The sequence below is a fragment of the Chaetodon auriga genome, chromosome 18 (assembly GCF_051107435.1).
Source record: "Chaetodon auriga isolate fChaAug3 chromosome 18, fChaAug3.hap1, whole genome shotgun sequence".
Taxonomy (NCBI): domain Eukaryota; kingdom Metazoa; phylum Chordata; class Actinopteri; order Chaetodontiformes; family Chaetodontidae; genus Chaetodon; species Chaetodon auriga.
This window is the reverse complement of record NC_135091.1, coordinates 5,040,825-5,155,000: the sequence shown is the minus strand read 5'-3', so window position 1 is coordinate 5,155,000 and position 114,176 is coordinate 5,040,825. Positions and strand designations below refer to the sequence as shown.

At 42.4% G+C, this 114,176-nt stretch overlaps 8 protein-coding genes, 3 long non-coding RNA genes and 1 other non-coding gene across 15 annotated transcripts; 7 read left to right on the top strand and 5 right to left on the bottom strand.

Annotated features, from left to right (window-relative positions):
- Window positions 1-11,501: 11,501 nt before the first annotated feature.
- scara3 (scavenger receptor class A, member 3) lies at window positions 11,502-32,253 on the bottom strand. Of its 2 annotated transcripts, XM_076757017.1 has the most exons (12): window positions 31,787-31,901; window positions 22,130-22,165; window positions 21,402-21,443; window positions 20,610-20,729; window positions 17,554-17,634; window positions 16,731-16,849; window positions 16,319-16,563; window positions 15,282-15,501; window positions 14,884-14,972; window positions 14,354-14,546; window positions 14,027-14,204; window positions 11,508-13,936 (listed from the first exon to the last, which is right to left on the bottom strand). In XM_076757017.1, the coding sequence occupies exons 1-12, from the start codon at window positions 31,791-31,793 to the stop codon at window positions 13,446-13,448; spliced, it is 1,821 nt and encodes a 606-aa protein (XP_076613132.1). In that variant the 5' UTR covers window positions 31,794-31,901; the 3' UTR covers window positions 11,508-13,445. The 2 variants fall into 2 exon arrangements, with proteins under 2 accessions (XP_076613133.1, XP_076613132.1); XM_076757018.1 differs by lacking the exon at window positions 20,610-20,729 and having other exon boundaries at window positions 11,502-13,936; window positions 31,787-32,253.
- A 7,293-nt stretch (window positions 32,254-39,546) lies between these two features.
- On the top strand, window positions 39,547-49,002 carry clu (clusterin). The gene is made up of 10 exons (XM_076755668.1): window positions 39,547-39,698; window positions 43,907-44,071; window positions 44,239-44,387; window positions 44,481-44,651; window positions 45,337-45,507; window positions 45,595-45,808; window positions 46,188-46,328; window positions 47,024-47,244; window positions 47,455-47,645; window positions 48,273-49,002. Exons 2-10 carry the CDS (start codon window positions 43,954-43,956, stop codon window positions 48,283-48,285), a joined length of 1,389 nt encoding a protein of 462 aa, XP_076611783.1. The 5' UTR covers window positions 39,547-39,698; window positions 43,907-43,953; the 3' UTR covers window positions 48,286-49,002.
- A 763-nt stretch (window positions 49,003-49,765) lies between these two features.
- On the bottom strand, window positions 49,766-68,248 carry reps1 (RALBP1 associated Eps domain containing 1). Of its 2 annotated transcripts, XM_076755666.1 has the most exons (19): window positions 67,480-68,248; window positions 65,720-65,843; window positions 62,992-63,221; window positions 62,048-62,210; window positions 61,233-61,363; window positions 60,186-60,348; window positions 60,028-60,091; window positions 59,196-59,350; window positions 58,619-58,740; window positions 58,096-58,176; window positions 55,813-55,900; window positions 55,254-55,352; window positions 54,758-54,818; window positions 54,364-54,562; window positions 54,031-54,231; window positions 53,599-53,688; window positions 53,159-53,313; window positions 52,961-53,066; window positions 49,766-52,882 (listed from the first exon to the last, which is right to left on the bottom strand). In XM_076755666.1, exons 1-19 carry the CDS (start codon window positions 67,630-67,632, stop codon window positions 52,814-52,816), a joined length of 2,454 nt encoding a protein of 817 aa, XP_076611781.1. In that variant the 5' UTR covers window positions 67,633-68,248; the 3' UTR covers window positions 49,766-52,813. The 2 variants fall into 2 exon arrangements, with proteins under 2 accessions (XP_076611781.1, XP_076611782.1); XM_076755667.1 differs by lacking the exon at window positions 58,096-58,176 and having other exon boundaries at window positions 67,480-67,756.
- Window positions 68,249-70,426: 2,178 nt separating this feature from the next.
- Window positions 70,427-74,049, top strand: abracl (ABRA C-terminal like). 2 transcript variants are annotated; one of them, XM_076757105.1, is made up of 3 exons: window positions 70,427-70,495; window positions 71,541-71,606; window positions 72,496-74,049. In XM_076757105.1, the coding sequence occupies exons 2-3, from the start codon at window positions 71,546-71,548 to the stop codon at window positions 72,678-72,680; spliced, it is 246 nt and encodes an 81-aa protein (XP_076613220.1). In that variant the 5' UTR covers window positions 70,427-70,495; window positions 71,541-71,545; the 3' UTR covers window positions 72,681-74,049. The 2 variants fall into 2 exon arrangements, with proteins under 2 accessions (XP_076613220.1, XP_076613221.1); XM_076757106.1 differs by having other exon boundaries at window positions 70,442-70,538.
- Window positions 74,050-76,575: 2,526 nt separating this feature from the next.
- heca (hdc homolog, cell cycle regulator) lies at window positions 76,576-85,569 on the top strand. Its single transcript, XM_076756570.1, has 5 exons — window positions 76,576-76,990; window positions 79,181-80,237; window positions 81,876-82,042; window positions 83,997-84,151; window positions 84,898-85,569. Exons 1-5 carry the CDS (start codon window positions 76,852-76,854, stop codon window positions 85,060-85,062), a joined length of 1,683 nt encoding a protein of 560 aa, XP_076612685.1. The 5' UTR covers window positions 76,576-76,851; the 3' UTR covers window positions 85,063-85,569.
- On the bottom strand, window positions 81,445-81,516 carry trnap-agg (transfer RNA proline (anticodon AGG)). Its single transcript has one exon. It is a non-coding gene; the product is annotated as a tRNA-Pro (tRNA).
- A 404-nt stretch (window positions 85,570-85,973) lies between the features above and the next one.
- mtif3 (mitochondrial translational initiation factor 3) lies at window positions 85,974-90,122 on the bottom strand. Its single transcript, XM_076756572.1, has 4 exons — window positions 90,041-90,122; window positions 88,435-88,900; window positions 87,614-87,765; window positions 85,974-86,706 (listed from the first exon to the last, which is right to left on the bottom strand). The coding sequence occupies exons 2-4, from the start codon at window positions 88,895-88,897 to the stop codon at window positions 86,467-86,469; spliced, it is 855 nt and encodes a 284-aa protein (XP_076612687.1). The 5' UTR covers window positions 88,898-88,900; window positions 90,041-90,122; the 3' UTR covers window positions 85,974-86,466.
- Window positions 90,123-98,068: 7,946 nt separating this feature from the next.
- Window positions 98,069-100,405, bottom strand: knstrn (kinetochore localized astrin (SPAG5) binding protein). The gene is made up of 9 exons (XM_076756785.1): window positions 100,329-100,405; window positions 99,939-100,004; window positions 99,578-99,713; window positions 99,409-99,438; window positions 99,217-99,316; window positions 98,950-99,064; window positions 98,802-98,863; window positions 98,426-98,500; window positions 98,069-98,313 (listed from the first exon to the last, which is right to left on the bottom strand). Exons 2-9 carry the CDS (start codon window positions 99,958-99,960, stop codon window positions 98,185-98,187), a joined length of 669 nt encoding a protein of 222 aa, XP_076612900.1. The 5' UTR covers window positions 99,961-100,004; window positions 100,329-100,405; the 3' UTR covers window positions 98,069-98,184.
- Window positions 100,406-101,443: 1,038 nt separating this feature from the next.
- Window positions 101,444-102,324, top strand: LOC143336644 (uncharacterized). The gene is made up of 6 exons (XR_013078540.1): window positions 101,444-101,474; window positions 101,645-101,681; window positions 101,789-101,848; window positions 101,981-102,066; window positions 102,160-102,212; window positions 102,299-102,324. It is a non-coding gene; the product is annotated as an uncharacterized LOC143336644 (long non-coding RNA).
- Window positions 102,325-103,539: 1,215 nt separating this feature from the next.
- LOC143336604 (uncharacterized) lies at window positions 103,540-104,346 on the top strand. Its single transcript, XR_013078537.1, has 3 exons — window positions 103,540-103,596; window positions 103,717-103,769; window positions 103,944-104,346. It is a non-coding gene; the product is annotated as an uncharacterized LOC143336604 (long non-coding RNA).
- LOC143336605 (uncharacterized) lies at window positions 104,343-105,340 on the top strand. The gene is made up of 3 exons (XR_013078538.1): window positions 104,343-104,421; window positions 104,627-104,679; window positions 104,851-105,340. It is a non-coding gene; the product is annotated as an uncharacterized LOC143336605 (long non-coding RNA).
- Window positions 105,341-107,001: 1,661 nt separating this feature from the next.
- knl1 (kinetochore scaffold 1) lies at window positions 107,002-111,749 on the top strand. Its single transcript, XM_076756793.1, has 17 exons — window positions 107,002-107,325; window positions 107,552-107,681; window positions 107,780-107,838; window positions 107,928-108,026; window positions 108,109-108,224; window positions 108,452-108,542; window positions 108,771-108,887; window positions 108,976-109,063; window positions 109,233-109,295; window positions 109,377-109,416; window positions 109,508-109,612; window positions 109,727-109,827; window positions 109,914-109,979; window positions 110,274-110,383; window positions 110,517-110,638; window positions 110,943-111,068; window positions 111,283-111,749. The coding sequence occupies exons 1-17, from the start codon at window positions 107,020-107,022 to the stop codon at window positions 111,377-111,379; spliced, it is 1,836 nt and encodes a 611-aa protein (XP_076612908.1). The 5' UTR covers window positions 107,002-107,019; the 3' UTR covers window positions 111,380-111,749.
- The last annotated feature ends 2,427 nt before the right edge of the window (window positions 111,750-114,176 follow it).

The following is a 114,176-nucleotide window of genomic DNA, read 5'->3' as shown; positions in this document are numbered from 1 at the left end:
GTTAGAAAGAAGCGATCCTGCAGCTCGCTCCTCGAGGCTGCCATTAGCCGCTGCTAGCATAACACACCTGACCTGATCTGACCAAACTGTCACTGGCTGAGTTGCATTTTGGGCATTAAATGCAACAGCTTTTTACAGAGAAGAAGAATGAAAGAGACAATGCGGAGTGCGACAATGCTAAATCGGTGCAGTGCTCAATTAAGATTACTGAAACTTACATCATGTTGCACCGCCATGTTTCTACAGTAGCCCAGAGTGGACAAACAAAACACTGGCTCTAGAGAACGCCTTTTACATTTTTAGTTGCCACCAAAGGCTCCCTGACATGTTTGTAGGAGGGGTGAGGGGTGTTCAGTAGGTTGCAATCTGCAAGCTCACCACTAGATGCCACTAAATCTTTCACACTGGTCCTTTAAGGAATTAGTATTTCCTCCAGCAGCTTGTTGTTTACTTGAGGGAGCCTCTTACAGTTTAAACAGCTGAAACTAAAATAAACCATCCACTATGTTTCCATTAAAAGGTTCATGAAGAACATCAGTTTCATTTCACATACCATTTCTCTGCAGTGGCTCTGGCAGGTCAGTGGCATCCTCCACATTTAGCTCGAATTACTTTTGTTCTCAAGTTTATGACCGGGCAGACTTATTAAGAACATGCAGCTAACACATACCAGGTGACGCTCTGCAGTGCTGCGAGATGATCCTCTTCATGCATATGCACTCCTGCTGTTCAGTCTGGCGGCCGTTTGTGTGTCCGTGTGTCGTTCTCATGAGTTTTTCATAACGTGCTCATGATTTTGTGGTTATTTACAATATGAGTGCAAGGAATGTTGTGCATTTATACAGCTATGACCCCTCTATTTACTTCGCTCATTGGCAAATTAAGTGCAACACACTGATGTAAATATAGTAAACAAATGAGACAATGTGCGAGATGTTTGAAGGAGATTACATGAAGACCACATTTACCACCAATCTGTCGTTCCCTCTTGCAAACTGGATGTTGCTGAGAGCGCAATAGTGACTTCGATTTTCTGGTTTGATGGACGCATTGATGTCTCAGAACAGGAAATGGACAGAAATATTCCCCCTCTCTGCCTCCATATATCAGTGAACACATGACCTTTTTTTGTGCTGCAGCCAGGTCATACTGCGTACCTCTGATGTGAAAGGTATGACACTTGATCACTCATTTACTACATCTTCTTGACAGCGTAATAAAGCCTCCGCGGGTCACGCAGAGTCCAAAAACGCTGGCCGACATTTCCTTTAATCCTCTTGGAGCGTCGGTTGGAGTAGAGGAAGTGTCAGCAGTTCGACTCGTGACTTCTCAGCAGACTCCAGGCCCTCTCGATCAATCTCAGCTACGAATATCTGAACGGTTTCCAAATGCTAATGGGAGGCAGGTCTGCGGAGGCCTCGTCTGATGGAGGAGAGGTTCCTGTGAGTCTGTAAAGGGGATGTTTGGACAGCGAGAAGAGGCTGTTTGCATATAAAGAATGGAAATGTGATCTCTGACGCAACACAGAAAGAATTACACGCAGAAAAAAGTACGTTACCGTCAGCCTCTCAGAACTGTAGACTGAAGAATAAAAGGCTTTTCTGGATGTCGATGCTTTGAGCTCTAAAGAATCCAGAAGTCTGGGGCCTGAATACCCTAAAAGCCACAAATAACAGGAGTCAGACTCCTCTCAGAGGACAATCTTGTGTGTTTTCTTTTGTTTACAAGATTGCTTCGTGTAGGTGGGTGGTTGCGTGTGCGTGCATGTTTGTGTTTTTCAGGCAATGATGTTATAAACATCCCACAATTAACCTCTGATTGCCGCGGGGACCCCTGACTCCCACAAACCCACAGTCGTGCGTGCTGCTGTCAGGGCATTTGAGGCTCTGTCACATTTTCAGCCGCTGTGATCTGCTCTCCATGGAAATGATGAATGGCTTGTTTGTCACGTTTCGGCGTGTTTCATTTGCTTTTCTTTTTAATGAGATTGAAGTGCTGTGTTTTAACCGCTTTTGTCCACAGGGGTCGCCAAAGTCAACACAAAATGAACCTTTCCTGTAGTTGGCTTGAAGCAAGGTTCAAATGCAGGACTTTCAATTGCAGTGAAGTACTATCACAATGTGGCATAAGTACTTTTATTTCAATAAAAAAAAATCTGAATACTTCTTCCAGTACTGCATACTGCACCTTCTCATAGTGTTGTTCATGCTGCAATGACGCCAACAGCAGACATCACCTGTGGTTCCCCGAGGTTATTTATGTTACTACACACAAATGAACATGTACATAAATGTTAAAATACAGAGTTTACAGGAGGAAAAGAACACAAACTGAAAGCAAAGCATGATTTTACAGTGTAAATTTTAAACTTTTATCATAAGCTCAGTTCATGGAGTGGAGGAAACCACTAGTTCTGAGGACTTTTTCCTGAATCTGTATCACTTAAGCTGTGCAAATATACAACCTCCACGGATTAAAAAGTCATATAACGAGTATTAATTGATTGCATATGTAGTTGTAGGTGTCCTGTCAAACATTAGACTGACATCTCTTTTATAACAGTCGTCTGTGAAGACAAATGAACTTCACTTCTTTGTCCATTTTTTCATCCCCTACATGTGCAAATGAAGCCCAGAAAACCATGTAGCTTTATGCACACGTGTGTGTCTCCGCTAATGTTTGTGTTCAGTGTGTGTAGGAAGGGCAGAATTACAGTATGGAGAAACACAGATGTGTGGAGCCTAGTTGCATAACACAGGAGAGAGGTCATTTAGGTTTCTAATGGGCAACATCCCTCGTCTGGTAAGAGCTGCTGCGCTCAACCAACGAGGCCCTGCTTCTCTTGAAATGAAGCAGAGAAAGAGAGAGAAAGAGCAGGGCGAAGTGTCTGAAAGCAGCAGTTTCCACTTGGAACAGCTGCACTTCTGTTATTCTAAACGCAGGGAGGGAAATGAAGAGACAATTTCATACTGCAGCTCCTCCCAAACACACAGAGTGAGGGTGAACCAAGGGTCTGACTGTGTCTGTGCAGGGTCATGTGCTGGGTGGGTTCTTTGCCTTTACTGGACGGAGACAGCGAAGAGGAGAGAAGAGGAAGACATGCAACGAAGTGCTAAGCAATGTATAAGTGATATTTTATAACCCTGTTTACAAAAAGTTGGGACTCTTATAATATAATATAAACAGAATTCAGTCATTTGCAAACAAAACGTGTTTACCGACAGCCTTTTCACAAAATGTTCCTGAGCTCATGCAGTAATATCCTTCATCCAATCATGTGTTCACAGAGTGGTGAACCTCGCTCCATCCTCGCTCGTGAATGACTGAGCCTTTCCAGGATGCCCCTTTCATACCCAATCATGATACTATCACCTGTGACCAATCAACCTGTTAACCTGTGGAATGATCCAACAGGTGTTTTTGGAGCGTTCTTCATCTTTCTCAGTCTTGAGTTGATCCTGTCCAAACTTGTTAAGAATAAGCCGATATTTACAAAATCAATGAAGCTGATGAGCTCAAACATTGAATACACTGTCTTTATCATGAAGTGAGAGGCCTCTCTGCACACCCAGCAGATATGAAGCAACATTAGCGTACATTTGGAGTCATGTGTCTGTCCACATGATGAATTTCAGTCCAATATTCACTCTTCATTTAGCCTTTTCTTCAATTTCCCCCGACCCCTGAGGAAAAAATCTGGCTCTCTGCCAGCTAAATGCTCTGCTATGTCTTTATAAGAGCTGTTTTGTGGAAAACAGCTGCCTGCTGCTGAAATTTAGGTTGCACAGAGCCGTAAAACTGAACCAAAACAGTAAAGTTGTGGTCCGTAAAGCCAAAACAAGAGCTGAAAGATGCAAAAACGGTCAGTAAATCTTACCTACAGAGTCGGATGATATCTATCTGTGAGTTTTTGCAACAGCAGCATCTTTCACATTACACAGTGATTTGATCCATTGTTGATATAGAAGTATTGATTAATGGAGATCTAATTACAGCAGCTCACAGTTACTTATTGCTGACACTGAAAGCACGGCGAGGACTTGAGAACAAACACGATGGAACATTTTCATTGCTAAAATGTGGCCTGAGATGGCGATAAACAATTGTATCGTTTCTACTTGCATAACCATGGAGCCTCTGATGTGCGGTAAATCTTCGGAAAATCGCTTTGCCCGTTTATTGAGTGCCAGAATTTGTAAACTATCACGAGCATTTTGTGACGGAGATGATGGAGTTTTACAGAGGAAGGCAGAGGAGAAATATGGTTTCATTTCAATAACCAAATGACTGGTGTTTAATGTTGAGAAACTGTCGCGGCTCGGCCTCTCGTTTACCACAGCTGTCGTCCATGTGGGCCCTGCATGACTCGTATACAATTTGGCCTGTTTTACCGAGCAAGAAAAGCAATGAGAGTAAACCCACCAACCCACAACAAGACCACCATCATGTTGCTGTTAAATTGCAGTGACGGTATCCAGAACCCAGAGCTTAAGCTATTACATTTAAATTGGCTGTTTGGCAAAGCTGGAAAAGCGAAGAATGTAAATGTAGCTCATAAACAAAACAACTCAGATTGCAAAACAGGGGATCAGATGACCATTTTCCACCTTAATGACAAATTCCCAAGAACTCCTCCGCTAACAAACAGAGCACAGTTTGGGATTTGATCCATCCTTAAACTTATTTGTGGAGATGCTGATCCAGAAAGTCGAGGTTTTGAGTGTTGGACTTTGAATTTTAATATCTGCGGAAAGATTACAAAACCAAAATAACAAATTTAAGCGTGTTTAGTGCAATGCTCTGTCTTAGTCATTTTTCTGTTGCTCATAAAACTGACATTTTCATTTGGATTTATAAGTCGACTGCACATGTGTCGTGTAATGATTTATGCTTCTGAGGTATTGCTCGTTAAGATTTCTCGCCAGGCTTCAATAACTGGGATGAAGCATTTCATTGGAATTAGCTTCAATCAAAAAAGCATTTAAAAACGGAACCAGCTCATACGACCAATGTGGGACACGCTGGATCAACGTGCCAAAAATATAAGCGAAGGAAAACAAATCAGTCAACGTTCTCCAGCCGGCGACTGCAGACTAATCTTCCTCATTTGGCTGCAGCTTCGCTCCAAACTCCGAACACATGGTTATAATAATACAAGACCCCCTTTTTCCTCCGCTGCCATGCAAAGCAAATAAACATGTAATACTTTAATTCAGTCTCTGTATTGAATGTAAGGTTTCTTATGAAATAACTTGACTTGGAGCATCTGGAGGAGGCTGTTCTGCTCCTTTTCCTCTCGTGGGGGGAGAACAGCCTCACAGAGTGGATTAGGAGCCGGGCTGCTGCTCAACGTAAACAGGTGCGTGACGTGAAAATTGCAAGTCTGTATTTTCACGTGCATTATGTATAAGGTTTTTGGTGCATTTACTGTATGCTGGTTTTGGTTTTACTAGCTCTCTATCATGTTGACAGTATCTTTCCACCCAGATGCATACATACACATGAATTCAATATGGATGGAGGAGTCAGTGAAACAGCAATCTGGCAAAAGTAAACAGACCTGACCGAAGCGGTAGATCTCAAGCAGGGAGGCATCCCACAACTGTGGTTTGTGTGGAGTGAGGCAGCAGGCCAGCGAGCGCTCTGCTGCTGCTCCTCACAGTTCAGTCAGACGGTGACAGTGAAAATTCCTGTTTTAAATGAACTCTTAGACCTCATTTACATGCGTCTTGTACAGATCGGAGCTATCTGATCTCAAAACAGATAAACGCATCCAAGAAGCATTAAAGGTGGGTTGAAATCTGAGACATATTCCAGCCATGATGTTGAACAGGTGTAGATGTTCGTCTCTGCAAGACACAGGCATAGTCTTTACTCTGAACTTAGTCTCATTTAAGCAACAAGGCGAAGTGAGCGGCTGTCGCGTTTATCTGATCCCTGATCAGTTCAGCGTGTGGGTCTATCTCATAGTTCATAAATATGATTCATTCACCGGCTTCTGTTGTGGACAGTTGTGAGCTAATGCTAGCTCAACTGTTACAGTTGTTAAAGTGCAGAAGTGGCTCTTCTTCTGCGTTTTTTTTTTTTTTTTTTTTTTTTTTTTGGACATCATCAACTAGCTTCAGGTGCAGTACAACCTCCTTTTCGAAAGAGGAGGGCCGAAGTTGATTTGCATATCTGGAAAACAAATCAGAGTAAATGACAGTAAATGACATGCGGCTCAGTGCGAATGAAAGTGTTTCAGGTCTCATCTGGATTTTATCCTGATATGAAAGTGGATTTATTTAAAAGGTTAAACATTTTGGGAACATACTCATTAGCTTTCTTTTCATTCATTGGTACCACTATCATGTCTGGAGCTGGATTAGCCTAGCTTAGCATTAAAAGACTGGTTGTTAGTGAAGACTGGAAGCAGGAGGAAACACCTTGTCTGGCTCTCTCCGAAAATCAAAAAAAAGGTTTTAAAACTTTGAACAGAACCAGACTTCTTTTATGCTAACAAGGACTAATCGCTAACATCTGCTAATCACTTATCCAGCTCAATAGATTACTTAACCTTTGTAATCATCTTAGTCTCAGAAAGAAAGTGAATAAGCAGATTTCCTAAAATGTGTTTGAAGTATTCCTTTAAAACAAGCAAGCTGATGTGTCTTCCTGTGAGGACATTAATACATCAGTTATGCTCGAACATGTCGAAACAGCTCGTTCCTCCGTAGGGACACAGTCAGGGATCACGTTGTTCCTCCAGCCCTGTCGTGACTCTGCAGACCTTCTGTCACTGCCAACGGAAACAGAGTCTCAAGCTGGATGACTCAGGTCCGTCCAGACCTTTTTTTTTTTTTTTTTTTTTTTCCAAATCAGTGTCTTGAAACAGTACCACCAGTGTGCACCTGCACCCTCAGCTCCCATAGGTGGAGCTATCCTGCCCTGTGTCTCCATCAGTCTGCAGAGTCTCAGCGTCACAAGCACAGTTTCTTTCTTTTGTCCATTTAAAGCATAAACCCAAATAATCTGCTTATTTTTAAAGTTACTTGCTGACATTGCAGTAGGTGTGATCCCCATCCCCATACCCTCACACTCACACTCACACTCACACACACACACACACACACACACACACAGAATAATGGTTACCTGAGCCCGAGTGAAAGGACAAGTGTGTTTTTACAGCTGTCTACATAATGAGCTCTTTGGGGGCCTGTCAAGTCAATGCTTAGCTAATGTCTCAAATTGGGTGTGTGTGTGTGTGTGTGTGTGTGTGCATATGCATATGTGTAAGTGTGTGTGTGTGTGTGTGTGTGTGTGTGTGTGTGTGTGTGTGTGTGTGTGTGCGCATGTGCTGGTCCAGGTTAGGTAATGTCTCTCTGTGCCACCCTCCACTCCTGGAAGATTTAATGTCATAATGATTGAAATTACACAAGTTGACGTGAGAATCGAAGTGACAGAAGGCTGAGAGGAAAGCATGAAGTTTACAAGTGAAATGCAATGAGAGGTCATTTGTTCTAATGTGTTTCTGCATTTAGGTCATATTTTATCTTTTTTTACCTTATCAGAAGAGGAGAGAAAAGCTGGAAAAGGTGTTGATTTGCATTACAAAGTTGTTATTTTAATGAAACGTGCAAATACTGCAGAGGTGGAGGGTTCAGTTGTCAGTGCTGTTGATCTTTATGAAAATAAAAGCAGTCAATGACTGTGAGCATAAACATGTCCTTTAAAAGGCATTAGTGAGGTCATATGGTTTTAAAAGTATGTCATTTGAGAGGCTGTGATTTGCTTGTTGTTGGACAGGTAACTCAGAAAATAAATTCAGGCATTGCAGCAACAGGTGTTGCAATGAAAAGTTAAAAAATATATTATTTAAATAAATAAAACAAATAAAATCAATAGGAAAACTGTTTCTTTTGGGTAATGTTTTGCTGTCATCTGTAGAGAGTTTTAAGTTGACACTGTGAGCATGAAAGTTTGTTCTTGACTTTCGAAAAAATCTTAAATCAAAGACCACCTATTACTAAGTGTGAACGTTGGTGATGAAAGCATTGAAAGTATTGAAATAAAACATCGGTCAGAAGCTCTGCAGCCACACTAGCTGCTCCGTGAGGCTGCAGCTGGCTTTAGCTCAGCGTTGCTTTGAGCTAAATGCTAACGCTAGCATGACAACATGCTCATAATGGCAAGGTTCAACGGCTTAGTTTAGCATGCTAACTTTTGCTAATTGCCACTAAACACAAAGATGATGAGGTTGATGGGAACTTCATTCATTTTCAGTTATTTGCTCATAAACCAAGTTAGAATTTAAGCTGATGGGGGCATGAAGAGTTTTACCATTAACCCCTTACTTCATGACTGTTCATCCAACTGCTGTTCAGACATTTCACTCAAAACCACAAACATGAACCTCATGATGGCCCCAGAGGGAAAAAGGTCAGTAGGACTCTGGGGAACATGAATGTGTGCAACAAATTTCATGGCAATCCATCCAACTGCTGCTCAGACATGTCTGTGTGGACCAGTTGGTGGAGTGAAAGACTTGAATTGTCATCCAAAGAGCTGCAAGCATGGCTGATGATATAGAAATCAAATATCCATCATGCCGCATTTAAAACTACATTAATCAGTGTGACAGTTCACAGATCACATTAAACCAAACAGAAAACCACCTGTGATGAAATTTTCATTCTTGTTCTCAGAGGATCATTTGTGAAATACATCTTAGCCAAGTGCAGGCATGACATCAGCTCGTTGAGTCAGCAGAAAGCTCCGTTCCTGTGGGGTGCGTTAGGCAACAAACCATTACTCCATTACCGTACATCACAGCCACTCAATCCACTTCACAGCCAATCAGGCCTGAAGTGTTCATGTGGAAAGAGGGAGAGAGGTGTTACATCCCGGCCGTTAATGACTTTCAGAAGAACAAATAACAGGTAAATTATGAAGTTAGGAGCTTTCAGCCCATTGCTAAGCCCACAATGTGAGAAAATTACACATATGAAGCAGTGAAATATACTCCACCTGGGAAGGTCAAACCTGGCGGAGGTTCCAGAAAGCACATCTGGCCTCAGCGCCTATGCTGGCTCGGCCCAGCTGTAGCGCACCATACCCTCCCCTCGCACTTCTTACTTCGCTTCCTTTGACATAACAAAGGGCTGCTCTCTTTCTCTCTGGCCATGTTGGAGACTGGAGATGGAGATGTTTTAACTTAATTCCCTGCTGTAGTTTCTCTAAATTATACTAGCTTCAGGTTGATGATAGCTTTTAAAACCCCACTGAATAAACTCAAAGCAGAACGGCCGGCACATTGCTGCTTTTCTGAGTCACCAAAAAGGTGACGCCGTCAAGGTTTCCATCCTGACGAACATTGGTGATGTTTGTTCCTCTGGGATTAGAGATGTTGAGCCTCTGTGATAAGTATAAAAACAATAATTAAGCTTCTCCAAAAATCCCCCACCAGTGACTTCTGGCAATTTTAAAGCTCTCAAATATACCTTGCAAGTAAGCCTGTGGTGCACGGGGGAAACCGAAATTAACAAGTGATTCCTGCCAGTTTAAACAGCCCTTGGTTACACTGCTCCTTTTCCCATATTACTCACGGGAAGCTCAGTTTGATCGGCACTGTGCCTGTCTGACAATCTGAAGCATGAATCACTGCATGTGGCTGCAACTGATAGGAAAGACTGGATGGTGCTGAGGCTGGAGAAGAGTCTGCATGGGCATGTCTGTATCGCCACAGGAAGGAATGATGAGGTGTCCTGGTTCTGGATCTGTGGCGAACTGACAGGATCAATACATTTAGCATTTATAGAGTCAGGATGAGCATAACTAAAGCTGCATGTTAGAGCCCTGAAAACAACACCTTCTCATTCCACACTCAAGTTAGCGATAATAACTATACAATGCACTTTCAAAATAAAGCTTGCTGAGAAACTTTTGAGGTGTTGCAGGTTGCATTTCAGTTGATCCTCTGGTGGATAGATGGATCTGTTAGATGCTTTGACACGAGACTGGGTTGTCCAGTAGACGCTGAGCAAAATGATGATGTCTTGTTTCAATCCATATTTAACTCCTGAGAGCAGTTCCTGACTGAGCTTCAATAAAGATATCAGAACAGACAAAGTCATGATGTTGTGTTCCTCTCATGTGTCAGTAACGTTGGTTTTGTGTCCATCCAAGTCTTTAAAGTGCGGAACAGTAGCAGAAGAAGACTCAGATCTTTTACTTAAGTAAAAGTAGCAATACCACAAAGTAAAAATACCCTGTTACAAGTATAGGACCTGCATTCAAAATATTATTTATGTAAAAGAGTAAAATGTACTCAAAGTGTCAAAACTAAAAGTATTTTTTCTGCATATTTTACTTGATTAGATCATTAATACAGATGCACAAGAAGCACAAGTACCTCCAAATTGTGTTTAAATACAGTACTTGAGTAAATTTCATCACTTCCCACCTCTGAAAATGTGTTAAACCTTGTTTGTAACTGGGCACCAACATGCACAGTCAGAGGAAGCATACTGACCAAGTATATTTAGTCAATGACTTTTCATTTGTCATATCTGAAGGGTTTTAGTGAATTTATCGTCCAATCCTTTCCCTTCCTTCTTCTTCCTCCATCTCCTCTTCAGAGAGCCTCTTCTGTGGCTGGATGTGATGACAACACTGTGCCCTGTGAAGTTATCCTCAGCAGTTTAGGCAACAGTCCTGATGATTTATGGCTCCACATGTGGGAATAGTTTAGATTTGCAGGAGTCTGCAGGAGGTCTCCCTCCCCAAGAGTCTAACAGAAGAGCAAAGAAATCGTGCTGTCAGAATGAAGGATGGAGCGAGAGCGTCCAAATCAGACATATATAAGACTTATCACAGCCGTATTTTCCTGCATTATAGATTAGAAACAGCACCAACTTTACATTTTTCCTTCAAGGTGAAAACAGCGAGTGATTTAGAGTAAATGTTCCGTGCTCATGAGGAATAGTCATGGGGACTGCAGGAATAAGAGATTTGGGTGGATTCTTGAAGGAAGTTTTTGTTGGAGATCGGGTTCCTAATCTCCCACAAGGCTTGTCATGTTCCAGCACTGAGAAAGAGAGAAACGCTGTGAAAATATCATTCAGCAGGAGATCAGGGCTGTCGCCACGCCTGCTGCAGGGAGGTTATCAGCTGCTTTCTACAACCACACCTCTACACAAGCCTGGCTCAGATATTAATGTTTGCATGCTCACATCAGTTATGTGTTATGTTTTTCCTCATTCTCTGAACTCTCTGTACCCTACACTTTACTAAACTATGAACTGCAAAATGTAAATTATAGGGCACGTTTTTGTTCGAGTGCTTATGTTAAAACAACAGGGTAAAACTAGACAATCGAATATCTTTGAATCAGTGGCAGCAAACCTCAAAAATCTGATGGGAGGGATTGACATGTGTGTTGAATTAATGGCCGCTCCCTTTCCCTCACAGGGCAGCAATAGCACTCTGCTATGGAAGTACAGTACAGCCAACAAGAATGAGACTGTTAAAAACAGCTTTATTGAAGTTCCATGCAAGCCAGTCGCATTTCATTACAACACACAGGTTTACAAAAATAGCACGTTTCCCTTTTTTGTAATTTTTCTTTTTTTCTGAGATATAAAAGATTATTTATGCGTGTATCGTAAGACTGAACCCATTTGTAAGTCATCGCTCTGCTATCACCATTGTTAAAAGTAGAAATTGTGGCAAATGTAACAGTCCTTTTTGCAGAAAAAGCTTTTTTCATCGTATTATTCGACATGTTTACAAACATGATTGCTCATGTATGTGTTGAATGAACTTTATGACCTTTCCAGCCTTCATATCTCCTAAAGGAATCGTTCAAGGTTTTGTGAAATATGCTCATTTGCTTTCTTTGCCAAGAGTTAGATGATGAGGTTGATATCACTCTCATGTCTGTGCATGAGGTACAGATCTGCAGCCTGAGGTATTTAGCGTAGCTTAGCATAAAAAGTGGAGGCAGAGGGAAAAAGCTAGCCTGGCTCCCTGCAAAGTTAAAAAATACACTTGTGGCACCTCCAAATTTTGCTATTTATCACGTTGTATCTAAATATTTAAACGTAGTTACAGGGGAGTTATGTGCCAGCTCCAGAGTTTAGTCTGCACAGAAGTGAAGAATGGATAAACTTTTGTTTGTCAAAACAAGTTACAGCATGAAACTCCCCTTAACACCACACATCGTCATATTTACATTTCTGTTTGTGTACAAATGAAACAATTAAAATCTATATTAGTGTGTGAGCTTTTGAAAGAGACAAGCCAGCTGTTTCCCTATGCTTCCAGTCTTTATGCTAAGCTAGGCTAATCACATCCTGGCTCTCAGAGCTCTCTCAAACTCTCAGAAAGAAAGCAAATGAGTGTATTTCCCACAATGTTTTCACAATCACGCCATCAGGAGTCGGCAAGAGGGTCATTTATTACTTTCTTCATTCCTACTTTCGTTTGTCCAACAACAGCAACAACAGAAGCAAATGTTGCAGACAATGTCAAACCCAGGTGTGGAAGAGGACATAAATTCTGCAGCTTCATCGAACACAGCTCAGCCCAGTAGATGAAAGACAAGTCTTCAGAGTACCTGCTCTGAAATGCAAAAGTGAAGCAAACTGACTTAAATTTTTTACACTGCAAGAACCAACTAGGTGCCATCCATCAGAAAAGGATGTGTCAATGTGTACATAAGGTAAAATCAAAAGATATTTATTCTGTGCCCATATAGTAGTGCATGGGAATGTAATCCTTTGAGTAGTCTGGATGGGAAAACACCACTACTTTTGTCCAAATCTATGGTTAATAGCCTTCCTATTTATTATGCCCTATGAGGTCTTCGTAGCTTCGTAACAACCTCAAACATATTCTGTGCTTCCAGTACATTCAACAAGGCAAGACTTGAAAATCAATCACAGATTTATTGCTGTTAATCTCATCATCTAAGACAAGTTTTTGATTCTGGTAAAATCTATGTCATTTAAATATTGATGGGGCTTGTTGGATTTGTGTTTTCTTTGGCTTTGTGTCAGGAAATGCTAATCAAAAGTACTTATTAGAAACATGTGTTGTATGATCCAACATACCACCATATAAATCTCAGGTCTGTCTAAACACAGTTCATTTTTAGCTTTGGACACTCATCTCTTCTCCACAACAGTTCAGTCTGAGGCAGTGATACTGTTTTCTGCTTTTTAGATGTTCTTCGTTCATTTCACGGTGCCGTGTCATAACATCAGGGGGATGCCTCCTTTAAAGTGACATCTATAATTTGATTAGTTGCATTTGTTCTCTTGTATAATCCCATAGAAATGGATTATTCTTCATCCGCCTCCAGTCACGATGGATGCTGTTCTTTCAGTTCATATCTGTCAATAATTCTTAAGCTTCTTTGTGCTGGACAAATCACCTATGGGTCCAGGTCTTCATCCATCTTTCTACTGTCTCTTGGACCCAGTAGCAGGCGTCACGGTCCGCTGTTGGGTGTTGATTCGGTCATGGGGGTATGGCAAGCCTGGAGGTCCAGGAGTTCCTGGTGGTCCAGGCGGCCCTGCTGGCCCTGGTTTTCCCCTTTGTCCTTGTGGCCCAATGATGCCCGGAAGTCCTGTCTGACCCTGGATCCCTTGAGGCCCTGTGGGACCTGGGAGGCCATCTTTACCAGAGAGGCCCATGTCACCTTTCTGGCCCTTCTCACCACGCTGTCCTGGAAGACCAGGAGACCCTTTAGCTCCTTTTATTCCCGCCTGTCCTCTGTTGCCACTGGGGCCTGCTTCACCTGATTGTCCTTTAGGACCTAGAGAACCCTTCTCTCCGACTGATCCACGGATTCCTACAGGGCCTCGGTCACCTTTGCTCCCAGTGAGTCCCATTGGTCCTTTTGAGCCAGTCTCACCACGGTTGCCTTTGGGCCCTGGTGGTCCTGGAATGCCTGTTGAAAGAGGATAGGTGGAGGTGAAGTTAAACAATAAATTGTGCATGTACTGCACTACTTTTGCACATGTGCCAATGTCTGCCACACCTTTTATTATAGTGAAGTTCTTTATGAGCTGGGTGTGGTGAACATCCACAAGCTTCATCTCCTCCATCACCATGGACAGGTTCCGGACGTCCATATCCAGTCGCACATTCAGCAACACGTTTTGTTGTCTCAGTGTGTCGGCCAAGTGAAGGAGTAACAAGACCGTGTTGTTCAGGTTCTGTGCAAAAGACACAAGAAGGATATGAGGAAAGAAGATGAAATGCAAAAGAGGGAAATCTGTAAGAACAAAAATAAAACTTTTCGTATGTATCCGTATTCGTCGATCGATCCGTGAACTATAAGAAAGAGTTCCTCTGTGATTACTACCTGCAGGTCTTCAGTGTGTCTACCCATGCGACTCTGGCAGGACGAACTCTCGATGTTGATGTACTTGTACATGCTCTGGACGTGGCTGACGGTGGCGTTGATGCTGGAGGAGATTGTGTCAATCTCCATCGAGATGGAGTTCAGACGTCCGTCCAGTGCCGAGAAACGCTCACCTGTCCGGTTCTCGTAGTACCTAAAGACGATAAGGATGGTTACAGTGTCACTTTGTACATTTCTGGAGTCATGCTCTTTCTTTTTGCGTCTGTATGTTGAATGTATGTGTATTATCTGTTCATCGTGTTGTAGGGACATGTAGGGGTCACCTCCCATCTGGGACAAAACATCTCGTCCCAATGAGGTCAACCACTTTTAAGATTTGTCTTTTGGGTTAAGGTTAGAATTTGACTCGTTAATGTTGGGGTAAAGGCGGCTATGAGGCAGGGACGGCTACAGTTAACCTGCAGGGAACTGATGTGACTCAATACAATGTCCTCCCACATGTAGCAGTACATGTGTGTTACGTGTGTTACCTGGAATGGTAGTGAAGATCATGCATGTTCTCCTCATGTTCATCCATGAAAGACGTCACATTGTCAAGCTGCATCTGCAGGTTCATCACCTGGAGAAAACATGACCATATTTGTTGTACTTGTTTACTTGTGAGGACCCTCATTGACATACTGTGAAAGGCCAACTAGAAGCATTTCCACAGCCCTAATTATATCAGTACCTTGCTGTTCTGAGCTTCTATTTTAAGAGAAATACCTATTTCATAAACCTACGATTTTCAGTTTTTCCACTTTTCCAATTCTCTTGATAGATGGTAAGCTGCATTTTTCCACATTAAAAGCCTACCAGTCACACATCAATTAAACTTATAAAACTGTGCGTGGGCTGTTCTTTGCTGTAAACACAAATACACACACACCTGCTGGGTGAGGTCGTAGTACACCTCAGTGGACATGGCGATTCTCTGGTGATCCGCTATGATGTTGTTTTGGAGGAAGCGCATGTTTTGTGTGGTGCTGCTCATGTTGGATTTGATGGCGCTCAGAACTCGACTGTAGTTCTGCCAGTCGCTGGTCAACTTCTGGAGGACCAGAGTCTCCTCATCGGCTTTTCTCTGCAGGGCGTCTATCCACATGGTACTGGACAGCAGAGGAAAACACAGAAGTGGAAACATCAGGCTGTGGTCACATGATTTTACTTCTTTCAAACTGTGTCTGCTTTATTTTTCTTTTTACAAACTATTAGGAGGCAGGCAGCATCTTCTACGATGGTTGCAAAACATACAGTATCGTCACCCCACTGAAATTTATGGTAGTGTTACAAAACAGCTCAAAAAAAGATGGATGTAGACTCCTTCGGTCGCATTCTGCGGTAGTTTTAAATCAGCGTTATGTGTGCTGGGACTGAGCCACAGCTGTGTCTTTTTCGAATGGGAACTCCCAGATGTTATTCTTACTGCACTTTGTCTTCATGAATAAGGATTTGCTTATGAGGATTGACCAAAAAAAATGCAGTTGCGGCCATGACTCTGGCTTCTTGCCTGCTGTCAGTCACCGATGAAGCTCCCATTTGGCCAGTTCACTAAAAGGTCATCAACATACTATCCTGCATGTAGCTAACAAGACATGATTATAATCTGACTAAATTGCTAAAATTGTACAAATACGGTAGTCCAAATTTATGTAAGTGATTGTGTACAAACAATATACACCAAAAAAAAACCAAATTAAATCAACATGTTGCTGTTTGTCTTTATAATAGCTAATTATTAGATTTGTTTGAAAGAGTCTTTTGTTAGCTAACCTTCTGATGAATAAAGTGTTGTCAACTAAAAACTGGCAACAATACCTTTACCTGCAGCTTCCACTCACAAAAAGCAGAAAAATGTGTGTGTCGATGTGTATGTTTGAATATAAAACACAGTTCAGAGTCAGTCCCCTGAATTTTTTCAGTCACCTGAGTGCCACCGTTGTGTTGACTTGCTGTGCCGTAGCTTTGATGCCGTATTGATCCTCCGTTAGAGTCTTCATTTTCTCTTCAGTTTCCTCGATCACGTCCTTCCAGCCCTCCACCCGATCCAGGTACCGTTCCAGCGACTGGTTGAGAAGTTTGATGGACATGAGGTGGTTTTGCATGTCGCGAGTCAGCCGGTTGCTGGTGGCCTTTAGGGTGGTCTGGGTCTGGGAGACCTGGTCCAAGACCTGGAGGGGGACAGAGATCACAGAGGCAGAGTTAGCGATCAGAAATGAAACAAGTCTTGTGAGTCAAATGTGAGGATTTGCTGCATTTCTTTGACATCTTTCTTTAGAAATGAAAAGTCTTTGGGTTTTGTTTGAAGAAAACGAGCGAACTGAAGACGTCACAGGACCTGCTCCTGTCCCAGTATCATTCTCTGGATGTCTTCAAACTCCCTCTTCAGCCTGCTGATCTCCTCGCTGTACAGAGTCACATCCAGACAGCCCGAGCAGTTAGAGGTGGAGCCCAGATCTGAGAGACGAAGAGAGGGAGGCGAGACAACAGATAGGCAGAGACAGTGAGGGAGGATGGACAGAGGATGTCTGCATGTGATATATATCAAAGCTTCTGGTAGCCATCTGTGTGTTTTATGGGAGAGAAAACAACTTTTGACCTCCCTGGATAACACACTCAATCATCCACGCTTCAGACTTCATGAATGACCTTAAACCACCTTGCACATATGCAGGATGCACATAGCTGACAAAACAATCACACCACAAGCTCCATTTAGTAGCTGTCGAGGGGCTTTGATATTAGCTGAGGGGAATAGCAGTAAATGTAGTTGTAACGGCTCCTAACAGCGACTAAATGGACCCTGAAGCGAGACGGTCAGAAATGAACCTTCAATTTGAAGCCAGCGTGAACGAGAAGTCCTGACGGTGTTCAGAGAAACACAAACTTAAACATCCACATTGAGATAATTCTGCCAAGAATGAACTTTAAAACCATTTGACTTTACTTTTGGTGCTGTTCATAAATCACTTTAGGAAGTTTCTGTACAACAATAGCACAAAGCAGTTTTTAAAAATGTACAAAATCTTCAAAATCAGTAGAAAAACAATATTTTGTATAACTTTTAAGAACTCCATGTTTTCTGTGTGCATTTCCATTGCTATTGTTCTCCTGAGTCAACATAAAAAAAGAGCATTTGTTTGTCATTCCAGCCACTTTACCCTCTATTCCCTGCTGGACCTTGGAGATCTTCTTGTGGTAGACAGACTCCTTCTCAGACAGGCTGTCGACCTTCCTGAACACTGGAGACAAAGCCAAGTTGGGTAAGTTAAGGGAAAATGGTTTTGTTTTTGTGAAAATGACTGTGAGTCAATGGGGAATTAAACCATTAGCTTTAAACACGCCTAACAGATGCTAACAGAAAAATATAATTCAAAGACCACAGGTGGACATTTAGTACAACAGTCAGCGGGGGAGGAAATAACCATGATGGATGGGTCTGAAAGCTGGAGTAGATACAGAGATGATTAACATCAGCGGTAGTTTGGTGTGAACAGGACATAGGAAGTATTTAAAGGAGTAAAAACAGGAAGTTGTAATTTAAGCCCTGACAACAAAACAGGTAGTTTTCATTAGCTAACAAATTGAACCAAAACACTGCTGAATGATGGTTTGGCCAGCTGGTCCTGCTCTCCCCACATATTTCCCAAGAGAGCAACAATAATTTAGTGAGTGTGACTTTTTGTGAGTACATTTGTGAGAGTGTAACTTTGTATAATGCGTGTTTGCAGACTTTTGCAGCATCCTGAACCCCTGACTCGGGGGATTAATGCAGGGCTGTTCCATAGTGTGTTTGCATATATAAATGCTTCCACATGCGTTCTGCACACATCACCTGCTGCTGTGACCGTGATGCTGAACGTGACTCCTGGTTTTTGCTAAATTCAATGCAACGACGCATCAGCAATAAGACTTTTGGTAATTGAATTAAAGACTGTTTGTGCATCAACCGCAACAGATTCTACACATGCATTCAGAGTGATGTGTTTTTCTATGACACTAACGTGTTGCTTCATTCCACATTTGTTACTTGACTGATTTTCACTCAAGAATTTATTTTCTACGAAGCAGATGTTCAGCAGGGAACGGAAAATCAAAGGTTACTGGTGTCTGTTTTTCCTTGTGCACATGCACAGTTTGGAGTTGGAGCCAAGTGCAATATCTCCTCTGTTTATGCTCGAGTTTTTAGGGCTTTAGTGTTGTACAGCTGTGCTGGAAGTTGAAACAAACATAAACTAAGTCCCTTTTTGTTTCTCGTGTCTGTGTACACAGCATTAAAAGAGAGCAGTGGTTCTGTGTTTGTGGTGTGCATGTTTACGTGTGTTGGCACACATTTAGGCACAATGAATGTTTATACATGTTGATTTGTCTTTGGATGCTCAATTGTCTTGGCTCATGCAATTTAAAACCTTTGAAATTTACAAAGTGATAATTATGTTTCCCTCAGAATATTATTCCTGCCTGCGAGATGCTGAAGTTTCAGGATAACATCCCAACTTTGTGCAGATTAGACAAAACATGTACAACATAACAGCTGGTATCACTGCAGGTTTATCGTACTGCTGTGAGCTCAAGGTAATAACTGAAGGCAAGTAAAAGTTGAGCGTATCTTTAAGACCAGTTTATTCACATGTTAACTGTCTGCTATTCTGGTGTAAATCAATAAAAAAGAATTGAGAAAGGAAGTTGAGTGTATCATCATTTTGAACAATTCAGACTCTCTCCTCTGGGTTTTGGTGGCTGGACAGTTAGAGAACAATGATGAGAGACTTTAGTCAGAACATCAACAAAAGTGAGGGGTACAAAAATAGGATTTTGAGAAAAGGAAATTATACCTTTGGCTGCAGTAACAAGAAACTGGTTGACACAAATATAGACTAGTTAGCTGTCCAGTTATTTACTGTAGGTACAGTGGACCAGACAAAAGAAGAATTTAGACATGAGCACAGTAATTAATCTTGTAAACATCCACTGTCAGTAGAGTCCACAATAATGACAGTAAAAGAGTGAAGTAGGCCTGTATTCATTACAGTTAGCCCCGCAGTTATTTCACAAATGCAGACTGCTGTATTAGCACGTTAGCCTCACACGGCTAGTTTAGTGTAAACTGACTGCAGATGAACCAATTCTAAATCTCAAATTACAAACATCTGTACCCAACAAGGGCGGATCCTCACTGATCTGACAAAATGATTAACGTAACACTGACTATGTTTACATGCACACTCATTTTAAACTGCTATTTAGACAATATTTCAAACTGGACACGGGTCGAGTAAACAGCATTTCCCGTTTGGATATCCGGAATGTAGCATTTTCCGATTAAGATATGGCATAAACGATAACATTTAGGTTTTAGGAGCCTTCTTTCGTAATGGGAATATTCGTTTGGATATATTTTTGGGGTTTTTACCACAGTTTGCAATGCTGGGCCTCTTGCCTGTTCCCTGTCAGCTCTGTGCATTGAAACAGCTGCATGTAAATGGGAATATTAGTGGAATATTTATTTTCATTAGCCATGTAAACATTAGTGGCATTATAGTTTTTTTGGATTAAAAAAATGTCAATGTGAGTTAAACTGCTGTTGCTTGCTATAAAAACAGAATATTCAGTTGACATGAACTGCTGATGGCAGAACACAAACATGAACATGTACAGTATGTATACATGTCTCCGGCACACGTCAGTAAATTAAACACAGCAGACCATAAACAAAACTGAAATTTATTATATTTCTGTACATGTGCACCTGAAAACCTGAGTAGTGTCTGGGATTTCACTCCAGTCCTACCAATCCTCCCTCTCTCCAATCCCCGGAGGGGAAAAGATGAAGATTTACGGCTTTCAAACCCAATAGAATGTGATGTTAATGTGAAAAGCATCTGTTGGTGCTGAGCAGCTGTCAGGTAGAACATGGCACACAGGACTGCATTCATTTGATGTATGGGAGTTAAATGGACTGTGGTTTATGAGGACACACACACAGATAGAAAAGGAGAGTCTGATCTTTTCCCATGACAGGCCAGCTTCTCGCTCTTGGTGCGTAGTGTCAGCATTAATCAGTGGAATAACCTCATAAATCATAAAGCTTTTGACTGTTGATGACTGCATCCAACCGTAGAGATTGGTGGATGGTCTGATGTTGGTGATTTATTAACTTGGGACTTTTACTTGATTGCAACTTGATTATAAAAAAATAAATTCAAACTGAGCTCACCGAGCGATGCCAGCACTGCCACAGTAATGACAAGGAATGCAACAAATCCATAGAGGACTTTGACAGCCAGCTGGAGAGAGTGGCTCTGCTGGCACCTCATACAGCCTCCTCTGCTGCGACCTGAAGGGCATTGAACGCTGTCAGTGAATGACTAAATCTAAACACAAATGTCCACAAGCTGACAGTGTGTGCGATTTGATTTGATGGTTCATGTCATGACCAGAACTTCAAGAGACTCAGGCGCAAGAAATTCGATTAACCCGAGGTGATAAGCAGAAGAGAAGGTGAGCCAAGCAATGATCAAAACTCAAAGATCAGGCAGAGTTCAGACACTACAAAGCAACAACAGGGTGAACAAAGGCTGGAACTGCAGTCTGCAGGAAGACAAAGACAAAGCAGGCCGTGGATCACCAGGGCTTTATGCACTGAGAGGAGTGATTGGATGATTGAGAGCAGGTGATGAGTGAAACTGGCGGGAAACTGAACAATGACAGGAAGTTAAAATACTGGAATGGAAAAGGAAAGTTACTACAAAATAAAGCAGAAGAGTCCATGCACGTCGTCACAGGTCAACTCGGTAAAGATTGACAGGTCATATCAGTCTTAGCTGCCCGGAGACGAGTATAACCACTGATGGGAGAAGTATTCAGAACCTTTACTTAAGTAAAAGTAGCAGTACAATATAATATACTGGAATGTACACATGGACTACGTGTACACAGTGTGTAACCGGTGCAGATGACATTATTTGTTGTTGTTAGACGTGTGTGTGTATGTGTGTGTGGCCCTTACCCCTAAATGAAGGCATTTCCTCCTCTCCAGTGAAATCCTCCTCTGAAAAACAAGAGAAAATGCAAACAGGAACATTTGAAAACACGATGTTCTGCTAGTGAGCAAACACCAGAGCAACCATGTGATATACAAACCGTAACATCTGTACTGTTTGTTGTCCTTTCTATCAGTTGAAGCCATGAAAATACAAGTTAAGCCGAAAATTTGTAAGAGGGAAATTATTATTGGTGGACTAAACCAACTCTGAATCACAACCCTGCAAGCTGTAGGTCATGAGTGTATTAAAAGAAAAGTGCGGCATTTTGGGAAACATAATCGCTTTCTTGCTGAGTTAGATTAGAGGAGTGATACCTCTTTTACATCTGGAGCTAGAGAAAGCTCCTTTAGGTACAGCCATGAGAGTGGTGTTTCTCACCTAACTCTGTAAAAAACAGCAAATAAATGTCCCAAAATGTCAAACTATCCTTCTAAGACATAATGAAAGACCCTTCAAAGCTCATTTACTTTTCTCTGACACCAATCGGATGAAGTAGGAGCAGCAAAAAGACAGGGCTGCTGACATTCAAAAGTATAGCTTCTCATCATGCTCTCATCACTCCCAGATTCACCCGCAGACTTTGAATTCAGTTAGCAGGACCGTACTCCTCACATGGCTGACGATCACGTATAATGAACTGGTTGACTTTCGTGTCCCACAGCTCAGGACAATAGAAAACCTCCATCATTACCTTTGAAAAGCTGGTTCTCGTATCCACCATAGTTGTCTGCCAAAAAAAGAAAGAAAGAGAGACACGAAACACACATTAAAAAACAAAACAAAGCTGACTGGAACCAATTCTGCTGGAGCCACCAACAAGTTTTATTACTCCTCTCATAAATCATACAAACCAGCTGCCTCACAATCCCCCACCGCCTCCTCAAGTCTCTGTGAGTGTGTTCTGTATGACGCTGCTATCTCAGGGCAACGAGGAGGAAGGTCTTTGTTATGCTCAAATGTTTTCTCTGAGCTGTTCCTCACACAGGAGAAAACACCCCATGATGGTGCAAAGCATGAGAACAACTGCTGATTCTGTGTGCTGATTCTGGTGGGAGTACTGTGCATGTATGGAGGTTGTCAACACACACTCTGTAAGACATCCAGGATATAACCAGAGAGCCTAATAAACCGCATAAGTATATTTTAAAGTCCCAGAACACATTCAACGTCATGTTTTCATAGCTGTATGTAATACCAATGGACTTTATACAACACGTCATTAACTGTGCACCACCCAGACTGGTACCCACTCCCACACTTTAGGTGCTGCGGGTGTAGCACGAGCCAAAACGCTGAGTGGAGCTGCAGGGGAGGCTGTTTCTGAAGGGAAGGAGCTGGGACACATATGCATATACACTCATACACGAGGAAAAAATGGGATTGGCAGGTTGTTGACCAGCTGAAGAGAGACAGTTGGACGCTCGGTCATGGTGCCGTGTTGATTCTGCCGAGCAAAGGCTGATTTGACACTGCAGAAACATTGCTGCTTTGGCTTGCACCTGAAAATGTGCACAGCTAAATGACTTGACGTGTTTCTGATTGTGAAAACATGGAAAATGTGTTGACTGAGTCTCAACAGATGTGATTTTATTTAGCCTTAAAGGAGTATTCCAGCAAAAATGTAATCTTGAGTATCAAATACGGACCACTTGTCAGTTTTAAGGTGGTTCTGACAGGTTTCTCCTTGTTATATCTAAATGGGGCATGGCGTCACTTCGTGCACAGGACTGAGCTCATGCTTGCTACGGCTTATTGGCATCAGTTGCTCATTCATCAGCTGCCTGGCAACCAGCTGACTAACATTCACTCCTATTCATACAGGTGTACACAGCTGCTTTTACCATTTCCAACCTCCTCCTTCGGTGCTAATGTGAGACACTTGTTCCAACAGGTGCTCCAAAACCAAACCTTAACCATCACGAAACTGATTTTCAGTTCATTTTTCAACAGTAATTTCAGGCTACTGTATGGATGTCATCCTGCCGATCGGGTTGTCAGACCACTAAATTATGTGTTGTTCAACAGGGAGAGGACAAACGATGAAATTTGTGGTTAAACCTGGGGGACTTATTGGCTAAACTTTGTTGTTGTTGACTTTGCAGAAATGTAATATTGGTGCATTAAGGAGGGATTGTTTTTTTCTGATGCTTTGAGTGCTCCCTCAAAAGTGGAGCCTGTCTGTATGACCAGTCTCTATAAGTGGTGAATTCCTTGATGCATCTCTGACTGTGAACTACAGGTTTACATTTGTCACAGGCAAACCTCAAACAGGAAACAGCTGACCAATGTTAGCAATAAATAAAAGTTGTTAATTTAGCCAATTTTTGGTAAAAAATAGCAAGCATATGATGGTCTGAGAGAAAACCAGGTTCCTGATTTGGATCTATGGTAGTTCATCCGAATCAAAGCTGAATAAATCTGCGGTCTTCTGCATAACGACTGAGCTACAATCTTTTCAGAGCTAACTTTGGACGCCAATGGCAGTGAGCGTTTGGTGGGTCAAGCAAATGCTAAAGAGCACATGCATAAAGTGTGACTTTTGTTTTCTGTCACTGTGCAGCCTTAACCGAGTTTTTACCTAAGTGAAAAATTGATATAACTGTAAATGTGGACTTACTGGTTTACAGTTTATTTTGGGCTGTAAAAAGGTCTTTCTCCTTTATCCCATTTCTCAAGCCAATAGAAAATGATGCAAAATTTCTGAAACTGTGTCTGCTGTGGATCAATCTCTGTGGTTAACCACATCATCAGCTCGACATGAAGAGAAATCTGGCCTCTCATTGGGAGAGAACAAGAGAAAAATGGCTGTGAAGAGAATTAAACCAGGAGCAGCTGCACACCACGTCTGAGGAAGATCTGAGGGTTAAAAACACCATTTGTCATAAATAAAGTATGGTTGTTTGAGTGCAAACATTTGAACTAAAACTGCATATTCGTAATGAATTCCAGGGGGAGAAGAGTTTACCTTCATCCATCATCTATGAGCAGTAAATAACAGTGTCCATGTAGTATTATGGGATAGGTGGTGACACAAACAGGGAGCATTTTAAAGTCAAGTTTTCCACAAATGAACTTAGATTTGGCGTGAACCAAGTTGCACTTCTGCAAACGCCAAGACGAGGTGAATGTTTACGTCAGTCGGTGGTGGAACACGTCAGGTCTGGGTGGACGACATAAAGATGGAGGGAGGAGGGAGGGAAACAGACGGAGAGGTGAAGGCAGCCGCCTCCAGAGAGTGAAAAGACAAGAGTAAGGAAAGGACATTACGGATAGGACGTGAGAAAGAAAAGAACTGCATGTCCACGCTGAATTATTGGAGTTGCCAGAACACCTCGTGATAGTTCACGACGACAAAGGGACGGCTGACCTGCACAAACTCTTCCAGATGTTGGACTGACTGATGTCTTGCTTTGCTGATATATGAGGCCTATGAGACATGAAACAAAAAGGCAGCATCCATGCAAAGCCAGTTATTTCATTTGACCTTGATGCGAGATGCACATCAATATGTGTCATTGTCATTATTAGTACCTTAAGATGAGGCCATGCTCAACTTGATACGAACCAGATCAAAAAGCCTCAGCAATTAGAAGCAGATCTTTTAAAGTAGTTCTATTCTGTGTCCTGGACACTGTTTTGACTCTTTTGTGTCGCTGTTTTTGCTTTTTGTAATACTTGCTGGCTGTAAAAACTTAATTTTAAAACTCTAAACTTTAAATTTAAAGCTGCATCAATATTTTTGGGTTAACAATGGATCAAAAAGCTTTGTGTGGTGTCAAACGGGGAAATACCACTCAATTCTCCATTATTTCAAACGCATCAGTGGAAATGTGCCCTCACAGCTTCAGTTTGAAGGTCGTAGTAAAAGTATTGGGAGTATGGTAACGGCACATATCATTAGTATTCCGGGTTGCGGCTGAGTTTTCATGACCCTCGCTGGTCTAAATCCTGTTTGACTTTCCCACCCTGATTAAAATACATTTCTGTGGGAAAACTGAATTCTTGCCATTGTTTTTTTACTTCTGTGGCATGAAAATGGTCAGATTCAAATGTTTGCATGTCAGCACATTATTTGCTATTGGAAGCTGAAATTCCACAGTGTCACAATCAGTATCCACCCTCAAGTATCTGCCGGCTCCTTGGGTACGTTCCTCCTCCTTCACCTCCCTCCCGCTCCCTTTCTCTCTCCTCATGTTTTCCCCGCTCTCTGTGGAAAAAAACCTTCACGTCTGTCTTGTTAGTGAGGAAGTGGACCTGTCCAACACTCACAGAGCAGAACTGAGCTGATCTGACAGCAGCACAACACGGCCCTCCAGGTCACACCTCTGCAGTCGGGCCATGGCAAAACTCTGGGAAACTACTGTAACTGTACTTGGTTCAGTCTTAATCAGTGGACTCTTTCACTTCGATTTGATTGTGCTTCAAAGTTTCAGATGAGTTGTACTTCATCAACAACCTCAATGGTCCGTAATTTGGTGCAGCAAAGCATTTACTCCCACATTGTGGACACAAACAAGAAGCATCTGCACAAACTGCTCATGACGCGCTCTTTACTTGGCTGTGACCGAGCGGGATCGGATAATTCAAAAGCACCATCACAACAAGATCTCAGTCCAACTGGCTCGGATCTCTGTTCTTCTTTTTCTAAACAAGCTGCAATAAGGGACACAAAACGTCTTCAAAGTTTGAAATAACTTCTGTGAAGGGAAAGAATTTCATTTGAATTGGAGCTTTGACTGATTTTAATTACGCTTTAGAAACGACACTGACTGTCACTTGAAAACAGGAATCAGTCAGCATAGACCCAACCTCCTCTCTACGTGGACGACGCTGTATGAAAACATCACCTGATTTCTCCCTTTGCTGCCCTCTTAATTACTGCAGCCACTGTTTCACATGAACATAAACGGATGTCGTTTTGGGGCTGAAACAATTGATGCTATTATTCTTGTTGGGAGGACTGTCTCATGTTAGGGGTCATCAGCCAAATTGGTGGAGACCTACTGGAACGCACTACTTACACACAGTGCATCTATTCTATTCACCAATTCTCAATATGTTGCTATCATAGCAGTGAAAACTGCAGTATATTTAAGAAGAAGGGCAAAGACAGTGGACGGTTCTGCAAAACTGTGGTTTACATATATTTGCTGGCAGTGTTTTCAAATTCTTGCTTTCAGCAGTGTCTGTGCATAGAAACTACTCTCTATAAACAGATGTCTGCATATGAATGCAGAATCTATAGCCAAGATTTTGGTATTTGAGGTATTTGTCTTTCCACATTTGAGCAAGCTTTGGTTGCATTTAGGTAAACAGTCGGATGTGTTTATTGAGATTAGTCTTTCTATTCCATTCTCACGTCTCAATTTGCTAATGGAACTGTAAAAAATGAACGGCCCACAGAAGACGAAGACCTGGCATGGATATCTTGAATGGGTGGTAACATTATGACTGGGTGTCAAAGTCACAAAGTAAATACTTAGAAATTTGTTTAGGAAACAATTCTGCAGCATAAAGACGTTTAAAACAACAGAAGAGACCATAAAACAAACCGCTACAAGAGGGTCAGTGAAACGCACTTCATGTAACGACATCACAAATAAACACATCAAGGTCAGCTTTGTGAATGACAAACTGTTGTGCAACTGAGATTAAATGTGGATTATTTGCAGTATACTGTTCTGTAAAATAGACAAACAAGGACAGTTTTTGTTGTTTGTTCAGAATGTGAATCAGATGGAAAAGTTTGGAGGCAGTTTGAATCTGCACGCAGAGCCAAGCAACCGTGCACTTGTTTTGTGACAAGGAGTAAATATACTGTACGGATGTGTGTTTGTAAGCGAGGCTTGAAAAATGTGCTGAAGAAAATCCAACGAAACTAAACATTTCCAAACGTTTTTCCAGAGGATGTTGCACAGAACAGTGGATAGTTCAATGGAAGCACTACAAGGTCAGGAAAATCACCACGCTGCCATTTCTGCCAAGAAAAGGGTTTGTGACACGTTGTATTAAGAGCTGTTTTGACACTCGGTCCCTCGGTTTTGTATTCAACCCGGAAAGCAGCTGGCCGCTCTTCACTGGACAGGAGAAAATAATACTAGTTAGCCACAGAAACACTACAATACCATTTCATGTTCGATGACGTCGTTAATGCTTTTGGCCACGTCAAACTGAAACCAATAACAGTGAAATAAAAACTAACCTGAGCATATGTGTGTGGACAACATTACATAAGATCCATGTGTGATTTCTGAACACCTCGTTCTAAAACCATGTGCATTAGTCTGCCGCTCTGACAGCCACCTCTCTTCTGGTTCCAGGCTTTGAGATTTTGGTCCCATTTAGCCACAAGAGCGTTCGTGAGGTCCAGCACTGATGTTGGCCAATAAGTCCTGGCTTGCAGTCGGCGTTCCCGTTCATCTCAGAGATGGTGGTTGGTTGGTTGGTTGAGGTCAGGGCTCTGTGGAGGCCAGTCCAGTTCTTCTCTAAAAAACATTTCTTGGACCTGACTTTGTTCACGGGGGCCTGTCACATTCAAACAAGAAAGCGCCGTCCCCAAACTGCTGCCACAAAGCTGGAAGCACACTGTTGAATTCCTCAGCAATAAGATTTCCCTTAGTTTGGATGAGGGAGCCGAGCCCAAAACATAAAAAACCTCAAAGTGCTTCAGAAATATGAAGCACAATATATAGAATATATATTGAATACTAATATCAGCACACAGCACGCAACAAGTAAGACAGACCTCAACGTAAGCATAAGGACACATGTACGAGTGAATGTGGGCAGAAGTTACAGAATCACCCACAGGGTTACGGGCAAGTGAATGCAGGGCTACAAGATAAACCTTACAAAATACAAAAAAAAATCAAATCAGGATGTTGTTCTCAGCCCACATGGAGCCACTCAGGCCCCCTCCCTCAGTGCTCTTTCACCATCAGACCTTTGGTGTTTGTGAACGCAGCACCAAGCCTGTACTTGAGTCAGCTAACCGTCAGCACCACTTTATGCTTGTGGTTCCTCTGTGGTGGTTCCTCTCAGGGGGTACTGGACTTTCCAAACCCCTTCCCCACCCACTCCCTCCTTTCATTCCCCCTCTGGACTTTACTTTCGTCAGGGGTTTGTGCAAAATGTTATGAGGAGCATGGCCTGATTGTCCTGTAAGCTCACTGCGTCGCTCCATCATGCGAGTCCACATAAAGATGCGTAGGTTCAACATGTCGATGCTCCTTTCTGTCATTAATTCATCGAAGTTATTTTGACCAGAGAAACTCCCTCAAGAACCTTAGAAAATCCCAGCCTTAAATGAAACCAGGAGTCACGAGATGGGCCCTCCTCCAGAACAGAGTGGAGGTCTTGACCACAACTCATAAAGCCAAATGAGTCCTTTTCCAAACCTCTGTTGACATCCAAGCCATTTAGGTGCCCTTTGACTGGAATGTGTGGTCTCCTTGCAAAACTATAAACGCCCGGAATGTGTTGCTGCAGACTGCAGTGCTGAAGTTAAAGACAAGCCATTACAAGAGAATGTGCTTTTATTGTGGTTCGGCAGTGAAACAGGAGATTTTCAGTGTCACGAGCTTATAAACGCATCGTGTTTTCTCAGGACTAAACCGTTTTGGACGGCCGGGCTGAGACGCGGAGACAAGCCTGGTGAGGTTTACAGGGCTTTCGGGCCAAAGGGCGTGTGCAATATTCTCTAATGCTTTATTTGCAGGCCTCTCTGTATTCTTTTATTTATTTTTTTTTTACTTGCCCTAAAATTTCACATTATCACCATCTTATAGAAACTTTCCAGAGAGACAGAATAAAGGTCAGAATAAGAAAAGGTCTCACCTGTGAGTCCTGCGGTGTGTTCAACTAATGGAGCTAACAGCTAACGGAGCTAATAGAGCTAACAGAGCAAACAGCTAACGGAGCCAACAGCTGATGGAGCTAACAGAGTGGAGTTGGACGTGCATTTAAGGTCAGATTCCTCTGATACACCCTTGTCCCTTCCAGTTTACAAGTTTAGAGTAAAGAAAAGTATCAAAGTACTTCAGTTGAGTACAGTTTGGAGGTAAAAGTACTTTGAGTTTGGAGTAAACATTACAGACATGATATATCAGTGTTTACATTTTGCCAAGTTTGTGTCAGAAATGAAAGTAACCAGATACATTTACTCCATTTCTGTACTGTAAGTACACCACTGAGGTACTTGTACTTTGATAACAAAAACTGTATGTGGCTGTTATTGATTACAAAGTGCTTTACATAAACTACATCACACACACCTATAGATGATAATAACAAGTTAAAGACACAGCATTTTGTTAATATTAATATGTTGAAACAGGAAAACTGTTAGAAGCAGAAAATTGTCTGAAAAATCATTGTGTGCTGTAGCATCAAGACTAATTCAGGCAAACTAAATGAAAAGCACACAGAAGAACCGTATGTGGCCAGGAGTTTCCATGCCTTTGGCCTTATTTGTATAAAAGTAGCATGAAGAGTTTTGCCAATACGTTTAAAAACTAGTAAAATTAAAAAAATGGCACTAACCAAGCTTGTAACAACCACTGCCTTCCTAATTAAGGATCCAGTTTCAGCACACTCAATATATTTATGTGTACGCTGCTGGAGTTGGTGTAAAAACATGATGAAAGTCCAGCAGAAACGATTGGAAAATTAATCCAAGAGAGCAAAAATAAATGAAAAAGTGCACACCGGATACAGAGTCAATATGACAATCAGCTCTTATGTCTGCTTTGTTCCCCTTTCAATCCAAATTCAAAGTGCTTTGACTGTAAACTTATAGCGCTGCCACAGCGAAAATGGAGCTGAAAACAAGAACATCTCTCTTTCGGTACCTCCTCTTCGCTCACTCTTTCCTTCTCCTTTGCCAGCCATACACCTGTCTCCAGTGTTCCCCCTCTCGCCTCTCTCCTCACCTCCTCTGACTCCCCCCTCCTCTCCGGCCCTGCTAGGAATGTATGAGGCAGCATGTTTTGTTCTGGTCGGGCAGGGCTGGACCCGCTCTCAGCAAGACTGGAAACCACATTAACAGACCTCCTGCACTGTTTGGCTGAGAGGAGTACTGTAAATGTTCTTGGAGTTAATTCGGTGTATCGTCTCGTGGTTCAGGGCTGCTTCTCTCCTCGAGGAGGCAGGAGCAAAGACACAACCTCCTTGAGTTGGAGGTTGATTTGATGTTATTTCTTGCCTTGATTTCTCTTAATTGATAATGCTTGGCAATCCTAACACGCACTCTATGATGCCAAACTTTGGAGAACAACAGCAGATGAAATGACAAGTTAGGACGAGCGATAGCCTCAGCGAGCATTTGCTAATCGTTGCCCACCAGTGCTGTTGCCTGATGTGTTCATGTGCAGCACAACAAGAGAAATGCATGTTGAGGATGATGGCTAATCAATTAGTTTTGCAGTTGTAATACTGTCTCAGGTAACATTGGCTGTGTTTGGCTGAAGTGTAAGCTAAGCGCTAGTTACAGCTGCTACGCTATGATTGGTGTTAATTTAGCTAATGGTCAATTAAAATAGCACCACCACAGAGACTGAAACAAAATCAAAACAAAATCCACTTTTTGAAATAATAATGAAACAGATGAAATAATATTGTTAAATTTCATTTCACAGTATCAAATACAGGAATAAATCCATCATATGCCAGTTACTGTTGGTAATGAACATGTCAGCACTTCTTAACATCCTTTCAAGCTGCTAAACCACATGTGGGATTTCTTCCTGCTCCCTCTCTGTTATCCTCTGTTTCCCACTGTTTCCTTCCATCTCTGTCAGCCTTTCACTTCTCATACAGGACGTCTGGGAGCCGTGTACGAGCCTCTGCCCTCTTCAAAGCTGGTGGCAGCTCTCCTTTCATGCCATATTGTGAAAAAGCTCAAATTCAAATGTTGTGTTTTCACTCGCCCTCCTTTAAAGGGGATATTAAGTCAAAATGTGGCAGATTGGCAGGGCCAAAGAACATTTTATGTTTTATGAAACGGGGCTGTGGTGTGCACGCACACACATATAGAGATTTAAAGCTGACTGATCAAAGTCTCACATCCAAAAACAACAAACCGGCACTTTCTCAGGATCCACACTGCCAAGTTTCACAGCAGATGAGAAGCATATGTGGTCGCCGGTGCCCCGTGCAGGTGCCTGCCTGACAGGGCAGATACTGTTGCCGTCTACATTTTTATGTAGTTTTCACACTGGCAAATGCATCCAGGTATTGGTTAATTAAAGGTGCATGACAAGGAAGCAGGAAGATGTAATAGGAGATTTATAGGTGCTCAGATTTAACATTTGCAGAAATACCCCAGAAGAAATCAGAGAAATGACTCTACCTTTCATGATTCCTCACTGGAGAATCCTTATTGAACAACTTGTTGCCTGTTTTGCTGATGCTCAATGGGATGGCGGTGATATAATGGTCCTCTTCGCTTCTTTTTCCCCACAAAAATCAAGTGTCCATGAACAGTGACAGTAGTCAGCAATTTACCTTTGAGGTGCCAGCAAACTCATTTGTGAAACTTTGTCCAGTTTTCCACAAAAAGACAAAAGTCCTGAAATGTCTTACTCCCACCGATTTAAAAACTGGTGAACAACAAACGCACGCTTCAAGGTTCGGCCATTCATTGAACGTTATTCCATTTGAGCCAAAAAATGCTGATTTCTAGATTATTTCAACTATTCTTGAAAGTCTGTCAGTGCTGAAGGAAACTGGTCAACGCTCCCATTAGGTTTTGAACATGTGTGTCTGCCTGCAGCTTTCTGGCATCATCCCTCTCCCATCCAGAGCCTGAGGAAACTAAACCTCCTCAGACAGAAACCATGTGCAACTTCAGAGAGGGAGGGAGGATATGGAGCGAGAGAGCGATGAAGAGAAAGGGGACAGAGAGAGGCAGAGAAAGAGAGAGAGAGCGATGGGAGGGGAACAAAGAAACTGGAAAATGAGGGAGGGACTGGAAAAGGGACAGGGTGAAAAAAAGAAGAGGGAGGGAGGGTCCATGTGTTTTGTTGAAAGTCAGTTTTGTGGCCGAGGCTAATTGCTAACAAATGTTTGAACATTGTGGAGAGAGCACCTTGAATATCTGTGGCCTTGGCCTCCGAGGCAGGAAAATACTTTCTGTGAACACACACCTACACACACTCTCTCACACACACGTGTCAGAGCTATAATCTCTATCTGGCACCAGCCCGCCGTCGCCTCAGCTTGCTGCAGCTAACCTCGACTCCCAGTGTGTAAGACTAACAGCAGGTGTAATTCTCTCACCAACACACACATCCGGCCGTCCCGCTGACGAGGCAGCTCCAGTGGCGGTCTGACATTGCGGACTGTCAGCACCTTTATTTCCCCTCCTGCGCTCACCATGACATTTTAATATACTGTAAAATAAGAACATGGGTATATATCATGGATTCTAGTGGGTTATATTCATGCTTATCCACAGACACAACTTAGCTGTGGTGTATTTTCAGAGACTGAACTGATGCTGTCTTTCCCAAAGCTTATAAAATGCTTGTCCGGTGGGTCAGGCATTACAAACTCATGGTGTGCAGCCAAAGACCATTATTTTATATTCTCACGGAGATCCCAGAGTTTCCAAAGCTACCAAGTATGTCAGGCTGAACTCTGGGGAGAAGAGTAGAAAATGGTGCATTAGAGTATTTCCATTTGATGGGATGGTGTGGCCATAAAAACGTCTTGGTTTGAGTGTAAACACCATACAGCGTCAATGGAGAGCTGACACGGAATACGTGACACTGCCAGACGCTGTCAAGTACGATTATTTTAACAACTTTGTGGGTTTTTAAGGAGAAAACTGGATATCAAGGGGTTAAGTTCTCTTAACAAATCAGCAATAAGACATCAATACAGACAACTTCTGTTGAATAAACACAGATTTGAAGGATAATCAGATTGAGAAAATCAAGATTTCTACTTTATCACCCAAAATTATAACTGAAGATTTGATGTGTTATTCCAAAGTAAATACACCCTTAAGAAAGAGTCATGACTTTTTAAGCCCAACCCTACATTTCAGCTAACTCAGATGTTCCTCTGAGGAAGGAAATGAGGTAAATGTATAGCAAAACAACTAATGACACCATTATTATCCAATCAAATCCATATGCGTGACAATAAGACAACAGTAATTCACACAAATGGCTAATTACCAATCAATAAAACATTAATATGTGATTTATCAGTAGTTAATGAGTCCCATTATACAATAAACCCCTTAAAACACTGGATTATAGCTCCCAAATGTTATTTTATTAACCAATGCCAATGGCCAACATGAAAATTAATGATGTCATGTTGACATCACGGTCAACCAATCAAGAGGAGCTATTTAGATGAAGACTTTCCAGCACCAAATACCCAGAAGGCCATTCTGTGCAGTGATTACAACTGTGGATGCTCTCATCACGACATTTCAGTGCAGCACTGCCCAAGATTCAAGACTGCTTCTACGTCTCTGAATGGCTTTGAAGTCACGTCCTTCTCCCCTCAGCCTCTACAAGCTATTATGGCCTTAGACGCTACAGTTGGTAAAAATGAGGATTTAATGATCCAACGTCTTTGATCGCAAAGCCACCGGTCTTCGATTAGAACGTGAAGTTTCTTAATCAGCTCTGCTCATGCACATTCCAACACACTCACACTCATCCACAAACACACACAGGGGAACACAATTCCCCTTAAATTGATGCCAGAATCATACAAATGTTTGAAGTTCATCTGCGGCCCGTCAGCCACGGGTCGTTCAGTACCACCAATGGGACCAATTAAGCCCGGTGATAATTGTGTTTTGTGTTAGAAGCCAGCAGAGCAGCTCAGTCAGAGCTTTGCATGTGTGTGTTGAGATGCTGAAATCAATGCCACGGGCTGAGGATTGGCTGCAGAGCTACATGGTTCCAATTCACTAGTTGGCCAATTTAACAGTGGAGCAGCTTGGCACATGATGCACACGCACTGCAGAAGAGCGAGCCCTCACAACCATCTGGATACCTACACACACACACACACACACACAGACAGACAAAGTAGAGCAAGACACAAATTTGCAAAGTGTCACGCAACAGTTTAGTCACACTGGATCTGCTGCTGGGAAACTGTCAACACAAACTGAACATACCTCGAGGCCAGCGAGTTTTAACTGCACATGTGCACCGTCGGCCTGCGTGATGTTAAAGTCTGACTTGAGTTACTGCATGTAACAGACACGCAGTGTGTTACCGTCAGACTTAAAACTACTGAAACAAGGGAAGTAATGGTCAGTGGTGATTAACCTCCTGCTCGAGCCAGAGCAGTAGACGAGAGACTGAGGGCTTGGAGTGAAGACAGATTTAAGCCTACAGTAAGTTTTTTGGTGTCGTAGTGGCAGCAGACACGAACTGTGAAAAGCATATGGCTGACATGTTGGGAAACGGTTGCCTGTGTTCACATCAAGCAGCAACTTTCAGAGCTGACAGATGAACGCTGCAGTTCCTCGATTGGCCACTTGAGGCAGACTCCAAACGTCAACCCCCAAAGACTCCCATGTAAAATACACCAAACATATGTTCACAGCTTGGTACGAAAAACTGCATATATAACTCACTCATTTAAATTACAGTTCCAACGGCCCGTCTGCGATTTAAAGAACTTCCTGTCTGGTGACACAAGCGCTAAATTCATGTTTACTCATATTACATATATGATTCATCCTGACTGTGACTCAACATTTAATGACTGCATATTGTTATTGGAGAACGCCTAGATATACCATTAGAGAAAACATGAAAATATTCAGTTTCTGTGGTACTGTTGTCAGTCTTTATTGAACATGGACCAGGGTAAGGCTTCATGCTGTGGTCCCATTGTGTTTTCCAGCTAATGAGTTCCAGATATAGTCATCTGCAGGCATCTCCTTACAAAAAAAAAAAAAACTAGGCAGTGAAAAGAGCCTTCAACTTCAGTGAGTTCAAACTTGTATTACTCAATGTCAGTAGCACTAAAATTGGTTCTGCTGGGGGTGAAAGTTCAGAGTGTTACCTTCCAAAAGAGACCAAAATCATGCACGTACTCCAACTGGTTCAGGAACAGCTTTCAATTCACTTTGGTATGCTTTGAACAGGCAGTTTAGGATATTTTTTTTACTGAAATGACTCCAAAAATGTTACAGTAGTACAATGCTGGCATTCTTATAAAAGCAAGACATTCAAGCCTCATGTTCTAAGTCACTTACTGTTTCTGTTCTGACTCTAAGGACTTCATTTCAGATCTGCAACGAACGTTTTCACAGCATCTTTTCTTGAAAATAAAAAACAAACATGCTCTAGTTTTAATGGTCAGCGAGCCTTGCACGCTGACTTGCAGCTGCATTCTGAAGACTTGTGACTGGACTTGGATTTACCCCAAAAGACCTAAAACCAGCTGTCGTTACGCTTGTGTTTCTTCACATTAGTTCCAAAGAGGATGCTGTTTCCCTCCTTAAATATTTTCTCTTTGCAGCACGCTGGGGAATTCTCTGTTGCTGTCAGAAACTGAGAAAACTTTGAGGTTTCCTTTGTAAAATCTGGACACCCTTTGTGTTTTTAATGTTTCACATATACACTGATCACTGCATTGCAGTAAAGCAGATACCCTGCATGCAGCACAGGCTGTAAAACCCTGTGTGGTGGAGGTCAACGCTCGTGAACTGTGGAGAACCATCACATTTTCAGACCAGGAGCTCCACACCGACAACATAAGGCAATGCAAGTAAAGGGGAAAACAGGGGAAAACTTCACCTGTATGATTTAAAAAGACATCTTCCCTGGAATTTAAACAGAAACACGTCTGTGTCATGCAAGCGCAAAGACAATGTGTCACATTCAGGGACTCTCTAATGTCATTAAAAAATGTTGTGAAATCAACAAGACAACATCACTATTAAAGTGACAGTCATAACAAATTAATAAAGATTAATATGTGAGACACTGAGGGCCCTTTGTTCCACATTCATGTTCAAAACAAATGCCAAAAACACTTTTTCTGAGGATGTTTATGCAGGCGAGGGTCTTGCACAATGATTGTCTAAATCCGTACATAAACAGTGCGTGTGTTATATCAGTGACTACACAGCACTGATGTGTCAGAGTGAGTGAACATGCTGCATTGAGCATCTTTGTGTTATTCTTGTCCCTCATTTATGTGGTGAAAAGAATCGACCATGGTTTTTTCACGCAGCAAGTGGGCAAGCGAGCGGTGGATTTCAGCGAGGCTGTAAATCAGCGAAAAGGATAAACACTGCAAGATGCTCCAAGAGTCCCATCGGCTTCACTGCCATCTCACAGCAACTTGATCTTTTGCAACAACATCCATCTTGGTCCGATGACGCTCCATCCGGAGCACGTCGTGAAGTAAATAAGTCTCCAGAAAAAGAGACGGCAAGGGAGGAAAAAGAGGGAGAAATGACGGGAACACTTTCAAAATGAACGCCTGGCCCTGAATGCAGCATGTGGCCGGTGTCACTCCTCACCACACGGTGGCTGTGATTTAAACACGGTCACATTTCCACGCCGTGTTTTCAATGGACAGAAACTTTGTTTAATAGAGTAAATCAACTAAAGCTGCTGCAACACCAACAGCTGCTGTCAAGAGTGGGATGCTGGAATTTCACACGTGGAGCACAGAGGCCTTTTTTTTTTTTTTTTTTTTAATTCAGAATCAGCTTTATTGGCCAAGCATGTGCACATATACAAGGAATGTGACGAATTCGTTGATCTCAGTGTTACAGAATTTGCAGGAAGGTCGAACTGGATCAGCAGCTTGAACTTCCTGTGTTGGAGCAGGAAGTGGTCTGTATTTGTCTGCTTCAGCACCTGAAGGGTCAAACTTTATTTGCATCCATCTTTGTGAGACTGTTTTGTGATAATTGATTGATTTGATGAGATTAGATGTCCCAAAAGAACACGTTCATATGCTTGATATCAGCTAAAACGATAGTAAACCTGGTGGTTTGGTTTTTGGTGTGCAGAGCAGTGAACATCATGACTTTATGCCAGCATGGATTTCAAAATAAAAGCAACTAAATGCTCCACTTTCCAACCAAATCTGAGCTGCATTTGACACTTTTCACCTTCAAATCAGCAAATCAGTACTTACTGGCATTCATTTAACATGCATGTGTTGTGATGTTATTGCTAAAGATCTATTTTCTGTTTGTGTTGCACTTTTCTGAACTATGTTAAAAGACCTTTGAGTCAAATCAGTTTTTTTTGTTGTTGTTTTCCATCCAGTTTTGTTGGATCATCAGACCTAACCTTCACCTCACGTCATGTTTAGCGAGAGCAGGATACCAACGGAAGAAACCCGCTTCCAAAGGAACTGTTTGTCTCAAAGCACTCGGGGTTGTTTATATTTTGATTTAATCCTTATAAGGATGTTTTTTCATAAGTTCTGGGTAGAAATAGAAATATCCAGTGTGTGCGTCCAGTGTTGGGATCTCTTGGAGATGAGGAGAAGTTACTATATAAGAATGGAGTTCCTGCCACCTAGTGTCATTTTTTGCCTTTGCACCGAGGGACCAGATTTCTCCAAAACATGTTCAAGCAAGCTCAGAAAAGTGCAGTTGAAACCTCAGATATTGGTGAAACTTTGTGGACGTGCTTCAGCTGCAGGTAACGAAAGAACAAGCCGGATTCACAGACTGGGTTCCTGTTTGGGATAAAATCAAATGGAGACATTTAGAAGAGAAGATACGTCCAATCAAACATTTGGGCAATCAGGTCCACTTTTATCTGCCCTGGAGGCTGCAGATTCTGGTCACATGCGAGATGACTGCTGCTGACACACACCTGAGGAATCTGTGTGTGTGTGTGTGTGTGTGTGTGTGTGTGTGTGTGTGTGTGTGTGTGTGTGGTTTACTGGAACATCCATCCCCTGAGATGAGTCCTCACTTATTTATTTGGTAAAGATTGTTGTTTTGTTTAAAGATGCTTAAGTATTAAACAAAACACTTGATTGGACAGCCACCTGATTCAGTCGTCCTCGTTTACTTCAAAACCCGTCGCTGGTGTGTGTTTATGTCCACGCTTTGACCTGTTTGTTTTCCTCTTTTAGCGGTTTTTAATTCCCCAAAGCCTCCTCACACTTACAGAAAGTGAAGGTAGATGTTAGCACAGGCTGAGGTTCAGTGAAAGCAGCGTGGAGGTCTGACCTCTGTGAGCTCTGAGATGTTTGGACACAATTCTGCTTCACATCGCTGTCCTGTGAAAACCATGTATCTCCATAAAACATTTGGGAAACAGCTTTTTATCCTTGTGATGATGCTTTTTTTTTCCAGGTAATCTCAGGTGTTTTAACATGGTTCACTTTGCTCAAGGAATGCTTCATCCTTGACTTTATCTGAAGCCAAAACCAAAACACAAATTTTCAGTGACATTTCATTAATAAAACACTGACTCTTTTTTTGTGTGAAGAAAGTTTTAAAAAAGTAGTTTACAACTCCTTTAACATTTTTCAGTAACTCCCACGACCATCTGTTCACACTGTTCTGCAGTTTCATTAAAGAACTGCAGCGAAAACAGTTGTAATCAGCAACGTTAAGGAAAAGACATTTCAGGAAATACTGTATATTAAAAGTGATGCTGGAACAGATGTGCTGAGCTGAAACCACAGTGTTGTTGTTGTTGTTGTAGTTTGGTAACATGCAGCAGACGATGAGCGAAAGTGAGAAAGTCATCAAATGTTGAGTCACAGTCAGGATGAATCAAATATTTGTCTTTCTGCTCAGCAGCTCTGAGGGCTGCTGCCAACAAATTATAAAACTTCTGGAAAAGTCCTCTTAGGAGCGTCAAGTAGCGGGAAACAGCTCGGGCACAGGAAAACGCATTCGCATTTCAAAATAAAAGCACAAAGTGTCTTTCACTATGCTGGACGATGAAGAGTGACTCTTCAGGAATGGCACACTTAAAATGAATACATCATAGTGGAGTTACGTGTTTTATATGGAGCCACAAAACATTATATTATAGCCTGGGACCCATGATAAATTACAGAATATGGACATAGAAATAAAAATAACTGATTGCGAATTTATTTTGAAGTGCGATGCAGGAAACGGGCTTTTGCATTGCGGTAGCCTGACAGTAGCGGCGGCGTGCGGCATGCTTGGCCGGTGAATCACATGTCTGCACCGTCCCGGTTATCCGCTGGTATAAATACAAGCAGCAGAGAGACTGGAGCAGCTTCAGACGCTCTGGAGTCTCAGGAAACTGACGGAGGTGAGTCAGGGGGGCTTTTATTTTGTTAAATCCTGCAGCTCGATGATGCTCAAATGGTCTCTTTCTATCCCAGCTGTGACAGCAGTGTTGTTATGATAAATTAGATTAGAAAGGAGTGCAACACCTAAAATGCATATTGTGGATTTCTGTTATGAAATGTCAGCTTTGAAACATTTCTCACTGTAATTCGTCCGTGTAATGGGTCTTGACTGTGTTTTTATTTCTTTTTTTAATGTGGTGCATTCAGTTGTGCTGACTGGCTGACTGCTGTTTGCATTGCTTACTCATGGGTGTGACCTCCATCTTTGGATCAAAACAACTGGATTAGGGTAGATGACATCATAGTGTGGCTGGCTCACTTTAATACTCTTCAGGCTGTAAACTCAGACACACCCATCGAGCAAATAGCAGGTATAAACCTGCTGTTTGATGATGAACTTTTGAGTATTTAGGCTTAGAGGATGCACACAGGATGGATTTTATACATGTGTAATAGCTAAGTGCTAATACTGACAGTTCCCAAAATGAATTTCTTTCTTTTTCCACATTTTCTAGTTTAGACCTGACCCTAATTCCTCCATAACCACATGACAAGTGAATCCTTTGGGGGGGCAGACATTCCCAAACACTTAAAATGAGGCCAAAATGAGGCCACATGTGCCAGTGTCCCATTTGTTGTAAATGGGGCCCAGATGATCCAGATTAGTTAATGAGTTAATTCTCGTTTTGCCATCGTCTGTGCAGGGCTGAGCTCTAGCAGAGAGGATGAGACGGAGGCAGAGGGAGAATTGATGAGTGGTGACGTCAAGCATCAGCAGGTGCAGCAGCTTGCAGTTATCAGCTGATGTATTGATGTGTCAGAGCTGTTATAATCAAAAAGATATACAATGCAATATATCCTGTTCAGTATCGGTGAATTGTGCAAATATCTGAGAGTTTTTGACATTTTCGGTAAGAATGACTGAAATGACAAATCAATCAGAAAAATCCTCTCAGATTAATTTTCCGTGGATTATTTACGTCATTAATCAACAAATTGTTTCAGCTTCATATTAAAGTATACAGTATAATTTATAATAGGAGTCGACTGATGCGGGTTTTTCCATGGCTGATGCCGATATTTAGAGAGCAGGGCGTTTTTTAGCATCTGATAAAACTACTATACTTTTTTGATAATGACAAATGAGACACTCCAGCTGCAGCACACTTATTTTGAATAAATAAAAAAATTATGTCCACAAGTAATCAAAAACTGAAATTATGAATGAAAAATAAAGTTTTTGGTGGACTTAACAGCATTTATCAGCAGAGAGTAAAGTCTCAGCACCGACTGATGCCAATTATCTCAAAATGCCAACTATCGGCCCAATTAATCAGTCAACCACTTATACATAATATATGTGTAATATATACACAGTATGCGGAGATTTTACAATCCTGTCTAATATGGAAGAAAATCAAAGAAAATGTCATTATGTACTTTATAATGTGTAGAAATACAATCATAATAATATGATATTAAAATTGTTTTCTAGTGATGTAATATTATCCAGTGCAAAATAACACAGTTTCAGAGATGCACTCGAACGCAGCATCTGATGCAGCTGTGTTTGCCTGTCAACTCTGTGGAGCGCAGTGGACAAACGCTCGTATTTCACTCGATGAAGCTGAGGCTGAATTTTCTGGAAGGCCTCACAGGCAACATCTGGAGCGGAGGCTGATTGGACGCTTTACATTCTTTCAGTTGTGCAACCAGGATCCCTGCAGCTGCTACTCAGCAAACAGGACAGCCTGACCTCTGTGTTGTCAATGAGTTCTCCTTCTCATCAGGTTAACTTTCTCTCCGTCTCTCCGTAACCTTTCAGTGTTTAACTCTCTGGCTTTGTCTGTTTTTCCCTCCTCTCATGCGTTGCTCATTCTTTCCCCTCTCTGCACGTCAAGACTTACTCATAATAAAGGTTTTGCTGGAAGCAGCCCGTCCCTGTTTACAGACCTTCCAGTAACTGGCATGCTGTAATTAAGAGGTGGCTTTATTGCCACACGAATAATGACCTCGTTGTGTAATCGGCTGTGGTTTTGCTGCACTGTACTGTTAAACTCGTGAACACGTGAGCTCGTACAGAGAGCAGAAAGTGGGACATTTTTAAGCCCCCAGGTGGGTGTCCAGTCCTGCTGGGTTTGGAGCACTTTTTGACTTTTTTCCACTGCAGATGAAAAGCAGAGTTTCAGAGAGTTTTTCTATCAGTGCACTGAATTCTCTGTAATGTGATAAGACACCAGAAACGCTTTGAAAGTTGCTACCAGCTTTACCGCAAAGGTAAAGCCACAATATCAAACAATATGTTTGATTTTAAAGGTGCAGCCATGAAAATATGGAGGAAAAAGTGGAGGAATTTGTTTTCAGGAGGTCAAATAATGAACTAATGTAAGTGTAATAAGTCTTTTTGTGTCTTCTGGGCAGCTTTATGCCAAACATGATGCAAAAACAACAGTACTGTGCTAGTTTCCATAGGAACAGAAGATGGTGGGCGAGCAGGCGACTGAGCAGAGGATGAACAAGCACTTTCACATCCAAAAGGACAAGTTATATAAGACACATTTTGCTTTGAGGACATTTCATGTCCCTCTCAGCTTGAATAACAATGAAAAACCATAACTTAAACTATATGACTCAAGAATGTGGAGGGTTACTGGCACCCCTGAATGTGGATTGTGATATGAAGTCATCATATTTATACAGCTATGTTTCATTACTGTTGAGCTTTACTGCCATCTACTGGATTTTAAGATGTATGGCATTTTCTTTTTTGCCATGACTTTTGTTTTCCAGCCTGAAAGTTTTGGTTCATTCTCAAAGCTCTCATCAGCGTTGTTTCCAGCAGCAGCAGGCAGCTGTTTTTGGCTATGATAAACACACCGAGCTACAGATAAAGTTAGCGAGTAGCTAGCAAGCACAGTGTTGTAACACTTGGGTTTAGGACCTAATTGCAGTTCCACCAGAACACAGAAGTCACACAGAGTCTTGCATGCTGCAAAGAACAATCAGGCACTGATCGTGTGCGGGAGAGCTGCCTAAGTACAGGGCTGATTGCGATGAGCTTCAGGTGCGTGGTCAGGTGAGCGGACTGAGTGTGGAAAACTACTGGCAGAGCAGCTAGAGACTGAGTGGATGTAACAAGCTAAAGAGCCAGATATTTCCCTCTGGAGTTGGAGGAGACCAAACACAGAGCTAAAAGGAGAGTGAAACTTGCACCAGGTGGCCACAAATATGATTAAACTGATGATAACGTTTGCTAACACCACACCACACCACACATTCATCTTGATAATGTGTCTGCAGCTCATTTCTGCTGCTGCCAAGTGGCCAAAAAAAAGTCAGTTATTGTACTTCACGGTCTGTTTGTGCCTTTGTGGGCACCTTGACCTCACCTGCATCCAGTCCCTTTAGGGGGAAGTGGAAAGCAGACTCAGAGCGAGGGTTTATAAAGCAGCATCTCCTTGCAGCCAGGCTCCAAAAACCTCGTGGAAAGCCTGAAACCAGAGCAGTGGAGGCTGTTACTGCAGCAGATTAATACTCATGATTTTGAAACGAGACATTCAACAATCAACAATCAGCAGAGACTCACAGAGAGGGAGATTAAAACTGCACCGAGGGGAGAGGAGGCCAGTCCATCTTCCTGATGAATTTCTCCCTCTGTCTTTATCTTGTGTGTGTGTGTGTGTGTGTGTGTGTGTGTGTGTGTGTGTGTGTGTGTGTGTGTGTGTGTGTCAGCGGTGTGTCACTCTCTGTTGAATCTGTCATTGTTGGCCATACAGGCAGCTGACAGAAACGGGTGAACAGAGAAAGGGGCTGCTGTTCTCTTTATGTAATACTTTTGGAAGGCAAAGTTGGTCAAAGTCACAGGAAACACTGATCTGAGGCCAGTTTGGTCTCAATGTCCTTGAAACTGGAGACGAGGAAAATGCATTCAGGAGGCATCAGTATGAATTATTTATCAGTATTGATCTGCGTTGTTATTTTTATGTAATGCAGTGTCAGGGTGGAAAACTGCAGAGCCAGCGCAGTCATTTTCTACTGCGTAGCTGTCTGGTTTCTTTACAGCTTATGTCGCCCCCCAGTGGACATAAGGGGACATTACAACAACATTACAACAGAGAAGAGGCTTAAAGTGAACCTGCATGTTCATGTCTGGTGTCTCTCTTTCTAGTTTTTTTTTCTCATCATTGCCTGCTGGCCCTGTGAGAGTCAGAGAGGATGTTAATGATGATGATGATGATGAAGAAGAAGAAAGGGTCAAAGACTCTGGCTGTGATGGCCCTGCTTCTGGCCTCAGTCGACTGTGTCCTGCTTCCATCAATGGAAGAACTTACCCGTAAGTTTCACAGCATCAGAAAACTGTATCCTCTCTAATGCTGTTAACACCGTTCATTAGTTATTCCAGTTATGTTTCAGTGAAAATGCCTTAAATCAGAAGTTGTGGCTGTGTTGGGGGCTGCAGAACAGGCCTCCAGTGAACATGCGATACGTGTCTTGTTGCAGAGATCTCCCTCCAGGGCGAGAAGTATCTGGACAAACAGATTGAGAACGCCGTTAATGGAGTGAAGGAGATGAAGAGTGTGATGCAGAAGTCTTCAGAGGACCACAAGAAGTTTTTGGACGCCCTGGAGAAGACCAAGGAGCAGAAAGAGGTATCTGATAACACAGCCAGAAAGATAACTCGATGCAACGATAACCACTAGCATCCACCGCTAACAGCTCGCCTCTTTGTTGTTTCACTACAGGAGGCGCTGCGTACGGCTCAGGAGGTGGAGGCCAAGCTGGAGCAGGAGGAGGAGGTCTGCAATGAGACCATGAAGACTCTGTGGGAGGAGTGTAAGCCTTGTCTGAAGAGCACCTGTGTTAAATACTACTCCCGCACCTGCAGCAGCGGATCTGGACTGGTGGGACGTCAGGTCAGAGCATCACATGTGCACGTTCAGTACGGTCACATTAGATGATGTGCATGAGGCTGATAATTAGCTGTTTGATAAGGATGTGATGCAGTTTTTCACTGATTACATGTTGCTTTAAACATCAGTCAGTCCTAAGTCAGTCAGTCAGTCTTAAGTATTTCTTCTTCTACTTCAGCACAGTTCAAAGGTAAATATTGTTTTTTACATTTATCCGACAGCTGATTAATTGACATTTTTAATTCTACATTCAACATACGATTCTAAAATGTGAGGATTTCCTGTTTTTCTCTTGAATTATTGTAATAATTTTACATTATTTTTTAATAATTTTGAGGTTTGGACAAAGGCTCTGGGTAATTGCGAAGACATTTCTCACTATTTTCAGAGTTTTTACAAATCAAACAATCAACTGATTAATGGACAAAACAAAGAGCAGATCAATCCACAATGAAAATGAAAAAATAGCAAATACTTTGGATTTTCAATGAAATGTAAAATGTGAAATTAAATGATATTTCTTGGCACAAATACTCCAGGAATGACCAGTATCGCCAATAAAAACACAAATGAGACAGAGTCTGTCCAACAGTCCCTCCCATCCCCCGTCTCTAAGTCAAAGCTTAAACTAAAGAGTTTCGACTTTTAAGGTTTGATTTGAAATCCAAACTCCTCCTTTGGTCTGCAGCTGGAGGAGGTGCTGAACAGGACGTCTCCCTTCTCCATCTGGATCAACGGGGAGAAGATCGACGTCCTGGAGCAGGAGGGACAACGACAGAGCAAAGAACTGAAGAACCTGGAGGAGAAATACACAGAGATGGCCGACGGCGTGGACAGCATCTTCTCAGACAGCATGAAGGTACTGTGTCAGGTGTGTTAGAGTCAGTTAATGAGCTGGCAGGCGCAGCGTCATCAGCTCCATCTCTGTGTCGTTCCTGTTTCTCAGGTGGCCGATCACGTCCACTACAACCCTCCGGCGTTCTTTCTTCCCAGTTTCCTGGGGCCGTACACCCGCCGGAGCAGAAGCGTTCACTCTTTCTTCCACGATCCTTTCCACAGCTTCCAGAGTTTGTTCTCCCCCATGACGGGCATGGGCAGGAACTTCTTCAGCTCAATGGGCTCCATGATGGACATCGACGCGGACACGCCTCCTAATGAGGGTACGTATCCTCACATATTACCTATACCCATAACGACCTACTCAGTTGGGTGCAATCTGCAAGGTGAAAGTTTGGAAACTACTCTGGACTTATATGTTGCAGAACTGAGGATTTAATTCTAATGTTGTGAGGAGTGTTAGCAACAGTTTTATAATGTCGCTTTATCTGCTTCAGGCTGGGCGTGAATGCACGTTTGTAGTCATGTGACCAGAAGTCGCAATTAGGATTAGAAAATTTGAGCTGAGGATTTAAAACAAGCGGATTTGTGATTGGTCGCTTCATGGTTTTTCAGTCAGTTTCAGACCATGCGTGTAAACTTAGAATGAACGGCAGGCTGTGAGTTGACATTTCCACACCGTGTGTTTGTGTCTGGTCGCAGACGGCAGCGTGAATGAGGACGTGGTCATCACCAAACCTTTTGGCAACGGCAGGATGACCTGCAGAGAGATTCGCCGCAACTCAGCCGGCTGCCTCAAGTTCCGCGAAGAGTGTCAGAAATGCAAAGACATCCAGCATATTGGTAAGAAAACTATCAGGTGAAACGTTTTAGTCAAAAGGCAGCAAAAACAAAAAAATAAAGTAAGTAACATCCTTGATACTGAAATAAATCACGTAAGCTGTCATGAAACAATAAGAATAGCCATTGGAAAGGTTAAGTGGGTTCACTGAGGACCGGCTGTGTCCTTTCATGCAGCTTCCTCCTGCAGGAAACCAGCAGGAGCTCGGTGATGATCCAGAGATGTTTTTATTAGAGCAACACAATTAGGAGTTATGTTAATGTTGGAAACAGGAAGGGCTTCAGATGAACGGCAGCGGAGGCAGAGAGTGTCATTTAATTATGTAATCTATTCCCTTTGTGTTGATGATGCGTTTGTTCCTCTGCCGTGAGCAGAGAAGGTTTCATCTGCATGTGAAACAGAGACATTTGGATTCATGTTGATTTCACACACTGCTTCTGCCAGATGGAATAAACACCATATCCTAAAATCTATCTTTAGATTTTAGGTCATGCCATGCAGCTGGAACGCTTGTGTCTCTTCTTCAGGTCCTCTGATTGAACAAACAGTACGTTTGTCAGGAGGAAGGTTTTCTCTTTCCACGACAAGTTTGTTTTTTGGCATTTTCTGACTTCCAGTGGAGTCCAGACAATGATTTTTCTCACCTCGCTGGAGCTCCATGATGATGTCGTTCGTCCATTACGTGCTTTCTCCACAGACTGCTCTGGTAAGAAACCCCTGGAGGGCCCGCTGAAGGAGGAGCTGGAGGGCGCGCTGGCCATGGCCGAGCGTTTCACCGAGCAGTACAACAGTCTCCTGAAGAGGTTCGAGGAGCAGATGTTCAACACCTCCTCCATCCTGGACCTGCTCAACTCTCAGTTCGGCTGGGTGTCGACCCTGGCAAACAACACCAATGACGACTTCTTCCGGGTTCAGACGGTACGCAGAATGGTTTGCTAAACTCAACCGCTGTAGCGCTCCGTCTTTCTGCATCTGTTGGTTCAAAGCTCTGACAGGTGCTTTGTGCTTAGCTGGAAACCCACCTTGAAAGTTGGATTTTGATTTCAGCAAAAATTAAACTGAAGTGAAAAGATCAAAATCATGAGTGCAGTAAGCAGCTGTTCAGATGAAAGCCTCCTTGTGCTGCAGGTGATCTGCAAGGACCCTGAGGAGAAGCCTGCTGGGGAGGAGACGCAGCCTGTTGATACCAAGGTGTCCGTGAAGCTCTTCGACTCGCCATCTATGAACTTCAGCGTGCCGGGCAACATCCCATGGACCGACCCCAAGTTCTCTGAGGTGGTGGCCCAGGAGGCTCTGGACCGCTACAAGGAAACGAGCATGTGAGTGTGGAACAGGGCTACGAGCATGAGAAATAATGACCAGGATTTAGAGTTTTTGGGGATATGAGTTTGTTTGCTTTCTTGCTGAGAGTTAGATGAGAATATTGATGCCACTCTCATGTCTGTACCATAAATATGAAGCTACAGCCAGCAGCTGGTCAGCTTAGCTTAGCACGGAGACCGGAAGCAGAGGGAAGAGCTAGCTAGTCTGACCAAAGCTAACAAAATTATTGTACCGGTACGGACATTTTAAAACTAATAATCAACCATTTCTCGGGTGCTTATCTGCTTGAGTGTTTGTTGGACCAGTAACCCTCCGAAATATCTGGTGGACAAAAGTAGATTTACTGCGCTGTGCTTAAACTCTTTAGCGTTGAACCAATTTGACGTCCTGGATCCTCAGTAAAAACAGAAAATGTGACAGAAATTTTGATTTTAAACAATTTAATTCAGTGTCTTCAAGCAAAGAAAGGAGTTCTGAAAGCTGATAATCTGGCTTTGAATGAAATCTGTTTTTGTCAAACTTTTATTGTCTCCATGATCAAGAGAGGACATTTAGTCAGAAAAGAAACTAGGACATGAAAGAATCACTGACCATGTCCGCTCTCCTTGTCTTTGTCTTCCCAGTATGGTCAAATAAAGCTCCCAGTTGGATTGGCGCCCCAACCTGCACTGTCAGCTGACAAGAGAATGTTCTGGACTCATCACACCTGAAACCCAGACGATAAACACACCTGGAAAATCCCCCGAAGCCAAGCCACTGATTCTGATGTGAATCTGAATGAGTCCTGCTTTTGCAAACGACACAGTTTAACCTCAGAGATTTGTGTCGTTACATTAGAACTCTTTGTCCTGTTGTAAGACAAGATATTGAGTAGATGTAGATAACAGGCCTACTACTGCTGTAGTTCCTCCAGCATTAGATATTTTACTCTATGTGTGCTGGGCTTTGCAAACAGGTGCCACAGCACTTACGTGATTCACGCTTTAGCCGAAATTGATGTAACTGACTCTGAAACAGTTAATTCTCTGCATTCAGGCTTTCTAACAAACTAAGGTTAAACTGATATTTCCTCCACAACAGTCCAACAAAGCAAAGATTTGCAGGAAACTAAAGATTAGAGGACGTTAATTCAGGCTGTTTCAGTGACCTTCATGAGTTCCCTTCTACAGATCTCATCTGAGTTGGTTGAAGTGGTTGATTTGCTGGAGTTAAACTCGCTGTTTGGAGAGATGAGAGTTGAGAAAATGAAACTGTTTTAACATTTGATGTTCAGGATTTCTTTGAGCCCCGCTGTACAAACAGCTTAGCAATGAAGCAATACATAGAGATCTAATAAAAACCTGCTCAAATCTATTCAGCGTCGGTCATTTCTATTGGCAGTTTTTCTGAATTTGTGTTGCAAATGGTGGCCAAGGGCTTTATTTATCAAACTGCTTCAATGGAAATTTGGGACTTTCTCCAAAGATGAAAGTGAAAGTTCTCCCCTTTACACCAGTTTCATTCTCAAGAATAGAAACAATCCATGTTCTTGTGACTTGTGTGGTCGTGAACCTTTGAGGTGCTGCTTCAAAGTGAACTCTTGTGCATCCTGTTTGGATTGTTTGTCTCTGAGATCATTAGAACCTGATTGGACCTGATGAACAATAAATTAATTAGTTGCAGCTGCTGCTTTCTTGTCACTGTGGTACTAAATTCTTCCCTGCTCTGGTTTGGGTTTTGTTTTAGGTAGTTCCTAGGATTTAAACAATAATGCCAAATATATTAGATCGTGCTTATTGTCACCATTAATTGGTAGTAGAGATACTAACAAATGTACAAAAAATTAACTTATAGCTTAAAAAAGCCCCTGAAAACATGGTTTTAACATTAAAATAGAAGCAAAAATCTAAATCCAACATCAAACATTTCAATTAGAAACTCAAAAGCTTACCGTGCTTCATCAGATTTTGATGAAAATGTGTTTTTTTTTTTTCATCTCATCCTGACAGACTTTATCCAGAATTATCCAAACCCTCAGCAGAAAGTTGTGCATTCATGGACGTTGTTGCTCTTAAAAAAACAACATCATTTTGGTGCCCTTTAACAAACAGTGAAGAAGTCAGTAAAGACAGCAGCGTTTAAAATATTGTGCCGTTTTTATTTTTGTGTAAAAATCACACAGCTGCTAGTTGACTCTGCAGAGATACAGTACATCCATGCAGTTAAACATCTAGGATCCCACAGCCAAGAGAGAAGGAATTAAATAGAATATTCTTTCGCCGTTAGTCAGCAATTAATGCAAATTTACATATGAGTCCAAAAGTGTTTATCATATACAATGTACAACACAGATCCGGGAGCAAATAGCATTCAAAATCCCATCAAAGACTTCGTTAACGACTGATTGCTTCTGCCTGCCTGGATTGCCTTTTGGGTTTGGGGATGAAGGGGAGCTATTGTGCTAGCAAACATAAGTCAATCCCACATGAAGGTTTTTAATAGGGTTTTAAATGGTATTAGTTCCAGGTCTGGAAACAACAACACACTCACACGCACACACGCCAAGTACACCATCATCCTCAACAGCAGAAAAAAGAAGGCGAGCCTTGATACAACAAGGAAGAGAGGTCAGTCAGCCGCCGTGGAAACCTGAACGCCAGTCGGGGAGTAAGGCTTTAGAAGAAGACAGATTCTTCGCAAACACACAGGAAGCTCCAGGGACAACACATTTATATTAAAAAAGAAAAAGTAACCAAACAAGACAGGATATTTTAGGGTACTGGCACAAAAACCTTACAGTTTCCAGGTTGTACTGAAGAAATAAAACTCGAGTGGTTCATTATTTTTTCTCTTCTTAAAGCATCTTTAAATACACGTGAAAGACAAAAACAACATGCAGGTTAAAAGAAAGCAAAGAGGGATACAACAAATAAAAAAAAATACAAAAAACTAAGGAGGGGGTTAAGTTCAAAGTGCAGTTGGGTCATTCAGGTCTCCCACTCCGTTGACTGGTCTCCGTCTGTAGTCCTGTTAAGCTTCATCTACAACCAGCATGGGTCGTATCTTGCAGATTTAGGGTGAAAGTGCCCTGATGAAACACTGATCTGGAGTTTGCTTCCCTCTGGAGCCGGGGGTGGGGGTGGGGGGGCAGATTGGGGAAGCGGACTGCTCGTCAGTACCAAAAAGAAAAGGCAAAAATGAATCACAAACACACAGTAGATGGTGTTTTGGAAGATCTAAGATACAAAAACCAGAGTATACTGCTCACACAGTTGCTACTATCATAGTACAAACAGCTAAGTATAGTTGGTCTGTATCGATGTATCGCCCGTACTTGCATAGTGCCGACTGCCCGGTTGGAAAACAGCTGAATTTCCAAATCAACTCTCATCTGCACCATCGGTTTGGATCTGTGCACGCGTGTTTGCTGACCAGAAAAATCACAGGAAAACTTCTCCCCGATCGGCAACACAATTCTTCATAAATGCCGCCTCCTGCAGTCAAGCCGCTGGAATATCTTCAAACCCCTTCAAGTGTCTGTTTTTGACTAAATGGTTTCTCATCCAGGTGAAACTATAAAGGCTGGAAATAACCGCAGCAACCAAGAGTAAGAGGTTTAAAAGAAAGCGGAAAGCTGATACACAGCTGCGTTGGGAAAATCAAGAGGAACCTGGAGGAAGGGAAAAGAGTTTTTCTTTTTTTTAAAACACAGCCCAAGTAGAGGTGAGAGAGCAGAGTGACAGTTCAGTCATTTGGCATAAAGTTCAACCATTCAGTCACATCAATCCCCAAACACTGTGTAACATAACCAAAGGAGACAAAGCACATTCATTCATTCACTGCATCGTGCCATCAACCACCAACCCACAGAGACTTCAAGGGGCAGCAAGAAGAGGGAGGTGGGCTGAATTCAGGTCACAGGATGAGTCAAAAAAGCCTTCACCGTGATGATTTAGCCATTAAAGGCCTCACACAAGCACGCACACATGGTCCTGTCCAGAAGCAGCCCAGTATGTTTTATAAAGAGATCGACTACACCAAACTCCAGTCTAAAAAACGTCGATTTTAAGTTCCTTGTTTACTAGCAGATGGAGAGTCCTGGTGTGGTCTTGATGTTTTCAAAGCTTCTATTGTGTGCTGTAGCAAGTGTCTGAGACCCACTTTTAACAGATTTTTGGAGAATGGTGACATTCAAGAGGCAAATGTTCAGGAGACAAGACTGACATTGATGATAAAGTCTCGTTTTCCACAACTGTTGTCCAGTTTTGAATAGGTATTCACAGCAGCAGAAGAAAAGGTTCACCAACAAGTGAGTTGAAGGAATAGTCTGACATTTTGGGAACTACTCTCATACTTGTTCTTTCAGAGTTAGAAGTTTCAGTATCTAATTCCCCCTAAAACCACAAGTTTTTTTTCCCTTTTCTGTTCTTGTATAGATTAAATAAACAAGAGACACCTTGTTAATTGGCGCAGGTAGGTGCGGTTCTGACGTTTGGACAGAGACAGGCTAACTGTTTCCCTCCACTTCCAGTCTTTCTGTTAAGCTAAGCTAACACACACTCCATCTCTGCACTTAACACTCAAACAGATCTTCTCATCTGACTCTAAGAAAGGAAGTGAAGAAGCGCAATTCCCCAAAGTACTGAACCGTTTCTTTAAATCTGCCTGATTTTTAGTAGGAGTTTGGTGCGGCTGAGTCTGTACCCCAGGAGAGAATGAACATATTGGTGCTAGCCTCAAGTAAGTCACTAAACAGGAGCACAAATGCACAAACAGTCACACACACACGACAAACACACTCCGCCGTTTTTCTTCAGTCATTCAGAGAGTAAAGTAATCAGACACCAGCAGTTTGTCCTCAGACCACACCACAGTCGAGCGCTGTCGTCCTCGCGCTCGCCTCTCTTTAGAGAAAATTGAAAAGTGCCAGTCTGTAAAATCCCCCCACGCTCCTGTCACCTCCTCCTCTTGGTAAGACTGCGCTCTCAGGTCCTTCCGGCTTATGATTAGTAAGTGTGTGATCGAGCGTAAAGAGTTTTAACGGAGCACCCTGCGGCGGGTCGGAGCCGCAGGGAAAGCCGAGATGGTGGAAGGAAGGAGGGAGGGAGCGATGGAGGGGGAGTCACACTGAGGGCCACAGCCTTGCTTCAGATGAACTACAGCCGAGTTTTCCTCCTCATGACGGTTAAAGATGAGAGAAAGGTCTGAGCTGCTCCAGCTGGACTTCCAGGGATATCCTCTCTTCAAGCAGGTCCTGGAAAATGACACATTATGAGTAACCTTTTTTTTGCCAGAGGGGAAAGAGTCAGGAAGAGGAGCACATCCTGCATACCTTCAGCTGTTGCTGCAGTTCACTGTTCAGTCGTGCCAACACTGTGTTCGTCTCCTTGTTTCTTCTGATTGAAGCTTGAATCGCCTTTTTGTCCTTTCCTACTGACCTGAAAACACACGAATGCACGCCGTGTTTACGAAAACATGCTAACGTTTTTAAAAGCCTTCCAAAGCCTCGTTAACCAACCAAGTGTTCTACCTGGGGATGGATGGCTGAGTGGCCAGGACGGCGGCTATGACGTTTGATTTCTGCGGACCGTGTTGCTCGTCCTCCGGTCGAAGCTCGTCTTCAGATTTCAACCTCCGGCGCACAGGTTTTGGAGGGGGGGCGAGCGGACCGGACGAACCCTTGGCCTGATGGGAAACCAAAACAGGGGGAAATCAGCCAAATCAAAGTCAATCAGAGGCATAAAAAAATATCAATTCTAAGTTCTCTCTGCTGTTTGCAGAGAAGCTTTCACTTGTCTTTATGTCGAGTAAATGGTCGGCTGCTTAATTGCTAATGAAAAGAATGGTTAGCTGCAGCTGCTACTCATCTTTAGCCTGTCAGATTAATACAAATGTTCATATTCTGACAATGTTTTTGGTTCATTTAGTTGTCATCTGTTCAGTTTCTATTTTCAGGAGGTGCTGGCTCACAGAGTTGACAGTAGCTGAGGCTCTCTCATCTGCTTGGCCGTCGCTCTTCACGGTTCTTAAAGGGCCGGCTCCCTCTGACGGCTTGTCCACCTGTGGACAAAAAAAAACCCCACCGTCAAAACCATGACAGACCAAACTCTGAACATCAGACAATGAAACCTTTGAGTATCAACTACAGAATTATGGCAAATGGTAAACAATGTGTAAGTGCTATTGTTTCACAGATATGAAGCTGAGATACGTCTTCTGTCACAGCTCAACGTTTGTATGGTGGCTCTTTGAGGTGAAAGCCTAGAACACAGACTGGGATCATTAATAAAATGCCAGCCTTTGTCAAACTCCCCTCAGGGGGAGAAAGGTGTTAAATATTTACCATGAATAACTACCCAGAAACAGAGATACACACACACTCCACTCCAGGTAACAACCTACCTGTCCAGGCTCACTGTGTAACTCCACCTCCGGCAGACTGGAAGGCTGTTCGGACGCGGCGAAGGCCTGAAACTGACTGAAGTCTGCAAAATTTGGCTGCTGGGGAATCTGCTGGGGGGAGGTGGTGGTGAGCACGGCTCCGCCTCCTGGTGTACCCTCCGCCTCTGCACGGTGCCCAGTGTGTGGCAGTGGTACTGATGTCTGGAGAGGGGGCAGTGGAGGGAAGGGTGGGGTGAGGGCCTCCACTTTACTCAGGCTTTATGATGATGTGATGGAGTCAGACATTAGGATTTGTTGCATATCAGTAACAAGAGTTTTTCCTGGCCGTCTTACCTGTGTGGGCAGCGGTCGAGGAGGCACAGCAGGCGGGTAGGCTATCGTAGACGGCTGTGGTTGTCCTGGTGCGGATGCGGCGGCGAAGGTGCGGTTCATGTCGAGAGACGAGGAGCGCGAGTGAGAGGGGTGGGGGCGGGGCGGAGGGGGAGGGGGCGCTACCACCTTCAGAGCCTCTGGAGACGTACCCGACTGAGACCTGAACACAAACATTTACGTTTCTGGAGTTACAGGTAGGATACAGACTTCTACTAAACCTCTTTATAATTTCATTTATTAGAGCAGACAAACACCCACTGATACTCAAAGACATGTGCTTATGTAAGTGAGTAAACAACATGAGCCCCAACAATAGAGAACATAGACAAAAATATATCTGATGAAAGCCACTGACCTTTGTCTTGTGATTGGCTCCTGGTCTGAGGTGAAGGAGTCTGAGCTGCTGTACCCGTCACCTTCATGGCAGAAAGAAACACAGAATGTAAATAGTGGACAGAGCTTTGGGCCAACGTGGAAGTGCCTTAAACTTGCATTCGCTGTAATGGCCATCAGGGGGCGACTCCACTGACTGCTAAAAGAAGTCCAATTGTATATGAGCTTATGAGAAATGACCCGACTTCTCACTTGATTTGTTACTACAGTGAACATTTTCCTGATGAGTTTATTGTGCTCAATTGAAGTTGAGTCTTCTTCGATACAGCATGATGTTGGTTTTATAAATGTTGGCCCCATTTAGAATAAAATAGACGTTAAACAGGGGTATGCTTTGGGTGACGTCATGGTGGGTTTATATTGGGCTTTAAGATAACAGACTGAGGCTACATTAGCTACTGATAGCATAACACAGCCTGAGTCTCTGACTCTGGCACAGCAGCCCAGCCTTTACTCACCTACAGTGTTGGCGGCTACAAACATGGAGGCAGGTAATTTGGCTTCTTCGGACAGTTCGGGAGGTTTAGCCAACAGTGGACTGGTCGGGTGGTTGTGGTCTAAAAGTTTGAGAAATAGCAGCGATGACAAAAGCGTTGAGTCGACTGCAGTCAACTATAAAGAATGACGGCAATAACTGAAAATGAGCAGTTGGTCTTCGACTAATATTTCATCCCAATAGATCTTCAGGAGAAGTTTCAGACACTGCTAATGAGTCTGGCCATAAAACATTTCCACTGCCTAGTTATGAATAATAGGATCCAGACTGATTATGTTTAATCTCATGTTTCTGTTGACTCATAACAAACAGCAGCCTCTTGGATCATTACCTCTCCCACATTCCAAACTGGGGTGTTTAACATGCCCTCACATCAGACTGTTTTTACGTCTCCATCATGTGCTGGTACGGCTTCTAGTGCAAGTTTTAACTTAAACTCACATTCATGAGTGATTACGAATGCTATCCATAAAAACTCAACAGATGGAAAAGCAAAGCCTTGAGGCCGGAGGTTGTCTCACCGCTGCCGGTCCTCTTCAGCTCCATCTCCTGCATGTGGATCTTACTGGGTGTCATCCGGATGGGGACTGGATGGACGATGGCCGTGTCCTGAGGGACAGACGAAAGGACAGGAGGTGAGACAGGCAGATTTATGAGGGGAGAAAGAGACAAGTTTCACAGAAGGAAACAAGTTTGCAGTCAACAACACTTTATCCTCAGTTTGCTCCATCTGGCCTTGCCTCCATCTGTCAGCTGACTCCGTCTGATACAGAACAGCTGTGGCTTGTGTATCAAACACAAACAAAAGCGAAGCCTCCACTTTTTGGTTGCTTCAGTCACATGGTGTGTTACAAGTTGATTCAAGAGATTTTGGATTGGTGGTGACCCATTTTCACAGTTTTCCACCGTCATTATTTCAAGAGAAGACGTGTGTAACACAAAATAATACACATAATATAAAACTTTCTATGCGCTGACAAAATCTGATGTATTGTTAAAGGCTGAACTACCCAACAGAGGATAAAGAATTTAAATCATATCCAAATGGCCTAATTTTATTTAAAATGCTGCTCACTGTCACATCAGTGACAATAATCCAATGATATAATATTTATCAGTATAACTATGCTAGTCATAGTATGCTAATAATAAGTACTTTATGCAGTATGCAGGACTTTTTGCTGTTAGGCACAGTTTTTCATAAAGCATACTTTTCCTTTAAAGACCAGTGTGTAGGATTTAATGGCGTCCAGCAGTGAGGTTGCAGATTTTAACCACCTGAATACCCCTCACCTGGGAGAACCTACGCTGGCTATGAAACTTGTGAACAATGCAAAGGACCCTCTCTGGAGCCAGTGACTGGTTTGTCTGCTCTGGGCTACAGTAGAAACATGGCAGTGCAACATGGAGGAGTCTGTGGAAGAGGACCTGCTCACTCTGTAGATACAAAGAGCTCGTTCTAAGGTAAAAAAAAAAAAAAAAAAAAAAAAAATCATTCTTGCTTTCAGGTGATTCTACACTAATGAAAACATCCCTTTGAATTAGGGTTGAGTGATATATTCAAATTTTCCAACCAGCCACCGTCAGCCCAAAAACAGGCGATTGCAGGTATATTCATGCAGGTGTGTGTAGAACACACTTCATTCAAACTCAACAAAAACACAATTAACCTCACCACAACCGTCTCTTCTCTGTTTGGCCACCAGCTCTGGTTTGGATCAAATTAACCCTTGAATCACAGAGTCAAATGTGAAAACAGTCTGGCGCTAGACACTGTTTTTCCACGCTGCCTCTCTCTGCTGTTGCTAGCTTCTTTGCTCTACCGAGTTAGCTAGCTGAACAGAGTCTGCCACTGCAATGCAGCCGTCACTCTTTCTCCGGAGGCAAACCATTAAATTAGCAAAATAAAGTGCCAAAAATGGCAAAGAATAAAAAACAACGACGGCCGATGGATTCAGCCAAACCAGTCGCCCAACCCTAATATGAATCAATCAGTCCCCTAAATCTTACACACTGGTCCTTTAAGTAAATGATGTGACTGTTTCTTTCACCGCTGTGTGAACCTCTGTGCATGATTCATCCTCTCAGTGAAACATCAACCTGTGATATTTCATTAAAAGCAGTTCATCGATGGGTCATTCCAAATTGGGAGGAAAAAAAAAATCTGAAAAATGAAGATATAAGAAGTTTTATGTCGCTGATCAGGCTCTGCTGAGTGATTTTTGCTGGGATTTCTGCCCATTTCAGAGCAGCTAAAAGTAATCTAAAAGATGCACACTCCTGCAATAAGGCATATTATGGTCGTCAATACAGCACTTTTCAATAGATTAATTGCGCAGAGCTTTTCAGGAGCCAATTACTGCTGTGAGGAAAAGAAATTCTGCCTGAGGGACAAAAAATGATTCTCAAAGGACACAATTCAACACACAACCACACAACTGTAAGTACTTACAGTATTGACCATACATGGAAAAAAGTATCTGTCACAATCTGCAAATGCACTAGTGATTGGTGGATGTCACTGGAGGAAAAAAAAAGGTGATGTCCAATAGAAGCTAAGCCAGCCAGATCACAACACACACTGACCACTGCTGATGCAGCAGACTGCATTTTGAAAGAACATCATGCAGAGGCAGAGAGAGGGGGGGGGGGGAGAGAGAGAGAGGAGAGAGAGAGAGAGGAGAGAGAGAGAGGGAGAGAGAGAGAGAGGAGAGAGAGAGAGGGGAGAGAATGCAGAGAGATCCAGAGAGGGTTAATGTCTGTCCATTAATGGTGAAACCATGCATACTAAGTGATTGACTTACAGGGTCAGCTGGTGCAATGTTAGAGTCAAATTGGGTCAGAGTTTGTGAGCTGGAGGAGCGCTCGCTAAACGTCTCCCACTGCTGCAGGAGACAGACAGACAGTGAGAAAAAACATGTCAGTCAGCCAGTGCAGTGACATCACACATTTACATCATCAGCCTGAGCCTCGACCGTGACGCGACATCATCAGCCATCGGCAGACGGCGTGGTGATGCGGCGTCATCGGCGGGCATGGACACAAAAACGGACATCGCTGACTTTCATACAGAACAGCGGGCTACCACCACAGTCCAAGAAATGAGAGAAGGGGTGCTGAATTATCAGGAATTATGTTTAAATGAAGAGGATGGAGTGGCAATCAAATCATGATGGATGGATAAAGAAAAAGCAACTTCACCTAATCAACCCTGAGCAATTAATCATGATGACACAAATGCAAACACAGCAAAAGCCAACAAACACGGAGCTTCCAGTACGCGTGAAAGTACGAGTAGTGTTCATGTGAATGTGTGCATGTTGGAACCTCATTGCTCTGGTTCATCTCTGGCCAGGCCTGGTTGAGTGACGGCATGGAGGGAGATTTGTTGGGTGTGACCTCCACCGGGGAGCCCGAGTACCCAACGTCAGCAGTCGGCTCCGGGACCTCTGAACATGAAAGATTAGACCCAGGTTAGCCAGAGTTTAACAACAACCAAAGTGAGGTTGCACACTGCAACCAAATGAACGCCCCTCGCCTCCCCCTCCCCTACAATGGCTGCTAAAGAAGCTCAAGTGCATCTGAAGAGCAGCAACCTGCATAGCAATGATACCAGACACTCCAAAGGCATTATATTTGTCAATCCATGGCTAAGAAGATTTACAGCAAACTCTGCTCAAAGTGCTGTTATTCTCTTAAAATACAACTCAGAAAGCTATGATCTCTTTGTGCTAAATAAGAAATGCTTTATAACAGCAGGAGAAATGTACAGTAGCTCAAGCCAAACCACCGTGATTCAGGTTTTGCACACTGCAGTGCCGTTACCTTCCAGATTTTGTGAGGCCTGAGGTCAGGAAATTATGTGAAGGAGCACCAGAGAGGGGGAGAGAGGGAGGCTGCGTACCTGCTGAGTCATCCAGGTCAATCAGCTTTGGCATCAGGCTCTCAGGCAGCTTCTCGGGGAGGTCGTAGCCATTCTTCCTGGCCACGACCAGGTGGAAGGCGGCGCAGAACTCATCCAGGGTCAGCGCCCCGTCTTTATCGAAGTCTGACAGCTCCCTTCAAAGACACATTGACATCAGTGAGTCTAGTGTCCTGACAAAACGTGTCACAAGGACAGTGCTGAGCTTTTTTAAAATGGATCAGCTGCCTTTCTATCTGACTTTATGCTCCCCAAATCATTCAAAAAGTCTGCCCAGACGTGGCTTCAGGCGCTCATGTGGGCATCAGAGTGCAGCAGAGGATCCATTTACACACAAAAGCCTGGTTCAAGAGCGCAAAACAAGTCGCGACAACCAAAATTAAGGCTTGCGCCTACGCAGATGAGCCTGTGAGACTCGTAACAGGAGCTGACGACAGCTTTTTGATATGTACTCATTAACTGAGAAACGATCCAGGAAAATGTTGTTTCCCTTGAAAACAATGACACGTTGGTACACTGGGACCCAGAAAATGCTGATTTCCTCATTTTCAGGACATCAGTTATCATTAAATCTGTTCCTGCCCAATCCACCGTAGCAATTAACGGCTCTCCAAGTTGAATAAATATAGAAATTAGTGAACTTTCAGAATAGTTTAACAACAGTACTGATGCAGCTTTTTACTGTCCTGCAGTCCAAACCCACCATGTTAAAGAGATTATTAACTTTTCATATGATGGTCATAAAGTCCACGAAACGTCTCCAAACCAGACAAACACAGCGGAGGTGGTGACTGGCAGAACAATGACGACTCACCAAATATGTGACAACTCTAAAATTGGTAGTTTTGATTTGGTGAAGAACTCTTTTGCAGCTGAACCTGGAACACAAACAAACAGAGTACAGATGGTTAAAACTCCACCTTCAAAGTGTCTGAAGTGTCTCATTCTGGGTGTGTGTGAGTATTTTCCTACCAGGTATGAAGCCGGTGAGGTCTGGCTGGATGGTTTTGAACTGGTTAATATAATACTGTCTCTGTTCATCCGTGATCTTCCACGGATCATCGTAGCCACTGGACTGTCGCTGGATCTCATTGGTCGTTGCTGCTGAGGCCACTGTTCGTATCGTTGTGCTTTCCTACGGGAATCCGCAAGGGACAATTACAGAAAATGCGTTAAAAGTAGATACATAATTAAGTAAAGCAGGATAAAATAAAACTCTTATCTGCTGTTATGTGTCTTTCTGGCCACAGGTAGGAAAACTCTTTTAAAGCTCTTCTTAAAATTCACTTTTACCTCATGGCTTTTTCTTAACTGATCATATTAGTAGTAACTGTTTGAATAATTTTATTGTTATTATATGATAATGGATTTCATTTGCTTTCATTATTGTTTTTTTATTGTATAGCAGTTTGCAACTTCCTTTAGAAACGCAGTATATAAATGAGTGACAGATAGAAATCCATTACAAATAAAAGAAATAAGTGCTGCGACTGTCTAAGAAAGTCAACATCAACCTGACGTCTCTTTAAGACAAAGCACCTCGGCAGTTTTCTGCTTTGCCTGAGCGACCTCACACAAGTTGCTGGAGTTTTGTTCTTGCACAGCCGGCAGATAAAGCACTGATATGAAATGCTGGCTCATGGTTGAGCTGTGGTTTGTATATCTCATGTTTTATGTTTGCAATGTCTGATGGCGCCTTGTCATCTGATTAAAGCGGTTGGTGATGTTTACCACCATTATTGACACAGCCTGTCAAAATACTGCACAAAGGCATCCTCATAACTTGCTAATCTATATTGATGACTTACTGTTTTATCTCCTGGAGGTCATTTGCGTTTAAGCTTATTTTTGTTCTCTCTTTGTCATGGTGATGATGATGAATCGGTGTCCTAATTAGTTAATTAGAGTGGGTTAGCTTGTCAACTGCTGCCTCAAGAAGAGAACTGCATGAAATATAATTGTAATTTATCTGACCAGCCCTGGTACTGAAACCTTGACAGAAGCGTAACACTGCCCTACCTGGACTGACGAGGGATGCATTGCTGGATGCGCGCTGGATGGTGGGGTGTCTGCTGTGAAACTGACCCAACTTTCCTGACCCGGAGGAGGCGGCGAGTGGGACGACCACATTCCCTCAGTGGGCACTGGACCTGGAGGGAGGAGGAGAGCACGGTGCGTACAGCACAGTGTACAGTGACATCCCATGATGCACAAATAAACATACTTCAAGTGTTATTAGGAAGAGATTAGGCTGCAACGAATGACTGTTTTCTTGATAAATAAACTATGTTATATATAAAATGTAAGAAAATAGTGAGGAATGCCGTTTAAAAGTTCCCACAATGCAATGGTTTTTGTTTTTTTTTCCCCCCAACAATCAGTCCAGATTCTTTATATTGATTATCCAAACAGCTCTCAATTCATTTCCTGTCTATCAACTAATCGATTCCTCACTGGAGCTCTGGAGAGGATTCTTGTCATGCCATGCTTCTTTGTAATATTTCCACCAAGTTTTGTGCTGATGAAAGCACAGCACAGATCACGTGACTTCTTCTTTGTTCCCCTAATGACTAACAGAAGCAACTGCCGTTCTCAGCAAACAACATTTATGCACAAGCTGCAAACACCAGGAAGTGACATAAACACAAGCAATACGCTCTGTGCCGAGCGCCGACTCACGCTAGCATCAACTTTTCCCCAAAGTCACATTTTCATTACGGGTACCGTCACCGGTGGCCCACAGAGAGTGACGATCCACTGATCCACTCATCGTTGCCGCTCCACTTCAACTCAAGATGTTTGCATATTAAGTGAATCAGAGCGGTGGACGCTACCTGCTTGGGGTTCTCTGAACTGCGTCCACACAGCTCCGGTTGCAGCCACCACCGGCTGTCTGTCAGCGTTTCCTCCGCTGTGCTGCCGCTTGTGTTTCCTCCACGAGTGAGGGGAGGTAGGGGGAGACTGGTGAGGGGAGACCACCGGGGACGTTGGTTCGGGCTGGCAACACATATAAATACAATCAAAACACATGAAATATGCATTGAGATTTAAAAAAGACATTCGGTAAACAACTGCAGATTTAATGACAAAGAACATCTCCAGACATAAAATCTTAATTCGACAGTTTGGAAACAGAAGTTTGCTGAAGTCTTACAGTTTCACATGTTATGGGTATTAACTTTCAGATCCCACCTCAAAAGATTTCCATCTTGAACACATCTGAGGCAAGTACAGGCCGATAAATACTACTTCAAAGCTTTTTATCTGCTCATCACAGATACGGCATGTTCAAGCAACCAGTGAATGAGCATTTCACAACAGATGCAAATAGATATGAGTCGAGGAGGAGGTTTGCATAACTGACGGGCAACACGCCGGTGGTTTCAGCGAGGAAAGGTCAGCAGCAGAAAACTTCAGAGAAGTGAGTAGACGGAGTAGAAGTATTCAAACATGCACAGGAAAAAACACAGGAAACACATCAGTATTCCAGTGATTTATCTCTAGTAACTGCTGGCCCAAGCTGTAGGAGGAAATAAAGATTGTGTACCATAAGACAGATAACAGTCCGAAAAGTCTATATTTAAAGCAGCTATTGCAGGACTAATCGGAGGAAAAGGGAGCATGTTTGTCTTTAAGACCGAGGCCATCATCTATTGTCTGCAGACATGTGAATGTATTTAAATAACAAAAGACAGGTGGTTAAAAGAAAAGGAGCACAGGAACGCAACGATATTAAACATTAAAAAGTACAAACAGTACTCAAGTTTCATTCACCAACCTGTGGCTCTATGCTGGGTGCCAGGGGCTGGATGACCTCGTGGACAGGAAGCGAAGTGGATGATGGGGGACCTTTCTTGTTCTGGAGGCCCCTGCCTGGCGGTCTGGGTATTACTGCGGTGGCGGAGGCTGGGTACATCCCCTGACTGTCTGTGTCCTGGTACAGCGCCGCGTGCCTGGCCTCCGCCTCATTCTTCCCCACCACGAACCTGGGCAGCGGCAGGTCTTTGACTGGTGAGACAGGAATCCATTCACGGATCAGAAGATAGATTTGTTTCATGTTCTGCTAAAACTGACACATGTCATCAGTTTGTGATGTTTCACAGATTTTCCAATCTAGCTGACAAGTTTGCTTTTTTGGTGTAGCCGCATTCCTTCATCCCACCTCATGTGTCTCGACTTGACTGACTGATTGCCTGCATTTCCCAGAATGCCTCAAGGAGCATGATCTTGTTGCAGTCAGCTGTGGTTTATAGCAGTTTGTGGAGAGTGACAGCTGTACAATGAGAACAACAGTATGCGAGTATCCCTTTCAGAGAGATCAGGCTGCTTCCCCAAAATAAAACATGCACTGAAAGTGGGTCTGTTGAGGATACGGCTGCTGCAGTAAATGGTGTGTTTGTGTGCCATACAGTGGCTTTCTATCATGTCAGTGCTAAACAGTGACATACGGAAAAAAAGTCTTCACTACTGGTTTGTCTTAGGAGTTACAACAAACCTTGACAGTCTTACTGTTTTGCATGAGAGCTGTTTTGTTTGTATCTCAAAACCAAAGCACTGATAAATACAACAAGGAATAAAATAAGCCAGGCTGGAATTAGCAAAACAGACATGGCAAGGGAAAATAAGATGTAGAGCATTTAAAACAGAGAGATGGAGCATAAAACACACAATTATTGGTCTGCGACTATTTAAAGGAGGAAAGCAACAACGTGAAATCGAAAACACAATCTCTTATCTCTTGATTAAAAGCTCAAAGAGCAGGGAGGGACACAGACGAGGTTCATGTCGTATTAGATTGTCTTAATTAACCATAATTAAGTGGTAGTGTAGTCGGCAGATACTGATCCCGTTGAAGTATACACTGGTATTTTGAGGCTGACATCAATGTTGATATAAAAATGTACTAACAGCCATTTCAACAATGGATCAATCATGTCAGTCAACTACAGTTTCAGCATCTTAAATATGAGGAGCTTCTGCTCATCGTCACATATGATAGTAAATCAAGTATCATTCTGCTTTGGACTATTGGCTGTGCAAAACAAGCAATTTAAGGGCATTACTTCAATAAAAATAATATAAATAATCATTAGTTATACTCATTAAATCAATACAAATAATCATTAGTTGCAACCCCATAACCCACTAAAAATACACATTCATGATTGAGAGTTGATCAGCCGAGTCAAAATAATCTTTGAACAGGTGGTGGAGAGGTAAGCCATTGCCAGCCTTTCACAGTAAACAGCAGACATGTGGGTTCAACCGAACTGAAAGATCCAATGATGGCAGCCAGACAGACCTGAGTGCATGCAGCAGAAAACATAAGAACCATGTGTGCCAAGGCCTGTCATCCAGAAAGGACACATCAGCTGATCACTGTGCTCATATCCTATGTGTCCAATGTTTTCTTAATGCTCACTTTTCACCTCTGGCAGCTTTATCTCCTGCAATGGTTTAAATAAGTAACTTTCTGTTCAATATCTCAGCATGGCAGAGGTGACTTTCTGATAGCACAAAGCAAACAAATGTTTCTAACTGACTGCATCTACTTCAGAGCCAGCCTTATGTTTAAGAGAGAAAGGTTCAAACGTCCGCAAATCTAATAAGCATCACTTTGTACATCATGTCCATTCTGCTATGAGGAAGTGGCCTCTGTGCTTCCTTTTATATTTTTAATCAAATTATGAAATCATGTCAGAAACTTCATGTTGCAATACTTCAGGGCAAACAAGTAACTTCATGCAGTGGGTGACTGTGACATTTTCCCCCTGAGGTTTTTTAAGAGGAGTCACGCCAAAAACAAACAGAAAAATGCAGTTTTGCAGTTAAATCCTCAAGAGCTTAGACTACAAACTCCATTCAGCTGAGATAAATAGAAAGCTTGTAGAAACTGCTCTTATTATCCAGCACCTGAAAACACTAACACTGGGCTAGTAACACCAACAATGCAGAACGGCTGGCATAACGTATTAAATAATTTCTGATAAGGCTACATTATATTTTTGTCCAAAGCGACCAATATTTTCCCGTACACACACAATGAGCAACTTGAGGTTCAGCTTCCTGCTCAAGGACACTGACATGTGGACGGAAGGAGACGCGTTCGAACCACCTACTCGATTAAGGACCGAATCAACTCTACTGTGAATGATTCATTTTAACTGACACACCACAAGTCCATCGACTGAAAGTTTAAAGCATTGAACACAGAGAATAAGAAGTATTTTTTGAAGTACTTTTGCATCCTTTTTAATGTTAAGCACATCATTTGCACCAGGACTTTGGACTGAGAGTCTTCTCCTTCCTGTGCCACAACAACCTCAAATTCACTCAGCTGTGATTTAGAAAATAAAAACAAGATTACTGACCACCATGGATACACCAAAAGCTTTGAATTAAGAAATCCAGTATCTGAGAACTCGGTATGTTTTATATGATGCTACTGAGTGAGAATCCAGTCTTTCTTGTGTGACAAGGGGGTTCAGGACGGTGGACTCACTCACCCGAGTTGAGGCTCTCCACCCTCAGGGGCAGCCCGGACTGGGCAATGGCAATGAGCTTCAGAGCGATGTAGAACTGGCTCCGCCCGAAATGACCCAGCCGAGTGGCTCCACATAGCTCTGTGATCTAAACCCACACACAAGGACAAGGGGGAACAGTTAACAACATTGTACTCATGTGAAACTCTGATAGTAACCACGAGTGAGAGGAGAGAGGACCAGGCTCCCCTCTGATGATTCATAACCTGCAAAATTCTACATGGAGGATTTAAAGAAGAAAATAAAGGACATATACAAAGAGGCTGAATTGTTTTCTTATCAGCAGTCACAAGCAACATTGCAAACACTCAGTATACTGCACTTAAGTTTTCCAAAAACTTACTGACTGAATGTGATGCAGTTTGCCTGCTTTAAGTCCCAAACACAGCACAAGCATCACTCTTATTCACTCTGTTCATTGGCAGATGCTCGGTGGGTCTCGCCACTGCTAAGCCTGATTATCACATATTTTGTTGGACTTGACGTCATGCTGATCAGGCTTCGTGCTAAATGGAAGCTTGGCCAGCACAACAGGATGCAATTTTTGGTGAGAGCGTATAATGCTTAGTGTGGCTACATGATTAATATGTGGACACCAGAAAGCTGCGGACAATTAACACTCCTGGAGTTAAACTCCATAACATTAGGATGACTCCTCAAGCGCGAGTCCTTCAGTGCTGAGAGCCACAACACCGACAGCCCGCCACAGCTGACTGATCCCTTTCTTGCTGACAAAGGACTTATTCTGAGTGCGCGTGGATACAAAGCACCAGTGACTTTCTTCAGCCCGTTACAACATGACACTGTAGCTGTCCATGTCTCATAGGCCACCACAGTGTACATTTTGAAAGTAGAGAATTACAACACTGCCTGGCTCTTCCACCACACAGCTCCTCTTGTTGACCTTGAAAAGGATTCTGACTCATAAACTGCAAATATTGGCCTGCTGAGAGACCCGGAGTCACTACAATGGGCTGCAGCAGTTTTAATTGGCTGCTCGTAACTCATAGTTAACAGACAGAGCAGGGACAGACTGGGTGGCATCATGGTTGGAGTGACCATCACGTGAACACTATAATCTGACAAGAAGCAAGTGTATCAGTGGGTTAATGCATATTTACAAAAGGCTGGGTTGTAGTGAGGAATACTACACCATCCCCCAGTGCTGAAACAGTTTAGGTGAGGTGACAACTTTTATAAATCACATTGACATGTGGACACTGTGACATTGGGTCTGCATTTCTACTGTGTCAGCTCAACCCAGAGGCGGACAAAATGACAGATTTTAATGGAGTGAGAGGACAGGAAATAGTAGGCAGCAATCTGAGGCAAAGGGCTGATGAGGACATGATTTGCTACAACGTTATGCACATCAGCCACTGTTCAGCTCATGACCACAAAAAGACCCTTTGAGAGCAGACATCCCAGCATCTGCCACATGCAGGAGATGTTTGTTCGAGCCAAATTTTCCAGCTAAGGTTAACTATGTGACTTGGCTGCCCACTCTCTTTGGCTAAGGCTAACATTAGCCAGAAGAAGGTGTGTCTCTTTTGCTGCGCAGCGTTGCTAACCACCAGAGCTAACCGTAGCTTTACTGGATGACAGGTCAGCTCTGACAGCCAAGGAAGTTTGTAAAATATCAATTAATAAGGCTGCCTTTCTGGGCCAGCCTCAAAGCCTGGCGACAACACTTTAACAACTGGCACTCGCTAACGCTAGCTTACCTGCAGGACAACTTCGCTGGGTAGCTGGGCCGCCCGGAAAAGGTCAAGAACTCTCCCATTGGAAGCCACTTTCTTGGTGTTGTCCGTGTCGCAGTAAACGAACAAATCCGAGTAGTATTTCTGCTCGATGTCACTCAACGTTAGACTTTCCATCGTAGTACCAATCGAACCTGGAAACCAGACTAGTTGGCTGTTGATTAGCCCTTAGCCAATGGCTGGGGCAGGATCCAAAAATGGGCGAGACTTCAGGATCCCAACTTAGCTAGCGTTACTGCACTAGCTAACGTTCAGGTTAGCGGTAATAATGTTCACAACGCGCCGTGTCGACTTGCTGTCGTCTGATCCCACTCTCTGTAAAAATCCCTAATGCGATCTGTTGACAAAGAGAGCTGATCACCATTCAAAAATTCAAATAAGGAATGCTTTCATACAGTTAATCACTAAGTTAACTTGTTGGGCCAGCCAAGCCAAGTAGCCAACAGCTGGCTAATAGTACTGCGAGCTAACAGCTACCTTGAATCAAAGTCAGTGGCAGGCACTAACGTTAAGCTAGCAAGTCGCAAAGTGCGTCCACCTCCTGAGCCTGGACGTCTACCGCGTAAATCTCAAGTAATAGCACTTCTTCTCCTTTGAATCCGTTATGGGATGGTGTTTCTGCGTTTCGCTAGAGACAAATTCCTCTGCGGGGCCGTTAGAAGTAAAGTTTCATGGTCTTTGGGTTCCTTCCTCTAGTAATCTTAGCCGCCATTCCTGCCGCCAGTGTCAAGCCACTCAGAGTTAAAGTTAAGCTTCCGTTAAGGTTCTTCAAATTAAAAACACGGAGCAACGAGCACTTCAACTCTGTATAGTGGTAATTTTACCCCTATTCAACCCCAAGTTATGACAGCATTTGCACAAGATGCCTTCCTTCATGGCTCAAGTGTAAGTTCACTGCATTTGAAGGCTGGATTAGCAACCAGCCAAAGTGAACAGCTGCCTCTGGGACCTAGCAGTTAGGAGCCACAAGAGTCCCACACTGATTATGCAAAGCAGTCTGTGGTAATTTGAATATTTCAAGTTTACTGGGCAACATGTAACACCAACGTCAAAGCTAAGCTCTCGGACTGCCTGTGCCATAGCTGATGCTTTGTTACCTGTCTTGTCCACCTGTCTTGTCATGGAGCCTTGTGTTGAAATGTGCCATATGCCTAAATAATATTAATAACCAAATAAGCATGTACAAGATACATTTCGTGCTGTGATTTCTTGTTGTATATTACAAAATTAAGTTATTAACTAATTAAGTAGTATTCCAGCGTAGAAAAGCTGTCCACATTGCACAGACACAGGGAGGGAAATTAGGTTCGTGGGGAACTTAAAGCTTTTTTTGCTCTGGGTTCCCAAGTAGGGCAAAACATCACTCAAGTGTCATGTTATTTATGAAAAAATGTAATGCATTTTCCATCTTTAAAATCACAATATTGTCATAATAAGCCAACATTCAGTTTTAGAGTAGTTCTTACATCTTTCATCAGGAAAAAGAGCAACAAAAAAAAAAGCCTCATCTATTCAAATCCTCATCCAAGTCCCCTAAAACGTTTACTTCATTAATCTGACTTAATAAATATGGAAATAAATAAAGATAAACATCATTCAGTTGCAACTTAAGCTTTTAAATACATCACTGAAGTGGCCAGTAAGAGAACAGAGAACACCCCTCTAACAGGAGAGTGTTCTGGCTGAGTGTATATCCAATAAATATTATGCTCCCGAAAACTAAATGAATCAATAAATATCAAAACAATCCACAAAGTCACGATTTTCTTCTGAAGACAAACTTGACGGACTTCCGGTCACATCTTTAGGTTTTCTTATGGCTAGCTTGATGTCTCGCGGACGTCACTGGGCTACGGTCCGAGTCAGCGCGAGCTTGCTTGGCCTGCAGGGACCCGGATGAGTGATTTCAAAATAAAAGCTTCAGTGATACGGCGACCGTTATGATGGAGATGGGACACTTTACTGTAGTGAGAATGCAGCCAATGAACAGATTCTGGACTCTGAGATTGTTCTCCGTCTCTTACAGCCGTGACTCAAGACTTGGTCACTCACTGTTATCTTTAAGTATTTCTAATACTTTTACTAATGTTCCTAGTAATAGTAGTAGTAGCAGTAATAATAACAATAATACTGTTTTTTTTGGTTTTGTTTGTAAGGGTAACGCAGGCTTGTGAGAATATTGAATGATGCATGTCATGGATGGAAATGTTCTGTGTGAAAGAAAAGTCTCCTCAGCACAGGCTAATTTTGTGGACTCTGTTCTGAAGGCCCAATAACAAAAGCTATTTTTATTTGGCAGATGGACGTGGGCTCTTTGCCCACTAAACACCTGTTTAACCGACTGTGAGTATGACTAGAAAAGGTAACTTGTTTGTGGAGGCAGACTACAGGCGCAAGATATCCTTCTTCCATGCCATATATGGGCCAGAGACCATGAAAGTACCACATCGTGTCACGATGGAGTCAGATGAGCTTTTATGGTGCCTTCAAGGGTTATGGGAAATTTGAGGAAGCAAAAACGCTTGACAGTAATCAGGAGAGAGAGAAAAAACTTTACATTTTGCCACCTTAGTAGAAGTTCATTCATTGGATTTATTTACTCACCGAGCCATGAGGTATTGCCCCCCCCCCTTTTTTTCTGTGATGGGTGCTAGTTTCAGGGTCTGAACACTGTTTACATGACAGTGTGTTACGTTTCGGTGACAATGAATGAAATATAACGATGCTGCTTATATGTTTGCATTTTTACAAAGGACACACTTCTGTGTTTTAGTCCCAATTTTTCATTTCCTTTTAATAGTCATATACAACAACTATGAGAAAATACATTTAAACGCGTGTGTCATATCTATCAACCCCCATGTTCCCACTACATAAAAATATGTGAATCTGCAAACCTTTAAGTGTATACTGGATATATGTGGATGTTTCCGAGCAAACAGTGAACGCAGCAACACTATACACCGGTGCTGATTGAACAGTAAGTCGTCCATCGTCTAATTAGAATCCAGAAGAATTCAAAGGTATATCTGTGAATGTTAATGTTACATCTAAGTGAATCGTTTTGCCGTCACATATTACATCCGTGTATCAGTCTGAAACTCCTCAGTCCTCCCTCAGCAGAGCGTTTGGTTCAGGCTGGGAGCTAACGTTACCGGCGAGCTCATCTCTGCTGCTCACGCGATTATTTGCTCTTGTACCCGAAGTCACGTAAAACACATCTGAATTGTGAATATTAATCCGCATTTGAGAATGACTTCACATCACTAAAACTGCGGAAGTACGGCAAACATCTGTACTTCACAGTGGCTAGCTTGGAGTGCTAACAGCCCATTTCCGCATTGATGAGAGTCTGCTCTGTTCATGTTGTAGCTCGTCACGTTGATCCGAATGCCACACAGTCAGTTCTATTAAATGTATTGTTAAAGCTACAGTATTTGTGTATATTTGATGTATAAAAGTTGCATTTGTATTGATTTAACGGCACTAACATCCGCTTTCCTCTAGGAGAGGGAGAATCTCGGTCCCGAACTCCGTTTAATAACCTGGCCAAATATAAATCGCTTTGCTGATAATCAATTTTAATCACGAGAAAGAATAAAAATTACGTTTTTGTCTGAATCGCGACCCTCTTCTTAAAAAATCGGCGAACAGTTTATCAATTTAAGATCATTTTTCCATTAGTACTGCTAATATCAATGTTGCAAGGAGCCGGTAATGTCGGTCGGGAAAGTTGAAAATTTTATTCAAATAAATTCTGCTTGGCGGATTAATCATGACCCGAATTTAGCAATTTACTTTTATTTAACAGATCATACATTTAAGAAGTTATTCACATTCCAAGTACGAACAGATCATTAAAATGACAGAATTTTGAATGGAGTTTGGCGTGGTGGTCTCTGCAAGACAGTGGTGTGTGTCAGGGATAACTGCTCCCATCCCATACAAAAAAAGGAGACGTATTTCAAGATAACAAACGTATGTGCATTACAATATTTGTCTCTTGATTTTGTTTTCCCTTCTAGCAACAATGAACGTCGATCATGAAATAAGTTTGCTGGTGGAGGAGATTCAGCGACTCGGCAGCAAAAGTGAGTCCGTCCGTGTTGGAGGAGGATGTTTTTCATCTTGAGGCACTTTGGCAAAGCTGGACAGTTGTGAAGCCTGTTCATGACTCGCATTCTAATAACCCATAAACATTCAGTCATGTGATGTTGAGCAGCAGTTCTAGCCCATCACTCCCAATGCTGGAAACATAAATAAACTACCAGGTCACACTTTCTCAGGAGTGTTTCAGTCTACCAGTCTTCACAGTAGTCCACTGTGCAGACATTTAGTCTGTCTGTCTGTCTGTCTGTCTGAGGGCTCGAATGCACCACTTCTACTGTGGTGCATTCGAGCCCTCAGCAGAGTACCATTGCATCTTTGAATTTACTCTTGAAAAAAACTCCTACAGTTACTCAGACGGTTATTAGACACTGATGAGTCTCATTTCATCTTTGTTGCTATGCTGCGTTCATGGTCATATCAGGAATGTCAGACAGCTGTGATATCTCCATCTTGGCCACAAATTGCAAGCCAAATTACTGCAAGGCCACCTAGTGCTGAAAGGATTAGTTGATTAACAGATCAGCAGACATTTGGTACTCATTTCAGAGACATTTTTCAAGGTGAAATGCTCAAACATTTTGGTTCCAGCTGCTGAAATGTCAGGATGTGCTGCTTTTCTCTGTGTTATGTCATTATAAATTAGATATCTTTATAGTTCTGGACACTTTGTTGGACAAAATGAGCGATTTGAAGAAACCATCTTGGGATCTGGGAAACTGTTATGAGCTTTTTCCATCTGTTTTTTTATAGTAGCTGGTACAAAGAGTCAGAAAACCTGCATGTATTTCTATTAGAATTTGAAGAGAATTATCCCTGCTATTTGGAAATAACCATCAATCATCACCACTCATTTATATTCTCTTATTTCAGACGCTGACGGTCAAACCTGCGTGACATTTGGGGTCTTGTTTAACGACGACCGCTGCGCCAACATCTTCGAGGCGATGGTGGGCACCCTGAGGGCGGCCAAGAGGAAGAAGGTGGTCACCTTCCAGGGCGAGTTGCTTCTACAAGGCGTCCATGATAATGTTGAGATTGTCCTGCTCCAAAATTGAGGCCAAAGCGAGGACCAGACGGGCTTCTAGCGACTCTGGGTCACACCAAGTCCTTCCAAATGCTGAGTTTCTTACCAGCTTGTCACTGAGCTTCTGTTTCTAGTTCTCTTCCTTCATGTACAAGGCTCAGTATTTGAATTCAAACATAATGACCAAACAGATTCGATCCGATTAGACAGTACACTTATGGACCCGGCCGGCATGTCTGCATATGATTTCATTCACTGTGTCTAGCAGAATCACGAAAAGGCATTTGAGAATATTTTAGGTTGTTCAGGGGCTGAAAAACGGCCACATCCACAGTTTCTGATGACAAGGAAAAGTTCTGTCTTTCTCAGGCGCTGCTGTTTTATCAACCACGGGTCTGACTTGTCTTTTGATACACTTTTAAGACTATAAACGCACAAATCAGGAATGTAATCATTTGTGGAAAGCATTCATTTGGGTAGCTTTTGTTAAATTTCGGGGGAAATTACAGTATAAGATAACTATCACAACCGAACGCCTCTCTTGATGTGTCGCACCGAACAAGATTCTGGCTCGATTTAGCAACTTTGACAAACTTCGTCTTCACATTTTTAATTGGAGCACTCTGATCTCGATAGATGGTTTATAATGGATGCTTGTTTTTAAAGCTGCACTAGGCAAATCCTCCCTTTCTCAATGGGAGTTAAGACCTCAGTACCTAAAAATCATGTGATATGTTGAGTGTTTTCACACTGAATCTAGTGCAGCTTTAAGACAACGGGTAGTGTGTGTCCACCAACTGTGTCACCAAATGGCAGATCCATTTACTGTTTACATGAGCCATTTCTACTACCTCTCGTAGACTTTTTAAGACCAGTGCTCGTGGAAGTTTAAGAACAATTCCCTCATAGAAACTACAAAGACAAGTGCATTTCAAGAGAGACTTTTGCACCTTTTTGTACTCATCGCAACCTGCTAAAGTAGTTTTTATCCTTTCATCCTTTTATAAGTGGTCGATACTGAATTTTCTCTGCTAAACAAATTTCAAAACTTGCCTTTCCTAAGAAATAGCTGATGCGCAAAATGCGAATGTATTTCTCGTGCAATTTTTGTCAGTGTATAATTGCAGGGTGATTGGTGCCAAATGCAGAAGTTGAATTTGTGATGTTTCTCAGGACCAAATCAACTCAACCAAAATATTGTTTGATGATTGTCCTGTGGCTTAAATTAGATGTCTTAACTTGAGGCACAACATGTGCATTGATAGTTATATTAGTCTGTAATTTTTGTTTTACCACTCTGCTCTGTACTGTAGGTCAGGTGATACTTGCAGATTAGGCGTGATCATGCTCATCACTGGGTAAAGGTCCTTTTTTATGATTTCATTTTGCTCTCAACTTGCGTGGAGGCCCAAAGTGCACAAAATAAAAGGAAAAAATAAACATACGAATAAATACAGACAAAATTATGTAAACAGACATTGTCAAATAATGCATTTTTTTCCCTTTAAACTCAGATAATGTTGTGAAATATTGTCTCATCATACTTTTTTCATACTAAAATAAATTTTTCAGGTCATTTTTAAAACAGTTTGGGGTCCAAAAAAGACATTAAAAAAAATAGGTGAAATAAAATGTAAAATAAACTGTAATAATCCTCTTAAATGCAGAATCAATGAACATTCCATAATCATTAGCTGAGTTTTTAAAATGTATTGGATTATTTATAGATGTAATGGTTACATTTCACATTTTGTCAATATTTAAACATGCAATTTATTTTAGACTATCGTGTTTATTTAATTTTGGCAGCTCTGGGCCTCCTTGGTAAGTGGCTGCAGCTATTTAGACGCGAGAAGAAAGATTTGTCTTGGACACACACCAGAGGGACCAACAATCTCAACATTTTTGCCTGAATGTAACATCTCCTGCTTAGCAGCTGTTGTGAACATCTGTATAATATCAAGCTTTTTCTAAGTCTCATTACATTTTGGGCCTTTTACCATCCACATCACACAGTTGGCACGCCTCATCTGCAAGTTTTATATGACCCATTGCACATTCACTGCTGTTGTATCAACCTAGCTACATCTTTTGGGTTCAGGTATTTGCTGTTTTACTTGAATTATGTGATTTTTCTTTTTCTAAAACACATAGACGGTTCACTTGCTTTGTGATTGTGCTCTAAACAGCGTTGGTCATCAAAAATTGGTTGGAATCAGCAAAACCGAGTGAGCTCAATCATATCCTAATTATGACTACAAGTGAAATGTAGCCTTGAAAAGACCAGGCATGTGAAATGTAATCATCAGAGTACAAGAAATAGACGAAGTAGAGGTCAGGAAAGTAATGGAAATAATGGAGAAAAGCAAGCGTGAGAAGGAAACATGCTGCTTGCATCACTGTCAGTTTGGATTATCCTGCTGTGGTTGCACTGGAGTGAGTTCAGATGGCCTCCTGAGCTCGAATGCAAACTACAAGTCAACATTTAGCAAGAGGAGACAATTAGGATCAGAGCGGTGCCAATACCTCGAGCCATTTCTGTGAACTAGTGGGATGCCTGCATGATGTGTTCAAGTGCGTCATTGTTGTCTTTTGCATTGGCAATAACATTCCTAAATGAACAGAGGTTCCTGTTTGTGTGGGATACACTCCAAGGAATAAAATCTTTACACTTGAAGCCTTGAACCTGCTTTGCTGCGTGTTTTGTCTGATCATGAAGCACACTTTGTAACAACACTTGATTAAACTTGCTATATACCACTGAGACCAAACACCTGCCGTTATTGCATGATTGGAATGTGTTGATTTGTAAGGGACAATCTTGGGAAATGCACAGAGTTAATAATCCTTTATTTTGTTGTATCTTTTACTTTTCAGTAATTCTGAGAACACATAGACTAAAGTGTTTCGGTGCGAGGAGATTATGGTCACAGCAGACAAACAGGCTGAAATATCACAGCCGAACTGGAGAGCAGCTGCTGCTGTTTTGTAAAATGTCTTCAGTCATGTTTTGAACAGGTTTGAACACCACCTGATAGGCAAAAAAAACTTTAAATTATAAGATTTATGAGTGGAGTTTGGTGCTCCGAATACCTGAGGGGGAAAATACTGTTCTCTTTAGTCTTGTCAGACTTTTCTCTCACACAAAATATTTGCTTGAATTCAAATACCATTGATTACTACACAGGTGCTTAGATTTATACACAACCTGCTGGTACTGTCACCGTTCACTATGGTCACCCATGCACATGAAATATGTGCTGTCCTAACTGCTAAATGAGACAGAGATGAATCTCCAAAGGTATGTGACGCTCAGTACTTCTCAGTAACTTCTGCTGAATCTGCTGCTGCATTCAGGCACCGTGGGAATATCTGTCAACTGATAAAGGTTAATTTTGCTTTGATTTTTATGAGGTATTTTTGTATGTCAATGAACAGCAAATATGTCTGTAGGTCTACATAATTTGTATATGATCCAGCTATGTAACTTAATGTAATTATCTATTATAAATGTGAGTCTGAGTAGAAAAGTCAGTCTTTGTATCTCTTGGATCTCTGGTGATTTCAACTTACATTATAGGTGGATCAATCTGAGACCATTTACTTTCATTCGCTGCAGCAGTAATTGATTAAAGTACTGTACTTTAATACATTTTTGAGATATATGACTTAACTTGAATATTATAATATTAATATACGCTGGATTTGTTGCCAATACTTCTGTAATATTTGTGTACATTTACTTCAGATTGGACTGTTTCTTCCTTCCACCATTGCTTTGTGATATATAAACAAATAAATGACTAAGTGCTAGCGTTAATTAACACAAATAACACAAACATTTGACGCAGTAAAATCCGAGCTTTCCCACAGGATATGAACGCCGCATAAGTTGCTGACAGCTAAGGCGGGGGGCGGGGTTCTGTGACGTCAGGGGGTGGAAGAAAACAGCGGAGCAGGAATCAAAACAAGAGACGGACACGCCTTCGTTCTTTAAGGTTATAGCAGCTTATTCCTTCTAGCTGCTGCTGTCAGAGCTGCACAAAACCCCGCCTGCCGTCCACGAGGACGCCAAAAAGCAGCAACACAGCGCGAAAACACTGCAAAACACTGCAGAAATGGAGTCCACAGAAATGTCAGACAGCGTTGACAGCAGCCGCTGATAGAGGTCGAAAATAACACTGACATCCGAATCCTGTAAAATGCCCAACCAGAAGAACAACAAGGGAAAGAAAAGCAAACGCGCCAACAGTAGCGGAGATGAGCAGGAAAATGGAGCCTGTGCGGCCGCAACAGGAGGCGCGGCCGCGGCTGCTGCGCCCAGAAACGAGCGCTCAAGTGGTAAGAGAGAGGAAACGGACGCAGATGTAGAAGTTTAGTGATGCTGCCTTCCTGCCTGGGGAAGCTCCGTCTTGTCTGTGCCACTGTGACATACCTGCACTGCTACGTTGCAAATGGCACAATTCCCCCCTGTCCAATTGTCCCCACGCTGTAGAGAGCGCTGTACCAAACTTCTATTTAAAAATGTATGAAATTAGCGCTTCCTTGATCATCCGCTATAATGGTCGATCACGACTTGAGGCCTTGTGTGAGCAGAGTGGGGTTTTTTTATTTGGTCGGCTTTGTATGTGAACAAGCATGAAGCTAGTTCTCAACTGCACTGAAACCTCGGTTTGTGTAATTGCTTTGCATGGATTTGGAGGGGCGACTGTGGTTTGTTTTGGTACTAGAGGACAGTGGGAGCAGCATGCAAAAAAGTTGAAATATTATGGAAGCAGGTGTCCCTCGGTGTGTCGGATGTCAGCTGAATTGGAGAGCGGTTGTTAAGTTTTGCTAAACAGGCTTTAGCATTGTTTGAACACCTTTGAGTTGTGCCTGATACGCAGGAAATGTTTAAATTGTGCGATTTCTGAATGGAAGCTGGAGCCTCGAGCTCCTCTTGGAAAGGAGGATGATCACCTATGAAAATAATATTCCTCGTGGACAATTGTAGCCTCGGGGGGTCCAGATGACACAATGCAACACTTCCTTAAATACTGCTGCATCCACCTCACTGATCGATGGCTGTTGCATGTGCCGTGCGGGCCTCAGATGTCTTTTCCTGACGCGCACCTTGTCCACATAGTTTCTGGTTGTGGCCTTCCTCAAGGGTAATACTGACACCTCACCGCTTGTGTGCGCACTCAAGTCCAAGTTCATCCCAGACAGCAGCTAGAAAAAAGTGCTTGACTTCTTGTACTTTTAAATATGGTGCAAGTGTGGTTTAAAGCAGACGTGCATTTACAGCGACGCTATTGCAGTTAAGATAGAAGTGGATATCAGATAGAAATATAGTCGTTTTATTTATTTTATTACATTGTTGTAATATTTGTAAGGTAGACCTGTCATACCTGCATTGCTTCAGAAAGGTAGAGATGCACAGATGTATTTATTTTCCAAAACTATATACTATCTAATAATATCTCAATGGAATAGAGCTGAAATTCTTAATAAAATCGTCATTAAGTTAATCAACAGATAAGTGATCAGCACTTATTTTGATTATTGATCATTTAAGTCGTTTTTCAAGCAGAAATGCCAAACATTTAAGGTCTTCCAGCTCCTCATAGATGTATATTTGCTGCTTTTTCTAATTCTTAAGTTACAGTAAACTGAATTATTCTTGGGCTTTTGACCATCTTTTGGACAAAACAAGCAATTTGAATATGACACGACATTATGCTGAGCGCAAATCAATCGAGTAATCAATAAAATAATCAGCAGATAAACATGTCATTACATGACATTAATGCATATTTCCTTTTCAGAACGGTAAAATCAGTGGTTTGTATTGTGAATGCAGCTTTGTGGAGCGGTTGTTTATTCGTGGGTTTTCAGAACTCAGTGCAGCACTTACCCACTAAAATGATGCACAGGGCTAAAAATGCATGGGAGAGTGCATTTTTCTCCTCTGTGCGGTGACTTTAGAGAGAAAAGCACTGACAGCGTACCGGAAAAGGAAGGAGGAAACTATCCCCCTACACACGCCCACAGTGTATTATCATGAGCTACTTCTTGTAGAGACTGTGTGCCCACATTTGCTTGATTCACATCCAGACTTGACAATTGGCAGGGCTTGAATAGAGCTGCTCACGGGCTTGGATGGCCTAGTTGAAATTCATAAATTGATGGCGAGGAGGCAACAAGGACACTGAAATCCCCCGTTTAACATTTTCACCTCGTGTTGTGTTGCTGATATGCATTGACCATGATCTGTCTTATGGTGTAGAGACTGCCTCAACTGTTAACCTAACCCTAACCCTAACCCTTCCTGTCACTCAACAAACCGTTTAATGGACTAATTGTTTCAGTTCTGATCACTTCAGGCCTGGTTCTAATGTTTATTCTGACTGTCAGTGAAGATGCAGATTATTGCCTCAATCGATAAACAAGTCGAGCCTGATCTTGAGCCCAAAGGCTTATGTGGGAAAATGTTGTGGGAAATTGTGGTGTCATCGTCTCCTCCTCCCCCTCCTGTCTCTGCTCCTCCAGAGGGCCAGTGTGCGACGCCTCTCGGCTGCAGCTTGGGCCGTCCCATCGACCTGGAGAAGGACGACTACCAGCGGGTGCTCTGCAACAACGAGCTCTGCCCGTACGGCAACTGGATGCATCTGCAGTGTTTCTACGAGTGGGAGAGCTCCATCCTGGTCCAGTTCAACTGCATCGGCCGCGCGCGGTCCTGGAACGAGAAGCAGTGCCGGCAGAACATGTGGACCAAGAAGGGCTACGACCTGGCCTTCAGGTTCTGCTCCTGCCGCTGCGGCCAGGGCCACCTGAAGAAAGACACCGACTGGTACCAGGTGAAGCGCATGCAGGACGAGCGCAAGAAGAAGCCGTCTGAGAGGAGCACGGGCAGGAACGGGCCCAGCGGAGGGGCCATGGGGCCCGGGGACGGGTTTTTTGAGGAGCCCAAGAAAAGCAAGCTACCAGGAGGAGCAGTGGGAGGAGGTAAACTAGCCCTCAGAGCCTCCAGTCAGGAGTTACCTCGGAGACAATCGATGGACCGTCAGAACTCTTCAGAGAGAGGAGCAGCAGCAGCAGCAGCAGGAGGAGGACATGCTGCAGGAGGACCCTTTTGTCTGGGGCCTCCTCAGAAGTCTCCAGGTGACTCTCCAGGACAGTCTCCTCCTACCGGTTTCCCGTTCTCCCCCACTGCTGCCCACGGGTCAGGAGGCGGAGGAGTGGGATTACGAGGTTCCCGTCCGCTGGGGGAGTTCCTCAAATCAGCCGTCCACATGGACCCGCAGAGGAAGCACCTCCTGCTCGGGGGAGGGGTCGGCCGGGGGGGCTGCTCGGTGGGAGGCTCCGGTGGAGGGGCTCACCTGGACCCCGGATCCGTTCTCCCCCTGCCGCTGTCCTTCGCCCTCCCGCTCCACCACCGGCTGACCTCCGGCAGCGTGGGCGACGGCACCCACTCTCACCCAGTGCAGTTCCTGAGGAGGCTGGACCTCTCGGAGCTCCTCACCCACGTCCCCCGACATAAACTCAACACCTACCACGTCCGCATGGAGGACGACGCCCAGGCAGGCCAGGGAGAGGAGCTGCGCAGGTACACCGAAAAACACCTTTAGCTGCTTCAACCTAACAATTTAAAGTCTCTCTTTTGAGTAATGAGCTCAAGGTCATTTTTGAAAATGTTTGGTCAAAAGCATTAAACTCTCCAGCGCTTCAGAAACCCACGGTAGTATTTTAAAATGATTTATTTGCCAGTGCAAAGACCTGAGAGCTGCGCTGAGACGCCCGTAAAGACACCGTCAGAAGCTTCTGCACTTACTATCGATCGAGACCTAAAGATTTATGAAAGAATAACTTTCTTGTATTCTGCTGCCTGCTTGGGAGTTGCAGCACCTCTGAACAGCTCTAACATCACTATAAAGCACAGCTCTGCGTCTTTAATTGAGCTTTATTTCCCCTCCATACCAGCTCACAATGAAAATTTACAGGATTTAAGAGCCGACTCCTCCTTCATGCGTTGGAGGATTGTTATTAGTTATTTGGACCATCCTTTCTATTTATGTGACATAATATAAAGTTCATAGTGGCTTTGATGACGGCGATGTTCCTTTGTGTTTATGTTATAAACAATGTAAAACATACAAGAAACATAAATACTTCACTTAGTGATTGATTTTGGTTTATCAAATCAATAGTTAAAGTAATAAACCTGAATACTCAGTGATGATTAATACTTAAAGGGGTTGTAACCGACAGTGGGTCACATGACTGCTCACCGCGGCCTACAGTGAATGTTCGTTCAAAGTGTCTCAGATGGAAGTGAAGCTTACAGTCACTGCGTTCATTCATTCATTCATTCATTCATTCATTCAGGTCAGTTGAAGGTCTCGCAGCCTCTGACTCATTCAGGCAGTCAGCGGTCGCCACCCGTGACATTAACTTCTGTTAGTTCAGCACAAAGTTCAGTCTGTTGCTGCTTTTCAGCACAAAAAAAATAGCCTGTAAACTCAGCGTTTACGAAGTTCATCGCTCTGCAGCCTCTTGTGGTGAAGTTCACTTCAGGATTGTTTCTGCGTGTTTCACAGCAGCACTTTGCGTCACCAGTGAGGGGCGCTGCAGTGCTGAAAGCTACGCATTAACGATGATGAATTGGTAAACGCAGCTCACCTGTGTTACTGATCTGTTCAGACATGGAGCCTATAGTAACATCATAGGCGTTTTATGTCTCATTGAATTAAAGAACAAGAGGGGCACAGCCATGACTGCTGTACTTTTGATAATGCATGATATACATATATTGTGGGCTCGTCCGGGATTTGAACCCGGGACCTCTCGCACCCTAAGCGAGAATCATACCCCTAGACCAACGAGCCACATATGCCTTCACTCATCCCCAGACAGTTGACCGCGGCTCCGAGCCTTTTTTTTTTCTTGATTTGACATGTGAATTTCATGAACCAGCGCTCGTAACGATTTACCGGCCGCCTCACAAAGCAGATTCAGAAGCTCCAGAACATCTACTGAAGGACCTTATGGTGAGAGTAACACAGGAGCCATCATACTTCGGCAAAATATCGTAAAATCAATCTGCCACTACCTCATCAGCTTCATTGATTTTTGTAAATATCTGCTTATTGTTTGCTAATTTGATGCAGCAACATGAAAGTGTGGGTCTTAACGATGGTGTCTCACATGTCTCGTCCACGCTGAGTCTGTCCATGTTGCCCCGCAGGTTTATCCTGTCGGCCCTCAGCGCGAGCCAGAGGAACGTGGTGAACTGTGCGCTGTGCCACCGAGCGCTGCCGGTGTTTGAACAGTTTCCTTTGGTGGACGGGACTCTGTTCCTCAGCCCTTCACGCCACGACGAGATCGAGTACGACGTCCCCTGCCACCTTCAAGGTCAGACCTGGTTTCAAGACCTGAGATTATTTTACACAAACACGTGTATGGAGTTCACATAGCTCAAGATAAGGCATGTATTTTGTACATTCGGTTCACACATATGACAAATATTTGAAGTGCTGACAGCAAGTTTCATTTGTCCCACTATGATGCAGTACAGAAGTGGGGAAAAATCTAACTCAAACCCGTCAAATACGGGAAATAGCTTGAGATAAACTTTGTTTCCCTGGTGATGAAATCTAATAACTTCAGTGGTACCTTATTTTTTCATGTGGCGCCCACATCTGGTCAAATGTTTGTGCAACACTTTGGTTTGTGATCACATATCTGCAGAACAGCTGTGTTTAGTGCTAATCAGCAATTGCTATGGTGCTAACATGCTAAACTACGGCAACAAAAATGGTACACAGCATGTCCCATGACCGTAAACAACAATGGACGGCGCGTCTTCACTTCCTCCAAATGCACAAAAATATCCCAAATGCAGGTGTTGCCATTTTACGCTGCCGTCTTACCAAGGTCCCGCCCATCATGAGTAGGGCTCAGCTGTCAATCATGATGTCACTGCACCTTTTTATAGCATAGGAATTAAAACTAAACTTATCAGAAAAATGACCACTTGAATATTCCTCAGCGTCATAAAAACAACCTAAAATAACAGAAACCGTCTTTTTTAAAAATTCATTTGACGCGTACTTTGATTTTTTATGTTTGACTCATTCCTCTTCGGCTAACATGAAAGGGGCGGGGTTTACAACCTATACCACAGCCAGCCACCAGGGGGCAATCGTGACGTTTGGCTTCACTTTTGAGGCACTGCCGTGTCGTCCATCTTTATGTACAGTCATTGATTATACCTGCTAAACATCAGCATGTTAGCACTGTCGTTGTTAGCGTATTAGCTGGTCGTTAGCATTTAGCCTGAAGCACCACTGTCCACACATGGATCCCCTGGATCTCCAGAACATCAGCTGCCACAGTTTCTTCCAATCAGGAAAAAACCTACATATTTAACATGATTTTGCTGAATTACATTTTCACTTTCCATCTGAAATGTTTGTCCGCGTCAGCTTTCCTTTCTGTATAGACACTTTACGACGGGTGAATCCATCGATAAGCCCATACTGTGTATATCGACATTAAAGGTTTTCTGCTGGCTTCTGCACAGTCCAGCATGAATGTGAATTAGCGCGACGGCTGCGAGAAGCTTCTCTGATGTGCTGCCAACGAGCTTTGATACGTACGGCCCTTGATATGCATCAGTATGAAAGGATTATTGATTACGTTTTTCACGCTTCTGTGTCAGGCAGAATACAAATGTTGGTGCGAGACGGACGGCTGAATCGTGCTGTACACTTAAAAAGAGGTTTTGTCAGTGTGGATTTTGCTGTGTTTGTTTGTCTTGACAAAATGGAAATTTTTCTTTCAGAGAGCAAGTTTACAGGGACTGATTTTACAACAGGAGTTCACTGAAAACACAGCAGAACACCATAATCACGACTCTCTTGAGACCAGTCTTGGACCCTCTGAGTGGCTCTGAATATATTCATGTTTGCAGTGATTTGGATGATAATCTGCATTGTATTTCCTCCACAGCTTCAGTTTGATGAGGTTTAAAGCTCTGCTGGGCAAGCACAGGGAGAAAAAACACACTAAATAAAACAACAACCATTTTCCAGGCGTCGCTTTTTCGGACTCATTTGCACAGAAGCTGCACAGAGCTGAGGAAGTTTCCTTGTGGTAGCTGCCAGGCTGCTCTCCATCACAGCATCAGGCCTGTATTTGATGCCGACTGTCCAGTAGCTCGGTCAACGATAACGAGCAAAGGGAGTAATCAGGAAGCTTGCTGCTTTATTGATTTTCCTGCCTGATTAACAAACCATTCTGACCTGAAGACAAACTTGTTATTTAGTGAATTAAATGCCTCAATATGTTTCTTTATTTCCAACAGGCAGGCTAATGCACCTCTACGCCATCTGCGTGGACTGCTTAGAGGGCGTCCACAAGATCGTCTGCATCAAGTGCAAGTCACGCTGGGACGGGAGCTGGCACCAGCTGGGCACCATGTACACCTACGACATACTGGCTGCTTCGCCCTGCTGCCAGGTAGAAACCCTCACGAACAGTGGGACAGAGAGATGTATGTGAGGGAGTTATCAGCCACCTCTGCAGCAGCCCTCAGCTCTGCACAGCATCCTACTGTCTCTCATTGTTTTCCAGCCCATGACTATTTTAATAAAAATACTTTAATAGACCAGCTGCACGGCGCCTGTCCAGCACCGGACAGCAGGCAGACACAGATAGGAACGAGCTGGTGAGCATAGCAGTAAAAGTACTCCATGACAAGTAAAAGTCCTGCATTCAAAACCTCACTCAAATATGTTTTACTGCTGTAGATGTTTATGGTTGAGCTCATTTGAACTATTTAATATACAGTCGGGTAGTTTAATCTACAGCAATGCATCATATTCTATGAAATCATCATGTTTGTAGCGCCGCTGTCCTGTGAGAACCACGTATCGTGATTTCTATCTTTCTTGAGCTGCAATTCCTGTTTGAAAGGTGCGACACAAATTAAGTTTTCACTTCATCCTTCAGTTTATCACAAACTGGAAATCACCAGATTTGGAGATACGTGGTTTTCACTGGACGGGAAGGGTATGAAAAACTGTACAACAGAGATGTAGTAGAGTAGAAGTATAAAGTAGTATGAAAATAAACGACTCAAAGCTGTACTTAAGCGCAGTATTTGAGTAAATGTATCACTGCCATGTCAGCAAGTTTTGAATATTTGCTGCAGCTGTGAGTTGACGCCCTCTGACCTTTGACCTGCGTCCTCTGTGTGTCCTCAGGCTCGTCTCAACTGTAAACACTGCGGGAAGCCGGTGGTGGACGTTCGAGTCGGGATGCAGTATTTCTCCGAGTACAGCAACGTCCAGCAGTGCCCTCACTGCGGCAACCTGGACTATCACTTCGTTAAACCCTTCTCCTCCTACAAAGTACTCGAAGCTTATTGACAAAAGCTCCTCGTGCATGCTAGTTAAGCTGCGTTTGTTCCATTTTTTTAACGAGTTTTTTCTTTTTTTTTTGGCCTTAAAGTGGTTTTATGTTTTTAAGTTCTCTCTCTTTTGATTTCTTTTTTATGAATAGGAAAAGGATGACTCTAGTTTAAAAAAAAAAAAAAAACGACAGTATCTCTGCTGTTTAGAAAAAGGTGTTTGACCAAAGTGTGGAAGTGACACTTGGGTCAAGCAGACACATTTATCTGTGACAAGTGAATGTATCCGTACGCCAAATTTGCTTTTATTTTTTACCAAAAACATAAAGAGGAATCTTGAATAAAGCAGAGAAAGATACGAGCGGGTGTCAGTGTGATATCTGTTGACAAGTGAGCAGCTCCTGCACGCCATTTTGACATGAAGTGAAAGTCATCATCCGACTCGAGTGCATCTAAGCACACAGATGATGTATACATGTGCACAGACGGGACAAATTACAGGGAAAAGCCGAATAAATGATTAGAGAAACAACAAAAGTGCCCTGTGTGATGTAACGAAGCTCATTTCCTCGCCTGCTGTGCGACATGTGAAATCCTGATAAGGCCTAATTGACCTCGCTCTTGGATCAAGATGGCAGGAGGAAAAGATCTGAGCGACTTTATTCCACGTGATGAAACGTGTCTGTATTGGTGGGAGCCGTCTCCTCCACAGGGGAGCACTGAGCGGTTTGCATGAAGATCGTCGAGCTCGTTAAGTCCTTTTAAGACCCTGATAGAACATGTGGCTCGTTTTCAGTCACCGGATTAGAGATTTCAGACTGAAGTCTCATCATCTTCATCACCTCATAAACAAACTCTGTTGGTTTTCACCTTTAATTTAGCACCAATCTGTATTTAAAGGGACGACAGACAACGACAGAGAGGCTCCCGGTCGTTTGAGCAGGTTACAGTCCCCTAAAATCTGAATTTTATTCATAACTGCACATCAAAATTCACATCTATTGCAAGTCTTTCTGTCCTGGCAGAGGGACCCCTCCTCCTCTGTGGCTCCTCCTGAGGTTTCTTCCATTTATTTCCCGTTAAAGGGCAGAGTGTCTGCGCTGTGTGCTGTACAGATCTATGACAGGAGCCTATTTTGTAAGGTTACACTCTTAAAAACACACCTGGGACCTGCCCCATAGCTTAAGGGTTAAGACACCTGGCAGGCCAGGTGTTTAGCTGATGACTGGCTGTGATATCTTCCAGTACAGACATATCAGAACTGAACACAGTTGAAGTTCAGAGGACTAACAGCTTATGGTCCTTTTAGCAGGATGCCTCATTCTTACACACTGAGAGCCTGCAGAGCTGTTAAAGGAGTTTACACCAAGCTGTGACATTCAAGCACAGACTTTTGTTGTGAAAGCGTTTTATTTCCTTCAGCTCACTGCTGTACGGACCCTTCTGTTGCATCCGCGTCGCCAGCGCTTTTGTCCTGAGCCGCTCTTGATCTGGAGTCAGCAGCCGGCGAACCTGCGGCCTCTTTCCCGTCTTTCTGTGACCGCTCCTTGGCTGAAGGCTGGCGGAGAACACACATGGCTGTCTGACCTTCGCGTATGACTTTTGGCTTGGAGACGAATCCCACTGTCACACGCATTTGTTGCACCACCTGCTCCAGAGCTTCCTGTGGAAAATAAAAGGAAAAAAAGCAAATGTTTAGGTTTGATGTGAGGATGGTTAAAAGGCAATTTAGGAAAACGGCATCAAGAGAAGGTGAGAACACAGAAAGAGTTGAGAATTTGACCTCGCAGGCATGTAGTCACAAATTTCAGCCTCTGAACGTAACTTAACATGTTACACAGCATGAAAAGTAACATAATACTACAGCAATCTAAATGCTGGTTCACTCCACAGTCGAGTCTGTGTGAAACTGGAGGCCAGTACTGCTGAAAGTATTAGAAAATAATCAGATAGAGGCTGACAGCTAAAGTATTTTTGATGAGGATCCCTCACATTTGGCCACTTGAGTTGTTTGTTAAATGCAGTTGTTAAATGTTTGTTAAATCTGACATTTGTGACGACCCTCTCCTTCCAGGAGCCCGGTGGGCGGAGTCGAGAGGCAGCTCACCTGGTGGCAGCCAGCCAGCCACTCACTCCTCTGGCTTCCAGCTGGTCTGGTTTTGTTGTGTTTTATTTGTCTTTATCTCAATTTCAGTTATGGAGAAGAAACGTATTTATAGTTCATGCTCTTGTGTATTCTCTGCAGCCTTGAGCTGCGCTGTGACTGGTCTTGCAAATCTTTCCTGTGGGAATACACAGCTTTAATGCACACAGGTGCAGTCTTTTGAATCAGTTTCAGGTGCAGTGGGAGGCCAGAAAACCTGGAGCAGACAGCATGACGGACAGCATGGCGTCATGCAAATAATTCTAGTAACAGATGCAATAATAAATGAATGACATTATTTGCTTTAAATGTGTGAGCGTTAGGTGCACCGGTGGCTGACTTCAGGTGCTGCCTGTGAACTCCTCATTTCCCATCATCCCCCTGCTGTCCCCGCCTAGAAAAAAAAACTGCAAGTGTTCTTCCTCACCAGGTTGACCGGCGGCGCCCCGCGTCCTGACCTCAAAGTGACTTTGACATGGTGCTTCTTCTCCAGCCAGCTCTCCACTTGTCTCAGCTTGGTGCTGAGGTCGTGAGCTGCGATGCCGGTTGAAAAGGTGAGCTCTTTCACCTGCACAGGGGCTGTGCAGAGAAAAAAAAGTCAGTCCCATTGATCGGATGTGTTGCACACGCTGTGGGTTTTTTAGTCGGAGAGATGGAACAGAGGCGTTTGTGTTAAGAAACATCCTGACTGGACCTCCGTTGGAGAGCATATCGTTTACAGGGAAATTTGCCCGTTTTCAACCAGATTTGCATCATTACAATGTGGGAAATATATGCAAATGTTAAACTTCCATCCGTTCTTTCCCAGCAGCCAGAGCTCCTCGCTCACTTTGCATCATCCAGCAAACTTTTGCCAGCTGTAGATGAGCCAAAACCGAGTGCTGCCCAACTGGCAGTATGTTACCCACCAGTGCGAGGGTTGTGGTCTTGAGCAGCGCAGTGCATTCTGGTTGTTGTGAGCTTTCTACCTTAAAAGCAAAAAGGAACATCGCTGCACTTTCTCTCTGTTCTCAGTCACGTTGCACCAAATTCAAAAGTATTTGCATCTTTTCACTGCACAGACAGCCCAGTTTTATGAAAAGAGCATTTACTGTAGTGAAACACTCCTTTAAAACCTGTAACAGCTTTGGGTCAAAGGTAGCTTTGAAAGAAAAAGTTAAAACTTTCATAGTTTACTGTAGCACAATATGTTCTTTCCACTGTGTTAAACTGAGGTCTGAAGGATGTCCCTGCCAGGTTAACACACACCTGCTTTTGCTTTGTGCTTCTCCCACAGCTCCATCTGCTTTTCGTGGACTTGTTTGCCGGTCATCAGCTGGTAGACAGGAGGATCTTTGTGCGCATCGAGCAGCACCAATTTCAATCCCTTCTCATCCATGATTCTGATCACTTCTGCACGGTGCAAGGTGCCCAGGTTCTCGCCCGTGTCACTTATCACATGTATCTGACGCTGCGAGATCCTACGCCCAATGGAGCCGATTTTGCCACTAGCTTGAGGATCCTGCTTTTTTTTTTTCTTTGACACAGGAATCTCTTCTGTGCTGTCAGCGGCAGTACAGAATGGAGACCATCTCCAGGAGGCAGCAATGATGTTTGATCTTTCACTGTATATGGTAAATCTTGATGCTGGCGTCCAGCAGGCAGGGCCGCCGCCGCCACACACAGCTCTCACTGTACGGCTCAGCATCCACCTCACACAACCCGCCGACATGTCCTAGATAAGAACAGACAAGAGGGGACAAATGAGCTGCCAGGTGTGATACTGTGAAACAGCAGACTTCAGATCCAAGAGCTTTTCCTAAAAATGTCTGCTGAAGGTGGCAGATGCATGTAGATACAGAACATCCTGCATTTACATCCAAGGCATTTGACCTAGCTCTGTTTCAGCTAAACGCTTACAGTCAATGTATGGTAGTGTTGTGTTTTTAATTTACTACATCTGATAAAATGTGTTGACACATATAATCTGAACCATGCGCTGCCTTCACCCATGCTTTCTCTTGCCTCTGTAGCTAAATGTTTTGTGAGCCAGTGAGAGCCATACACCTTTGGGTGTGTCACACTTGAATAAAAACATATTAATTTAGTCATTTATTTCCTGTCTGACAGGTTAGGCAGACCTGGTATCACAAAAAATATTCTTTTGATTCATTCTGTTCCATCTCTGCGTCGTTAGCTGTAGCATCACGTTTGAAACACGCCAAACCAGCCTCCATTAAAATATCGTCCAATTTAAATTTGCCACATTTCTCTGCCACTGCACACAACCCAAACATCACAAATTGCACAATTTCCAAACCGCCAGGGTCCACTGTGGTATTCGGCATACAACACACTTACTTCATGACTAACTAAGTTTTACACCTATTTCAATTTCTATGAACTTGTTTCACGTCTTTCTGGTAAGCGATGCAATGTTAAAACAGTGTGGTCGTGATCAATGCAAGCACACAGCCGAACTTAGCAGCAAACCCTAATAATTCTTAAAATGCATTGCAGAAGATGCATCGTGTTGCAGTGGGTGTGAAATTAACGTGTCAACAATAAATTGAAGAGTTTTTGAAGGGAGTCTGGACTTGTCCGAGAGAGCCGTTTACAGTCATCCTCGCTTAGTTTGGTCCAACGTAATGGAAACAATGTAATTTGAATTATTAAACCCTTGGTGTCATTGGCACTTCGCACAAGTTGTCCTACACGTTTCAAGTTAGCCATCCCCAGCTAACGTTACACACAAACCGAGTCCCTGTGTTAAAAACAGGAACGCAAGCAAAAATGATCAAGAACGAATAAACGATAATCTCGCCAGTAAGTAAGTCCCCCAAAGGTGTCTTCTGTTTCTGTGCTGTTTACTCACTGTGGATCAATGTCTTTTGGTCATACTCTCCGTTGCAGGGTGACTGAAGCGTCTTCTTCCGCCTTATTCTTCTTCTTTGGATTTATGTCACAAGAGATGCAAAACGAGATGCTGCCCTCTTCAGGACGAAGGAGGAAACGTCGGTATCCAATCACCCAATTCACCTACTAGAGATTACTGCTACTTGAGAGCAGGATGGTTTCACATTACTTTTTGTAATCAGTTACAAAGTAATACTCTTCTGTTTTGTTTTTCATAGCTGGTTTAGGAAAGTGAGAATTGAAATGATCATATGTCGGCCGGCTCTGCTGTAAAATGTCTGCTGAAGAAAAGCGTGTATAAAATGAGTGTATCTCAGTTTAGTTAGGTGTAATAAGAACAAACAGAATTGTATTCCCAAATACAGGCAAGTAACTGTGTAAATAAAGGTCAAATTTAGATTGAAAATAGTCATCATTGATTAGATTTTGCTCTTGAATATTTGCCATTTATTTCACATTAGAAAATATTAGCAGTCAGGAGGCTGATCCTTGTCTTAAACATCAGATAATAATGTTATTTTCACAAGCTAGTGTACATTTTGGAAACTAGTCATTCCGCTGCATCATCGCTGGATATTCACCTTGACGCAGCGTTATTTGAGTCATTTTGCTTGTGGGAGAGCAGCACAAGAATTCACTTGTTATGTAATTTTCAGGAACTGTGAATTTGCAAAACAAAATTCATGCAGCGGTCAGCTATGCAAACTCAATCTGACGACATATACATCTCCCCAGCAGCTTCACACGCTTTTTGCTGCTGTTCAGCACTTTGGTGTCACTTCAGCCTGAGAAGGTTAATTAAAATAGTCATTCGTGACTGAGAATCTCTGACAGAAGAAGTACTCGGGAGCAATACTTGTTATTGATCTACGGTATCGGTGACTGGACCACACATCCTGTCGCAGACTTAAGGCCATCAGAACAGAACATGAACCGGACGACGTGGGTTTTGTTTGTGGCCCTTCTGTGGATTTGTAAGTAGACACGATCTCCGAGCACTCTGTTGAACTTCAGGCTTGTGTAACACATTGTATTATTCCCTTAAGGAATTGCATTTTTTTTATCATGAACATAGAGAACTGGAACAGTCTTAAGATCAACTATGGTTAATAGATTGTGTTAAAAATGTGGTGTTTTTGTTGAACTCGTTATCTGATTGGATTCTGTTATTTTAGCTCCAGGAAAGAGCTTTTGGGGCAGCCGAGATAACACTTGTGCGAAACTCAGAAACTGTTTGATCAGTGAAAACACAACGTTTGTTGTTCCTGATAAGTTCAATGGCGTCATCAACACACAAAACCAGTGGTCTCGGGGTGAGTCAAAACTATGAAAGACATTTCAAGTACAGAATTGATTTGATTTTATCACAAACTATATGAAACCAAGAGGAGTAGCTGCTGTAAAATGCAGTGTAAAAGAATGCAAGAGATATAAGAATATTTTGAAATTACTACTTGACATAAAAAGTGCATTTTTTTACCTCTCACCAGTAAAAGGTTGCATAGTGTTTCTGCAGAATGGCACAATAGGACAACGTGAGTACAACCTGCTCGTTATACTCACAAAATACTGCAATTTTGAAAAAAACATTTACTGCACATCAACATTTCAACAAAATGGATTTAAAAATGGTTTTCTGGTTTCAACCAACAGAGAAGTTGGAGAGGCAGTGGCCACACGTGGAGACAAAGGATGGAGCTTCTCTGCTGCTCATTTCCAAATGGCATATAGAAAAGAACGTGCATCTGTGCACTCTGCAGGGGAGGCAGTGCAACAACACAGTGTTTGATAAAGGTAAACATTAGGGTTCGGGAAGCAGTGGTTATGGTTAAAGTTAGGGTAATTTTCTAGGACATGAATCCAAGTCTATGTAGTGTGTGTGTGTGTGTGTGTGTGTGTGTGTGTGTGTGTGTGTGTGTGTATTTGTAATGTAGTCACATTGTGGGGACTCACCATATTTGTGGGCACAAAATGCAAGTCCCCTTCAGATAAGATAAGACTTATTGATCCCAAACTGGGAAAATTCAGTCGTTACAGCCAGCAAGTATTACAAAGAGCAAGCTCAGTGGCGTATGTACATTTGTACAGATTATAAAAAATACTAAATGTCAAGTACTATTGCCAATATTCTTATGAGAAAACTACTGATGTCATGTGCTGTATTGTACTTGAGAAATACTAGGACTATGTATATGCACAATACATACAGTTTATAAAAGCACTGTTGCCAATCTGGATAATAAACAGTGTGACTACACAGTTGAGATGAAATGTAAATGTAAATCGTTAAATTTTAGGGTGAAGACTGGGGTTAAGGTTGGAGTAAGGTTTGGGTTTAGAAATGTAAAACAGCAGTTCTTTAAAGACACAAACATACAGCTGACGATTTGTTTTTGTTCGTCCAGATCCAGCGAATATCAGTGATCATAACACAGGTGAGCACATTTCTTTTACAGTTCAGTCTGTCAGAATTCAATGATGAAAACAGAGCGTAGTCTTAGCTGTTTAATGTCTGAAGCATGCCTCTATAGCTTGGTCCCAGTTGTCTTATATTTCTTCTTTACTGTGGATGGGTGTTAAATTCTGACAGGATCTTGCCAGGTTGCATGTTTGCACGCAAAAACAATATGTGAAGAATCCACTTATGATGAAAACTACTGCGACCGAATGGGTGAGTTCTCTTCAGATAAGTAACAGCTCTCCAAACTTCTCTCATCCTTTCTTTTGCTTGTTTGTTTTTTTTTCTTGGTAAAATAGAAATGAGTGCGTAATATATTGCACATCATTCTAATCACACTATGGATGCTGGTTTTGAGATGAGCTAATGAATTAGGAGTGAAATTTCTTCAAGCTGTAAGAAATGCTATCTTGAGATAAAAACTAGATGTCCCTTCCTTGCAGCTCCACTGGTCATGAGCAAGTACATCATCAACATAACAGCAACAGAGAAAGCCTGTTTGAACTGTGACAATCCAGTGAAAAAGCCCGAGGGGGAAATTGGTGTTTCTTATTTCAATGGAGGCTTTGAAAAAGACGCGGAAATCCACGCTGACCAAGCCGCGTAAGACATGCTCCACGACTTTATTCAAAGAATGGTTTGAAACTGTGTGAGATTTTTTTCCCAAATAAATTAAATTAGCTAAACTGACCTATGCTTGGTTGCTTTCTTGGATATGAGAAGATTAATACCAAAGTGGAGCTTCTGCAGGGAGGTCATTATCTTAGTTTAGCATGAAGAATGGAAGCAGGGGGGAAATGTGTCTTCCAACCCCTCCTCTGTCGTATCTTGTGTCGTATCCATACACAAACAAATGCAAAAACAGTTTGCTGGTAAACCTCACCGCGTGACTCCGGGAAGTCGCTGCTCCTGATAATTAAAGCACAAAACTTCCTGTAAAACCACAAAGCTACAGGTGCTGTTAGGCAGATTTTTTACCTTTGGACTGAGCCAGGCCTGCAATTTTCCCCTACTTCCTGCATTTGAGCTAAGCTAAGCTAATCACTTCCAAGCTCCAGCTCCACATTTAACGCACAGAGTTTTTAAACTTTAATGTCAATGTTTTCATCTTAAAAATGTATGAAAAACAGTGGAAATCATGATACCTCATCCACGAGGCTTAAATATCCTTCCATCCGTCAACAGTGAGGTCATGAACAAAATGTCCGCCCTCGCCGCCTCCATCAACGTGTCGTCAGCTGCACTGACGGTGGGAGAAGGAGTCACGGGTATCTTAGTGAAGGAAACGGAGCCTGCAGACGTAAAAGAAGTGTCCTTTGCTTATGTGTCTCCGAACGACAGCATAAACGTGGGTGCTTCACTTTTCTTTGACCCTAAATCAACACAGAATAACAGCAGTTTGTCAGATGGGATTATTAGCTCAGACGCCTGCTAACTTGAGAGTGATGAACAGTAGCACACATTTTCCAAAATGTTCAACTTTAACTCATTACATTTACTGGACTTGAAGGACGAGGCTGGTATTTTTCAATATTTTTACTAGTGGCAACTCTTCCCTGCAGATTATAGAAAGCAGAGATAGTCTGCCTTCGTTTTCAAGATCTGTCACACTGCCGAAAGAAGCGTTTGAAAAATCTGCCAGCATGAACGTTAGCACACCGTTTGCAGCTTTTCTCCGATTCTCCGGTCTGGCCAAGGTAAGAAAACACATCTCGCTGTCACTTCCACTGATATTGTAGATACACCTGACATATTGGATCATGTTGCTGCATCGTAGTTGTTCCATTTTTTTTTCAGGATGAGAAGAACAGCACAGTTTTAGGTGATGAGGTTTTAGCCATTGAGATGGGAGCCATGATCGCCAACCTCACAGACAAAATATCCATCGCTTTTCGAAATCTGACATACGTAAGTCAGTTTTTTAAAAAGTGCATAATGTGGACGTGTGTTATTTGTACTTCTTTGAGTTTGTTGAACACATTTTTCATGCAGCTCTGTGGTTCGTTCACAGGAGGGAACTCCATCTTGTCAATCATGGAATGGTGAAGGTATTTTTTTTTGGCCTTTTGTACATTGAAGGAGCGAAGCCAGCTGAATTCTGGGTGACATCAGCTGAATTAAACCTGATTGGCTGCAGCAGTGACACTTTGATTCCTTCATTAACGCTTCACTTTCAACTCTGCGCCGTTAACTGTCTTTCAGGAAACCGGACGAACTGGACTGACGACGGATGTGTGACAATAAAAACTGAAGACAGCATTACATGCCAGTGTTCGCATTTGACCTTTTTTGCTATCTTATTGGTGCGTTTTACTTCCTCTGTAGCATTTTCTTGATATACATCCTCAGTGAAATACTAATATTTGCACATTCTCACGTGATCTGTGTACTGTTAATTTCCCTCCTCTGTAATGAACCCATCCTGATTACCAATGCCAGTTCCTGTCTAATTTTGCTCTTTGCAGGCTCCTCTTAATGAAACCACTTCAAGTTCTGACCTCAACAATCTCACCATCATCACCCAAGTTGGCTGTGGGTTGTCCATGTTCTTCCTCACCGTAGTCTTCTTCATGCACTTCCTCATCAGGTGAGGATAAGAGAATTTAATTAGTTTCAGATTGAGTAGCTCCTTCCAAGAAATGTCCAGGAAATTATGATCATGTAGGATAAAGCTTAACTGTTACTTTCCAAAATAAAGGTTGAAATTCAGCTCCGGAGCCACCAGTTATTACATCATATCTCTGTGATAATGCTACGATGCAAGTAAACCAGAAAAACCATCTCAGGTCGAGAGCTGTGTTGTTCTACACCAGTTAATCTGGCGACAATATGCAAATAAAACCACTTTCTAAAATAGCAGAACACTGTGGTAGGTCCATGCTCAGATCATTTGCAGGAGGGAAGTGAGACTTTTGAATAATAGCGTCATTGTGGGAACACTATGGAAATAACTGTGATATTCATCCCGTGAATGCATTATGAAAATAAAAACATCCCATCTGTTTCCTCATCTTGTTCGCTCACAGGAATATTTTAAGGCCAAGGTGTGAAGGCCAGAGCTTGCATAATGCACGTAACGTGACTTCTCTTTTCACCTCCCCTCACAGGAGGACCAAAGCCAGTGAAACCACAAGGATCCTCATCCACCTGGTGTCAGCCATGTTCCTGCTTAACTTCACTTTCCTGATCAACAACTTTGTGGCGAAGCTGAAGAGCTACGTGGGCTGTAAGATCATGGCGGCTGTCATGCACTACTTCCTGCTGGCCACGTTCACTTGGTTTGCCGCGCAGGCCTTCCACCTCTGCCTGCAGCTGCACGTGGGGGGCAAAATTGGAATCCAGCACTACGTCCTCAAAGTGTCCGTTATCAGCTGGGGTGAGTGCACGTCACTATTGTCTGGCCTGATCATGGACTTGTCATCTGCAGTTCAGTGGTTTTCTGTCTCCATTTGCAGCACTACCGAGCGTAGTTGGGATTGTCCTGCTCGCCATCGGAAAATATGGTGAACAAGTCATCCTCACTGAGGACAGCGCGGAAAATGTGACCATGTGAGCTGACAAATACTGTTGAAGTCTGTGGATTATATGTTTAACATCCATACCACCCAGCCACGTTTCCTTTCCTTTACTGGCATATCTTTATGTTCGAAGGTGCTGGATAACAGACAATCTCGTCCACTGCATTGTCAACATAGGCTACTACGCGTTGGTCTTCCTCTTCACCTTTGCCACCTTCATCATCATACTGTCCTGGCTCTTCTGTTTCAAGAGGACCAACGCTGTCAGCACACAAATTAACAGAAGTGGCAAAAGCATTGTGGTCATCCTGGGACTGAGTTGCTTGCTGGGTGTCACATGGGGTTTCGCCTTCTTCGGCTACGGTATCCTCCGGATCCCGGCCTACTACATCTTCACGATCCTCAATTCTTTCCAAGGTATCCACAGCTGTGATCAGCCTGAATGTGGTCCAGCAGTCTCAATCATAATCTTTCAATTTCTTGCTTTTCTTATATTTGTTTTTTTCCTCCCTGTTCATGTTGGTGCTTTACTCACAGGATGAAGCTGCTGCAATCACTATTTTTACACTCACAACAGATGAATAGTGTAATGTTGTTGCTCGTAGTGACAAACACACGCCCGAATCTGCAGTTCCACACTGCAGAGCTTAAAGCTCGAATTGGCATGACTTCCAGCTGCAGCAGACAGCTGTTCTTTAGCGAAATGCTAATGCTGCTCGCAACCTGCTCAGCACCAAACGGCAGACAGACATAATTAGCGACTAGCTGTTGAACGCAAAGTAAAAGATGGAGTTGGTGGATGTCAAAAAAGAGCTAAAGGACAGTAAAAATTGATCTTGATTCACCAGTTATTCAGGGACACAGCTCCAAAAGAATGCTAACATGAGTGCTGGATGCCATATTAGAACGGAGGACCCAGGTGCTGCATCAGCAACAAGTGTAAAGCAGAGATAAAACATATATTAGATTTCATTTGCTCAACTTGTCTTTATGAGTGCTCGTCTTTCTTTGCTGGCAGGTTTCTTCCTGTTCATCTACTACTACAACACCAGCCACTCAGGAGAGATCAGCAGTGCTTTGAGCGATGACACAAACACCAGCAGCTCCACCATCGACACTCTTAAAACCAACCTGGACTGCTCCGAGAACCCCTACATCAACTTTACACACGAAAAATAAATCCATGGAAGACGAATGAGATGAAGAGAGAGAGGTGGAAGAAGTACACAGATCTTTTACTTAAGCACACAAAATATACTGTAAGTGCCAAAAGTAAAAGTACTCATTATGCACAATGGCCCATGTCAGAATGACATATTTTATATCACTGGATTATGATCAGGAATTCATTATAAATCCTAATTTATTAGGTGATTTATGTTTTTTCTTAATATGTATTTGTATAATTGACGTAGTAGAGTGGAACCAAAAAGTAGCATAAAATGGAAATACTCAAGTACGAGAGTACAAAGAGTACAGTACTTCAGTGCATGTACTTAACTACATTCCACCATTGTGAAAAGGTCACGGCCAGCTTGAAGTGCAGACGACAAGCCAGTCCAAAGAATTAACTGTGAAGTGTGTGATGTGTAACGTAATGAGCATCTTTCCAGACATATTTATTGCTAGTTATTAGTTTATATGGAAAAGGCTTTAATACTAAATCATTTAGTTCATGGTAGGACCATTTGGTTTGCACAGTTTAATTCAGTGACCAGGATGTTTTTTAATACAAGTAATGAGCTTAAGGCCTTTTTTAAATGCAGCCATCAACTGTAATAATTTTTCAATGGGAAAACTGCAAAGTCTTTAATAACTTCTAACCTGAGGCTTTTGAATACTTCAGAATAAATGTTTTAATTACACCACCCTACAGCACCCTCTCAAACAGGATATGGGTATTTGTAAATGAGATGGCTACAATATTGTACATCCTTCTTGACCCACAAGATCTTCTTGTGTGTTAAAGTATGTTTTGACTGTTTGAAATATGAGCAGAGATGAGGAACATAAGGAAATAAGAATCCTTTATTCAGTTTCAGTCACAATAACATTAAAACAGAATATTATGCACCAATAAACTTTCAAATTTTAACTCATTTTAAATTGGGGAACTATTTTACATTTTCACAACAAGAGAGCTTCTGCTTCCTTCAGAGCTTTTTCCATTTCAGCAGCCTCCAGGGAGAAGTTTTCCCTTTCCTGCATCATATGTTCCCGTGCTGTAGTGAGTTCTGTCATTGTCGTTTGGATTTCCTGTAAGTGTGAGAAATGAGGAACTCTTTGAATACACAAATATCATTTAAATCAACTACAACACATAGCAGTCACACCGATTCATACAAAAGCTTCAACGAGTCTGACTCACCGCTAGCCGAGCACGTTGCTGTGATGCAACGTCTCCAAATGCTTTTAATTTATGCAGCAGGTCTGTGGAGACGCTCTGAAATAAAGACAATGAAAACTGTGTTAAGTAGATGGAACTGCCTATGAAGCCAAAAGCGTGTAACCATTCATGTGTAGGATACAAGTATAGTGTAGATTTGAATTATTTTAAAAACAGGTTATGTTTGTTTTTTGTTTTTTTTGCTTGAACAATTTTATGTCTCCACTGTAATTTCATCTATTTTCCAGTTTGTAGTTATCTGTGAGGGTTTCATTCATTTTCCCCAAAGTTTTATAAAACATATGGCATATAAAACATCACTGTACATTTAACATCCTGTAAAATAAAATATATATACCATAACTTCTTTTCTTTGATCTTCATTTTGTTGTGCAGCTTCTCCAACCCTTTGTCCTACAACTAAGAATCAAAGAGATGTGATGTTATTTTCAACACAAATTGGGCTGACGAAAACACACATTTTGAAAATGGGGACACATGTTCACCTGGGTCTATTTGGGCTGCAACTAGGAGTACATGACAGTCCTTCAGGTTTTTCTGTAACCCCGCGTTCTCCTTTTCAAGGTCACTGAACTGCAGCTCCAACTCAGCTATCCTTTGCTGCAATGTAACAAGACTTTAGCAAAGCAGCATGAGATGGAAAAAAAAATAAAACTACAGCTGACAACAGATAAATGACATGCACATTCACAAAATAACACTTCAGAATAAATACAGTCCTACGACTATTTCATTAAAATTGCTTTCTGTACCTGTGTGTCTGTGAGGTTTTTCTGCAGCTCCTCATTGGAAGCCATCAAATGCTGATTTTGCTCCTTGAGCTCTGCCTGTTGCCCATACCTGGTGGACACACTGTGGAAAGGTGCAACATAGAGTTGTGTTAAAAAAAAAAAAAAAAGGCTGAAGCCCACTACATGCTCAAGATATGCACTATCATGACTTACCCCTTGTGAACTCTAGGAACAACATTTTTTCTGAAAGACAAGGGAAAAATTTGAAGTCAGAAGCTGTGACGCAAACATTCAGAGGTATGAGAGGTTTGTGGTGCTTTACACCAAAGGAAAGGAAAACTTCACTTCACATTGTTAGTTTTACTAATTTGCAACTTCTTACCTTGGCACATTTTCTTTTTGAGATTTAAGGATACCATCTGACTTCTGGCCAGTATTAACAGCTGCAGATACAGCTGCTGTGTCTTTGGATTCCAGTTTATGACCCGTTTTCTTTGTTTCTGCAGGTAACTGCGCACCTGGAAAAAACACGAGATTGTTTATCTGACATCATCTTTGCTCGACGTCATAAAGATGAATTTAGTCATCAACACAGCGAAAAAATAAAAGGCAATAATTTTTTTTAAACTCAACTATGGACCATGTGTCTGCACTTGTGTCCTTAATAAAGATTGATTGATTGAATGAATGAATGAATGAATGAATGAATGAATGAATGAATGAATGAATGAATGAATGCTCACCTCTTGGGATTTTAGAGGACATAGCTCAATCGACAATGAATATAACACCAGCAATGACACAGGGGTCTGTATAAAGAGATAATCTGATTAAACACATCCTGAGCATCTTTAATAAACAGCTGTTCAATTATAACTTAATTAAACATGTTCTGCGTATATGTTTTCTACACATATATTCAATACAGGCCCTACAAATTTGCTACCACGCCGAACATAAAAATCGACATTTTTTGAATGGAGTTTGGTACGATTTCACAAACACAAGGCCTTTAAAAAGACTAACAAAACAGGTGTTCAATTAGCTTTGTTTCGGTGCAAGTTAAGCGGTCAACATGACTGAAACATACCAATATATGCCACATGGTCTAATAACACAACATAAATACGTACCTTGATGGATATTTTAACTCTGATAGTTGTCAACAGTCAAAACAGCCGCACGAATTCAAAAACGTCCCGCCCTCTATACTCAATTCCGGTTTGGTGACGTTACTTCCTGTATAGTTATTACTACTTTTCGCTCCATCTGATGGAAAAAATGTGCATTCCTTGATTAATTCGAGTTAAACTGAGTATGCATTTTTATTTTTTGTTGAGGTAACTTCACTGCAATAACCGAAATAACCAGCGGAATCGAGAAAATAGACAAGACCCACGGCTGTAGTGCACTGCGCATGCGTAGAGGCGGCTAAATTCAAAACTCAAGACGTTAGCATCGAGGCTCGTTGACGTTAGCTGTAGTGTGTAGGTTTGCTTGTCGACCCAGCGAAAAATAAGCAACATGAAAACAGTTTTTTATTAGTTTAGCAGTAATAACGCAGCCGTATCTGTTAGAAAACGTGAGGAATAAGCTCATAACAACCACAAGGTATGCCCAGTACTGTTTCTTCGAAGTTCACGTCTTTTCTTGTTCATATTGTGAATGGCTCGCGATGACGAACGTTAGTGTCAACTGCCGTTAGCTAAATAACGCACTAAAATCAATGTGTTTGTCCCTGATGGCGACGTCAGGAATCATCCGTTTGTTCTCTGTAATGAATGCTTTTGGTTTGGCGGTGAAATAGATAACATTAGCGATTGTTGACAAAGGATAAATCCGTATCGAGCTAACGCCGCCCCTCGTTAGTTTACATGTTAATCCGCATACATAATCAATGTAAAACTAATCTGTAGTACAAAAAATCATGTGGCTTCTGTTCATCCAGTCTCATATTTCCCCGAAGTCACTGGAGCGCAATATATTCATAACAGAGACTGAATGACGGTCACTTCGTCGTTTGTTTTCATGCCATGGAGTTCATTTAATTTTCCACATTTATCACTTAACAAGTTTATCATTATCATAGCTCCTGAAGAACAGTCTTTGGAAACCCTGCTGCACTGTTGCACACCTGATCTACCTGTTATTCCGAATGTCTTATCAATTTAAAATGACTATGAATTAAATATACTGCTGAGGCTGTGTGTTACTGTATCTAACACTGTTTTCATTTGTTCACAGTTGAAAATGGAGCCTCTGGATCCTGCCAAGAATGAGTGAGTGAAAATCATGTTATTAATAGAAAGCAGCATGTGTGCTTTGTCTGCCTGAAGACACCGTACCTGAAGGCCAGCTTTACACCTGGCATTAACTTGTGATATGACTTTGTCACCCCACATGTACATACACCAGATCGTAATACTCTGTTTTATGTTTTGTGTTACAGTGACGGTAGTGGATTCTCCAGGCGCCGCATCTCTTCGGTCAGTGCCGCAAATAATTTTATGGACAAAGTATATACTGTACTGTTGACTTTAAAAAGAACAGATCGTTGTCCTGAACCCTATCATCTGCAATTAATCATTTTCAGATTTTAAAAGCACCACGGAAATCAATCAGATTCCCTGACCCCGAGCAACAGGAAAATATGGTAAATTTAAGATTTTTGCTTGAGTGTTTTATTAAATATCATTTCTCAGCCTATGAAGGATCAAATTGTGTGGTAATACTTTTGTTTATGGTTTTACATTTTACTTTATATATTATATTCATTTTCACTAAGGTGGAGTATGCCAAAAAACCGGTGGAAAAGAGGAATTCAAGGAGAGTCAGCTTTGCCCCTGCTGACGATGTTCTCCTGTTCTCAATGTGAGACTCTTACAAAAATAGAAAAGTAAAGGCAGGCTTAACTTTTCACACGGACATTTACATTTCAACCCAAACAATATTTTATTTTTACAGGGATGTAAAGAATGCTTCTTCTGCCCGAAGTCCTCTCCAAGAATTAGTGACAGGTAAGTTTGTGATGTAAGTTTAAGTAATGTATGTGATTTGCTTTCTTCAAACAGCTTTGTAATATTTCTCCTGTGTTGTTCCACAGCAGCGGCGGCCCCTCAAAACAGGTAAGATGACCTGATCCTTTCAAGCTCTACTCATTCAGTTGTGTGCCACTAATTTTGTCTCTTAACATAAATGTTGTGTTTTTCTTCCATAAGGGTCCAGGTCCTGGTCCCTGAAGATGGGATTCAACAAATTACTGGTAAGAATATTGATTGTTCAACTTCGAACAACTATTACCAAGCGCTCACATGATCGGTTGCGGTGTGAAATAAATGTTACTAAATTTAGTTTTTCAAATTTAGGAATGGAAACCTTATTGAATGCTCCTCTACATGCCGCTCAACAAAGGGAGACGGTGAGCGTGAAGACACTTTGCTGTTTTTCTTAACTGTTTTACCAATGTTGTTTCTTGACACTGACACCAAATGTTAAATTGGTTTGTTATGTTTTTTTGTTTTTTTTGAATATCATAATAATGCTTCATACTAATGTTCAGAGGTTTTCATGTAAACCTGATATTTAGTGACTGTTCATTAACATAAAGTTATCATCCTCACCAGGTCAACTTTGACACTGGGTATGACTTTGGGGAGAAAACAGTGATGTTTTCTACAGATGATGCATTCATGGACATGACCCACAGTCACACTATGAACATTGCCGGTGATGCAGAATTACTTGGAGATATTTCCCTTCAAAACTATGACACTTTACCCACTAGCAGAGAGAAAACAGTGATGTTCACTGAAGATGATGGATCCATGGATATGACCTTAAGCCATACTGTGAACATGACAAGTAGTTCAGTATCACTACCCACGAACAGAAGCATGGATTTAAGTGTGGAGAAGAGAAACACATCCTCATCAGCGTCTTGTGTGGATCCTGCCGGATTAGAAAACTTCCTCTCAAGTCTCTTTAAACCAAGTGGCCCCAGCGTTAATCCTGTGATCACCCGAATGTCGCTTCCAGCTGGAGCATCGTCTGCAGAAACAAACCACTCCCTGGCCCAGGTTAAGACACAAAGAGCTGATGTGGATAAAGAAAATCGGGCTCCAGCTTCTGTCTCAGCTGTGATGGAGAACTCACTAAATACATCCAGAAAGATTGATGAATCATCTTATGGGAGTGCACTCTGTCCAAAGGCTGATGTAAGCATGGATATGACTGAAGCTCATACAGACCACATCCAGGGATTCACCAATGATGACAACCCCTTTCAGTGTCTTTTTCCCACTCAAGAAATGTACTCCCAAGCTGACAGCAGAGCGTCACAGACAGCAGAGACGACCAAACAACAGCAGGGCACTAAAACGCTGCCATCATCCAACCTTAAAGGTATTGAATTTCTATCCACTAATAGACTGATGGCATCTTGTGTTTTTTGGGGATTCTGGTTTTATTTCATTTGAATACAGTTTAAATAACATCTGATAACATCTCAATTTCCAAATTTAGGTATGACATCTCTGAGGAATCCTTCTCTACATGCTTCTCATCAGAGACGTGAGGTGAGTTTTATTATTAGTTTACTGTGCTGTTAGAATTACTCTTGAATCTTGAGTCACTGGACTGTGCATCAGTAGAGCTTTCAAAGTGTTTTGTTTTAATGCTTATTGAAGATTACATGTGGAAGTCAGTTTTTAGTGAGTATGGGATATAACACAGTGTCTTTTCTTCTTCAGGTCAACCTTGATACAAAAGATGACCGCAGAGAGAAAACAGTAATGTTCACTACAGATGATGAGTTCATGGACATGACTCAGAGTCACACAGTAAACATTGCCAGTGGTTCATTAATTCCTCCAAACCGAAATCACACCAGTGACAGTGTTTCATCTGTGGGGGAGAGAAAACGTGAGACTTGTGGTCCACCGAGCTCGTCGGCAAATGGTTTGGATCGTGGAAGTGCTTCCAGTGGTAATCCTGCGATTGCCACAATGGTGCATCCTGCTGCAGCATCCTTTAAGAAAACTGTCGGCACAGACCACTTCCTGTCCCAGTTTAAAACTGATGTTGGTAAAGAAAATCGGTCACTAAGTACAACCAGGAACTTTGGGGCATCACTTAATGGAGATACAATCTGTCCTGAAGATGATGTGAACATGGAAATGACTGAAACTCATACAGGACTGCAAGCGCTGGAGTCATTTAACAGCACAGGTATGGAAACAGATTTTTTTTCCTTTTTTATTATTATTATTATTATGTTGTTGTTGTTGTTGTTGATGTTGATGTTGATGATGATGTTTTTGGTTACTTTTCCACAGTTGAAGTGGGATCACTTTTTAATCTGGTGTGAGAGTCACCAAAATGAGAATTTCTGGTCTGGTTATTTTTGTGATTTGTTTTTGTTTTTCCTCATTAGGTGTGGAAACCTCACTGAAGCCGTCTGTAAATACAAAGGTGGAAAGACATCAGGTGAGTTTAGAAATTCACTATGTTTTTATGTTGGGTCTGTTATAGTATTTTTATTTTGGCTCTCACACAACAATAATTGCTTAGTGATGTTTATTTAAAATGTGATGTCAAGATTTATGTTTTCTGTGACTGTACACTTGCACTGATCGGTTGTTTTTTTTTCTTCCACAGGTCAGATTTGATGCTGAAGATGACTGCAGAGAGAAAACAGTGAGGTTCACAGCTGATGATGCCTGCATGGATGTGACACAAAGTCACACTGTAAACATCGTCAGTGATTTACGACTGCAGTCACACAAAAATGTGGGCTTTTTACCGACTTGCGGAGAGAAAACAGTGAGGTTCACTGCAAGTGATGCAGCCATGGATGTGACACAGAGTCACACTGTAAACATTGCCACTGATTTTCACCCACAGTCACACCAGAATGTGGACTTGATACCTGCTTGTGGAGAGAAAACAGTGAGGTTCACTGCAAATGATGCAGCAATGGATGTGACACAAAGTCACACTGTAAACATCGTCAGTGATTTACGACTGCAGTCACAAAAAAATATGGGCTTTTTCCCTACTTGTGGAGAGAAAACAGTGAGGTTCACTGCAAGTGATGCAGCCATGGATGTGACACAGAGTCACACTGTAAACATTGCTACCAATTTCGCCCCGCAGCCACACCAAAATGTGGACTTTTTGCCTGCCTGTGGAGAGAAAACAGTGAGGTTCACTGCAGATGATGCAGCCATGGATGTGACAGGAAGTCACACTGCAAACATTGCTGCTTATATGGAACTGCATTCTCACCGAAATATGGACTTTTTACCTGCTTATGGAGAGAAAACAATGAGGTTCACTGCAAATGATGCAGCAATGGATGTGACACAGAGTCACACTGTAAACATCGCCATCAATTTGAACCCACAGTCAAACCAAAATGTGGACTTTTTACCTGCTTCTGGAGAGAAAACGGTGAGGTTCACTGCTAAGGATGCAGCCATGGATGTGACAGGAAGTCACACTGTAAACATTGCCACCGATTTAGAACTGCATTCTCGCCAAAATACAGACTTTTTACCTGATTGTGGGGAGAAAACATTGAGGTTCACTGCAAATGATGCAGCAATGGATGTGACACAGAGTCACACTGTAAACATTGCCACCGATTTGGACCCACAGTCAAACCGAAATGTGGACTTTTTATCTACATGGGGAGAGAAAACAGTGCGATGCACCACAAATGATGCAGCCATGGATGTGACACGAAGTCACACCGTAAACATAGCCAGCAATTCAGCGTCAGATTCGGTTCTTCCACACCAAGATTCTAACATTTTATCCACGTGTGAAAACATGGATTTTCCTTTATCTGTGAAGAAGAGACAAAGTGAGACATGTCACCCACGTGGAAGTCAATTTTCTTCAGCACAAACTTTGGAACCAGGATTTAAAAACTCCATGTCTAAGACGAGTTGTCCCTGGGCTAATCCTGCCATCACCAAAGCAGTGGCTCCTGCTGCTTTGTCCCCTCAAGAAACTGTAGACACAAATGGCTTCCTGGACCAACTTGAAACGCACAAGCCCGATGTCGATACTGAGGAGGAAGTTCCAGGTTTTAATCCAGTGAATAAAACCACGACAGACTGTCTAGAGGACAGCGTAAACATGGATATGACTGAAGCTCAAACAGGCAACATTTTGGGACAAACGTGTACAGATGAGCCCCCTCAAAGCCTGTCTTCCCCACAGGATGTGTACCTGAAATCTGACCATTTGAGTAAAACAAAGGTGACTTCACAACCGAGCAGTGGAGCACTGGGATCATCCAACCCTGATCACGTGGAAATCACAAACCTTCCCGATTGCCTGGACTCAAATGAAATTGATAACAGGAAGAAACTGGAACAAAGAAATCAGACTTCTTCACCCAGTGTTGTTGACCATGATGTCGATGTAGCGCCTGCACCGAAGTCTAGACGAATAAGTTTAGCCGATCTTCATTCAAAAGTGAGGCGTTTGAGCCACATGCTAAATACAGCTCCTGATACTCTGGCCACAGAGAGCTGCACAGCACCTTCACCTCAGCTGGAACATGACGTGGACAAAAACTCAGAAGGCAAAACTAAATCCCTTCCTGCAATGCAGCCTGAACTTGAAATGGGTTTGATAAACACTGAAGAAAATACACAAGCTCAGTGTCTTATGGAAGAAGAACAACCCTCAACTACTACTGCAACTCCTTTCAACTTGAAGACTAAACAGCTCATGTCAAGACTCTCAGTGGGAGGCTTTAAGCCGAAACTGCCCAAAAGAAGCAAACCTGACGATTCAAAGAAAGTGAAATCGATGGAAGAACATACAAGGACAAACACTCTCAATGTTACTAATCAACTGAGCAACTTCGACGGCGATGTGAGTGACATTTACGATGAAGAGCTTGGTAGCTGTGAAGAAACGACAGAAATTCTGGACACAAGGAGTCCTGAAAAAGTGAGCGCTTCCCAGGAGTTCTACATGGATGGAGCTGCAGAGGACGACGTGTTTGATCAGGACTTTATCAGTGCTGTCCATGGAAAAAAGAGACCTTTGCCAGGAGGTGAAAATAACATGGAGGATGAGAAGAGAATGAAAACATCGAGTGACTTTGAAATGGTAGGTCAAGTAAGGGTACTGTGAATTCTCAAATTATGGTTGGGGTCTTTATTTACCCTGCTTACCTTACCTGGATCGAAGTAGTGAAGACTGTATTTATATTCAAAAGTGACACTCTGAACGTGAGATTAGACTTTACAGTGAATTATATAAGTTTACTGTTATGACTTTGTTTTTTGAAGAAATTCTTAATTTGTTTCTCTATTTTCCCCCTTTGTGTTATCAGGGATCACAGGCTCATCTTGTCGAGTGTGACGGTAACATTACTACAGCTCCATCCACGACCACACAGTCCACAGATGACTCCAACAGCAGTCACACGGCCAGCATCAGATGTGAGGCTACGTTTGAATCAAGTAAGTCGTGATGGGTTCTCGTAGTGTGAATCATTAAGATCCTTCGTTTGTGATGTTTTCCTGATCTAATTCTGTTTTCCTTTTTATTATTTTTTCAGCTTTCAAACAAAGCCTGTTTGAATCCCAGCTTGAAGACTACGCCAGCGACATGCAGAGGGTATACTGTTGATATATTCTCAAATATATCTTTAGAATATTCATTTTTTCCACATCAGTTATTTAATACCTTCAATGTTTTGGTTACAGAAATTCGATGATGGCACCATGACGGTGTTAGAGTTCTTTAAGCTCTTCAACATTGACTTTGTCATCCACAATCCCCGGCAAAGCGTCCTTCCTGGCAGAGTAAGTTAAGCTTCTTTGAAAAGAAATGTGTGAAAAACAGCAGCTGAATGCAGTGACGTGACTTTTCATTTTGTTTTTGCAGCTTTTGTCAGACACAGATCGCACGCCGATGGATTTACTGAAAGACAGGCACATCAACCGTCCTAAGCAGATGGTGTATGAGACAAACGTCCTGAACCTCACAGAGAAGGTGGAGGGGTATGTGCGCTTAGGACTGTACAACACATTAATGACTAAGATTAGATGTATACATATAGCAGTTTATCACCATCTTACCTTGTGGTATTTCTTCCATGAGAGGTGTTCACGTCTCATTTTAGGTTTACACCTGAATGCATATGTTGTAGAAGTGTTTCAAGCTGTGTCTGATAATCCAGATGATAGGCCCGAAGCTCAAAGACAGGCTGGTTTTGTCCTCCTCTTAGGCTGAAGGAGCGCATGCAGGATCTAGACAAACCACTGAAGATTGTCAATAGACCTCTGTGGGAACAAATGAGTAATGCTTCAGAAAACGAGGTATGAAAGGCTTTTTGTTTTTTCACCTGATGTAATCACTGTCGCACGGGCCATGTGAATTCTAAAAGGACTTTTTGTGACTGACCCATAAATAATTCACAGTATACCTGTCTTTTTGTGAAAAGGATGCATGTGGATAATTTTTTGGATTTAGCTGATGCCCTCTGCTGTGTATGCATAGTCTCAACTATGATCTTATTCCTGATCCTGACTGTGTTTGCTTTTCAGCTCAAATCTTTTGGTGCAAAACTAAAAGAGCGAAATAACCTGTTCAGAAAGACGAGCAAAGTTCAGTCACATGAAATGAAGGAGGCGTTGTACTCGGACCTCGTGCAGGCTAACCTGGTAAGAACCTTCATGCAGAAATACTCAGTTACAACGCTGGCGATCTTTTGAGAGCGTCAAAGGTTATCGACATTTTTTATCTTTTCAGGAGGAGCAACAGAGGTTGAGAGGGACGATCAAAGAAGCAGATGAGATGATAAAAAGTTTGGATGACTGTATTCATCAGTTAGAAACAGGTATGGCCTCAGTGGGAAAATGACTCATGTCCGTCCACTTCACAGCGCCGCTTTCTCTGTATGATAGACTGACAACGCGGTTGGTGTTGATTGCTGCTACAAGGGACACGCAGAGCAGACGGTGAATCAGCAGTAACACCGTCTGTCTTTCCTTCTTTCCTTCCTTCAGAACTTGCTGCAGTTGAAGAAAAAGGCTTCAAGGACTCACTGAGTCTGAAATCACTTCAGGAAGGTAACTTGTCACATCACTTCATTTTTTCACTTGTTTGTTGTATTTGTTTGTGCTTGAATTGATTTTTTTTTTTTCCCTCAGAAATGCAGAAAGTCACAGAGGCTTTGGCTGATGATGACCGGTAAGATGAGAATAGTAAGAAGTATCGTTCTCATGTTTAGATGCTGTAGATACAGAAATGTTTCTTATGCTTTTCTTTGTTCCTGCCGCAGACAAATATCCGAATTGGAGATGCAGATGAAGCCAAATTTAAATAAAGTGAACAGGCTGAAAGCTGAGACCAGGAAGCTCGAGAGCCACCTCGCCGTGCTGCATACGTCAGTTTCTTTCATTTTACTGTTTTAGAGTGTGTGTGTAGCTGATGTTTGTCTTCACAATACATAGCTTTTGTGCACAAAGATGTTCACCTTTTTGTACATTTCTCGCCTCAGGCTGAATGAATGGAAGTTTGGAGAGAAGGGAGACGACTGCACGGTGTACACTTTTCTCCATGAGACCTTCCATCTGCAGTTGGTGTTTGAAAAATCCAACGGTAAGATTTTTGATAGACATTTGGTTCAAGCAACTACTAATATTTTTTCAATAATAATGTTTTCCCCTTTTTTTTTGTTTTTGAAGGAATTGATGCTGATAAGCAGTCCGAGAGGAAAATATCACAGATCACATTCAGACATCAACTCGATGGTGAGTCAAAACAGTACAAATAGTAGTACGTCATGACTGGTCATTTGTTAGATCTGTGCGGAATCCGCGTTAAAGATGGTTTGTTTGGTTTAACGTGGGTTCAAATCTGCTCACCTGTCGGACTACCTTCCATGTCAAATGGATGTTACGTAAATCTCTGGTAGTTTTTCAGTGAGTTCTTTATAACGAGAGTACATTTAATGTCTGTTGGCACCTTGAACATGCAGGACAGCGGTCAGTCTTGTCGCTGGTAATTTGTAAAAACACCTTCTGTGTATTTTGTTTTCTAACCAGATGAGAAGTCGCAGGGCCACGCCTGCCTCGTTCACAAACTGCTCTCTCAGTACACTGAGGGAGAAGCTGCCTGGGTGGAGAAGTATCCCAACAGCAGACATGTTCCAGAGGTCAGTGTTTGTTTTGTTAACTGAGAGATGGCAGCATGTGCCGCTGCACGTTGAGCTTATCTTGTTTATGGCCGACTTGTTTAAGACCCGGTCCAGACACTGAATTTGGTATCTTGTGTCGTGTTGCATGCAGCTGCTCCATGACGTGGGCCTGGCGGTGAGTCGCTGTCGTCTGCTGGGAGAGGAGCTACGTCTGCTGACAATGTGGGGGGGTCTGAGGCTCGATATTGTCAGCATCAGCTGTGTCGACACCCAGTAAGAGCTCCTCCTCTTAAAAGCTAGATAGAGCTTACAGTGTTTAGCACAACAGTATTATTAATTTAGTCTTTATTAGTTAGTATGATAACATCATCTCTAATATCATGGTTCCCAGTACAAAGCTGACAAAGTGGCCTCAGATCTGTAATATGCTGGGTAGGGGTGATTTAGCCCTCAAGTCAATGTTTCACATAAAGAGCAGATTTTTGTTATTTTGTATTTTTTTATGATCTGTGGTTAATCAGTTTTTCAGAAATTAAGCTACATTAAATAAGATCCTTTCTTCTTTTTCTTCCTCTAGAGTCCACATTGTCTTCAGCAGTCTCAAGACATTTTCTAAGTTTGAGGTGGTGTTCTCCATCAGTTTGACCAACCACCTCTACGTCCTTCAAGTGCAGAGCTTCAAAAACATGATTGGGAGCACAACGTAAGTCTGACCCTTTTGAAATAAGTGAAGCAGTGCTTTGGGTGGAGGGTGCCGCAGCTTTAAAAGCACTCAAATAACAACGTGCTGAGGTAGTGCGATGATGTTGTTGCTAGGAATATTTAAGCAGCGTTACACACCTTTGTGAGCTTCTGCAGTCAGAAAAACACCCAAACCTCACTAACAAACAGTCTTTAATGTTTTCATGTATTTGCAGGATGCAACAGATTGAAGAAATTGTGGCCTTGTTCAGTCCGGCCAGGAACCTCCTGACGAAGATTGTCAAAAAGATTCATGAAAATCTGCTCTGTTGAGACCAGGAACTGTTTCTAATCAAACTGTTTTGTACAAAATAGATGGTGACAAATGAAAAACTATAAAATCTGTTAACTGAAATGAAAATTGTCTGCATTTGTCTAGCTAGAAAATTGTTTTTCTGAGTGATCATGAGCACCATTTGTAAGATTAAATCCTCTTGTCTTTCACTGATCTGGAGTTCAGACAGTGCAGCAGTTTCCAGAGTCGCCTCCAGATGGTGAACATGGACCGACTTAGTTCACATAAAAGGGGCCTGATATGTATACATCAGCTGGATCCTGTATTTAAGACAAGCATCAACAGAAGGTTGTATATCTGTCACGTCCAGTTGTAAATATATTTCTCTGTGTTTTGTTCATGATGCTGTTCCCACAGTTCTCTGATCTTTTTTCATTTTTGAATAAATGCTTTGTATGTTTGCCATTAGAGAGCAAAAACTGTAAAATAAATGTACTTAAAGGTTTCCATTAAAACATTTTGTTTCTGATTCTTTTCCCATTGTTTACATGAGCTTTCTTCTCCATTTTCATCAACGTCTGTCTCTCTATACCTTCCCTTTCTTTTGTTTCCTCTTCTGCATGTTATCAGTGTTCTACTACTCATTCCTATGACAGTAACCAGGTCGGCACCATTCCCCTGGCTAACCACTGCATTAAATTATTTGGGGAGTGCCTCTTCATCTCCCCAAATCCTAAACCCAAAGACAAGACCAGGAGAACACTTTGTGTTCATGAGGTACTGCAGCTAAAACACAGGCAGAGTGTTAATTATATGTTTTAATGCAGTAGAATGAAAGTCACACCTGAAACATGGAGGTGTGTGATGTATTTCCATTCTCATCAACAGCTATTTAAAACATGACCTGCAAATTAGACACTTCTGTGTCTATTGCTGTACTGTTGGTAGGCTTTAGGGGGCACTACAGGGCTGTAAAACACAATGTGTTCCAACGCTCACAAGCTCTCATCACAGTGTATTACGAATGTCTAAATGGAGGACAGTGCTTTAAGGAATCATCAGTTTCCTGAAGAATAAAACTGATCCAAGCACAGTTTAGTGTTCAAAAACCAAGCTTATTGTCTTGTTTCCTTCCTTGAGCACAGCAATGACCAGAGAGCAGCTTCATCACGACATCAAACACAGAAAACTCTCTTTCTTGTCTAAACCTGATGTCAGTATTTAGCCGCAGATCTGCTGTTCAAAGCCAAACATGCCAAACAGCAAAGCATGAGTGACATGGACAGTGTCCAGAGGTCATTTGAAAGGTCAAACAGCCAGAGACAAGCCTCTGAGATGGTGAGGGGGATGGGGGGGGGCAACCACATCAAAGGTCAAAGTGGACTTTCCAAACCGTCACCCTCGAGTGAGCCGTCAGGGGACACGAGTTCCTCCCTCCCTCCCCCAAAAACAACGGCTGCTGTCAGACCAGATCGAGGACACACAGGGTGCTCAGGCAGGGGTTAAGTTTGGCTGAAGTGGCATTTGGGACTCCTGACCTCAGCCTGGGGGTCAACTCAATTTCATTTCAATCGATCCGTTGAAGGATTTTTCATTATTCTCACATGTGAAACTGAATCATTCATTAACTCATAATACACAAATAGGTTTTTCACGACAGGAATTCATTGTGAATAAAGATGAAAAAGCACAGGTTTAGTTACGTAGCCTCGCCCAGGTAAGATTTTGTTATATTATTCAGAAGACACAGACTCATAAAATATCTGTGATGATAACAGTGATCTCCATCTGCATTGATTTAAGTGGAACTTCAGTAGAAAATACTGGATCTAAACTGCCAAACGAGACTGAAAAGAGACAATTAAAGCATTTGAAAAAAAAAAAAAAATCAGTGTGTTTTGTCTTTGTTATGTAGCTGCACATTGAAATAAACAAAAACAGGCTACAACCATGTTAGCTAGCTGCTCTGTGAGACCGTACATAGGCTCAGCATTACTTTAAGCTAGATGCTAACATCAGCATGCTAACACGCACACAGTGATAATGCTAACATGCTGATATTAGCATTTAGCATAAACTAATGCTGCACTTAGGCTCAGCATTACTTTAAAATCAATGCTATTAGCATGCTAACACACACACACACACACACACACACACACACACACACAGTGATAATGCTAACATGCTGTTCATGTCAAAGCTCAGTCACAAACAGAAACACGACAAAACAAGCAATAAAATGCATGTAAGCTGATTAAATACACAGTGGTGACATTAAATGCATCATCGTATGTGATGGTGCAATGAAACACCTGGCTGAGGCACAAATGTTGCAGTTTATTGGGATTTAGATGAAGTTAGATGGAAACATATTGTCAACACACCAAATGTCTAATTCTGTAAAGAGGAACATTTAGCCTCGAGCAACCTGGTTCAAATCTGTTTATCCACAGATCCAGGACCTGTATTTCACCTTAATAACATCACCAGTGTCCTCCACTGACATCAGCAGGAGGGAGGTTTAAAGAGGAAGAATTGGTTTTGAAAGATGGAAACGTGCTTTAAGGTTTCCTTTGTGTTAAAATCAAAAACGTCACCACACTGGTGCTTTATCCAAGAAAGAACAGGAAGGAAAATGAAGAACATATGCAGTTTCTTCCAGCAGGACCATTTTCCATCTCTGATTCTAGAAATAAAATGATAAAGAGTGCATTATATTCATTTATGGATGTACCCAAGGGGTAACATGTTAATGAGAATGCTTAAAGAGTCCACAGATGTTAAATCTATCGTTCATTGCAGGACCAACATGTAGCTGCAGCGTTTTACTAT

Coding starts and splice junctions, on each gene's coding strand:
- heca (XM_076756570.1), top strand. CDS start 76,852: ATGCCCAACCAGAAGAACAACAAGGGAAAGAAAAGCAAACGCGCCAAC. Junction 80,238..81,875: donor CAGGGAGAGGAGCTGCGCAG/GTACACCGAAAA, acceptor GTTGCCCCGCAG/GTTTATCCTGTCGGCCCTCA. Junction 84,152..84,897: donor CTGCTTCGCCCTGCTGCCAG/GTAGAAACCCTC, acceptor GTGTGTCCTCAG/GCTCGTCTCAACTGTAAACA.
- mtif3 (XM_076756572.1), bottom strand. CDS start 88,897: ATGTCGGCGGGTTGTGTGAGGTGGATGCTGAGCCGTACAGTGAGAGCT. Junction 87,766..88,434: donor GAAGCACAAAGCAAAAGCAG/GTGTGTGTTAAC, acceptor TTCTCTGCACAG/CCCCTGTGCAGGTGAAAGAG. Junction 86,707..87,613: donor GGGCGCCGCCGGTCAACCTG/GTGAGGAAGAAC, acceptor TATTTTCCACAG/GAAGCTCTGGAGCAGGTGGT.
- knl1 (XM_076756793.1), top strand. CDS start 107,020: ATGGAAGAACATACAAGGACAAACACTCTCAATGTTACTAATCAACTG. Junction 107,682..107,779: donor TGAGGCTACGTTTGAATCAA/GTAAGTCGTGAT, acceptor TTATTTTTTCAG/CTTTCAAACAAAGCCTGTTT. Junction 109,064..109,232: donor TATTCATCAGTTAGAAACAG/GTATGGCCTCAG, acceptor TCCTTCCTTCAG/AACTTGCTGCAGTTGAAGAA.
- scara3 (XM_076757017.1), bottom strand. Junction 16,850..17,553: donor GGTCCAGCAGGGAATAGAGG/GTAAAGTGGCTG, acceptor TTCGTCTCTCAG/ATCTGGGCTCCACCTCTAAC. Junction 16,564..16,730: donor TGATACTGGGACAGGAGCAG/GTCCTGTGACGT, acceptor GTCCCCCTCCAG/GTCTTGGACCAGGTCTCCCA.
- reps1 (XM_076755666.1), bottom strand. CDS start 67,632: ATGGAAAGTCTAACGTTGAGTGACATCGAGCAGAAATACTACTCGGAT. Junction 58,177..58,618: donor AGATGAACCAGAGCAATGAG/GTTCCAACATGC, acceptor TGTCTCCTGCAG/CAGTGGGAGACGTTTAGCGA. Junction 52,883..52,960: donor AACTGCAGCAACAGCTGAAG/GTATGCAGGATG, acceptor GTCATTTTCCAG/GACCTGCTTGAAGAGAGGAT.
- knstrn (XM_076756785.1), bottom strand. CDS start 99,960: ATGTCCTCTAAAATCCCAAGAG. Junction 99,317..99,408: donor GTTCCTAGAGTTCACAAGGG/GTAAGTCATGAT, acceptor ACCTTTCCACAG/TGTGTCCACCAGGTATGGGC. Junction 98,501..98,801: donor ATCAAAGAAAAGAAGTTATG/GTATATATATTT, acceptor TCTTTATTTCAG/AGCGTCTCCACAGACCTGCT.
- clu (XM_076755668.1), top strand. CDS start 43,954: ATGTTAATGATGATGATGATGATGAAGAAGAAGAAAGGGTCAAAGACT. Junction 44,388..44,480: donor AGACCAAGGAGCAGAAAGAG/GTATCTGATAAC, acceptor GTTTCACTACAG/GAGGCGCTGCGTACGGCTCA. Junction 45,508..45,594: donor TCTTCTCAGACAGCATGAAG/GTACTGTGTCAG, acceptor CCTGTTTCTCAG/GTGGCCGATCACGTCCACTA.
- abracl (XM_076757105.1), top strand. CDS start 71,546: ATGAACGTCGATCATGAAATAAGTTTGCTGGTGGAGGAGATTCAGCGA. Junction 71,607..72,495: donor TCAGCGACTCGGCAGCAAAA/GTGAGTCCGTCC, acceptor CTCTTATTTCAG/ACGCTGACGGTCAAACCTGC.